Below are 117,872 nucleotides of genomic sequence, written 5' to 3' on the forward strand. Positions count from 1 at the left end.
AAAATGGTTTACTGATAGAAAAGCATGACAGAGAATTTTGGAGACCCTTGTGTTAGGTTGACCACGCTAACTCCACCTTAGATCTGAAGAAATCATTCCGTGAGACTCTGTGACAGGTGGTCGTAACTCAGATAGTGGAGTCAGGCCACCGGGTTGTTACCTCCTTGTGTCTGTCTAGTTACAAACCCATAAGAAATATGCTTATACCCCAAGCCTCTGACACCCTGATAAGAAGAGCTGGCTGGAGAGTCCCATGAGCTGCATGTCCTTGGAACCCTGATTAAAAAAAACAAAAAAACAAAACTTGTCTATAAGATTTTTTATGGCAGCTGCTTTTCAGCCTGCCATGAAAATAACTACCTCCCTCCCTAACACTGCTGACATCTTAGAGTTCAACCAGCTTGTACTCCAACCATAAAATAAACTTCCCTGTTTGTTTGTTATACTTGCTCTTGTGTGTTTTGGTATAGGCCTTGTTTTTACCTATCACCTTGATGTAACAAACAGTCCAGTCTCTTATGCCTAAAACCAGTCTTGGTGGCCACAGTTTTGGCAGGTACATGAGACGTTGGGGTCTGTGTCCCCAGACCAAGGTCCAGCTCAATTGGCTCTGGCTCATCTCATACCAGTCTCATAGCATGAGGGAAATTCTGGTAAGAAAAATGAAGGGAAATGAGCGAGTCAGAAACCGAGATTGGAGGGAGAATTGGCTTTTCCAGGTCACTGGCTCATTTGTGGGCAATATCCCAGGATCTAAAAATAGATGAGCCATCTGCAGTTTGCCTCTTGGAGTGGGGCTTGGATGAGCCCCAGGACAGGGCCCAGCAGACTGATGGCCACAAGGACAGCACTGGCCTCCTCAGGTGACCTCATCAGAGAATGGCCAGGAGCCAGAGCAGAGATGCTTCCAGAACCAGGTCCTCATGGTCAAACAACAGAACCAGAAGTAACCAGGGACCTCTATAATTCCACTGCTGTTGCTCCAGGTCCTCACACTCTCTGAATCCTCGTAAAGCTCCCTGGCTGCCTTATTTGTGCTTCCACTTTCTTCATTATGTTCTCCACCCTGTGCTCAATAAAAGATTTATTCTCCAAGAATACTTTTGGTATCACTCTTGGCTTTAAAACCCTCTGGAGTCCTAACTCATTCAGGGCCTATCCCCTGGGGTCCACTGAGTCTATAGATTCTTTAATCTCACCAAACCAAATTATAACAAACCAGTTTTTGTTTAAAAATCATTTTACAAGCAGCTGAGCAATTTTTACATTCTACTCACTATCTGGACTCTTACCAAGACCCTAACCGATTACCTTCAACTTAATGTTAGTGTTGGTGAAAGTCAGAATGTGGGCATTCACTTGCTCTAATTTCTTGTAACACGGCACTTATATTTATTCAGTTTCCTTACTTAGAAATCAATTTCTTTCTATGTAATCATGAATCTTTAAATTTTCAATATCTAGCTCTTAAAAGCATCTTTTATATGTGTGCTTGCTGTTTCAAGAAGTGATTGCTTTTCACTTTATATTCCAGTTGAGATAAGATTTCTAATGTAGGGGCAGCACCTGTGGCTCAGTGAGTAGGGCGCCGGCCCCATATACCAAGGGTGGTGGGTTCAAACCCAGCCCCGGCCAAAACTGCAACAAAAAAATAGCCAGGCGTTGTGGTGGGCGCCTGTAGTCCCAGCTGCTCGGGAGGCTGAGGCAGGAGAATCGCGTAAGCCCAAGATCTGGAGGTTGCTGTGAGCTGTGTGACACCATGGCACTCTACTGAGGGCAGTAAAGTGAGACTCTGTCTCTACCGGGGGAAAAAAAAAAAAAAAAAAGATTTCTAATGTAGTATAGTCATATGGACTAATTTGTATCCATTAAGTAAAAAATAGGACCATTATTTCTAACAAGATTTCTAACAAATCTTTAATCAGCATTTATATAAAATAGAAACATTGTTTCAAGAAGTATCTAAATACTGCTGGGCGCAGTGGCTCATGGCTCACGCCTGTAATCCCAGCACTGTGGAAGGCTGAAGAGGGAGAATTGCTTGAGCTCAGGAGTTTGAGACTTGCCTGAGTGAGAGTGAAACCCCCGACTCATAAAAAAAAAAAAAGCCAGCTGGGAGCCTTGGTGAGTGCCTGAAATCCCAGCAGCTTTTGGAGGCTGTGAGGCAGCGGGATGTCCACAGCCCAAGTCTGAGGTTGCAGTGAGCTATGACGCCATTGCACTCTGCTCAGAGCATAGGGTAGGTGGGACTCTGTCTCAATAACAACAAAAGCAAGGAAATAAAAAGAAAAAATAATCAAGGAAATTTTAAAAAAGGATGTATCTAAATACTGAATATATCATGACTACCCCTTGACCATTGTGAATAATTACTTGTCGGATTACATTAACAGTTGTCTAACTTCAGATAGTATTTTCATCTCTGTTGTAATGTGGAACTTTAACTCACCTGTTGTGAAACTAGTTTATACATTTAGTACAAAACCCAACACGACTTTATTATTTTTTTTAGAGTAGACTCTCATTTTATCGCCCTCAGTAGAGTGCCATGGCATCACAACTCACAGCAACCTCGACTCCTGGGCTTGGACAATTCTCTTGCCTCAATCTCCCAAGTATCTGGGACTACAGGCGCCCGCCACAATGCCCACCTATTTTTTTATTACAGTTTGGCCGGGGCTGGGTTCAAACTTGTCACCCTCAGTATATGGGGCTGGCGCCCTACCCACTGAGCCACCAGGCACCGCCCCCAACATGACTTTAAACACTACTTATTGGCATTGTGCAGATGTGTGTCAGAGTGACCCTGAATAATATTCATACACACACACATTTATATACAATATATACTGTGTGAACATGCACATATACACACGTTTCCATTTTGTATTGTGTGCTTAACATTTTATTTATTCATCAAATGGATATATTTAAAAATAAATACTTATGGAATAAGTGAATTATATGTTCATCTTCTTTAACAGAAGCACAAGCCTTCATGCATCACATCATTTACTCACGCAAGCTCCTCTCCATTTAGTAAAGTAGTTGAAAGCTCAGGCATGAAGCCAGACGTAGGTCCAGCTCCCAACCTGGTAGCTTACTAGTTATGTGATAAGCTCAAGGCAAAGAATCAATAAACCGCCTGATACCACACAGTCTGACTTTAGAACCTCCACTCTACACCACTATCCATTGCTGCCTTCTGAGCTGCTGGGTCTCCACTCCTGAACATCTGGGGGGTCGGAGGTGGTCTGGTTTAGATGTAGTAGTCCTGAAACCGAGAAATAACGGAAAGAAGTTCAAGAAAAAAAATTAGAAGGTCCTTTCCTGTGTTTATTTCCCAGGCCTGCCATACCAAATTATCACAAACTTGATGGCTTAAGACAAATGGCTTAAGACATTTATTCCCTCACTGTTCTGGAGATAGAAAGCCAAGACGAAGGTGCTAGGAGAGCACGCTCTGCAGAAAGCAGGGGGCTCCTTCCCTGCCCCTTCCAGCTTTGGTAGCTCCTGGCGATCCTAGACCACAATAGCATCACTTCAGTTCTGCCCCTGTCTTTATATTATTAATATACAAGGAGGAAAACCACATGTGCCTGTGTCTCAAATATCTCCCTGCCTTTCTCTTTGAAGGACACCTGTCAGTAGGTTTAGGGACCATCCTGTGTCCTCATCTCTGGGTCCGTAAGTTAACTATGTCTGCAAAGATACTTCTTTCAGAGATTCAGGGATTCAGACATGAATACTTCAGACCTCTCAATCAACTAGGTCTCCCGACATATATTATAAAGGATATAGTTCCTGTAATCTGTTAAAAACCTAAGACTAAATGTATTTGAGTCCACATTAAGAGGTTGCATTACTCTTCCCTGTGGAGTTGCTTAGTTTTCCCTTCTTAATAGATATCACTAGCAGAAAGCATCTTTATCTTTTCTAGAAAACCCCAGAAATTAAAGGAGGCCAGGATGTTGGAAAGAAGCGACACCATCCTCATCCTGCAAGCCCTGCTTCCCTTCGACTTGCTGGACGTTCTCTATCAAACCCAAATGTCACTCTCTGAGGCTTCCCTTAAACCACCCTCTCACGCACCCTACTCACACCCTCACCAGAAGTACACTGAGCTTTCTGTTGACTTTCGATTAGCTGGGGGACTTCAGGCCACTATTCAAGTCTCTAGGCCTGTTTCCTCCTGGGGAAATTTAAAAAGAAAGAAAAGGGAAGAGAGAGAGGGAAAGAGAGAGAGAAGGAAGGAAGAAAGGAAAGGAGGGACGGGGGTGAAGGAGAGAGAGAGGAGTAAAAGAAAGAGAAGAAAAGAAAAAGAAAGAGAAAGAGAGTGAGGGAGGGAAGGAAGGAAGTTCAGGAAGGCAGGGCAGCAGTGTGACCTGGAAGGTTCCTCGCCTAAGAGTTGAGGTTGTTAAGCAAGGGACCCATCACCTCTTTGTAAGACCTCCATCCAGGGCTCATTTCCATGTTCAGGGAATATTTCATCTTCTCTCCTCTCAGTCCAAGCCTAGTTCTCCCTATTCTTCCGGCTCCAAAGGACCCTTTCCAAGGCTGATGTTACTCATCCCCTAAACCAAGTCCCAAGTTTCCAGTATGTTGTGCAGATCTCTGCCTCCCAAAAGCCCCCAATTCTCTAATTCCCCATCCCAGAGTTCATCCCTCCCACCTGAAGGAAAGAAAGCCGGACCTTCTACTCCTTATCCACCTGCTGTCTCCTCACCAATCGACTTTATTGTTATTTAATAAAGATACATAGAGAACATTCTCAGCAAATCACCACTCCACAAATGCTTGGCTCTGAACGTTAACATTTGGAATTTACACATCCCCTACCAACCAGAAAGTGAACATGAGGAACAAGAATTGGCTGGGGGTTTCTATGCCTGTCCTTGTACAGGTGATAGATGGTTCCCAACAAAAAAATACCAGGCACTCTTAATAAAAAAATGTGCACACCAAACCAAACAGCAGAGAAGGAGAGAAGCGTGGCAAGCGTCACCATGACAGTTTATATTTGGCATTTGAAGACTTTGGCTGTGTGTGTAGATGTCACATCGTACCACAATAAAATCCTCTCTTGATTTGGGGGGGAAAAAGGCAGGCAAACCTTTACATGTTTGGGATTTTTTTCTACTGTGCATAAAACTCAAACACCAGACTGCTGAGCTCAAAACCAAATGCTTCCTTCGAGAGCTACCTTCGAGAGCTTGGAGCTATTTTAACATCCTGAGGAACAAGTCCAAGGCGGGCCAGGACACCGGTTTCAGGGGATCACTTGCTCCAGTCAGCTGCCATCCTGTGCCTCCCTTCCCTACCTCCTTCAGGGACTGGCTTTGAAACTTCCAGAGTGGCTGTGCATCCTGGTCAGCACCAGAATGTCAACAGTGTCTTATTTCCTGAACTTTCTCAGGGGAATGTCTGTTTCATCCCCGTACCTTCTACCACCCCTACCCCAGAGGAAGGGCTACAGTAAGCCCTGAGTCCTTCCAGCCCACCCCTCCCTGCTCCGAAGCTCAACCCACAGCAGGACTGGAAAAGGTTTCCTCAATGGTTAGAAAGCTGAAAAACATCAAGTAGGAAAAAAAGTAAGTGAGTTGTTCTGTTTCAAGCCTGCCCTAGGGAGCCCTGCAAGCCATTATTTTGAAGACTGGAAGCAATGCCCTCCCCAGGGTGCCTCACTCACACAAACACTGAGAGACTAAATAACAGTGCTGGACTTCAGAGTTTCCAAGACCCTGACGTGGCTGGAGTTCTCTCCACCAGCACGATGGCTCTCTGTGGGCCAAATAATTCTAGGAGTCAGACGTCGGAAGAAAGGGGGCTAAAATCTGAAAACCACCTCACTATAAAGTACAGGTGTTAGGGGCGGCGCCTGTGGCTCAGTGAGTAGGGCGCCGGTCCCATATACCGAGGGTGGCGGGTTCAAACCCGGCCCCGGCCAAACTGTAACCAAAAAAAAAATAGCCGGGCGTTGTGGCGGGCGCCTGTAGTCCCAGCTACTCGGGAGGCTGAGGCAAGAGAATCTCTTAAGCCCAGGAGTTGGAGGTTGCTGTGAGCTGTGTGAGGCCACGGCGCTCTATGGAGGGCCATAAAGTGAGACTCTGTCTCTACAAAAAAAAAAAAAAGTACAGGTGTTAGTAGTCACCACCTTGTGGGTCCCCCCAAAGCCCAGATAGCTCCACACTGAAAAGGTTTCCATTCATTTATTCATTCAGCACTTAGCCCGGGTGGCTCACACCTGTAATCCCAGCATCCTGGGAGGCTGAGGTGGGAGGATTGCTTGAGGCCCGGAGTTTAAGAACAGCCCGAGCAAGAGTGAGACCTCTTCTCTACAAAAAAAAAAAAAAAGAAAGAAAGAAAGAAAAATTAGGCACATGTGATGGCAGGCACCTGCAGGCCTGGCTACTTGGGAGGTTGAGGCAGGAAGATTGCTTAAGCCCAGGAGTTGTAGGTTGCAGTGAACTATGATGATGTCACTGCACTGTAGCCTGGACAACTCTGTTTCACACGCACACAGAGGCATTTTGTGCCTGTCCTATTAGAACTATTTGGGGGATTTTTGTTTGTTTGGAGTTTTTTTGAGATAGCCTTGCTCTGTCATGGGAGCTAAAGTGTCTCAGCTTAGCTGACAGCAACTCCAAACTCCTAGGTTCAAGCCATCATATGCCTCAGCCTCCTAAGTAGCTGGGACTACAGGTGCCTACCACAGCTCCCAGCTAATTTTTCTATTTTTAATAGAAAAGAGGCCTCACTCTTGCTCAGGCTGGTCTCCAATTCCCGATCTCAAGCAATCCTCATGCCTCTGCCTCCCAGAGTGCTAGGATTATAGGTGTGAGCCCAGCCCTATCAGAACTGTGTTAATGGGGAAATAAACAAGAAAATTGTGATCTTGAAACACCTGGTAAGTTTTCTCAAAGACATACAAGGCGTGGTGTAAAGCCCAAGGCAGGAAGAGGTTTCTGGAAGAAGTCAGGTCTAAACAGAAGGAGGAGGAGTTGGCCAGGCCAAGAGGCAGAGAAGGAGTGTCCCGAACAGCATTCCCTGAGGCTTGGGAGTGACAGGGGATTGCGGTGCTCTAAGCCATTGAAAGATGTTCGGTTTGGCTGGAACAGAGAATAGAAGAAAGGGTTAGAGAGAGACTCAAAAGGGAGACAGTTGGGTGGAGGATGATAGGTGCTGTGAGTAGTGTGGGCCTTCTCCTAAAGGTGTCTAGAGAGTCATAAGTGGGAGGAAGGAAAGAACATGGAGAGGGGAGCAAGGGACAGGACCGGATCTGCAACTTAGAATGGTTTCTCTTAGAAGTAGCACCCTGACCTTGGACTCTCTGTTGTCTTTGACACACTCAGAACCAGTGTTACGGCGATTGTTAAAAAATAAAACTCTTTAGGGCAGCACCTGTGGCTCAAAGGAGGAGGGCACTAGTCCCATATGCTGGAGGTGGCGGCCAAAACTGCAAAAAAAATAAAAATAAAAATAAAACTTTTTAAAAATGAATTGAAGGTAGGACATAACAGATGAGGGAGCTAGAAGGGGGCTAAAATCAAACAGGTGTGACACAGCAGAAAGGACCCAAGATCTGAAGCAAAAGACCTGGATGCAAGACCTGCCTCTCCCACTAACTAGATTGCAAAAGTAATCTGTCTGTATGTTACTATTTAATTCTTAGGAGTACGACTGTGTTTCCCTATTTCCAAGATCTTGGAGAGGGAATAGGCACCTCACTACTGTCCTCATACTGTGGCCAACACAGGTCACATTCTTTCTCAGGGCTCCCCACAAATGACTGCCCTTCAAGTTAGTGTTTGCAAAGAGCTTTGAGTAGTACCTTGCATGTAGTCAGTAGTTTAGACTATTAACGAGATTATTTAATCTTGTTGTCTCTGGCACCCACACAGTGTCTGGCACATGCTGAATGTTCGAGAAATAAACTCTGATGGGACAACATCATCGCCTAGTGTAGGAAACACATAAACACATAATAGGAGTGTGGAGAGGGGAGTGTGCAATGGAAGGTGTGTGTAAGTGTGTGTTCTTGGCCAACAAAACATAAGCGGTTCATCGTGGGAGGAAGGGTGACAGAGGATGCATTGAGAAGGTGGCCCCTAGGGCAGGGCTTAAAGATTGAGGAGGAGTACATAAGTTAGAAAGAATGGAGTGAGGTTCTCTTAGACAGGAAGTCCCCAGTCATGACACAGCAACATGTACTCAGAAAAGAGTGAAGGACTCGGTACGTCTGGGAGGTAGAGGGGGAGAACGCCATGGTAGAAGAAGAGGACAGAGCAGGTGCCAGGGCCAGATGTGAAGAGCTTTGAATGTCAGGCTGAAAAGCTAGATCTCTAGCAGTAACAGGGCACCAACAAAGGGATTGTGAGCCAAGGAATAAGTGTTTGTATTGCAGAAAGGTTGATCTACAGGTTGTCAGCAAAATAGATTTGAGAAAATCAAGACTGAGACAGAGGGACCAGCGATGGAACTGTCTTCATAGTCCAGGTAAAATATGGACTTTAGGTTATGACCACTGAGATAATGAAGAGGAGATGGATTAGAAGTTTATTTAGGAAGCAATTTCATCAAGGAGCCAGATAATCTATTAAGGATGTTGGGGAAACAAAGGAAAGAGGCGTAGGTGGTGTTGAGGTTTGAAGCTTGGGCGACTAGGTAAATGGAAGCACCACTAGCCCAGTTAGAAAACACGGGCATACAGCAGGCGAAGGGCCCCCCACTCTGGCACCCTGCCTGCCCAGGGTGCACAGGGAGCTGCCCAACAGGCCATTGAAACCAGAACTCCTGGAGAAAAGTCCACCCTGGGGCTGTAGGTCTGAGAGTCTTGAACGGACAAGTGGTGGCCTAAGCCATGGCAGAGGATGAAGTTAGTTGAGAGGTTCTAAGCTATGTCGGCACTGCATGGCAACAGATGCTCACCCTGTTCAGTAACTTGAAAACAGGGAAATATGGTCATCCTCCTAAGAATTAAACAGCATCATATAGATACAGTGAGTGTAGGGAGCTGGTTGTGGGCACACACTGAGGTGTCTGCAGTCACGTGCCCAAGGGCCAGCCCTTGCTGTGCAGCTGTCTTGCCAGCACCTACAGAAAAGTCAATGTGCCAACCACTTTCCAGAAACCAAGCTACAGCCAAGTTTGAACCATGTTCCAACACTGACTTTTTTTAAATGACATGATCAAACAAATCTCTATTATTAAGGGTACAAGTTAAATCTGTTGAGTGTAGAACATAAATGTCTTAACACAATAATCAAGTAAATGAGGCAAAAGCTGTGTTGATTGGTTTGATGTAACCACGTCAGATTGTATAAAAAAATCAACACATTGTATCTCACTTATGCATAAATGTATTCATGATCTGTGTGTATATGACTTAATAATAATTTTTTAAAATCCCTGTTATTGTTTTCAGTCGATTTGGGTCAGGTTTTCCGATAATTGCAGTCAAAAGCAAGCTAAGCTGTCTGCTCATTGAGCTCCAAAGCACATCAAGAGCAGGAAATGAGGCCGAGCACAGCAACAGGCACCTGTTATCCTAGCCCTCTGGGAGGCTAAGGCAGGAAGATCACTTGGGATCAGGAGTTTAAGACCAGCCTGTGCAAAAGTGAGACCCCATCTCTACTAAAAATGGAAAAAATAGCATTGCACTGTGACAGGCACCTGTGGTCCCAGCTATTTGGGAGGCTGAGGCAGGAGGATGGCTTGAGCTCAAGAGTTTGAAGTTGCTGTGAGCTAGGCTGACACCATAGCACTCTGGCCTAGGCAACAGAGGGTGACTCTGTCTCAAAAAAAAAAAAAAAAAAAGAGCAGGAAATGAATAAGGCACATAGGGACACACCTGCCCAGAGACCGTAGCACTTAAGTCTGAAGGGTAGGACACACTCCCTATGCTCATTGCTTGGATGGGGTCTAAATATTTTCTTTCTGTTTTCAGAACTCTAGTCTCATCCATGACACCATGTCTATGGCCCTCTTAAGAGGGAAGAAGCAACTTTCCAAGCAGACCCCAGTAAACTTGCCCTCTTGCTCACTGGACCAAATTGGGTCTCAGCCCTACCTGAACTAATCCTGAGTCCAGCGCTGATTCACATTGGCCTGGATTTGAAAAACTAAGGGAATGAAGCTACACTTTCTTCCATCAGGCCCAACCTTGGAGGTGAGGGTGGGGGCAGCTTCCCCCTAAGCACACGGGCTGTGTGAACCAGAGTTGGGTTCCTAAACAAAACTGGGGTAGTCACCAAGCAAAGTGGAGATGGGTGCCAGGAGGCCACCTTGACATCCACTAGACTAGACCAACCAACTTTACCAACTTCTGCATTTGGAAGAAGGCAAAAAACAAAACATCACCAACACAAAGAAAAAATTAAAGTCCGAGTTGTTCATGTTAGTAAGGCTGTTTTGGTGGATAAGAAGCTGCTACAAGAGATAAGCCTAGGAATTTTAATGATTTAGTGCAATAAAGTTTTTCTTGTTCAGACAACTCTAAATAGTGGCCAGGCAAGTGATGGTGAGCGCTCTGCTCTAGAGGTGACAGGGTCCTGCCTGCTTCAAAACGATTTCAAAGGTGTTCTGACAACCAGCAGATGGAGGATGAGAAAGCAGAGCGTAGAGAGGGAAGTTTTGCAGGCCCAGGCTGCCCACAGAGGTATCTTCCTTCTGTCCACAGTAACAGGCCACACAGCTGCAGGAAAGTGTAAGGCAGAGACTCAGTCTTTGTGGCCTGGAGAAAGGAATAGAGTGTGTCTGTCAGCAGTGGTCCTGCCACAGAGGCATCTTGGGACATCTGGTTCCTTCCCTGCCTCTCTGCCCCTCCACCCCATTTGAGTGACCCGGAAAGGAAAAAGAACAGGAGAGAGGATGGGACTCTGGAGGACAATGAAACAATCTGTGAGATGAGAGAGAGAGAGAGAAGCAGCAGCAAAGAAGAATGAGATGGTAATCAGAAAATTAAAGACAAACCCCAGGAAAATGGAGAAACAGAGATCAAAGGAAAAGGGGCTTCCAAGAAGGGGAACAGGAACACTTAACTCATCATCTTGTCTCATCAGACAAGGTGCTAAAGGAGCAGGGAAATGTGAAAGAGTTACCAAAATGGTAAACGGTAAAACACTGCAGCCAGGTAGGAGATAATCTCTGATAATCTGCCTCTGCCCTTTGCCTCAGTTGAGAGTCCAGCCTGTAAGAGGCCAGCCCTGGAAATGCTAGGTCCCTCCCTGTCTGCAGTCCCAGCAGATGGGCTAGCAGGGAAGGCGTGGCGACAGCTACCGAGGACCTGCACAAATGCCCCGTGATTCCAGAACCTCAGACAGAGTTTCCAAAGTTGAGATGTTCCTAAGCCCCCATGAGGTCATAAAGGGTCACATCCCCAGACCCAATGCCACATGGCCTCCAGGGAAATACTCACTCTTGGTCACACTGGACCAGACTGGGCTGCATTTGAACTTGAAGAAGAAAAAGAAAAGAGAGAATAAATATAAGAAATCTTTTTTACAGGAAGGCAGGGTGGGAGAGTAGGAGGAGTGTTTCAAAAGCTTTTCTAAATTTAATTATATGTCATTTTCTAATTGTATTTCATAATTGTGTAATTATCTCCAAGTATTTTTCTTTAAGTAATAGATCTAGTAATTACATACTAATTGAATGGGTAATCTCATCATTAGAATAGGTAAATATATAATAGTATGAAGATAAGGTAATTAAAATTCCAAGGATGATTCTACTATAAAAACCTGTGACATGTTCCTGCTTCTGTCCCAGGATTCTCTGCTCCATTAGGAAATTCCACCTGGACAGAAGAGATAGTCCCCAGGGCCTAGGGAATGTGTAACGAGGCAGCACGTTACCAGCAGACATGGCCATCAGGCAGCTTCCTCTCCACAACCTTTCCCAGAATGCTTCCGTAGGGTTTCCCACTTTCACACACTTCCCCATCAGGAAGGAGACTTGAGTGGCAGAACAGCTGAATATGAGCTGCCTAACCCCGCAGCCCACCTCCCAATGCAGGGCTCTGAGAAGGGTAGAGTGGCCATGAAGCCAGAGTCAGCTGATGCCCGAAGAAAACAGTATAAATCTTTCCCTTAACCTCAGAGCAGCCATGATGCCCACAGCCACCCACAGGTCAGTATGCGAGGCTTCCTTCATGAGCACAGGCTGACACTGTCAGGGAGACTCACTGATCAGGGTCACTGTGCAAAAGGTTTCAGCCATCTGAATGACCCCAAGCCAGAGGCAAAGGATCAGCCCCAGCTACCCTCTTCCTGCCCCTAATCTGTGAAAAGTCCTCCCTCTCTGACCCAACGTTGCTCAGGCTCCTCTGACCCTTCCCCCCATCCTTAAAATCCTGTATTGGGACTCCCCTACCCGGGGTATCTAACCAAGTTCCTCTTAGGAATTTTTCACCTACTTCCTTACCCTGTCTATCGGCTTTATATATCCTCACTTGTCCCTGTTATATTTGGAGTTGAGTTCACCGTCTCTCCCCTATTGTAAATAGTTTTGACCTCTATTGCAGTAGTCTTAAATAAAGTCTTTTATTCCATTTTTCTTTTTTTCCATCTGTTGCATGTTTTTTCTTTTACAGGTAAAACCCAGGGACACGGACTATGAGTGGACATATCCAACCTGAGATGACACCCCTGGCTTCACCTATAGGGTGACAGGTGTCCTCCTGGGTAAACTCCTGATGCCAAGAAAGCAGAGATGAAGAGGGACATTTATCCAGACATTGGCAACAGAAAAGAAAAATTAAGGAGAGGTGTCCTGGGATGACTCGGAGCTCAACTAAAGCCTGAAGGAAGAGCAGAAGATGGACATGGAAGAGAGATCAAAGCGGAGGAGAGTGTGAGGGAGCAGGGACAACAGACATCCGGGCCAGGAGGTCAGAACAGGGCCTGTTTAACAGGGTGTAGACCATGAAGAAAATAGGACAGACGAGGCTGGTGAGAAGTTTAGGGGTGGAGTCAGGGTGAGGATCTGCAAGAAGGGGAGGCCAGTCCCCGGACTCAGGAAAGGCTTTATTAGAAAAGAGCAGAGTGGAGTCTGACCAAGAGTCAGCCCCCTGATCACAGTTTCCAGAGGCTTTTATTGGTATAGTTAGAATATAGGTTCTAACTATACCAATGTAGGTTGTGAGAGATGAGGGAAGTCATCTTTTTCTGCAGAGTGAACCGTTGCTGTGTCAAGGACCGATCTTAGAATTACTCCCTTCTGCAGAAGCGTTAATCTTCACACCAGGTTCTTATCTTTATTGTCAGCAGGACCAGGGTAGAAGATTGCTTGTTCTGATGTTTCCCAGTAACACTGGCCTTGAAGCATTCTAGGAGTGTAGGGAAGGGATTGCTGTGATCATGCCATTTGGTCTCTGACCTGATTTCTGTCACTTGCTGTCCTGCCAAGATGGCTGTACTCTTGTCAGGGTCGTGAGGAATTCTTCCCCACAGCTGAAGGAGCTGAGCCAAAGAGCCTTATAACCTTCCTCAAAATTCAGACTCTCCTAAGGATGACTTCTTTTTTTTACTAATTTGGAAATGATATAAGTCTAGATAGGTGGAAAGATGGACAGATTGATGGATTGATGAATTGATGATGGATAGGAAGGTCTTAAATATCACAGCTAGGCCTGAGGCAAAACTATAATCTGGGTTATGATATTAGTTGAACTTCCAATTCTTTAGACCCAGAAGGTCAGGACTAGCAAGGTAGAAACTAGGACCCAAGCAAGTCCCAGTGTTCTTTCTACTCTGCACACTTCTCCTGGGGAAAGTGAGGGTTCCCTTGTCCATCCAACACTTCTCACCTGCACTAGTCGCTGAGACACATACATTCCAAATGCCTCAGATCATGCAATGGTACCAAAGGCCCTAGACTTCCAAGTCCCAGAAGAAGGCCCTCTCTCAAGATAACAGACTTGTAAACTAAAAATAAAATCCTAAGCTCCCTGCTGACTAAACAGACCCCTTTCTTGGCCAAAGGGATTCCAGAAAAAAATCCTTAAAAATGAGTTCTCAGCCATGAAGGGAAGTCAGACATACCTCCCTTTTGGAGTTTAGCCTTATTGTAAACAGGACCTAACACCGTGCAGGAAAAGGTTAATTCATGCCTTACAAACCATAAAATCTCATCAAATGTACTTTTTTAATTAAAACAATATGATGTGTCTTGTTTTTTAACCTCTGTCATAACCTCACATGACAGATAGCTGACCCCTTTATCTCAGCTTAAGAATTTCTTTCTACTGACTCCAAATCTTTATACCACGGTTTACTTCTTTAACTGATTACAGATAAAAGAATCTCTGAACCCATCTACAACCTGTAAGCCCCTGCTTTGAGATATCCTACCTCTTGAGGCCAAATCTGTGTATTCCTTCCATGTACTGATTTGCAATTTTACTATGATGTTGTTTCTCTAAAATGTATAAAACCAAACTGTAACAGCTGCCTTGGGTGCATTTTTTCAGGACCTCTTGAGACTATGTTCCCCAGGCCATGGTCACTCATATTGGTCCAAAATAAACCTCTTCAAATTATTTTACAGAGTTTGTTTTTGTTTGGGTTTTTTTTTATTTGTTTGTTTGTTTTTCTGTTAACAGACTCAAAGAGAGAATTTCTTAACATTAGATATCTGGATTTTTTTTCTTCCATGATCATAGTAAACTGTGAGGAAGTTGTTAGGCAAGATGCCTTGAGATTCAGAGCTGTAGCTCCAAGGCACACAAAGCTACAGTCCTAGATGTGACAGGTGCAAACTAAATAAAATCTTAAGCTCTTCCCCTCCCCTCCCAAGCAGCTGCCTGACTGGACTTCCTCTTAGCTAAGGGGATTTCCTACAACTGAGTTGCTAGCCTTGAGAAGGGAGATGAGACAGGCTCATCATGTTCCCTTCCCCTCTTAGAGATGTCCTTTGAGACTCATTAACAGGCCTAAGGCTCTTCTAGACAAACCCAAAGGTCTTCAAGATACATAACAAGGCATTTGAGTCTGAGCATGAGTGTGAGGTGGTTTGTCTCTGATTGACAGATCCCAATCTTAACTCAAGCATTCCTTTCCACTGACTCCTGTTCTTTTAGCCTAACTCCTTTAGTCGATTGCCAGCCAAAGAATCTTTAAACCCACCTATAACCTGTGAGCGCCCCCCCCCCCACACACACACACACCCTTTGAGATGTCTCACCTTTTCAGGCCTTTCATATATTGACCTATGACATTACCTGTAATGTCTGTCTCCCTACAATGTCTAAAATCAAACTGTGACCCCACCACAGCAAGTCTGTTTGCTCAAGGCCCCTTGTGTGTGGCTCTGAGTCATAGTTCAAAAATTTGGCTCAGAATAAACCTCTTTAAATTGTTTTACAGAGTATGGCTTCTTTTCCATTGACATAAGTCAGAGGTGGGTCCCTTATCTGCCTTTGGAGCAGAAACATTGAAATGTGGCTTGAGTGACAGAAAGGAAAAGGGAGGGTAGCTCCCTGCAGGGAACTCAATGGAACCCCTAGGTGACAGCTTTAGTGTGGGAGGGAGATTAATGTTAGAAACTGGAAGAAAATAAGTGGACTCCCTACCTGAGTGCATTAAGCATTTTCTGTATACCAGTCAGGTAAGGGTTGAGTTGAGACTTGACCCACTGTCCCCAGATGCCAGCAATCTGCCACAAGACTCCCTAATAACTTAACGTGAAGGATACTTATTAAGTCTTTTTTTTTTTTTCCTTTCTTCTGACCTGTCTTTCTATTAACATGAAGAATTCAGTCCACTTGCAGGCAGAAACCCCCCAGGTGGCCTTTGGCAGCTTTGTTCCAGCACCACAGGGCTTTGGGGTCAGGGAATCCAAAGACAAAGGAAGCCTCACCCCAGAAGGCCTTCTATGCCACTCCTGACTCCAACGGAGTCTTCCTCCTGCCACTTTCTTGGAAGCCCAGAATCTAAACTACGATACTGAGGCCCAGGCCTGGCCAGATCGTTTAAACCCCATCCCATTCGTAAAAGTAACAGTGGCTGGGTTAGATAGTTTCTTTAGGAAGGTTTCTATAACAGGCTGCCTCTGAGGCACACACAATGGGGTATACATTAAGAACAATATAGCAGTGCATTAAGGTAAATTACATTGTAATAGCCATTATCTACCTCAGAATTCTCTCCCTCTAGGTCTAGAAGGTGGATGGCTCCCAGCTGAGTCATTACCTAGGGCCTCTTAGGAGAAATCAGCAGTTGGGGGGGCGAGTCACTGGGAACCTGGGACCTGCCCTGTTTGAGTCCTGAGACCTGCCTTCGGCTGCGTTCTGTCTGCCTCTAGCTCTTCTGGCTCTGCACTCTAGTGCCAGAGGCCAGGGGTGTGGCAGAGAGCACTGGCTCTGCAAGTCAGACAGATATGAGTTCAAGTCCAAGTTTTGCCATTGTGAGTTGAGGGACCTGGACAAAGTTATTTTAACTTGCTGAAATTTAGGCATTTTTTTCTTTCAGTAAAATAAAATTAGAAATACAAATTAGGAAGACTATTGTGAAGATTAGACAGCGTCATTAAATGCCTGGCACATAATAGGTATGTAACAATGATCTTTCCTGGTTTGCACTTGGCAAAGAACATAATAAGCCCTACCCTCAGGGTTTTGTCCTCCCCCCAGGAATTATCTGTCAACTTGGCTGGCTCACCTTCCTCCTACTCGCCCTAATAAGAAAATAATTAGTGTTTATTGCACAATTACTAACACTTCCTTGCCTTATCTCATTTAATTCTCACAACAACCCCATGAGGCAAGCACTATTATCTCATTTCCAGTTGTGAAAACTACTTCTCTAAGATCAAATAGCTGTAAGAGGGCAGTAGGCATCAGTGAGATTTTGAGCGTCTAAGAAATTGAAGATCCCTGAAGTCATACACTAACCACTATACCATACTTTGTATTTTAAAGGTTTTGAGACAACAGGAAAGAGAAGATATGCATATACAGTATAAACCACGGGTAGCCTTGGGATTGAGATTATGATCAACCAGAGAAATGTAGAGGGAGGATGTGTGGAGCAGATGCTAGTTAAGGCGAGCATCAGAGAGTAAATAGGACGTATTTGGCAACGCAAAGATTAGAGAACCCAAGATGTAAAAGACAGCATAGTGAATATTGAATAAGAAATATGGATTTTGGCTGAGCACAATGCCTCACATTTGTAATTCTAGTACTTTGGGAGGCTGAGGCAGAAGGATCACTAGAATCCAGGAGTTCAAGACCAGCCTGAGCAGAGCAAGACCCTGACTCTACAAAAAGATAGAACAACTAGCCAAGTGACATGGTGTGCACCTGTCATCCCAGCTGCTCCGGAGCCTGAGGCAGGTGGATCGCTTGAGCCCAGGAGTTTGAGGTTGTATTAAGCTATAATGACACTACTACACTCTAGCTGGGGCAATGGAGTAAGATTCTGTTGAAAGGAAAGGAAAGGGAAAGGAAAAGAAAGGGAAATGTGAATTTTAATCCTAGATAATCTACTTAAAAGTTGGGGATGGTGTCACCATGTTGCCAGAAATGGATGTCCAATGGAGAGAATGAAACACCAGAACGTCTTCTTTTAAAAAAAGAAGGACTTTATTTCAGCCAGCGGAGCCACAGCAGACTGGAGTCCAAAAATGGCAGAGCTCTCCAACTGGCTCTGTCCTTTCCATTTTATCTCCAGCCAAGGTTTCCTTGTGCATGGGTACCCTTCTCATTGGTCAGTTTGAATAGAGCTGGAGAAGGTGAGTGCGGGCTTTTACAGAAGCAGAAGCAAGCGCTAGTTTCAAGGTCCCAGGAAGTTAAGTTTCTACAAATTCCTAAGAGCTGAGTCACCACAGGGAGGACTTTGCAGAAGTGTCCTTGGGCTTCTGCGAGAAGACCTGTTCTTTCAGACCTTACTTTTCCTGGGTATCCTTTCTACCATCTTGGTTCTAACCACTTCGAGCTTCCCCCATTACGTCTTCTCCTTCCACGCCCCCTGCTGGATGCTCTCCCCAGTCCCTTTTCCCTTGGGATGTCCTGCCCAAGGTCTGTCTGAAGTTCTGTCTCCTCCATGACAGCATCTCTGATAACCTCCAGCTGGAAGGACTCCTTCTTCCCTCCGCTACTCTCTGCAGACTGCATTTATAGTGTAACGAGCCTTCCTAAATGACCCCCTTCCTAAGTTTGTTTCCTCAGACTTTACCAGTCAAGCCTAACAACCTAGCCTCTCCACAGGACTCACCACCCACCACCAACAGCTGATTCTGGAATCACACCGGCTGAAGACCCTGTGACTTCCAAGCCATGCAACCTGACTGCATTCCACCACCCACTGTAAAAGCCCTGGCTTGTCCTCAGCTGGCCAGGCAGACGGATTAGAGACTATTCTTCCTGGCAGACAGCTTTCCATTAAAATTCCTTTCCTCCTTGGCAATCCTCATTGTCTCAATAATAGACTCTGTGTGGTGAATGATAGGACCTAGGCTGGACCCCCTTGTGGACTGGGTAACAGTACCACTTGTAAGAGTCACTCACTCCAGCTCACACCTGCCACCTACCTCTACCCTTCCTTGTGTTGAAGTCATTTGTGCCCATATTTTCCCTCTCCTTTTAGATTGAAAGCATCTCAAGGACGGAAACTGTGTCTTGTACACATTTCCCAGGTCTGAACATTGCAGTGTCTCTGCCCACTTCCCTTCTTTAAGATCCAGCTGAAATGCTAACTTCTCTATCTCCTCCAAGCAGAGCCAATTCCCCTTTCTCCTCCCATAGGACTATGCAAGGTGTGTCTGCTGCCCCACTCACTCCACCCAGGGAGGCAGTGTCCGGTTAGGAGCACACACTCTCCAGTCTGTCTGATGGGATTCAAACTCTGAGGCCAGGCTCAGTGGTTCCTGCTTATAATCCCAGCACTTTGGGAGGCACACACAGGAGGATCACTTAAGGCCAGGAGTTTGAGACCAGCCTAGGCAACATAGCATGGGATGTTGTAGAAATATCCCATTTCTACAAACATTAAAAAAATTAGCCAGGTATGGTGACATGTCCCTGTATTCCCAAGCTACTCAGCAGTCTGAAGCTAGAGGATTGCTTGAGTCTGGAAGTTCAAGGCTACAGTGAGGTATGATCGTGCCACTGCACCCCAGCCTGGATGACAGAGAGAGATTCCATCTCGAAACAAAAACAACTGTGTGACACTGAGAAATTTCTATGCCTGTTTCTTCATGCCACCTCCCATAGGAAATAAGTTTATATATTTAAAGCACTTAGCATAGAGCTGGGCATATACATGCAATGCTGAATAAATGTTGGATATTAACATTATTACTTGACTATAAGCTCTTTCAAGGTGACTGGAGTCAGTGGAGTCTTACAAGTGGTACTGTTGTGGACTGGACTGGAGTGAGTGACTCTTACAAGTGGTAGTGTTACCAAATCCACAAGGGGGTCCAGCCTAGGTCCTATCACTCACCACACAGAGTCTATTATTGAGGCAATGAGGATTGCCACAAAGGAAAGGAATTTTCAAGATGGAATCTGTGTCTTGACCTTTGCTTCTCCAGTGTCTACACAACACCTGGTTTGAAGTGAGATTTAATATATGTTTTCTGATGGCATGAATGAATAGGCATTTAATATTCAGCAAATATTTGGGTGGGTGGGTGGGTGGGAGGGTGGATAGGTGGATGGTGGTCAGAGGGTAGGTACTTTGTGAATGGTGACTGGTTGCATGACTAAGTGATCCAATATATATTGTCTGGTTAGTTCATTGCTTACAACGAATGAGAAAAGGAATGAATAATAGGCACTTAATAAGAAGGTTGATTGCTTGCATGGTTGAATTAATAAACAGATTTTCCACAAATAGCAGATGTTCCATAAATGTTGCTGGTTGAATGAATGAACAAATATCCCTAAAATGTAACAACAGCCTGAAGTCAAAGCTGACAGGACACAGGTAGAGATTAGTCAGGGGGCAGAGGTGATGGAGGCTGTCCCCCTATAACTGCCTCAGAAATTCCTTCCTTGCCCCTGCCATTTCTGAAGTTCCCTCCCCAGCCCACAGCTGCTCATGTATCTGTGTGGGCGACCTGGGAACCTACAGTGGGGAGAAGGGCTGGAGATATGCTGTCCTCCCCCTTTTCTCCGTGCCTGGCCAAGAACCAGCCTGCCCAGGCTCCTGCGCCCCCTGTGCTGATCTATCTCCCTGCCCTGCCCTGGTGAGGAGGGGCCTTCACCTCAGGGCACAGTGGGAGCAGACCCTGTATTACCTCATTCCCGGGGACGGGGCTAAGTGCCTCGTCCATCATCGGGCCCCACTTCCTGCCTCTGCTTTTCCCTTGAGGCAGCCCCAGCAACTCGTATCTCTAGTTAATGAATTATTTTGCAACATGTCGGAGATGTATGAACTAGAAATCTTACACATATTGGAGAATTTTGCCATTCCCATTAAATATGCCATTCATTGGGTGGGTAATTAAATGTGCAATAATGAGCTCTAATTTCCATCTTAAACGACTTCCTTAGAGCAGCAGAAAGGCAGAAGCAGGGTGTAATTTTCTGGAAGAGCCTTTTTTTCCTCCCTAAAGCTTTTTAGCACATAAAGAAGGGGGAATTGGGTAAAATAAACTTGACTTGATGCTACACACCACATGTGAGCCATCTGCAACAGCCCCCACAGGGACGGAGAGTAAAGCCTGCAACACAATAGCACCCAGACCCTCTGAAGTCCTGGGCAGCCTGGGGAAGGGAGGCCAAGGAGTCTCACCTCAGGGAAGAGCAGAGAGCTGGAGCAGGGGCAGGAGCTGGCCGCGTGGTGTTGAGGCGGCATCTCTGCAGACCCTGCCATGGATCCGAGGGACATAAGCCTTCCTCCTCCTCTCTGCACGGCCCACACTGTGTGTGTGGTGTGAGCTCACATGGGCATGCAGACACACTCACCCTAGCACGGGGTTCACCATCCAACTCCAGCAGCGCTGGTCTGAGCCAGCTGCAGAGAGCAGCCAGGAAGCAGGGGAGGAGAGGGGCCGGTCCCACACAGGGGTGAAATGCACCAGGTGGGAATGCCCACTCTTAGGGGAGCTACAGGGGCTTTGAAATCACATATACCTGGCTTCAAGCTCTTGTCCCATCACTTGCTATGAGAATAGTTATTTAGCCTCTCTAAGCCGCAGATGCCTCATCTGTAAGAGGAGAAAAGTCGGCCCAACTCCCTGCAAGCCTGGAACAAAGTAGTAAGCTCTCAAGAAACCTGACCCTATCTCTCTCTCTCTCCTCTTTCTCTCTTTCTCTCTCTCCTCTCTCTCTCTCTCTCTGCACTGATCAGGAGGAGGAGTGTGCAACCTACAGGCCCAGGAGGAGCCACTCCTCCTCCCACAGGGCCCCAGCTCCTCCGTCCCCCCCCGCCGGAGGGTCAGGGTCACCCCTCAGACTAACTTACGCTCTCCATTCCTCCTCCCCCTCCTTCCTCCCATGTCTGGATAGCCCTGATTTCTCCATTTCCGTAGGAATGAGTCTTTCAGCCTTTCTGGAGGCAGGGCTGAGCTTTGCAGGGAGGCTAAAGGGGACTAAGGGAACACGGACGCTGACACCAACACAAAGGTAGCTCCTCCAGTGAGGGAGGGCAGAGAAAGCAAGGTCTGGAGGGGTTCACGGCCTTCCCAGTCAGCACGTGGAGGCATCCCTGACCTCATAGAGCCTTCCCAGGGCTGACACCAGGTGGCATCAAGTGGGGCTTCCCCAGTGGAAGGGCTGTCACTGACCAGTGCCTCCCAGCTCGGGGGTCTCTGGTTCAGTTTGCCAGAAACTCTGTGCATAGACAAGGTTGTGGGGAGCAGGCTGAGGGCAGCAATGAACCAGGCTGCCTCCGCTCCTCTGGCTGGTCTCAATTCTAGGACTCTGCAAAGGAGATAAGTGAGTAACTCTGGTATCCCAGGGTATCTCGGGATCTCAGGATAAGAACTGGACTGTGTGACAGCTAAGCTGGAAATGAGCCTGGCCTGGAGGTGAGGGAGAAAGTGAAATGAAAAGAAATTATCTGGTTTACTGAAAGCAGAGGCTCCATTCAAATTAAAAGGTCGGTAAGGTGTGCTGAGCATAGGGGTGGGTCTGTTACAAGGCAAGATCAGACTAGAACTAAAAAGCACCCAAAGGGCATACCCAGCTATAGGGGGCAGCATATATAACCCAGTCAAGCCTCCCAGGGTCTTTCCAAAGTTCTTCTATTTATTTATTCTTTCAAGCACTCACTGTTCACTTACTCAATTACTCAACCAATATTTTCAGATCGTCAACTTTACACAAAGAAGACTACTCATAAGGTAACATGAGCTTTAGAAGCAGGCAGGCCTGGTTTCAATCTCTATTCTGTTATTACTAGTTACATAACTTTGGCAAGTTACTCAAAGTCTCTGGGCCTCAGTTCTCACATCATAGGAGTATTGAAGACTGAATGAGAAAGTATCAACAAAGTGCTCAGCCTCAGGGCTAGCACATAGTTTTGCAACAGACAAAAAATATGTCATTGATGGGCGGCGCCTGTGGCTCAAAGGAGTAGGGCGCCATCCCCATATGCTGGAGGTGGTGGGTTCAAACCCAGCCCAGGCCAAAAACTGCAAAAGAAAAAAAAAAATGTCATTGCTGTTATTTTGAAGGCAATGTGCTAAGACCTTAAAAAGCTCAAAACGCACAGTTATCCCCTTTGGACAATCAGTGCATAAAATACCTTTCTATAAAACCACATCCTAAGGAAGAGAGCACTGTTTCCTTTTTTGCTGTCTACATTATCAACCATAGGGTTTTACACATCACAAGAGCTCCTCAGCTATTTGATACAGGGAGTTAAATTCCTTAATGACCAAAGATAAACTAGTTCGGTAATGATACTGGAGACTATCACCTTATACAGGAACACACTGGGTTGGAGAGATGGCAGTTTAAATTCAGGCACTGACACAAACTCAAAGTTAGCCTCGCCATGAAATCTAGGACTGGACAGTCCCCAGAGGTTGTCTTTACAGTGTTTCATTTGAATTTTTCTAAGAGATATAGGACATAAAGTGTTATGTGTAGGCTGCCGGGTAGCAGTAGCATTGCAATGTTTATCTTTTGGGCAATAAATACCAAAATGCTGGGGTGCAAAGAAATTCCAGCTTGTGATGAGGAAAGTGAGGTCTTGAGAAGCAGCTGGGTTTGTTTCACGCACATGAAACAAGCTTACAGGCTCCTTCGATATCCCAGGCAGAACGGGCCTTTAAGGATCACCCTCAGCCTTCCACTTCCCACCAGATGAGGACATAAGGTATAAAGACGCTTTGTAACTTGGCCGAGGATACCAGCTAGTTATTGACAGGGCTGGGACAAAACCCAGTCTCCTGATTCCACTTCAGGGATTTTTCTGCTGCACCCAGCTATCATCTGCTCTGAACGTGAATTCATCAGAGGCAAGCAGATGACTGCTTTTCTTCCCAGGACAGAGGGATAGGAAGAGTATCACTTAGCAAAAGAGGGGACAAATACAGCCTCTTACTAGAAGCCAACCAGCAGGCTGTGATACCCCCAAACAGATCCCTGCTGAACTGACTCTTCTTAATACCCTCACCCCTCTCCACGTGGGCTGTTCAAGTTCAAATGATGTTGTTAAGCATGTTTACATCTGCAATTAAGCCAGCTGTACAGGAGAATTAGTCTTAGAGACAATTAGAACTGATGCCTGCTTTTAATAAAGAGGACAATCTGAGGAATATTTAAGTTCAGATGCCACATTAAGAAAAAAATAAATGACGATGAGGCTAGAAGGATGGCCTTAGAGGCAGGAATAATGGTCACTGGGGCAGTGGCCTCTGCCAGGTGAAACCAAACTCAGAAGAATTCAGAGATCCACTTCCCTTTCTTCCTACAGGTCCTCATTTCCCCTTAGGTACAGGTCAGCAATGGGCTGCTGCAAGGGTGGCTGGGATCCTCAGGGGAGTGCGGAAAGTAGGCTGAAAGATTTGGAGAACCACCCCTGGACAGGCCACATTTGATTCTGGTCCCTGTCTCCTCCCTCCTCTAGATCCTTAGATTTTCTGCCCCCTCATGCCACCTTCACACACACACAGTCTCTGCCCACACAGTCTCAGCACACAAGGCTCCGCCCACACATACAGGCTCCGCCCACAGTCTCCACCCACACATAGTCTCCACCCACACAATCTCCACTCACCTGTACAGTCTCCCCCCACACATACAGTCTCGAGACCTTTCTTCTGAGGTGTCTGTCTACCTTTGTGTACATCTTTCTGATAATCGTTGCACAATTTCAAATGATCATTAAGGGACTTCTTTCATCATTTTATATCCAGGGCCTGATATGAGGCCTGGATGTATTTAATAAATGTGTTAAGTAACCAAAAACTCTTAAGTATTAGCATTTATTTCCATGGCAATTTTATAGTTTAATTCTATCATATCCATTCCTTACTAATGTATCTATGACCCTTCAGATGTGGGCTGTCATGGGCACCATTTCATGGTTGAGAATACAGAGGTTTGAACTAGTGAAAAGGAATTGCCCAGGATTACCCACTTGGTAGATGAAAAAAGCCAGGAATCCTGCAGGTCTTTCTTCCTGGAGTCTCACTTTTTCTCAGCCACAGGAGGTGGCCTGCCATAACTGAATGGGGCAGATACTAGACTGTAAAAGGGGACTCTCTCCCATCAGTCCCACCTACCTTGGGGCCACATGCATTGCAGGAGCGCCTTAGCTAAGACAGACCAACTTAGAGGTACTCACATTGGAGGCTCTTCTCTTGGGTGAGAGGGAGTGGGTGGTGATTTAAGCCTATCGCTGCAGGTGGGGGCTCCAACACCCGGAGGTGGTGATAGAAGATGACAATAAAGAATGGAATTTACACAGCAATAAGAACTATAAAAATTGTCACAAATAGAGAATTATTTTTGAGGGGAAAAAAGACAAAAAGCATCAGTGACATCAAAGATCAGGTAGTATGAGTCAGATTCTGAGTGCCCAGAGATTCAGGGAGGAAGCATTTATTGAACAACTATTATATGTCAGGACTATGCCAGATGCCATCACATTCAATAGCTTGATCCAAAATGTGGGGGAATAAGCAAAATGTGGGGGAAAGGAGACAGGAAAGACATCAGGCCACAGCAGAGGTCCCAAGTAGGAAAGGAATGAAAACAGGAGCATCAGATGAGGTTAAAGCAGACCTTAAATGACAGGCTAAGAAACCTTCCCTGACATCTCCCCATGTGTTTGATACAACATTGTTTCACAATTGCTTAGTAATTTCAGCTAGGCCATGAGCAACTTGAGAGCAGAGATTGTTTCACACATCACTGCAGTGGTTCACAAGACTTTAGTGTGCATGTTAAAACACCAATTGTAGTTCCCCACCCTGAGTTTCTGATTCAGTAGGTATTGGGGCAAAACCAGTAATTTTCGTTTTTAATAAATTCCCAGTCTCACAGATGGCCCTGGTGATTCTTGGTATTCATATCCTTGTGGCGTATCTTCCCACATTGAATAGAGTTGACTTATGTGACTGACAGGGTTTTGTGGAGTCAATGGTGTACAATTCTAAAACTTGCTTATAAAAGAAATTTCAACTTCAAGCTTATTTTCTTGGATTTTTCATTATTGGAGAAGCTAGCCGCCATGTTGTAAGGATACTCAAGCAGCCTTGTGGAAAGATCACATAGAAAAAACTGAAGCTTCCCACTGACAACCAGTACCAGCTTGCCAGCCACATTGGATCCAGATCCTCCAAGTCCTAGTCAAGCACAAAGATGACTGCAGCCTCAGCCAATATTGACTGCTACTTCCTGGCAGACCCTAACCCTGAACCTACAGAAACTATGAGAAGTAATATATGGTTATTGCTGTTTGAGGCCACTAAGCTTGGAGTGATTTCTTATACAGCCACAGGTAACTAACACACCAAGTGATGCTGATGTGGCTGGTCCTGGGGCCACACTTTGACAATGACTATGCTACTATAGCCCTTGTACCTAGCGTGTACCTGGCATATAGGATGTATTCAATAAATGCTTTTTCAAAAAAAATTTTTTTGAGACAGAGTCTCACTCTGTTGCCCAGGCTAGAGTGAAGTGGCAGCAGCCTAGCTCACAGCAACCTCAACTCCTGGGCTCAAGCCATCCTCCTGCCTCCGCCTCCTGAGTAGCTGGGACTGCAGGTCCCCACCACAATGCCCAGGTAATTTTTCTATTTTTAGTAGAGATGAGGTCATACCATTACTTGGCCTAGTCTCATCCTGAGCTCAAGAGATCCTCCTACCTCAGCCTTGCAGAGTGCTAGGATTACAGACATAAGCCACTACATCTGGCAAATAGATGCTTTTAAAATTAATTAATGAATAAATGGATTGAGTGCCTGAATAAATGAAGGTTAGACTTAAAGCTACAGGCATTGGTGAGCCATTGAGGAATGACATGATATGAGGGGCATTTGGGGATACTGGCTGAGAAAGTCTATAGCGCCATGGCTGGCTGAGTGGCCCTGCTGGCAAAATTGCCAGCTAGGGTACAATCTCCACTGTAGTTTTCCATCCCTCCATTGGAACTACCATCTCTGTTGCTCCTTTTGGCCAGAAGGGCTACCAGGACATCCATCTGCCCCGAGCCCTGATCCCCATCAGAGATCTTCCATCTCTCTATCTCTGCTCCCCTTTTTCAGCCCTTGTCCTCCCGTTCTGACCAGCATTCCTCCCTCTGTCCCCTTCCTTTCCTCTAACAGCCTCATCTTTCTCAATAAGCCCCTGGGAGATTGCCCAGCTTCCTGGTTGGTGCCTCTGGTAGCACTTCCTCCCCTGGCCTGGGAAGTTTTATCCCCTCTGTGTTATTCCCTAAAAGCAGTTCACAGTACAATAGCACACATATTCACCAAAGAATAGTTGCCTACCCCAGCCAGCACTAGGCTGAGTATACAGAAATAAAAGATTTCCATTAAAGACTTCAGAGTACCCTGGGCCAGCATCTCTGTTCCAGCTAGAACCTTCCATGCTACATCCCCCCAACCCATACCCAACCTAGCTACCTTCTCTGTCAATGCTGGTGTGGGTAAAGGGGTTGTCATCACCACCTTAAGCTATGTACCACCCTACTTGGTAGCTAAAACACGTAGAAAAGTGTTGAACAAGAGTACCTCTATCAAAGGGGACCTTTTGTCACAACCCCAGCCCAGGACAAGCCCTCTGCTCCTCCATACATTTGATGACTGTGTTTGGAACTAGCCTGGAGTCTTGGAGGAAAACTGGCTTTGCTTTGATGTTTTGCAAGCTCGCTCTCCCTTGCTTTATTGGTTTCAGCTACTGGCAGAGCTTCAGACTTATTTGTCTTCCCTTCCATTTGTGCTTGAGGTATTTGTGCAGCAAAACCCAGGAATTATTTGGGATTTCTGAAAAACACAGTATCCTATGCCACAGAAGACTGGTGGTGTCTACCTCACTTCTAAGCAGGGCTTGGGGTGCTGAGCTGGACACAGTCTGATTTTTTTTTTTTTTTTGCATTGTCATGGGCCTATTAAACATGTGCATCCAAGCTCCCTTTTCCTCTTTGAGTCTCTGATGTCACCTTCCAGGATGCCCAGAAGTGTGGCCAGTCTAGTGAGCCCAGCCTCAGCTGCCAGCCTCTCCCAAACTTTCCCCATAGTAGCTCTGGAAGCGCTGGATGATACAAATAAACTTCTAAGGAAATTCGATCCTCGTGAGGAAAGAGCACAGGTAGTGCTGCAAAGGGCACAGAACACCAGTGTGTACATAGGCAGTGCCCACTCCATACCAGGAACATTCCGACCTCGCCAGTTCAGGCTCCCAGAGCCTTGCTCCCCTTCACTAAGGCTGCTTCCTGTTCTGAACGCTCCTCACACCTAGCCAGTGCAAAACAGAGTGCTTACCCTTCCCTTCAGAGGACCCTTCCTGCAGTCTTCCCATTTGAAGAATGGCACTTGCATTCTCCAGGTAATCAAGCTAGAAACCAGGATAATTTTTTGGTGCCTCTTTTTCCCTTACCTCTCCCTCATTCATTCTTTCACCAAACTCAGAATATTCTATCTCTAAAATACCTCTCAGGCCATCTATATCTTTCCTTCATGACCCTTAGCCCAGGCCAACATCATCTACAGCAGAACTTCTACAAGTTGACCACCCAAAGGACTGTAACAAACTGGTCAGCACAGGAGGTGGTCAACATAAGGACCTAGGTCACTGTACTGATAAATACACGTGGTGCACGTCCAGTCTATGAAAATTAGGTCAACGGAAGGAGGTGGTTAATGAATAGAGGTCCACTATGGAGGTTCTACTGTATTAGCTCTCAAATGGACCCCTGACTAGTCTCTCAGCTTGCAAACTTGTCCCGTTTCAGCTATTCTTCACACCAAAGCCAGAATAAGCCACCCAAACCAAATCTGATCACTTTATTCCCCTGCTTAAAATGTTCCAGTAGTGCTCAGGAAAAAATGTATACACATATCCCAAATCCTTACATAGCCTCAAAATCCTTTCACAGCCTGGCCCCCAATTACCACCTGGACCTCCTCCAAGACCATACTACACTTTCATCCCTCCTAGCCATTCACAATCCTCAAACATCCCAAGTCCCTGGGCACACACTGCCCTGTGCCTAGACAGGAACACTGACACACGTACGCCAGGGCCCATTCCTTGCCTGGATGACTACAGCCATCCTTCAAGTCTTAGCATAAAATTGACGTTAGCAAAATTTGTAATTATATAATTTTTTGTGCAATATTTCCTCATCTGACTATAAGCTCCATGAGGGCAGGGCCATGTGTGTTTCTTCACCCACTTGTTTCACTGTCATGGTGAAAACATTCCATGAATAGGACGCTCTAACCCAACATCTAAGTGTCAAGGCTTTGAGGTTTGGTAAGATGCTAGGGAATGACCCAGTTAGCCCCAGAGAGCACTTCATGGAGATAGTATCTCAAGGATAAGCCAAAATTGGCCATTTGGGCATGGCACCTGCTATCTCTACAGCTCCTTATAACAGGTGGATTCTCCCCCCATGACCTGCTGAATGGGTAGTAATGGCCATGCCTTTACCCCAGACCCTTAGCTCTCTACCACAGATGATTTTGTAATAGGAGACACCTGACCAAGCACTACCAATTCCCAGGCTTTCCAGCATGACACAGAGCAGGGGTGCTCAAATCTGGGGGCTCAGAATATCTTCACATGCTTCAAAATTACTGAGGACTATAGAGAATTTTTGTTTATGTGGCATATATCTATTAACATGTACCACATTTTTTAATTCTACAAATATTTATTTGTGAGTTCCTTTAAACATTAAACATTAAAATGCTCATTAAACATTAAAATGGGGCCTGGTTTGGTAACTTATGCCTGTAATTCCCGTGCTTTGGGAACCCACGGTGGGTGGATCACCTGGGCCCATGAGTTTAAAACCAGCCTGAGCAACATAGCAAAACCTCATCTCTACAAAAATTTAAAACTGAAAAATTAGCCAGGCATTGATGGTGCACACCAATAGTCAGCTTGGGAGGCTGAGGTAGGAGGATTGCTTGAGCCCAGGAGTTAGAGGCTGCAGTGAGCTCTGATTACAGCACTGCACTTTACCATTTTTATGTTTATTTATTTATTATTATTATTTTATGGACAGGTCTATAAAAATAATAAGTATTTATTATAAATTATATTTTTACAATTTATAAATTAAATATATATTTATAATTTACAAATTATTATAAATTATATTTTATTTACCCTGTCCATAAAATAATAATAAATAAATAAGACCCTATCTATAATAATAATAATAATAATAAATAAACATATAAATAGTAAACACATTACATCTACATCCTAATATAAACAAATATTTTTATGGAAAACAACTAAATTTTCCGAAACAAAAATTTTAGTTAGAAGAATGGCATTGCAAGTCTCCTTCATGTCTGGCTTAGTAGATGACAGCTAGATTCTGTTTCTCGTTCAGTCTGCTCGGATACATTGTTTTGGTTGACAGATATGAAGAAAATCCAGCCTCACACAGACATAAAGTTGGAAAAAGTGGGAGTATTTTAATAGCCATTTCAGATAATTGTGAATATTCTCCTTTGATATGACATTCAGATTCAAGAGAGTAGCTTCTCAAAAGTTAGTTGCTATGGAATATGTGAAACTGTATCAGTCAGTTTTTCATATTGTTATATTAAAATCCACTGGTCTACCCACTACTTTAAGTAGATCTTTTATGCTTGAGTAGTTTTGGAACATCATATCTTGGTCATTCGGAAAATATTGGTTTACTAAATTATGTAGATTTCCCAAATGACATACTTTATTATAGGATATTAAAAAGACATACTCACTAATATCACCCCCAATCTCATCAGAAACATCTTTACCTGGTAGAAAGCTGCCAGCTGACGGTGGATCCTCATGGTCACTTGAAACTTCAGATAGCAGCAGCAGCAGCACCATCAGATTGTTTTCCTTGAAGCTTCAGGCTCACTCCATTCATTTTCAAGAAAATTTCTACTAAAAACCAAATCTGAATAAGGAAATGTTTTCTGTCAATAATTCTCACAAGTGAAAGAGCCAATATTAACAAGCTAAATAGTTGAATCTACTAAAGATAATATCTATGCCAGGCTCTGCACCCATAGCACAGAGGTTGTGGCGCCAGCCACATACATCAAGGCTGGCAGGTTTGAACCCAGCCTGGGCCTACTAAACAGTAATGACAAACACAACAACAAACAAAAAATATCCAGGCATTGTGGTGGGCACCTGTAGTCCCAGCTGCTCGGGAGGCTGAGGCAAGAGATTCACTTAAGCCCAAGAGTTTGAGGTTGCTGTGAGCTGTAATGCCACAGCACTCTACTGAGGGCAACATAAAAATAATAATAATAATAATAATAACATCTACACCAACCCTCCAGTACTACAGAGTATTGGGACTGTCACATGTGATTTTTTTTTTTTTTTTGGTGAGGTAGTTGAATAAAAATGACAGTTAATCTTTCATGTGCCTCCTAAATAAAAAAGAAAATAAGAAGTTATTGTGAATTGACTTGCAGACAAAGTAGAAACTATTTGCATGTTTTTTTTTTTATAAACAGATGACATTTTCCAACCAGACACATGCCATCCAATTTTGTCAATCACACCATTGTATAAAACAGCAGAACCTTCTGAAGAAGACAGGTGCACGGCCTTCAGACATATGAAAAAATGCTCTTTAATCATCAGAGAAATGTAAATCAAAACTACTTTGAGATACCATCGAACTCCAGTGAGACTAGCCTATATCACAAAATCTCAAGACCAGAGATGTTGGCGCGGATGTGCAGAAAAGGGAACACTTTTGCACTGCTGGTGGGAATGCAAATTAATACATTCCTTTTGGAAAAAGATATGGAGAACACTTAGAGATCTAAAAATAGATCTGCCATTCAATCCTGTAATTCCTCTACTGGGCATATACCCAGAAGACCAAAAAGCACATCATAACGAAGATATTTGTACCAGAATGTTTATTGCAGCTCAATTCATAATTGCTAAGTCATGGAAGAAGCCCAAGTGCCCATCAATCCACGAATGGATTAATAAACTGTGGTATATGTACACCATGGAATATTATGCAGCCTTAAAGAAAGATGGAGACTTTACCTCTTTCATGTTTACATGGATGGAGCTGGAACATATTCTTCTTAGTAAAGTATCTCAAGAATGGAAGAAAAAGTACCCAATGTACTCAGCCCTACTATGAAACTAATTTAGGGTTTTCACATGAAAGCTATAACCCAGTTACAACCTAAGAATAGGGGGAGGGGAGAAAGGGAGGGGAGGGAGGGGGAAGGTGGGTAGAGGGAAGAGGATTGGTAGGATTACACCAGCGGTGCATCTTACAAGGTTATATGTGAAATTTGGTAAACGGTCTGTGAAGCTAGTGAATGATGCCCCATGATCATATCCATGTACACAGCTATGATTTAATAAAAATAAATAAATAAATAAAAGAAAAATAAAACAGCAGAACCTAAAGGGGAAAATCATTGTTGTACACACTGAATTGCTTTTCAAGGTCTCAGTTGAAATAATTAGTGTAAGAATCTTGACTTTTTTAATTTTGGAAATATCAAATAAAAATTGAAATGAATACCAAAAAAATAATTATCACAAGTTGCTAGTTCGGCTTGCAACTCAGTCACGTCAGTGCTTTTGCTGGAGGCTCTCCTTGTACGTCATGCTGCAGCACAAGGGCTGCACACAGACTTTAAAAAGACCCTACTCAGGAAGTGGAGGCAGGAGGATCACTCAAACCCTCATGCCCAGCTTGGGCAACAGATTATGACGTTGTCTCTAAAAAAATAAATAAATAAAAACAAAAACCTCACATACTCAAAGGTTGAGATTTACTAAAATTAATAATGTTTACTATTTTATCAATAACTTTTTTATTCCTGCAAGTGCATGGTGGTGAAAAACATAATGGCTACTGGAATGGTTGGTGGCATTGCCTTGATTGGTGCCAAGGGACCAGCAGTTTTATATGCCATAGCTTTTATTCTAGCAAGTATCAATATATTGGAAAAGGCAGGTGATATCTTAGTATTATCGCAAAAATAGTTTTAACTGTACAGACCTCTGAGAGAGTCTTGGGGACACTTAGGGGTCCACAGACCATGCTTTGAGTACTACTCGCCCAGAGCAAAAATGATAGCTAGGACAAACAAATTCCCTGTGTGGAATTTTTAAACTAAGAAACTTGGAAACAAGATAGTAAGAGGTGATCCTGAAAACCATACCACTCTTAGATCAGGGCAAACAGGGCCCCTGCTCTGAGGTGTGGAGCCCACACTTCTTCTACAATGTCTGGACCTGCTGGGGCTAGCAGAGTCATCCAGGTGGGCACCCCAGGACTGGACTAGGACTTGCATAGGCCCTCTACCCTGTTTACCTCTTTGGTGTGTTCTCAGACTCTCTGTCCTACACATGACATTGACCAGCTATCCCAGTCGCTCATGGGTGGTCCCTGGTTCCAGGAGGGCAGCTTGGCAAATTAATTGCTTCTGCTGAATGGGTCAGTATTACTTCAGTGGACTTGCACAAGGTTAGACTGCCAGAATGATATTGTCACATTTCTTTTGGTAATACTTACATCAGTCACAACATGAATTCTGAAATCTAGACTGTCAAAGCTCCACCACCCATTATTGGGCTTAGACTGTGTGTGCGGCTTGTGGACCCACGTATCAACTCTCATCTGCCTGTGTTTAATCATAGTCCCATCTTCAAGTCTACAGCACTCAAGAGCAATGGGGGTGCCTGTGCTCTCCCACCCCTAGCATCCCATCCCCTTTGCAGGGTCTGGGCCACATATCAGACAGTCCCCTGGGGTGCCTGGACCATCTTCTCCAAGGGCTTTAGACATCATTGTGACACAATGCCAACAGGCCCTTCTAATTGATGTCCTCTCTTGACTCCAACTGAACTAGTGACATCATGTTCTTCCAGGTTAATCTTAACCCATCTCAGACAAGGGGACAGCCCTTCTCTCTCCACCTGTGTGTTCCTCATCTATCCTCCCTGCAGGTGGCAACATGCAAAGACCAGAGTGAAGTCAGCATTGGAAGAAATCACATTCTCAGGTACCTAGGAAGTCAAAACAAGACGGTACAATGCCTTGTTCAATGTCTGCCAGGAATTTCCAAAGGATGAATTTAATGTGACCATAATACAAAGGATTGCTCACATTTTTTGGTATACTCCGGTTAAGACTTGTATTTATGGTCATCATAGACCAAAAAAGCATAGTAAAAACCTTTGAGAGAGTCATTAGAAGCTGGTACACGGGTGGTCTGACACACAATACAGGGTTACGAGGAATGATGTAACCAGCCTTAACTGGTTATAGTTAAGGGAACTGCAGAGGCAAGAAGATTAGATCATTTCAATAAAAAAACACACTTCTAAGAGCCATGGTATTGTATATAATAACAGCACTGCTGCCTTTTTCTCAGATCGAAAATCAGCCAGGCATTGTAAATTTGACAATAAAGACCATCTAGAGGTGGCTTGTGGGCCTGAAGAGGAAGAGACGACACCTGGTGGTGGAAGTATCTGCACAAGCCCCCAGTAGACAGTAAACAAACACACAAATACCCCCACCCTACCCATTATTCCAAATCCTCATTTGTAGATAATTATACTTCACATGGGCCTGTGAATTTTATAATGCATTTTATTATAGATTGATTGAGATACAGTTCATAGGCCATAAAACTCATTGTTTTAAAAGTGAATAATTCAGTGTGTTTTAGTTTATTCCGAGATGTACAACCATGCTAACTCTCTAGTTATAGAACATTTTCTCTCTAGTTCACAGGAGTGTCTTGCATCTCTCGCACTGGCTAAGCGTGGAAGTGAAAAGAAAAGAGACAGAAGAGGGAACCTAGTATGCAGTAAGGGCAGTGACCGCTGGTCACCTCCATGAGTGGAGGGGTCCATGATATCCTAAATCCAGACTCAGATTCACATTATTGCAGGCTCCCGCTTTAGTTTTCCAGCTGCTGGGAAGTGAACTATGTGATTTCCACCTAAACTCACAATTATAAATGTATGGAGAATGAAACCTCCTCTCCCAGGCTATGTCCTCATCCGCCTAGTTGGTAACAGGAATACTCAATCATCCTTCATTAAAAAAGGAGAGTACCAGCAGGGGCGGCTCACACTTGTGATCCCAGCCCTTTGGGAGGCCAAGGTAGGAGGATCACTTGAACTCAGGAGTTTGAGACCAGCTTGAGCAAGAGTGTAACTCTGTCTCTACTAAAAGTAGACAAATTAGCCAGGCATTGTGGTGGGCACCAGTAGACCCACCTACTCAGGAGACTAAGGCAGGAGGATCACTTGAACCCAGAAGTTGGAGGTTGTTGTAAGCTAGATAAATAAATAAAAACAAAGATGAGAGTGCCTTGGTCAATCCTGAGATGGCTCCCCCTCCCCTCTAACCTCCATGGCAGGCCTGTGTGCAAGACCGACTCATTCTCTAGCCTTCAGCCACTTTGAGCACAGTGCAATGATCCTCAACATTAGCGTCAACAGGCGAGCTTACAAAGAAATTTTAAGTTCAAGCCCCTATCCCAGAACCATTCCATCAGAATTTCTGGACTGGGTCCAGCATTGGTACTTTTCCTTTTTAAATTTTTAATAAAGCCAATTGAGTTTTTTTATTGATATATAACAATTGTACATACTTATGGGGTGCGGTTGATATTTTGAGACACACACACAATGTATAGTGATCAAATCGGGGTATTTAGGATATTTCTCACCTCAAACATTTATCATTTCTTTGTCCCAGAAACATTCTGAATCATCTCTTTCAGCTATTTTAAAATTGTCTGAGCTCATAAATCAATATCCCAAAATATGGTGATTTGACATGCTGAACTGGAGGAGAAGCCCTGAGGTCTCTCTGACCCATCTGCTGTCCTGCCACTGTCTCTCAATTCTCTGTCTCCCCTAAAGCACAATCATCATTGGTATTTTTACCAGGGTGATTCTAACATGCAGCCAAGGTTGATAACTGATGATTAAATTCTTTGTGTAAATCCCACCTTCCTTCTACCTGGCCTTTGGTCTTTAATGGAGGGAGGTTCTCCTGTACATTTGCACCTGGACCATTGGCAAGGAGTTTCATGAGGCCTAATTATTCCCAGGATATAACATGGTAAAGTGTCGAATAATTAATACACATAATTATATTTAGTGATATATTTTGTGGGTCAATCATTCAACAAACATCTATGGCAGAACATATGGATTTGGGTGGGTGGGAGACACAATTCAGTTCATAGCACTAACGTTTTGGGAGAAAGACCTAGCAGAGGTGCCACCTTATAGGACGAAACAGATTTCACACATTTCCCCTAATTCTTTAAGCTTGCTTTATATTTTGATCTAAGAGACAAAATTGACTTCTTTCAAGACAATATTCATAGAATAAATGGCATTTTAAAGGCAAACATCTGGAAACAAAATTTCTGGGTCATGTAGTAGCAACGTGGTTGGAACTGAAGATCAGTATCCTATATGAAGTATCTCAAGAATGTAAAAACACCACATGTAGCGGCCCCCGGACCTCTGTAAGAGCTGTGCACGATCAGCAATCGGTGCCCGGACCTCCATAAGAGCTGCACGCAATCAGTGATTGGTACCTGAACCTCCATAAGAGCTGCACACAATCAGCGATCTGCCCCTGCCCAGACACTGGTAAGAGCTGTGCCTGCTGGGCCTCCACATGCCCTGACCAGGAAGTCCAGGAGCCCCGCAACCCCGTGTCCTCCCTCCTGTACCCTCCCTGCCTCTACACCGACCCACTCATCTGGCCAGGGACTCTGGTAGCCATGTGCCCTCTGGAGACCTCCTGCCTCTGTGCAGAGCCCTTCTCCTGGCCAGAGACTGCTGGAGTCTTGGGCTCTCTGAGCCAAAGTCACTGGGTTCCAGGCACTCCCAAAACTCTGTGCACCAACCCCCGCCCCCCACCACCCTTTTGCTGGATCCGGTGTATCACAGTCCAGAGCTCCTCCCACAAACAGAATTCCTGGCTGGGAGTTCTTAACAGGGTCACTCCCTACAAAGAACCAGCAACAATAGAGTGATCCCACTGGGGTCTAATCTTGGAGAGGCACCTCCCCAACTGAGAACAGCTAGAGGGAACGGTGTAAAAACAATCATGAGGCGAAATCAACAGATAAACTCTGGCAATATGAATAATCAGAGTAGATCAACTCCCCTAAGGATCAATGGGGCAGACACAGCACAAGATCCCATGCACAAACAAATAGCTGAGATGTCAGAAATCAAATTCAGAATCTGGATAGCAAATAAAATAGAACTAGAATTCAAAGCAGTAACCCAAAAGATATCTCAAGAAATCAACAAATTCAAAGACCAAATGACCAAAGATTTTGACACATTGAGACAAGAAGTTGCAGCCCTCAAAGATTTGAGAAACACAGTCGAATCCCTCAATAACAGAATGGAGCAAGGAGAAGAAACAATTCTGATATTGAAGACAAAGCTTTCGAATGCTCCCAAACTCTCAAAGAGGAAGAGAAATGGAGGGCAAAAACAGATCACTCTCTCAGAGAGCTCTGGGATAATTAAAAGAAAATCAATATTCATCTTATACGGATTACCGAAAGCAATGAAGTAGCTTCACAAGGCACAGAGTTTCTTCTCCATGAGATTATGAAAGACAACTTTCCAGACATGCCAAGAGATTCCGAAATTCAGATAGCAGACAGTTTCAGAACTCCAGCATGACTCAACCCAAATAAGACATCCCCCAAACACATCATAATCAATTTCACTAAAGTTAGTATGAAGGAAAAAATTCTGAAAGCAGCCAGATGAAAGAAAACCATCACCTACAAGGGGAAGAATATTAGAATAACTGAAAATCTCTCTGCTGAAACCTTTCAACCTAGAAGAGGATGGTCATTGACTTTTAATCTCCTAAAACAAAATAACTTTCAACCCAGGATTCTGTATCCAGCTAAACTGAGTTTCATTTATGACAGAGAAATTGAATACTTCAATGACATTCACATGTTGAAGAAATTTGCCATAACTAAACCAGCTCTCCAGGATATTCTCAGACCTATCCTCCATAAAGACCAGCATAATCCTCCACCACAAAAGTAAACCCACCAGAAAATTTTGATCAAATTCCAACTTCCACAGTCGCAAAAGGATTAAAAATGTCCACCAAATCCTTGAAAGGCTTATCAATATTCTCAATTAATGTGAATGGCTTAAATTGTCCTCTAAAGAGGCACAGGTTGGCTGACTGGATACAAAAACTCAAGCCTGATATCTGCTGCATACAAGAATCTCATCTTACATTAAAAGACAAATATAGACTCAAGATGAAGGGATGGCAATCTATACTCCAGGCAAATGGAAAGCAGAAAAAAGCAGGCATTGCAATCCTATTCGCAGATGCAATAGGCTTTAAGCCAACCAAAATAAGGAAGGATAGGATGGACACTTCATATTTGTTAAAGACAATACTTAATATGATGAGATTTCAATTATTAATATTTATGCACCCAACCAGAATGCACCTCAATTTATAAGAGAAACTCTTAACAGACATACTGAATGGAGTTAAATTGAAATCATTTCCACTTAGATAAGGAACCAGGCAAGGTTGCCATTGTCTCCATTGCTCTTTAACATTGTAATAGAAGTTTTAGCCATTGCAATGAGGGAAGAAAAGGTGATCAAGGGTATCCACATAGGGTCAGAAGAGATCAAACTTTCACTCTTCGCAGATGATATGATCGTATATCTGGAAAACACCAGACACTACTACAAAACCTTTAGAAGTGATCAAGGAATACAGCAATGTCTCAGGCTACAAAATCAACACCCATAAATCTGTAGCCTTTATATATACCAACAATAATCAAGCTGAAAAAACAGTCAAGGACTCTATTCCTTTCACAGTAGTGCAAAAAAGATGAAATATTTGTGAGTATACCTAACAAAGGACGTGAAAGATCTCTATGAAGAGAACTATGAAACTTTAAGAAAAGAAATAGCTGAAGATGTTAACAAATGGAAAAACATACCATGCTCATGGCTGGGAAGAATCAACATCGTTAAAATGTCTATACTACCCAAAGCAATATATAATTTTAATGCAATTACTATTAAAGCTCCATTGTCATATTTTAAAGATCTTGAAAAAATAATACTTTGCTTTATATAGAATCAGAAAAAACCTTGAATAGCCAAAATATTATTCAGAAATAAAAACAAAGCAGGAGGAATCATGCTACCAGACCTGAGACTGTACTATAGATCGATCGTAATCAAAACAGCATGGTACTGGCACAAAAACAGAGAAGTAGATGTCTGGAACAGAATAGAAAACCAAGAGATGAATCCAGCTACTTACCGTTATTTGATCTTTAACAAGCCAATTAAAACATTCAGTGGGGAAAAGATTCCCTATTTACCAAATGGTGCTGGGTGAACTGGCTGGTGATCTGTAAAAGACTGAAACTGGACCCACACCTTTCACTGTTAACTAAGATAGACTCTCAGTGGATAAAAGATTTAAACTTAAGACATGAAACTATAAAAATACTTGAAGAAAGTGCAGGGAAAACTCTTGAAGGAATCGGCTTGGGTGAATACTTTATGAGGAGGACTCCCCAGGCAACTGAAGCAGTATCAAAAATACATTACAGGACCTGATCAAACTAAAAAGCTTCTGCACAGCCAAGAGCATAGTACATAAAGCAAGTAGACAGCCCTCAGAATGGGAGAAAATATTAGCAGGTTATACCTCTGATAAAGGTTTAATAACCAGGGCGGCACCTATGGCTCAGTCAGTAGGGTGCTGGCCCCATATATTGAGGGTGACAGGTTCAAACCCGGCCCCGGCCAAACTGCAACCAAAAAATAGCCAGGCGTTGTGGCAGACGCCTGTAGTCCCAGCTACTCAGGAGGCTGAGGCAAGAGAATCACTTAAGCCCAGGAGTTGGAGATTGCTGTGAGCTGTGTGAGGCCACGGCACTCTACCGAGGGCCATAAAGTGAGACAGAGTCTACAAAAAAAAAAAGGTTTAATAACCAGAACTCAAACATATAAGCAAGAAAAGAACAAGTGATCCCATCTCAGGGTGGGCAAAGGACTTGAAGAGAAACTTCTCTAAAGAAGACAGACACATGAAAAAAAGCTCATCATCCTTAATCATCAGAGAAATGCAAATCAAAACTACTTTGAGATATCACCTAACCCCAGTAAGAGTAGCCCACATAACAAAATCCAAAAACCAAAGATGTTGGCGTGGATGTGGAGAAAAGGGCATACTTTTCTACACTGCTGGTGGGAATGCACACTAATACGTTCCTTTTGGAAGGATGTTTGGAAAATACTTCGAGATCTAAACATAGACCTGCCATTCAATCCTATAATTCCTCTACTAGGTATATACCCAGAAGACCAAAAAATCACAATATAACAAAGACATCTGTACCAGAATGTTTATTGCCCCCCAATTCATAATTGCTAAGTCATGGAAGAAGCCCAAGTGCCCATGGACCCACAAATGGACTAGCAAATTGTGATACATGTATACCATGGAATATTATGCAGCCTTAAAGAAAGATGGAGACTTTACCTCTTTCATGTTTACATGGATGGAGCTGGAACATATTCTTCTTAGCAAAGTATCTCAGGAATGGAAGAAAAAGTATCCGATGTACTCAGCCCTACTATGAAGCTAATTTATAGCTTTCACATGAAGGCTATAAACCAACTATAGCACAAGAATATGAGGAAAGGGCCAAGGGAGGAGACGGGAGGAGGGAGGTTAAGGTGGAGGGAAGGTAATAGGTGGGGCCACACCTATGGTGCATTTTAGAATGGGTACAGGCAAAACTTACTAAATGCAGAATACAAATGTCTACATACAATAACTAAGAAAATGCCATGAAGGCTACATTGAACAGTTTGATGAGAGCAGCCCATTGAACAGTTTGATGAGATTATTTCAGATTGTATATGAAACCAGCACATTGTACCCCTTGATTGCACTAATGTACATAGCTATGATTTAACAATTAAAAAAATAAAAATAAAAACATCTATGGCATGTTTATTAGATGCTAGACATTCAGGATGTGATAGCAAACAGAACAGACAAAAATTAACACCTTCATGGAGCTTACATTCTAGTGGGGGAAAATAACAAATTAGTAAAATGTATGCTATGTTAGGTGGTGATAATTACTAATTTCTTTTTTCATGACAGTCATGGAAAGGAATGCTGAGGAATCAGCACTTTATCTTTAGGGCAAATGAGAACCATCAAAGGGCTTTAAGCAAAAGAGTGACATGACCAAAATGTTTGGGAAGAGAGTGATCAGAGAGTTCCTCTGGCCTCTGTAGGAGGCTCATATGGACCAGCTGGATATGACCTTGAATGTCCTTCATGGGCCGTGGGCAGGGCTGTTCAAAGCATGTATGACTGCTAAGAACACTTTGCAGGCTGGGCACAGTGGCTCACACCTGTAATTCTAGCACTCCAGGAGGCTGAGGCAGGTGGACTGCTTGAGCTCAGGAGTTCTAGAGCAGCCTGAGCAAGAGTGAGACCCCTTTCTACTAAAAATAGAGAAACTAACTGGGCACGTGCCTCCCAGTTACTCAGGAGGCTAAGGCAAGAGGATCTCTTGGGTCCAAGAGTATGAGGCTGCTGCGAGCTATAATGATGCCATGGCACTCTACTGAGGGCAATAGAGGGAGATTTTATCTCAAAAAAAGCAAAAAGAACCCCATATTATAGGACGCAATGACTCTCAAACTCTGACCACCATGAGTAAAATGCATGGAAAAGAGCCCACGTAACTGGAGACCAAAGCCCAGATGGAGGGGCCTGCCACCCTCCCAGGGTCCTCCCAGAATCAAGAAGGCTGAACCTTTCGAGGGAAAGGGGCAGCCTGAAGGTATTCAGAGGTAGGGTCAACTGATGAACTGGTAGGAGGTGGTGGCAGGGGGAGGGAGGAGAGACGATAGAAGTAAATGTATGTTCAGCGCACAAGGCCACTCTATAGATACTGGTTGAGTAACAAGATTCTAGCTTATTGACATGAGGGTGGTGATACTCATTAACCTTAAAGCAATTTCTGAGCTGGACAAGGAGAGATATTATTGTATTTACTGTGCTTGATTTTAACACATCATCAATAATAAAAATGTATCATATATTTAATAACTTTGGGGAAAATAAAAATACTATCCCATTAAAGGTACACATCAGTTGTAAGACATATCCCAATTTCAGAATCATGTATATGAAATGGAAGATCTGTGGTAGTTTAGTTTGGGATGGGCTGTATTTTAATGGACGCAGGAGGTGCAAGAGGAGAGACGGAGATTGAAGATAAATGTTAGGCGTCCTCTGCTTACGGCCGTGGCAGGGGGTGAGCTTACTTAAGGGGATCTGGAGGAGAGAGAAGGGAGGAAGGCAGAGCAGCCCCACCTGCTATGGGCAGGTGAGAGGGTGGAGCCAACCCAGTGAATGGCGTCACCATGCAGCTACTGCCAAGCCAGGGATAACCCGGGGGCGTCCTGGGTTCCGCCCTCACTTCCTCCTCCAGTCGTCACAAAGTCCTGTAAGTCCCATCTCCTGACAGCCTTCCTCTTTATCCCCACAGCTCCCTAGTTGCACTCCCATCATCTCTTGTCAGGCCTTGGTTTCAGCCTCCTCACTCGTCACTGTATCCAGCTGGTCCTCTCTCTACACCACCACTGGACTGATTTTTCCAAAATACACATCAGATCATGTTACTCCCCAGTTTCAAATTTGTCCACAGCTCTTGTCCCAAACGCTCTGGTTATGACACTCTCTGGTTGAAACCTTTTGATGGCTCCCTATTGCCCTGAGGATGGAGTGCTGATGCCTTCGGCGGCACTGAGGGCCCACTGCAAGGGCCCACTGCAAGGGTCCAGGGCGCCTCTCCAGCTCTGTCTCCCACCAGCCAGTTCTCCCAACTCCTGGCCTCCAGCTCACCTCTGAGTCTTCGTCATGCTCTTCCTTCTGCCAAGAGTGCCCTTTTCATCTGCCTGCTGCAATTCTTCTCTGCCTGGCCCCAGTAAACATCACCTCCTTGGCAAACCCTCCCAGACTCTGCCCATCCCCTGCCCCCTGGAGAGTAAATCACATCTTCCCTGAGGTCCCAGAGCACTTTTCCCATGAGGAGCCAATAGACGCCCAGTCACTTATGCATCTGTTTCCCTACTGGAGGGTGGGAACCCCGGAGGGCAGGCCCAGTGCTGTTTTAAAGTGTACTTGGGAGTTAGTCACATGTGGGGAGAACTGCAGACATGCCCACAACAATCTTAAATAAGCTGTTTTGCTCACAGTCTCCTAGAAGCGGGGGTCATGATGTCATATGGGGGGGGCAGGGTACATGGGAAAGTGTCAGGGTTGGCCAGGAGTCAGAGGGCAGGAGGGAAAGTGTGGTGAGCGCCTTCATCGCAGCCACCGTGGGGAGGGATGGGCAAGGCAGGGTAAGTGGGCTTAGCGGTAGCTTGTTTGAGGCATTTCAGGAGGCTCTGGGGTATAAGGGCTCCCCCTAATTGTCTAGTACCTGGCCCTGAGGTGATTGGGGGGGGGATGGCTGAGCATGAGTGTCCCAGAGTGGAAGAGCCCAATAAAAAATGTTGCTGGGGACATGACATTTGGAGATTAGTTGGCATGTGAAAGTCACACTTGCGGGTGCGTCCTTTCTATATCTAGGAACTGGCTAGAGGGGCCATCCCTCCAGGATCAGCAAGGCCCCGGGTGTCAAAACATTGGAAAACACAGAAAATAAAACGGCATGATGACTTCCCAAGTCATTTACCCATCTCCTCCTGGCTCCAGCACCATGCCTGGCACATAGCAGGTGGTTCAGAGAGTGCTCACAGCAAGGACTGAGAGGAGGAGCACCGAAAAGCAGCCCTGTCTCTCGGGACATACACAGGGAGGGTGCAGGAGGTATGGGTCAGACTGTCCTCCACCCCCAACAGGCAGAGGACAAGGCCCGAAAGGCAGGTAGCAGGAAAGGGGTGCTCTGATAAAAGATGGGGACTCTTTACAGCGGGAAATATTTTAGAAGAGAGGCAATTTCAGTGGGACCCACCGCAAGCAGAGGAGTGGGACATCTGGTTATGGGAAGGCTCCAAAGGCACGTGGCCTCCTCGTAGGACCAAGCTGAGCTCACGTTCCATATAGACCCTTCATCTCCTGCATTTGCCACCACTATTCTGTCCTTAATCCAACTCTTAAAAGACTTGAAACACCTGCAATTCTGAGCGAAGCTGCAGTCCTCAGCGCAGGTAAGGGGCTCATCACCTGCCCTCTCCTCAGGCCTGGGCAGCTACAGTGTTCTCTAGAGCTTGGCTGGCTGTCCAGGCCTTTTTTTTTTTTTTTTAATTAAATCATAGCTGTGAACATCAATGCGATCATGGGGCACAATACACTGGTTTTATAGACCATTGGACATATTTTCATCACACTGGTTAACATAGCCTTCCTGGCATTTTCTTAGTTATTGTGTTAAGACATTTATATTCTACATTTACTAAGTTTCACATGTACCCTTGTAAGATGCACCATAGGTGTAATCCCACCAATCACCCTCCTTCCGCCCATCCTCCCCCCTCCCTCCCCTCTCTCTCCCCTTCCCCCTATTCTTAGGTTATAATTGGGTTATAGCTTTCATATGAAAGCCATAAATTAGTTTCATAGAAGGTTTGAGTACATTGGATACTTTTTCTTCCATTCTTGAAATACTTTACTAAGAAGAATATGTTCCAGCTCCATCCATGTAAACATGAAAGAGGTAAAGTCTCCATCTTTCTTTAAGGCTGCATAATATTCCATGGTGTACATATACCACAATTTATTAATCCATTTGTGGATCAATGGGCACTTGGGCTTTTTCCTTGACTTAGCAATTATGAATTGGGCTGCAATAAATATTCTGGTACAAGTATCTTTGTTTTTCCAGGCCTTGAATCAAAAACTTATTTCCTTTCAAGTGTGCTGGCACAAAAGAAAGTTTGCCTCTTAGATGGATTTTCCCCCATTCTTCCCCACAATGAGCAGACTCTGAAAAGAACTGTAAATGACTTTCCTCTTGGCTAAAGGGAGAGATCTTCATTAGCTCAAGTCCAAAATTTTCAGGGATCAACATTCACATAGCAAGCCCTGTTGGGCCATTACAGGGGAAGAGGAGAGAACTTGCAGAGCAATCTCGTGCTGGTTATTTTACCTCCAGGAGCATGCTTGACAGCAACAAAGTTCTTCTGCACATTTGCCTTTATCCTATAGCCATACGTCTGCAAAAGGGGAGAAGAATGTATTAATATCACTCTCATTTTATCCATGTTGGAAACTGAGGCTCAGAAAGATCAAATAACTTGCCCAAGGTCAGTGCAAGAATTAAGAGCCTCTAGCTCCTATGGGAATATCTTCACCTCAGCCCTGCTGGGAGACACTGCTCCTGGACGTCAGGGGAAGGGGGTAGCTTCTCATTTTCTGTACAGGAACCAAGAGTAGTCTAAGAGCCAGAAAGACATAGACTTAATGTAGGTGTGTTAACGGCTCTGAGCTTCAGATTCCTCGTTTACACAGAGGACAGATGACTACTCCTCTTAAGGTTTTTGTTAAGATACACTGAACCAACTTTCGTAACACACCTGTCTTGGTGCCTGACGCAAATGAGCTGCCCAGGGAGCTAGTTCTATCCCTGTTCTTGTGTGCTAGGGCAGTGGTTTAGGCACATCGAAAGGGGTTCCTCACTCATTCTCAAGAGTCCTGAGCTAGGCAGGATCCCCAAGAGCAAGTGGCTTGATGTTTGTGCACTATGAGTAAGAGGTATGAGATTTCTGGGCACAGAACTGAGACAAAACCCAAAATGTGAGCTTGGGGTGGGTACAGCAGGCTGGCACCTGAACAGAAGCCCTCGAGGAACACCTGGAAATCATGACTTAAGAGCAATTGGGTGTGCAGCAGTATCAGGGTGTGCGGGGAGGCAGGCTGAACTTCACAGCACCACCCCACGAGGCTGGGCAACTTCTCTCAGCCCCCCAACTTCTCTTAAAAAGCCCTTTGTGTCTCCACTTCTCAAGAACTTACTAAATCCTTTCTTGATGCTATTTTCATTCCATGGTTTGAATACCAGGGTAGGGAGCTCCATAAAATTGGGAAATATTAAAGAATAATGCAATACTCATTGTCAATTAAAAGTTACTTGACCTCCAGGTCTAATGTGAATTCTTTCCTAGAAGAAGCACAGTAGAGCACAGTGACTAGTGATCAGGCTCTACAGCCAAACTGCTGGGTATTCAAATCCCAGCTCTGCCCTTCCCGGGCTGCATGACTTTCGCACGGCGCTTCCCCACCTTGTACCTCACTTCCCTCATTTGTAAACTGGAAATAATAAAAGCAATCCACTCATGGGTTTATTGCAAAGAATAAAAGTACTTATGAAATGCATGAAACAAGCTTGGCACCTGTAGCACAGCGGTTACAGTGCCAGGCACATACATCAGGGTGGCAGGTTCGAACTCAGCCTTGGGCCAGCTAAACAACAATGACAACTACAACAAAAAAATAGCCAGGTGTTGTGGTGGGCACTGGTAGTCCCAGCTACTTGGGAGGTTGAGGCAAGAGAATCACTTAAGCCCAAGAGTTTAAGGTTGCTATGAGCTGCGATGCCACAGCAGTCTACTGAGGGTGATGTAGTGAGACCCTGTCTCAAAAATAAATAAATAAATTCATGAAACAGTGCCCAGCACATGGGAAGTGCTTGGTAGAAGGAGCTCTTGCCTCTCCTCCTGGTGGGCTTTGGTACTTTGTGGAAGCCCCACCAGAGTGCCAGGCAACAGTTTCCAGATAGATGTGAGGCCTTTAAAGACCCTCACTTTGGGAACATTTTGTGTTGGTTCTCCAATGTCCACAATCAGAGATCATACAAGTGCCAAGATTATACAAATGCCACGTGCTGTCTGTGAGAAAGATGAGCCCAGTATAGCCATCCCACCCCCATCCCCACCAGTTTTGAAAGAAGCTCCTTAACACCCAGACCTAAGGAGTCTGTATTAATGCAACCCTAACTGTCCAGCCTCAGCCATGCTGAAGCCAGCTGTCATCCCCCAATACAAATACATCACACAATACCCTTCGCTCTCAAGGTAGAAATAATCTTGTATATCTTCAGTTTCCATATAGGGCTTGGGGTTTCTCAAAGATTTGATTTAGATTGATTCTAAAATACATTTTAACCCTCTAACCAAACAGTAGTGAAAATGTGTTATATGCCCAATTTTGATACATGGAGACCTCCAGTCCATTAACTTAGGATGCTAAATTAACTCGCTTTGATGCAGGCCTCTGAATGAAGTTTTCCCTATTTAATTAAAGAGTGCCCTGAGACTAAAAGTCAAGCTGTGAACAACTCATTTGCTATTTCCAACTACTTAACTGTATAAATCGAGATTTCTTAGTGCTATGCAGCCAAAACCAAAATCTAGAAATTAACTGGGTGCCAAAGCTGATACAACTCTGCAATCTGATGCATAGCCCCTAATTTCAACTTCCTAAGTTCATCAAAACAGCGTCATCATTCACACTGACACACAGATCTTATTTGTGAAAGAAGCTTGACATCCCACTATGATTGTTCTATAGTATCCTTTTTTTTTTTTTTTTTTTTGCAGTTTTTGGCCGGGGCTGGGTTTGAACCCACCACCTCCTGCATATGGGGCCGGCGCCTTACTCCTTTGAGCCACAGGTGCCGCCCCATTATGATTGTTCTAATGGTTATAATGCCAGTGTCCCCCGAAACCCTCCTTCACGCTGCTTGATGATACACCTACGTGATGGGGAGCAATCTCTCTGCCACACACCCATGAGTGGGACCCTCTCCTGCTTGAAAACATTCTGTGGCTCTTTTCATTTCCCCTATAAGACAAAGTGAAGACTCCCTAGCTTGGTAGACAGATACATGACACAGGGTTGTTTCCTCACACTATCCCGTGTCTTTTGTCCCCTGGTGTCAGTCCCTGAAGCAGCCACACAAGGACTTGCTCTTTCCCAGGAATGTCAGGAATTTTCGTGCTGTCCCCTTGGCCCCAATGCCCTCATTCTCTCTTCCCCTCCCAGTCACATCCCTCCACCCATCTCGGTTCTGACCTTCATCAGTCAAGGCCCAACTCAAGCAGCAGCTCCTTAACAGCCCATGGTTCAGTTCATGCTCCCGTCGCGTCCAACGCTTGGCTCTGCGCTGAAATCAGTAATGTACATGGCCAAGTTCCCCACCTGATTGTCAACTTCTATTGAAATATTAATAAGATATTTATCTTTATATTCTGGCAAATGGGTATTAGATAAAATAGAAGGGAGGGAGGGAGGAAAAGAGGAAGGAAGAAGAAAAAGGAAAAGATGAGAAGGGAGGAGAGGGGTGAAGAGAGCCATGCTCACTCACCTGCCGGGAACATGGAAGGAGCCCCTTCCTGGCCCTCCTGTGTGGTAACCCTGTTCCCAGCTCTCTGAAGATTACACCACCTTTGATTTCATTTCTGATTAATGACAGTAACACTTGTGACCCATTACCGCTCCTATAACACAGATTAAGCAACTGAGATGGGAGATATAAAGTAATGGGCCAGGGTTGGAACCTAAGATTGATTCCACAGAGGAGCTAGTCTAACCCCCTAAGGGCCCAGTTTACCTACCACTGTGTGTTCATGTCCACTTTGGTAGGGGCTGTACCATGGTGGGAGCAGTGTGACTTAGTGTTTTCCATTAAAAACATGATTCAACCAAGGCTAACCCCACTGGAATTAGAGGCAGCATTTTGTCTTGGGCTTGTTATCTGTGCAAATAGGTTGATATGGAAACCATACTTCTGAGGTTACATAGTGAAAACACTATTTGCCTCTATTGGTTTTCTTAAAACATTACATGCTAATAGTAGGTGGGAAATTTCTACATTTACCGCATCAATTCTTGCCAACAAGCACCTACTTATAAATGGTTATAAAGTAATTGCTGCAAACCCTTTCAATATATTCCATATTTATGCTTTTACAGCAAATATAGCCACCTTTCAGTGTCTGTCTCCAACTAGATGGTGAGCCCCATGAAGGCAGTGCTATTTTATTCAGCTCTGGGGGTTCAAGGCTTAGATGGGGCATGACACCTAGGGGTGTTCTATAAATAGATCTTGACGGGATAAACAAGACCACTAGCAGATCTGCCAATACAGGTTAAAAACAGCAACCTTGTACATTGGCCCAGCCTCACACGATCTCCAAAGCCTTCTTGTTATTCTATTTCACTTCGTCTTCCCGCCTTCTCTGCAAGTTAAGCAAGGCACGTACTATTAGTCCCATTCTGTAAAGGAGCAAACAGGAACTCGGTAAAATGCAGTAACTTAGCTGGGCCGATTGACAAACAACGGTATGCAGATTAGCACCCAGGCTGGTAAGCGCCGGGCCCAGCACTCTCCTGTGCTCCTCACAGCCCCTCCCAGATGCCTCACTCCTGGAGCGCCAGGCTCCACATCTGACCTGACCCTCCCCACCCATGCTCTCATACCTACTCCACCATTCCATGAGCATCCTCTATGGTGATTCAGTTTAATCCAGATCTCTCCAAAATGCAGATGGGTCTGTACCCCAGATCCTCCCTCACAGCCTCTTCTTGACCCTACACATCTGTTCCTCCTAATTAGCTTTGGCTTACCTGAGTGGAGAACATAATGAATCACTCTGGGTATTTTTCCACTGAGAATGAGCCCAGGGACAGCCATGGGTGCTGGGCTGATGCAGAAGTGAGGGGGGGGGAGGGAGACTCCCTGAACTGTGATCAGGGGATGCTTTATGGTACTTGGAGAGGCTCACAGGAGAGAGGTCTGTTTCTGGCACCTTACCTGTCTGCCTCACTCGATGGGAAGGAACAAGCGCCAACCCCTGTGGAGACCCGACTAGAGAAGTCCTCTCTGCTGGACCCTGTCCTACAGGCCAAGACCAGGGTAAGACAGGAGTTGGCCTGCCCATGTGGGACCCTGAGAGTGATGCCTCCTTAAATTTTGCACTGCGGCATCTCAGCTGCCTTACTAGGCCCCAGTCTTGCTGCCCTGGCCTTTCTTTGACCAGGCTCTCCCTAAGGGAAGAATTTACAGGGCTGAAGTCATGTGCCTACCAGACCTATGTCCTCTCTTCTAGATCCTGAAATCCAGACACCATGGGTTCCTAAGCAGGATGGAGTGTCAACATGGTTGTACAGAGTCCTAAATTTAGGGGTAGGAAATGGAAGTAGCTACAAGGCAGCTCTCCCCATCAGCCATGCTCTCAGATCTAAATTCAAGAATTCAGCCAGGCACTGTGGCTCACACCTGTAATCTTAGCAATTTAGGAGGCTGAGGCAAGGAGATTGCTTGAGTTCAGGAGTTCAAGACTAGCCTAAGCAAGAATGAGACCTTGTCGCTACTAAAAATAGAAAAACTAGTGAGGCATTGAGGCAGATGCCTGTAGTCATGCTACTTGGGAGGCTGAAGGAAGAGGATTGCTTGAGCCTGAGTTTGAGGTTGCTGTGAACTATGAACACTTTACACAACGTTCTACCCAGGGCAACAGAATGAGACTCTGTCCTCCCCCCACCTCATCCCCAAAAAGAATTCAAGAACTCAAAACTTGAATCTGACCTTCTATATCCTTATAAAGGTATATTTGCTATGGTAAGAAGATAAAATTTTTTTTAACAATTTGTTAGCTAAATATATTCCTTTTAACTATTTAGACGTATGGTATGTGGGCTTCCGTCCACACTCTTGTCCTGAGCCCCACAAATGTGGCCTGGTAGAAAGTCTTGAGATCCAAAAGTCAGAAGTCTTTATGGGGAAATGAATGACCCCCCTCCCCCACACACACACACATACACAGCTACTACAGTCTGTGTTTCCGGTATATGACCATTGTGGCTAATTCTTTCCACCAAGTTATGATCCTGCGATGTGTGTGTGTGTGTGTGACAGGGTAGCTAAGCACAGTCACCCTGAAGAATGAGGGCATTCTAGTGAGGAAGAATTATGCTGCTGCTCTGCATGAGAATTTCCCTCGCCTATCCATGGAGGAGGCAGCTGAAGATGGTGGGTGCCCTGGTTGTGGGAATGGCCTAGAATCAGATTTGCTTCTGTCGTGGTTAGGGGAGAAGTTCTGTAGTTCTCTCCCTCCTTCCTCTTCCTTCAGGCTCTTCAAGTTTCCCACAGAATGAGCACACTTATGCACACACACTTCATGGGTCATATCACTTCTCAGCTTTCCACTGTCCTGTGACCTCCCACCACTGGTTTTGACCCAATAAGATTGACTTTTGGCCCCATGAGAAGTACAATGTCACCAAAACATGAGTTGTATAGCCTCAGACATATATGCAGAGGTAACACTGGCCCTGCCCGAGGCCACATTCAGTTGCAAGGTTCTGAGTCTCAGCCCCAGCCCAGGCCCACCCAGCTTCGGGCAGGCCATGAAAAAAGTCATTTCTGGATTGTGTCCCTTATCAGGACCAGCAGTGACAGACAAGCCAGACCTGGAGCTTTTTCTTCTGGGGTCCACATTGGCAGCACACTCTGTCAGGCCCACTGTGTGTCTCTGGGTATGAAGATTTTGGAACCCCGGCTGCCTCCTAATGGTTTTGCTAGCCCAAACTTCCCTTACTGTTCCACTCATACTTGGGGAAAGGCTTGAGGGTGCTGGAGACACCCTGGCCCCTGATGGTTGGGGAGTTGGCCTATATACTCCCCCAGCCTCACCTTTGTCCCCCAGCATCCCTGTAGAAAGACCTTGTAGGGTCTGACCTTCTCTGCAGACTCCAGCAGCCCTCCCACCTGCTCCAGCCCTCCCTTGTGCTGTACAAATACGGGGCTCACTGCCAAGGTGTGGGAACAGTAAATCTTCCTTCATTCTTTTATTCATGCCCTCACCTCTGCAGACAGTGCTGAGGAAAAACAAACCCCACAAAATTCCCGTGGGCTCTGCAGTCTGGCAGTCTCTTCTGTGTTCCTCTCTGATTATCTTTGGAAGCCAGAGGCCAGGACAAGTGGCCCAGCCAGATCCTGTAATGGGGGCAACAGGCCATCTCCCCTTCCTGAGGGGCTCAGTCACACTCAGCCAACACTTGTCACATGCCGAGCCCCATGCCAGATTCTGGGGACCAGAAATCAGCATGACCTGGGGAAAAGTGAGAAATCAATATTCATGGCTTCCTGGAGTAATAGGTCTGTCTGACCTTCTTGGCTTCCCCCAAATTTCCAGAAAGCTTCTGGGCCTAGGAGGGCCAGACTATTTGCTCAAAACTTGAGGTAAAGTGAGGTTGAGCTTCCCTGGCAGATGGGTCAGCTGCAGACTCTGAAGAAGAACTTTCTCCCCAAAGGCCTTGGGGCCAAGGTAGCATCTGTTGATGTCACAGCCTTTGCAAAACAGTCTAGTCCAGAGAATTCCTGGAACCTTCCTCCTGCAGCTCTGGGCACCAGGGAGGGCTTCCACTAAGCTCAGTCAAACTGAAGGAAGACAGGAGGAGGCTGAGGGGCACTGGGTTTTACAGAATTCCTTTTCTACGGAAGAGAGGCACCAGGCTTACGGTGACCCACTGTCCTGGGAAAGCTTTCCCGGTCTTTCAGTGCTAAAACCAGGATAGTCCTGAGGAAACTAGGAGGATGGGTCACATTAGCTGAGGGGACGGGAAAGGACCCTCCCTCCATGATCCTGGCACGTGGCTGGGTCTAAGGATGGCTTGGAGCCCAGTTGTCTGCTAATGGTTCTACTAATCCAAACTTCCCTTGCTGTGAAGTTCACATGTGGCAGAAGGCTGGGGATGGAAGGGCCTCCTGTCTGGCACAGGGGCAGTCCAAAAAAGAGGAGGAAGGAAAGTGTTTGTGGTCTTCGTGGTAGGGGAGAAATTCCATCTGCTGCTTTTGGGGACTTGGGCGCCATAAGGCCCGCACAGAGGCTGGGCTGTCAGGAAGTGAGCTAGGGAGCAGCTAAGAAAGCTACCAGCTCGAGGGGCCCAACCTGTCTGTGAATCCTTTGCTGAGGGTCCAAAAGACCCTCTGCTGGGCAGAGGAACATGGAGAAAGATGTCTTTACAATCTTTCACCTGGTGTCTATTCCTCCCGGGGACCTGGAGGGCAGAGCCCTGAGCGGGGTGGGACCAGCTGGTTTCTGCAGGTCTGTCCCAGGGAGCAGGCTCCTCTCGAAGCTTACCTATCCAGACTGGAAGTTGTGAGGCAGATGTCTCAAGAGGCACAGGAGGTTTGAGTTAGCCATTCTGACAAAGAAAAGCCCATAGAGACCACTTCACCCAGACTTCTAATTTGGCAAGTGCGGAGCGAAATCCAGGGAGGCTGAGTCAGTAGCTGGGACAGCACATTCCCACGTGGGCTGCGATGGGACTCTGTCACCAGAACCATCGTTTCCTGCCGTCAGATGCCATGGTCAGAAGGGAGAATTTTCAGAGCTAAGCCTTGTCCTGTGCTGTTCTGGGAGGGGCCCATCAGTGGGGGACTGTGCCTCTGTGGCCAGGACCTCCCCTTCCATTCTACCCGATTCCCCAGCTTGGTCCACAGCAGCACCAGCTCCAGGTGGAGACCTCCACCCCCCCAGCCCCCAAAGTGCTCCTTGCTGCTAAGTCCCAGCCTGCAGGGACCTGCCAGCTCTGCCTCTCCCTTCCCAGCCTTAGCCTCACCCCACAGTAGAGAGCTACTCCCACCCACCTCCTGTGACCTTTCTAGAGGGAAAGGGATTGCAAACAGTTTAAAGAGCCTTTACCAGGCAGAATACAAATGTCTACATACAATAACTAAGAAAATGCCATGAAGGCTACATTGAACAGTTCGATGAGAATATTTCAGATAGAATATGAAACCAGCATATCGTACCCCTTGATTGCACTAATGTACACAGCTATGATTTAACAATAAAAAAAATGAAAAAAATAAATAAATGAAGAGCCTTTACCAACTCTGGGCTTCAGTCAGTGTAGTGGGAAGCTGAGTTCCCAGAGTAGGGTGAAGGCTGAGTTCACCTTGGTGTGTCCAACATGGAGGTAGGATCAGACCCAGGACTGAGAGAGCAGGGCAGGTGCAGGTGGGTTCTCTTGATGAGCAGGAGTGTCCCCGGTGCATGGCCAGGAGAAGGCAGGGGAGAAAGGTGAAACGACCACCAAGGGGCTTCGGGAAAAACATCTGACAGCTACCGTGCCGGCATTTAGCATTTATAGCATTCCAGTTTTGTCCTATTGTGGGTTAGTCTAGCACTCTCCAAAAAGAAAAGGCAGAAAAGAGCCTAAGAAATGTTCCCAAAGAATGGCAGTCCTGCTTCCTTATTCCCGGAACCCTTCTAGGAAAAGCAGGCTTCCCCAGAAGGGTCACAAGGACAGAGATCTTGAAACCCAGAGCATCCTTGACCCCCTGCCAAGCATGCGGAGGAGCTGAAGAGAGAAAGGCTCTGCCCCGGGTATCGTGGTCGGGAGCAACCCCCTGGGAAAGTCTCAGGAGGTTCAAAAGCTGAGCCCAGGCAGGTGGGATGCTGAATCCTTGGGGAGGAGGGCACAGGTTTCCTGCACACAAAATTGCCCTGACTTATTCCGTAAGGAGCTCCGTTAGCAATTACTACTGCCCCACTAAACTCTGTGTCTGGCTGGCCACCAATAATTTTTTGCAAATAAGTCTCCCAGCTCCAATAAGACAATCAGCTTTCTACCTCCCAATTCCCTACAGAGCTTAACACAACTGGGCACCCAGTTGGTCCTCATTAAAACGCTTCTGGACCTCAATATTCCCACCCCTCCTGGCCCCACCTCCCCATCCCTCCACTCCAGCCACTGGCCTGGGCCATGAAGCCAGCCAGGTCACTCCTTTCTCTTCATTTCTTTTCGTTTGCTAAGAGCTGGACTGGCAGATGCTAACAAAGGAAAGAGAGAGCTTCTGAGTCAACGGATCTGAGAGCCCCGCCAAAGGTATTGGGAGCCCGGCCAAAGGTATTGGGAGCTTATGGAAGCTAGAATAGTAAGCAGGGAATCACTACTAGCAAATGCTCTAATTAGGGCACTCCATAGTTTTCCTACGGGAGATATTCATTTGTAAGCTTTAAGTCAGACTGTGACTCTCAGGGAGAACTAGAAATCGCTAAGAATATTGCCTGAAAAGGGTCTCTGGCAGGAGCTAAACTTCCTGGGTGTTGGTTTCCTTATCTATAAAAAGAAGGCATTACAACACATGACCATGAGCAGGTGACTGCATCAGGTGATCTGATGAAGTACCTTCCAATTTACACTTCTGTGAATATTGAACAACTTCATTCATGCCCGTAGAAGATAGAGACCCGAATTTCGAGTAAAAAGACCCACAATTCAAATCCTGGCTCTGACTCTTACTAGCTGCGTGGTCTTGGGTGAGTCACTTAATCTCTCTGAACTAGTTTTCTAATCTATGGGAACAATACTAACAATATCTTCACCACATAGATGATGTGAGATAGGAGCATGTTTTATAAACTGTAAACCACTATTCAAATGTTATTGATTATTAACAGGTCATAATGGCTGTAATAAAAAAGAACCATTCCCTTTAATAAGCAAATACTTCTGGTGAACATCAAAAAGATCATAGCTGACAGATGTGCGTTTAACTCCTGCCTGCCCAGGAATACTTGCTGTTGGTCATTGCCTCCCGACGTGGGGACTTCCAGGAGCCAGGTAGAAAATGTGGATCTCAGGGTGGAGGCTGGAGGTCTGGGCAGTAGGGACCCAGGGTGGGGCTACTTTACCACCCACCAAAAACTCCTCCACGGGCGGTGCCTGTGGCTCAAGGAATAGGACGCCTGGCCCCATATACCGGGGGTGTATGCCCAGCCCCGGCCAAAACTGGAAAAAACAAAACACACACACAAAAAAAACCTCCTCCATGATGCTTCTGCAATTTGACAGCAGACTCCTAGCAACCTCTTCCCAAGGTAATGAACTGACAGCAAATTAAGGCCTTTATTTTTTAGTGCAATACACGTAAAGGGAGTAGACCCTCCAGGAATGAATAATCAATTGTACAACCTTTCAAAAAATGTGCCGATAAACTCACAAACTTCTGTTTGGGCTAAGCAATCATTGTATTTCTTTGGGTAAGCACCATAAAAAAGTTCATTGCAGTTTTTCAAAGCCAGATACCAATTGCATTTTAATTGCTACAGAGGAGAGAGGAGGGGAGATGCTTAACCAGAAAATAGCTAACTGGGCATAAACTCAGAAAGAGATCTCCCCAAGCCAAACGGTTTATTTCTGAAACAAAGAGCTGAGGGCAGATGAGCCCTGTGGGGGAAACCAAACCTTCCCTAAGAGGGCACTGGCTTAAGTGGTTCTCCGACTCTAAGCCTCAGAGCACCTGAACACCTGAGGCTTTTCATTGCAGACCAAACAAATTTAAAGCATTTTTTTATAAAGCACATGCCAAAATTCTCAGGTACATGAGCAGGAGTCAGAGTCAATGCTTCAAGAAACATATATGAGAGGACAATTGTAATTCTATCCCTAAACATATGTGGGGGGGGGGCATGTATGAGAGAAAGAGAGAATTTGACCAAAACCACACATTACTTTAATAACAGAACTCCCTGGACAAGCTCACAGAACTGTCATTTTAAAACCAACACCTGTACTGACTCCATCCTCCTTGTTTTCCAGTGGCATGTGGTATGTGGCAGGGGCACTGAGAGCCAGGTGAGAACAGGAAGCAGTAAGACCAATGGGAGTGGAGAGGATCCTGACTCCCATGGGCTTAATCTGGGCAGGCCCAGCCGGATTCCATCTGCCCAGAAGCTTCTGAGCCAGGGAATCCTCCAGGGAGGCCTGTCTGAGGGCACAGGGAGAAAGGATGGGGGGCATCCCTGAACACCCTTCCAAAATATATGCACAGGGGCTGGGGAGGGCAGAATGTCAGGCTCCCAGCTGCTTCCAGCAGCATTTTGGTCTCCAGCTCCTGCCTCTCATCCTTCTCCCTCCCTGCACCATTCTCAATCCAGCCCCAGCCTCTCTCCTGCCATTGAGCCTCTCTGGTGACAAAGAAAGATTCTGAAACCAGGGCCTGAGAGGAGGGGCCTGCAGCCAGGCAGCTGGCCTGTGGGTGGTGTCTCTCGGGCACAGTGGTGGGAGATCCCACACCCTCTGCTTCAGAGGCTGCTGCTTCTCCTCCAGCTAGTGGACCTGCAAGAGACCCCAGGAAACATGAGGCTGGTATACAGTGACACCGGAGAAAACAGGAGGATTTGAAAGGGAGTCCTGGATGGAAAGAAAGGAGCTGAAGCCACAGCACAGCTCTACCACACACCAGCTGAGTCACTTTTATTTCATAAATCACTTAACCATTCAGAACCTGGATTTTAACTTGTATCAAATGTAGTTAAAAATATGTGCTGCTCTAGGAGGTTTGTAAGATTTGAATGAGAAGAGGGATGCATACATCCCCTGTAAACTCTAAAGGTTATCTGTCACCTGCCCCTGTGCCCAACCTTGGAGAAAGATGCTTTTCATTATCATGCCCTGTGTTTGTAAAATATGTTCTAGAAATAATATGTCCTTACATATGTTATCTCACTGGGCTCTCCCATTGACCACAGCAGATGGCTGAGTGTCACACAAAAATTTACTTAGATTCAAGACTCAAACCACTAAATGCTGAGGTCTCTCCATGGCAGGGGTCCTCAAACTGCGGCCCGTGGGCCACATGAGGCCGTGTGATTGTATTTGTTCCTGTTTTTTTTTTTCACTTCAAAATAAGATATGTGCAGTGCACATAGGAACTTGTTCATAGTTTTGTTTTGTTTTTAGTTTTGTTCAGTTTTTCTTTTTTTTTTTTTATTGTTGGGGATTCATTGAGGGTACAATAAGCCAGGTTACACTGATTGCAATTGTTAGGTAAAGTCCCTCTTGCAATCATGTCTTGCCCCCATAAAGTGGGACACACACCAAGGCCCCACCCCCCTCCCTCCATCCCTCTTTCTGTAGTCCGGCCCTCCAAAGGTCTGAGGGACAGTGAATTGCCCCCCTGTTTAAAAAGTTTGAGGACACCTGGTATAAGGAATGCAGTCACTAGGAACTGCCTCAGACCAGGGATGAGTGACAGAAATAGATAAACACACAAGTCACACTCACTCTGAGTCTGGCACTGTGCTACACACTGTATGGGTCTTATCTCATGGAATCATCACAAGGGCAGATAAAGTAGCCACGATGGTTATCACCAGGAAACTGAGGCTTACCAAGGTTAGGAACTTGCCAAAAGTAACCTAGGGAATGGCAGGTCTGGGATATAAACTCAGGTCTCATATGGCCCAGCTGATGCTTAAATTGATAGAAACGTGATGAATTCATGTTGCAAGCATCCCATCTTCCTTCACCCACTCTGGGAAACATTCCCTAGCCTAGGCCCTATCCCACCTTTTTCTTTTTCGCTGCTGCACATGGAAAGAATAAGAGTTGTCTTGGGCCACACATAAAATACACAACACTAAGGAAAGATGATTAGCAGGGGAAAAAAAAGCCTGTGTATAATTTTCATGATATTGGACACCACAGATAAGCAAAAAAATCCTCCCAAAATCAGCATGCGGCCAGCAGGCCTTTCCCGGGCCCTCAGTACTGCCCGGCCCAGGTGTAAGGGACAGGTCCTTTAGAACCTCCTGCCCAGCCCCTGCCCCACACTCACCTGAGCAGTGTCATGGATCCAGTCCAGGAACTCGGCTACCTTAGCATAGACACCTGGGTGATTGGGCTCTGCACAGCCACGACCCCAGCTGACCACCCCCACGAGGCGCCATACGTCACCATCTGGGCACACCAAGGGGCCCCCGCTATCCCCCTGAGGAACCCAAGCATGGAGACACAGAGAAACAGCCAGTTAGTCCCTCCTGGTGAAGCGCGCCAAGCCTCCATGGGGAATAAACCCTCCTTCCCGGGCCCCTCCTGCTTCCAGCTGAAATACCAGGTGGCCTCACCCCTCTGTCAACCCTTAATGTGAGCTCCAGACTTGCCTAGTCGCCCCCTGTCCCAGAGAGAATGTCCACCACCATAGACAACCTCAAACCAGGGGGTAAAGCCACGGCGGGCCCTGTCCCCACCACCGGGGACCGCACCTGGCACGCATCGGCCCTGCCGTCCAGGTAGCCGGCACACAGCATTCGGGGGGTCAGGGCGCCGCTGTACACGCAGGAGCTGTTGCAGAGCTGGGTGCTGAGCAGGGGCACCACCGTGTCCTGGAGCGTGTCCGAGCTGTGGGCTGAGGGAGACACCGAGTGAGGCCGCACGGGACAAAGTGAGATGCAGGGAGGAGAGCGGCTCGAAGGTAGGTGCTCAGAGACCCCAGAGACACAGAACCAAGAGGGGGTGCCGATGTGGGGAGCTGTGGAACCCGAGCAAGGAGGAGGGGGCTGTCGGTCCTGGGGACTAGGAGTGGGAAGAGAAGTGGGGCTGGTCCACCAGGAGTGAAAGGGCCTGGGTTTGAAGAAAACTTTCACCCGGGTTCTCCCCAGAAAGGCCCAGGCAGGGGAGACTGGGGCCCCCAGGCCTGGACAAGGGTGATGTCAGGGACAGGGGATCAGCACTGCCATTCGGCCTAGGGAAGGAGCCTCCCCCACCACAGCCCTTTGCACCCAGGGCCCTGAGCTGACTCACTATGGCTGGGGTCGGTGTGGCCCCAGCCAGACACCCAGCACTGTGAGCCCCTCGGAAAATGCTGCTCCGGGGCTGGCAGGCACACGGCACCCACGGTGTCTGTGGAGAGGCGCGTGGTCCCACTCAGGCTTGGCTGCCTTCCCTGCAGAGCCTGAGCGAAGGACCAGGGGCGGGAAGATGCTCCTCACCCACACCGTCCTGGATCCTAGCCTCCACCAGCCAGGCCTCCTCGGGGTCTGCACAGGCCGCGCAACGTCCCCCGGACGTGGGAGTCGACGCTCACAGGGGTCAGCGCGCAACTGCAGTGTGTGTGGCGCCCTCTAGGGGCGGGCGGTGCACCTGCTGCCCACGCCCAACCTGGGCACCAGGGGAGAACTGGAAATTCCTCCTGACTGTGGGCCCTCAATTTCTAATGAGGACCCATTCGGCTTCCCCTAGGGTGTCTAGTGCCTGGGTGTTTCCAAAAGTGTGTGAGATATCCTACAGGTGGAGCCAAGCGTGATTTTAGGAAATAGATAGACATGCCATGAAATAAACACGATTCACTTGTAAGAATGTTATTTCCTGGGCTCACCTCCTAGGGCAGGCGCCATGGCAGGAGAAGCCCTGACATGGGCTCAGGACTATCTGCTCAATGACCTCGAAGAGAGTTGCTCCCCTCCCTAAACTAAAGTGTCTGTCTGTATATACCTGCTTTGTCTACCTGTCAGGGTTGTTACGAGAACCGAAAGAAATGATATTGGAAAAATAAAAGGAATCTCATAAAATTTAACATGTCACAAAATGGCCATGACCTTGCACCAGCTTGGGGACAGGGATGGAGCAGCCCTTTAATGATGGTGCAGCTGGGAAGCCCTGATTGGGACCCCAAGGCAAATACTGTCCTGCAGTCCAGCTGTCGGAAAGACTTGAACCTTTGTCCCCAAAAGAGCCTGTACAAGAGGTAGTACAAGTTCAGTCCAGGCGATGCCAAAAGTCACCATAGTGCCTACATGAATAGACTACAGCACCAAACTCAGAGGAAACCTTGGAAATCAACTGGCCCCCTCTCCCACCCAATCCCCGCCCTCTCTCACCATAGCCCCCAGCCTGCCCACCCCAGGGCCAGCGCCTCACCTGAGAAGTTGAGCGGTGTCCGAAGCCGCAAGAGAGCAACATCATAGTCATGATTCTGTGTGCTGTAGAAGGGATGGGGGATGATCCTCTCCACCACAGCCCCCTGGTGTGGCCTGACGGCACTGTGGCTGACCAGCCCTGCATGCACTCGCCAGTTTGACAGGCGGGACAGTCTGTAACTGCACACAGGGGCCATGCTGAGCCAAGGAAGGAAGGGGGCAGAAGACATCAACATAAGAGAGGTGGTGGGTGGGGGACGCTGGCCAGAGAAGCCATTAGTGGGTACCCCATTGCCAAGCTGCAAGCTCCTAGAGCCCAAGGGTCATGGTCTAGAATCACCCAGCAGCTGGAAAGACACTGGGCATAGAGCAGATGCTTCATACATGTTCAAGGACTGGTGGATAGAGAAGTGACGCTATGAGTCATCTGCAACTTCCACTTCCCTCTCCTTCATACTTAATTCCACCACATTTTACAATAAATAGAGAGGGACCTTGTGTAAGGAAACGTCTCTGCGCTTACTATGTGTGATCATGGGGGGAGGCAGGTCCCTCTCCCAGCCTCAGTTTCCTCACTGTAAAATGGGGTTTGCACTCTCTGTCCTGCTGCCACCAAGGAGGCTCCAAGAGCTCCTTCACTCATCGTTCATTCATTCCTCCTCCAGATAACATTTATTAAACACCTACTATATTCCAAGTACTGCTGTAAGCCCTGGGGATACAGCAGTGGAAATATCCACAAAAGAATTCTGTGATAGTAAGACTGAGAGTCGCTGCTCCGCAGAGCTTCCAGTCTATAGGAGAAGACATCATTAAACACGTAATTACATGGAAAGTGGTTTAATTACCATGGTGAAAACCAGTAGGAAACACAGGCTGCTATGAATGTGAAAGTAATTTGAAAACCTAACAGCTGACAAATGTACAGAACAAATCTTTGTCCTATTACTACTATTTCTGCAGATCTGTTCTTGATACCTCATGGGAGAACTTCACGAACCAGCCTTGCCCACTTCAAGCTGACCCCTGAAGCAGACAACTGGACATGGACCGTTCATATAGGACATACCAATAGCCAAATAGAAAAGGCAGCTGAGGCCCTCCCCTCCCCAGCAGCCCCAGAGACTTGCCTGTACATGCAGTGTGCGGCCGTCACCACCCAGTGTGGTGCCAGCACAGAGGCTCCGCACACGTGCCGGGAGCCCAGGGTCACACTGGCCTGCCAGGGCCAGCGCCCAGGAGCCACGGCCTGCCCACCAACTATCCGGGAAGCCAGGGGCCTTGCTCCACACTCTGCCAACAGAGAAGGGTAAGACAGAAGGGGGTCAGCATGGTCCTGGCTCTCGAGGAGTGTGGCCCAATGCTAAGCCCCAGAGACAATGTGGATACCTCTCATTTCTTATTTCTGGTCCTAAGGCGGGGACAGGAAGGTACAAGTGATGTTTACACACCTGCCTGCCACATCAGACTATGGGCCTGCCAAGAGAGTAAGGACTATGCCTTTGGGGCTCTCCAGAAGAAAGGGGGAGTGACATCAGAGGCCAAGGCAGAGAGTGGCAGGCAGTGAGGTCTGGAGAGCATCAGCCCAGCCCAGCTGGTGGGGGACATGACAGAGACTTAAAAGGGCATCTGCAAGAAGGGGCTTGGCAGGCAGATAGCAGGTGGTCAAGGATCGCCTGCTAAGATTATTCAGCTGAGCCTCCCCATGGAGCTCTTCCACACTCCTGTCTCCCCACCCCCCCTACCCTTCCTGGATAGAAGACATGACTCACCAGAGCACTTGAGGGAAACAATTCGGCCAGAAGTACAGTTATGCCTGAAAAAAAGGGACGCCAGCAAATAGCTGGACAGGGGCCCAGCCTGCGGCCACACACACAAACCCAAGGGCATGGAGGAGGGGGGTGGTTGGTGGACAGTTCTTAAGGCTGCCATGTAGCCACAGGTTTAAGCATAACACCACTTCTTTCCTGCCCCGGCCAGATAGCCAAGCTCTTTGTCACAACCAGTCCCTGAGATAGCAGCAGTATTCTGCCCAGTCTCCTACAGGACAATAGAAGGACTTCAAAGTCCTCGAGGGGAGATTTGAGTAAGGCCCAAACATATGAATAGAATATTTTTAGATGGAAAAGCCAGCTGTTCCCTTGAATGGCCTTGAATAAATACTTGTTTGATGGATGAATGAATGGGCCAGGGAGTGAATGAGTGATCAGAGCTCTCCACGCCGTGTACCTCTGTCCTAGCCCTTTCTCTGGGTCCTGCACATTCCTAGTCTTGCTCTCCTCTTTCCCCTTCTCTCTGTTAGCGTAGCCTCAATTCCTTTTTGACCAAAGCCCTCTTCCCTTTCTTTACTATCTCTTGCCCCCAGCAGCCCAGTGCCTGGATCCTCTTAGTTTCTTCCGGTTTTCCAAGCCCACAGCCCTCCCAGCTCTCCTGAAGGAGTCAGCCCCACCCCTACTTCCACTTGCCTGTTCCTGCTATATCTAAGGCAGGAACCCAGCCAGAACTTCCCCCCCAAGGCCAGCCACCTGCCCGGCTATATGCCCAAGGACAGACCCAGAGGATAGGAGCTGGAACAGGAGGGCCTGAGAGAACAGTTCAAATCTGAAACATGGTAATGGGGATGCCCACCCATCTGTCCCAGGAGGCTGTGGGCAGCTTGAGGAAGCCCCGGAAGGGGCAATGACTGTCTTCTTGTGCCTTAGTCACGCCAAATCCACCCTCCGGATTGGGGGAAGGGACTGCTCCATTCCAGAGCCCTCTTCTCTGGGACACTCTTCAGGCTACTCTCTCCTGAAGTATCACTATTATCTAATTAAAGTGTAGCAGGGTTGAGAAAGCCTGGTTTGGAAACAGGAGCCTGGTTTCAAGATTTGGCTTGGTTGCTTGTTAATTACGTGTCTTTGGACAAGACCCTTTAACCTCATTAAGCCTCAGTTTCCTGGCCTGTAAAATGAGGATAAGAGCACTATTTCAAATTCCGTGACAGTAAGAACCAACACTGGATTCCCTATAAGGGGCAAGTGACGGAAGTGAAGCCGTGATGGGCAGGCTCATGTGAACAGAGCCCTGATCGGTTATCAGGAAATGTTACCCTTTGTCCTCCTATCTTAGACTGCCAGTGTTCCCCCACCAGGTTCCCATGACCAGGAGATTGTTGCTGGGCTGACCACCAGGAAGTAAGGGACCTCACTCACCTAACCGCCTCAGAAGTCCTACCTGGGCTGCCACATCTCCTCCAGGAAGCCTCCCAGGCTAGAAGAGAGCTGAACAAATCGCTGGGAGCTGTTTAGCTTGTTGTCAGTCAGGTCTACTCCTTTGCAGTAAGTCATTCTTGGCAGAAGAAGGAAGTAAGGGGAGGAAATGACAACAGGAATTTGCACGAGGTATTATACCAGGATAGTGGCCGAGCAAGGCTGTGATGATGACTTCTGGGATTTTAAAAGTAGCAATGGGCCCTGCACATTCCTAGTCTTGCTCTCCTCGAAAAGTAGCAATGCCCAAAAGAGAGAAACAGGCTGGAGAACCATCATGCCCAGATGCCAGATGATGGGCGAAGTGACCTCTTGCCATTTCCTGAGCACACTGATAGTGACGGGTGGATAGAGGTCCCCAACTTCCCTTCCCCTGCCCACCAGTGCTCTTCCCTCCCCAGACCTGGATCCTGTTACCTGAGATGCCCGAGGCTTTGGCAGATCTGCACCCCCACGGCAGGGCTCCAGCCTTCATGGCAGACCAAGTGCCAGTCTGACTGGGCCTTCACTTGCACTTCCAGCAAGAAGTCCTCTCTGTCTACTCTGAAAGATACTGAAATCATGGCAGGACACCGTCATCCCTCCCGCAGTGGGGGTCAGGAGAGGATGGTGCAGGGCAAGACAGGAGGAGCTAAATTTGAGACTCTGGACCCTGAAGAGGTCTTAATGGTAGTCTGGGTCACCTAATGTCAGGTTCCCTATTCCCCAGGCTGTCAAGAGAGTTCTAAGAACAAATATAACCCCTATTTGTAGAATATTTCAGTTTTGTATTTTAACCAAGTAATTTTAAGCATGCTCCATCACTCATTGTCACGGCAGCCCTGTGAAATGAGCATTACCACGTGGACTCTCTATTCTGCAAAGGGAAAACTAAGGCTCAAAGTTTAAGGTACTTGTCCAAGATCACAGAATCAGCACATGATAGATCGAGTTTTCTGATTTGAAATTCTGTGACAATAATAGTTATATTTCTTCAGTATGTCCTTTTTCTGGGCTGTCAGAGACTGAATTTTGTCCTCCTAAATTTATATGTTGATGTCCCAACCTTCAGTGTGACTGTATTTGGGGACAAGGCCATTTTAAGAAGGTGATTAAGGTTAGAGGAGGTCATAAGGGTGGGGCCCAGATCCAACAGGGCTGATATCCTTATAAGAGAGAGAGACATCAGACATTTCTCTCCCCGCCCACCAAATAGAGGAAAGGCCCTTGGGAGGACACAGCAAGGAGGCAGCCATCTACAAGTCAGGAAGAGAGTGTTCTCTAGAAATGAAATTTGCCAGCACCTTGGTCTTGGACATCTAGCCTCCAGGACTGTGAGAAAATCAATGTCTGTGGTTCAGCCACACAGTCTGTGGTGGTTTTGTTACGGCAACCTGAGTAGACTAAAATGCAAGCTCTGTGCTAAGCTCTTCTTATAAATTAGTTTGCTTCATCCTTATAATTTTGCAGTAAACAGTTTTATTTCAATTCTACTTTTTATTTTATTTATTTATTTTTTTTTTGAGGTAGAGTCTCACTCTGTCACCCAAGGTAGAATACCATGGCATCACATAGCTCACGACAGCCTCAAACTCTTGGGCTCAAGGAATCCTCTTGCCTCAGCCTCCCAAGTAGCTGGGACTACAGGTGCCTGCTACAGCACCTGGCTATTTTTAGAGATGGAGTTTTTCTCTTGCTCAGGCTGGTCTCAAACTCCCAAGCTCCAGAAATCAATGGCCTCACCCTCCCAGAGTGCTAGGATTACAGGTGTGAGCCACTACACCTGGCCTTTATTTCCATTTTATACAGAAGGAAATGGAAACTCAAAAAGTAAACATGCCCAAGGTCACAGGGCTAACAAAAGACAGACTCTAATCATACTCTCACAAAACTGCCATAACATATGCTCACCCCCAGCCTCTGGACAGCACTGTGCTCCTGATCCCAAGTCTCACCTGGAGGGGTGGGGATAACAGGGGAGATGTTTCCAGACCCCTGGGCAGCCCAGCTGGCCACAGATGGGCTCCACACACACCTGGAACCTCTTCCCCCATGTTGTGGCCCACTCTGCCCCAGTGACAAGCTTCTCTCCCTCTCACCAGCCTGGGTTCCTGGCCAAGCCCCAACTGAAGATAAGGACAGTTCCCAGGAGTGCTGAAAGCCCCAAATCAGAAATCAACTCTGCAAGGCTAGACTTTGTCCCCACTCTCACTCAATGACAGAAGGTTGGCAGTGAACTGAAGGCCCTCCATGTTGACCCTCTTGCCCGCATCTGTGAAGGGGCTCTGAGCTAGGGAGGGTGTCACAGAGCCTTGGGGGGTGGCCCACCTGGTCTGGGAAGTGCAGGGAGCAGAGCTTCCTCACCGCTGGCCTCTGAGCAGCCCAAAGGCATTTCTTCATCCTGCAACGTCCCAGAAATGGGCTGAGAGGCAGCTGGCCATAGGTACAGCACTTCAGAGAAGGACAAAGAGAGGTCACCAGGAAGACACTGGGAGAAGGGGAGAGATTCCCAAAGGAGGGGGCCAAGGTGCAGAACAAAACCCTCTGGGCTAGACGCAAAAGGAGCCACCTGGGGACTCCTCAGGCACCCTGCCTTTGGGTAGGTCCCCAGATAGCATGGTGAGGACAGGCACGGCGCTGTCTGTCCTTCTCTTTATCTCTTTGACTCTCTCTTTTCTTCCTCTCTCTGCCATCCTCTCTGTCTCTCTCTCTTTTTCTATGTGTGTCCTTCTCTCTGTCTTTCTCTCTGTGTCTTTCTCATTGGGAAAGATTTCTAGAAAAGCTCTGACCAGGGCCTCCCTGGACCATGCACTCCCATCCAGAAGCCTAAAACATTCTTCTTTAGCAGAGCCTGGATCCTCCTGGTCTAGTTCTCCACCCTCCCCACCCCCACCCCCTGTGTCTACACGGTGTAGGTGAAAAAGACTCTCATCTCATTTACCTGTGACGCCTGAACAGCACCTGCTTCTCCCTTCCAGCTTCCCCCAGATCCTGAACCTGTCCCTCCCCAGACCATGGAAGGGCCCCCAGCACTGACCTATGAGCCATGAGCCGACACCTGCACCCACCAGCAGCCCCAGGGCTCCCAGCACCGCACAGCCACGCTGCATGGAGCACCAGCACCCTGCTGGAGAGACTGTGGGGAAGGGCAGGGGGGTGTCTGGGCTCCCTGCTCCTGCCAGCCAGCCCTGCTCCACCCCAAGGCCCCACCCCAGGGCTAGGCACCCATGGAGCTCTGTGCTCCATCAGTGTGGGATGGCTAGGGGGCAGGGTCCTTATCACAGAAATCCACAGAGCCCCCTCAATGCCCCAAATGGAAAACAAGGAGCAAAGGTAGGTCTGGGGGTAAAGAGTGACACAGCCTCTCAACATCAATCATGTGGGTGGGGCTAACCCAAGGAGGATCCAGAGGACACAGGAAGATTTACACATGGGAATGTCCCTCACTGCCCCCACCCTGTCATTCCCCTCTGGCCCTGTCCAGCCTACTGGGTTGCTGCTGGTCTCCCAACTCTGCTGTGAAGATCCCAGGTCTTGGGCCCTCCTCTGTGTACTGAACCTCCATAGGGGTACGGTCATCCAGCATCAGGCTCTGGGAAAAGAGTTGTCAGACCCCAGGGTCCCCGCATCAGAGACTGCTGAGGGAAGACCCAGCCCACTCCCAGTCCCTATTCTCTAACCTCGACCACTCCCTCCCGCCAACTTGCAAGCCTTTATTCGTCTTGGAGACTCCCTGTCTGTCCACAGATGTCCCTCCAAGGCCCTCTCTGCTCTCCTGGAACCCCTAACCTCACCCACTTTACTCTCACCTAACCAGTCAGTGTCAGAGCAAAGTGTCAGATTTGGCTCACCCTACAGCCCACACTCTTAACTACTCCTTCATCTTGCCTCCTGTGAGCCTCCAGAGCACATGCTGAAGTCCCTCAATGTCCCTCTTCAGGCTACAGATCCTCCTCCCCTACATTCCCTCCCACCAAAGGAGAAGTGCCCCTCGGCCACGCACGCACCCACACCCCCATTCATTCAGTGGATATTACTTAGCCCACGTGCTCAAGGGGATACTACAAAGACTCCAGAATCAATCAACGTGGACCAGCCTTCCCCAACTACCTCAAAGAATTCACAGTCTAGCCCTGAAGATAAGTCATGTCGACAAATGAGAATAGGTCAAGTGGCAGAGGAAAAGTTCAGCCACACTCCCATCATCATTCGAAAAAATAAGAGCTTACCCCTCACTAGGGAGAGAGGAAGGCTTCCTCAGAGAGGCAGACTCGGACACAGGCCCCCGTGGATGAATAGGGTTTGAACTAACACACATGGGCACTGGGGAGTCCAGGTGAAGAGAGGAGGTTAGGAAAAGGCACAGGAGATGGGAAGGTGGGGTAAGGGAGGACAGAGCAAAGGCAGTCACGTCTGTGCCTGAAAGCTCACGAGTCCTGAGGAAGAGTAATGAAGATAACACCAGACACTTCAAAGCTGGGTCTACTACCGACTGCATGAACTTGGACACTCAGGCCATCACTCAAACTTCAATGTTTCTATTTATAAAATAATCTCTATGGCTCAATAATCTCCCTCCTCTAGTGTATTGTCGCCCTCCATTGTTCTTCATGCCATAAAGCCAGAGTAATCTTTCTAAAATGCAAATATGAGTGCACAAACCCCATGTGTGAAGTACCCAGCGAATATCTGTAGCCTTCAGGATCGAGCCAAAGCTCTGTGGCTCAACTCATGAGGTTCTCCATAACCTCTCCCAGCCTCACCTCTCCATCCTCACAGCCAGCCCTAACTCCCTGCAGAGCTGAACAAGCCGTTCCTCAGCTCATTTAGGGACTTTGCACCTGCTGTCCCCTCCCCCACATAGCTGACTCCCACTGACTCTTTGAGACTCAGTGCAGATGTCGCCTTTTCAGGGGGCGTCCTCTGATATGTCCAGCACCTGTTGTGGCCCTGTATTGCACTCATTCCCTTCCCTCTCTCTCCTTCTTACAGGTGTATGCATCCTAGGGCTGAGCACAGGCCCTGGCACAAAGAGGGAGTTCAATTAAAGTGCACTGAAGAAGGAGAGGCAGCCAGGCAGCCTCAACAAAACAGTGTGATTGAAACGGCTTAATAAATAATAACACACAATGCAAATTTCAAGTATAATAATATTAATAAGGAATATCCATAAGCTATGGGTCCTTCCCCAAGGAAATTTATAATTCAAAAGAGTTGATTAGATCCCTTAAAATGGAAGTTGACCCCCATTTTCCCTGAAGACCACCTTTCCCTGTCAACACATAAGTGTTGTACCCAATGATCACAAAAGCCTGAGACACTGACTCCAACATAATGTTGGCTTATTGGATGTGCTGTATGTGTGTTACGTGGAATGTTCTTTTCAGACCAAACCCCTCCCAGTCTTGCCTTTAGGCTCCACTGAACTTGCCTTCCTGATCCTCTCTGCCTAGGGGAGGAAGCCTTTGCCACATTCACTCATGGGGGTCACCTCCAAATCATCCTGAAAATCATTCCACTGGACCCATGAGCATCCATGCCAGTTCAGTAGCAAGTAGGACACTGGCCTGATACCTTCCCCATGGAGTATAGCACACTAGTCCCACCTTACCATCCCTACACCAATCACAGACCGGGACCTGGAGGAGTGGCCCTCCCAGCAGCCGCAGGCCTTGCTTCCCCAGGAGAAACACAGTCGTAGTTTGCATCCCACCACACACCCTTTTTCTTGTGCCTAAAGATGAGACTCCTGGGGCACAGGCAACAAGGCCGGAGGATGGGCTTGGGAAAGCCAGTGAAGCAGCGGTAAGACAATAGAGAAATGGCAACAGAGGGTAAGGTGTGGGTTTCTTCTCTGGGGATGTGGTTTTTCTTCAGCTGACGTCCGTCTGGGCGGAGAGGCAGGCTAGTCTACAGAGAATTCCAGGGCATACCCAGCCCTTCCTCTCATCTCAGTATCAAGGGAACTTGGCTTTAAAGTCAGCCTCTGAACTGAATGGCCTCACTTCAGATACCTACCTCAAAACCCAACTGTCCAAGCTCATGTGGTAGCCTGAAAAAAATTGGCCCTTAATGGTATAAGATTCCTTGGTCCTCTTTTTGAGTCAGAGTCCAATGTTATAATGATTTGCTAAGCATGGCCTATGTGCAAAGCACTTAGTAGGTCTATGGGAGACAAGGGAGGATAAAAGGCAGCCCCTGGGGAGAAAACGGGGGTTTAGACATGTAAGACCCCTGTTAGGATCCAGCCCCATTCCAGAGCTGTCCCGGGTGGCCCTTTCCACCAGACTACAATCCCAAGGGCAGGGGAGAGAAAAAGAGAGAGAGAGAGGTCCGCTCAGGGATGACACAGAGGCGTAGCCTTACCGTAGCAGTCAGTGGCACTGTTGGAAAGCTTCAGGGACAGCTAATCATCATCTTGCTCTCAGGCCAGCATTGATTAAATAGCCCAGCTAGCTTTGTTGGAAGATGAGGTTTTCCTAGTCTACACATGGCCCCTCCCTGTCTCCCCTCTCCACACACTCACACAGACACGCGCCAGAGAGACAATGAACTCTGCTCAGGACCCATGAATGGGCCCCTTGTTGCAGGAAAGGGGGCCAAGGGCTAGGCTGGGCTAGGCAACCCCAGTCCCTCCCATCTGTTAACTGGAAGCTCAGAAACAGAAAAAGGTTACAGGGAGGAGGGGAGGCCAGCTACTATTGCTTAGCAACCAGGCCCCTTGTGCCAAAAAGTGCGCCCCATGCGTGCTAGCACAATTCTCCCTTCTTGCTGACAGGGCTGTATTACAGACACTGATATTAGCACTTGTTGAAATGTTTCTGAAATGTTTCTGAGCCCTCTGGATTATATCTTACATCCATGTGGGTTGGCTTTACTAGCAGCCTGGGGCTGTCACCATGTTGGAGTTTTTGGGGTGATGATGAGGGACTTTTGTCACTTCTCTCCCCAAGGCTGCACCTGCCACCCCTATACCAGGAAAGTAAGGCCCCTTCATCCTATCTACTCTGGGAACCAGTGGCCACAGGAGCCCTCTGTGCTATATTGTTTCAGAGCACAGGGTGACCCAGCCAAGCCCAGGTTTTGCTGAACACACCTGGGAGCCACACTGATCTCTTTAGGCAAGGAGGCAGAACAGCCCCCAGGGAAGGGAAGGCCTTCATACATCCCTGGGGTGGGACAGTTAAGAATACACGCTGTAGAGTCAGGCCTTCATCCAACCCCAGTTCTCCTACTTACCTTACTCAGCTTTGCCTGTAAAATGAGGATAATAGTACCTATCCCCGAGGGATTGATGCTAGAATTTGATGTTAGAATTAACCTTTCTCTTTTTTTAATTTTAACCTGCTCCCCAGAAAAATTAATGTTAGAATTAAATGAGATATTGAACAGAGAGCTCTTAGCTTGAGATCTAGCATAGACTGTAGAAAATAGTAGCTGCTGAACCTTACCCACAGAGGCTTTATTTTAATCTCTGCTCCCTATTCTCCTTATACACTCTGTGTGTCAAATTTGAGCTTATGGTCATCACAGAGCTTTCCACACACAAAACAATGAAGAGACAGAGGTTGGCCATGGATTACAGATGAGGAGGAGGAGAGAAAGGGTGGCTAGAGTTGAGAATCTTGGGGTAGGCTCAGAGCCTCCTGGGACAATACTCCTCAGACTACAAATCTGAATATCTACAGTGTGTCAGGAACTGGCCCAGGCATGGAGGATGAACAAGTCATAGACAGGGCACCTGCAAAATGGAAAAAGAGGAACAGATATAAATAATTGTTATTTGAAAAAAGTGAAATCGCAAAGGCATGAACACAGAGGTATAGAAAAACAGAGTAGCTGACTCCTCCCAGAGGACACAGACAGGCTTCACAAGGAAGGAGATATCTGGGCTGAGTTTTGAGAAGTGAGAAGGTGGCCACAGAGAAGGACATTTAAAATATATTGCAGGTGACATCAAAGAAAATGGCAGAGTGGAGACCTCGGAACATCCCCTGCTCCATAAAAACAATGAGCAAAAATGGTCACAATCAACTTTTTCAAAACTGTAGAAATTAATCAAAAGTTTATGGCAATTTGGGAAGTGTTTATTCAAGAAAAAGGACTTAATTCCTGTAAGAGCAGTGACCTTGGTGGCATTTTAACTTGCTCTCATTCCATCCTTCTCACTCCGACTCTGCAGTAGCCTTGAAAACTAGCATCCCACGATTTCAATGGAAACCAGTAGGCTGGCAGCTACAAGAAGGGATGGTAGAACAGGCTTGAAGCTCCTGCAAAGCCACCTTCCCAGAGAGTTATTATTTGGTCTGTCTGGAGGGCTCTTGGAAGACTAGCCTTTGCAAGGCTGTCTTTATGTGACCTGACTTGGAGCTTGGCCAGTGTCAGGTTCATGACCAAATGTCAGGTTTGTGTTGCTGGGTTTTATCCTGGTACCAAAGAATGGTGACTGAGACCAAGTCAGCTGAACAAATGAACAGACCAAACAGATCCAAGCACCAAGATTTATTAAGCACAGTGAAGACCTCTGAACATCCCCTCTGAAGAGTACGTTAGAGAGGAAACAGGTCTCTCTCCACAAGTGGAGAAGACCCTAAGATTGAATCACATTCTCTCTTTTATATTAAGGTTTTAATTCTATGTTAAGTTGGTGTGGACTATTCATACAAAGGGGTGGAGAGTTCTCAGAATGGTAAGTCCTCCCCATTTTTAACCTTGTAAGGCAATGTCTTGGGGTTGCCATGGCATTTTAAACTGTCATGGCACGGGCAGGTGCAATTTTTACTATGTTAATGAGGGTAGGTCACTTCAGGACACTGTCACCTTACTCATGGGCACGCTCTAAAGACCCCCTTTTGTGGCCTTGATCATATCTCCACTTTGTGGTTTCTCTGCCTCTTTCTAATTGGTCAGTCCTTGGAGACCCCCTATTGTGGACCAAACATCTGTTCAGTTCCTAGAAACCCCTTGGACAAGATATCTGTTCCCCCTCCTCCTTATCTTTACTTAGCACCAGCGTAAACAGCTTTTTCTCTAAGAGCATTTATCGAAAACAACTGGAGACAATTGTTGGATTTTGTAGCAGACTGAGACAGTAGATAATAGTTGGGGTGAAAAATGGGTAAACCAAAAACCTTACAAGGGAAATCTGGTGAGTGACATGTCTATGAGGGGCTTTGAAAGCCTCCAAAATATACCTGGGAATGTAGAAAGCCACATACATGTATAGGACTGTGTGTGTGCCCAGGGGCACATGTGCAGGAAAGGCCTAAGGAAGGTCCTAACCCCTAGCCAATCTTGAGGCTGTGTACAAGCAGGAGGGCTAAGGTGGAGTTGTACACTTCCATCTGAGTGACGAAGGCAGGCCCCAGCATAAACACAGAGCCTCTCTGCAACTGGGCAACTTACTGTTTCCAAGCATCAAGGCAGGCCCTGACCATCTGCAACCTGACCACTAAGCCGTGATCAAACATGACAAAGAATGCGGATTTTACAAAATTAGTTGAAATCATTCACTGAACAAACAAACAACAGCAAGAAAAAACAAACCTTGAAAAAGAGAGATAATCTTATTTCCAGAGTTGCTGTTTTGTATTAAATTTTTTTAAATACAGTTTTCAATAAGATATTATGAGCATCAAGAAAGAAAGGCCTATACACAGAGCAAAAAAGAAAAAGCAATAAATAAAAACCGTCCCCAGGCTGGGTGTGGTGGCTCATCCTTGGGAGGCCAAGGCAGGAGGTCAGGAGTTCAAGACCAATTTGGGCAACAGAGCAGTATAGAGAGACTCTATCTCTATGAAAAAAACAAAAAAAGAAAAAGCCAAGACATTGTATTTACAAGGTGAAGACTTTAAATCAGCCATTCTATATATGTTCAAAGAACTAAAGGAAATTATGTCTAAAAAACTGGAGAAAATTATGAGAACAATGTCTTACCAAGTAGAGAATGTCAATTAAAAATAGAAATTACAGGAGCTCCACCCCTACCTTGTTTAAGAGCCTCTCGCGACACTTCTCGCGGGACCTTGCTAGGGAAGTCCACAGGCACGAGAACTTAAAGAGCAAGAGGAAGTGAAAGGAAAATTAGGGCAAGGAAACAGATAAAAGAAATCACTCATGAGGAAGAATCAGCAGAAAACTCCAGGCAACATGAAGAACCAGTCCAGAACAACCCCGCCAAGGGACCATGAGGTAGCTACTGCAGAGGATTCCACCTATACAGAAATGTTAGGAATGACAGAAAGGGAATTTAGAATACACATGTTGAAAACAATGAAAGAAATGATGGAAACAATGAAGGAAACTGCTAATAAAGTGGAAATTAACCAAAAGGAAATTCAAAAACAGAATCAAATAAGAGATGAACAATATGAAGAATATAAAAAGGATATAACAGAGCTGAAGGAAATGAAACAGTCAATCAGGGAACTTAAAGATGCAATGGAAAGTATCAGCAACAGGTTAGACTATGCAGAAGAAAGAATTTCAGAGGTAGAAGACAAAGTTTTTGAGATAACTCAGATAGTAAAAGAGGCAGAAAAGAAGAGAGAGAAAGCAGAATGTTCACTGTCAGAATTATGGGACTTTATGAAGCGTTCCAACATACGAGTTATAGGAATTCCAGAAGGGGAAGAAGAATGCCCCAGAGGAATGGAAGCCATACAAGAGAATATTATAAAAGAAAATTTCCCAAATATCACCAAAGATTCTGACACACTGCTTTCAGAGGACTATCGGACCCCAGGTCACCTCAACTCTAACCGAGCTTCTCCAAGACACATTGTGATGAACCTGTCCAAAGTCAAGACAAAAGAAAAGATTCTGCAAGTTGCCAGGAGTAAGCGCCAGTTGACCGACAGGGGCAAATCCATCAGAGTGACTGCAGACTTCTCTAATGAAACTTTCCAAGCAAGAAGACAATGGTCATCTACCTTTAATCTACTTAAACAGAACAATTTCTAGCCCAGAATTTTGTACCCTGCTAAGCTAAGCTTCAAAATTGACGGAGAAATCAAATCATTTATGGATATAAAAACATTGAGGAAATTCGCCACAACAAGACCAGCTCCATAGGAAATACTTCAACCTGTTCTGCACACTGACCACCACAATGGATCAGCAGCAAAGTAAGAACTCAGAAATTAAAGGAAAGAACCTAACCTCCACACTGATGCAAAAGATAAAACTAAGCAATGGACTCTCACAAAATAAGATGAATAGAATACTACCACACTTATCAATTATCTCAATAAATGTTAATGGCTTGAATTCCCCACTGAAGAGACATAGATTGGTTGACTGGATTAAAAAACATAAGCCATCCATTTGCTGTCTGCAAGAAAAACACCTGGCTTCAAAGGACAAATTAAAGCTCCGAGTCAAGGGTTGGAAGACAATTTTTCAGGCAAATGGAATCCAGAAGAAAAGAGGAGTTGCAATCTTATTTTCAGATACATGTGGATTTAAAGCAACTAAAGTCAAAAAAGACAAAGATGGTCACTATATTGGTCAAGGGAAAAACACAACAAGAAGACATCTCAATTCTAAATATTTATGCACCCAATTTAAATGCTCCCAGATTCTTGAAGCAGACCTTACTCAGTCTGAGCAATATGATATCTGATAATACCATAATAACAGGGGACCTTAACACTCCTCTTACAGAGCTGGACAGATCCTCTAAACAGAAATTAAACAAGGATATAAGAGATTTAAATGAGACCCTAAAACAACTGTGCTTGATAGACGCATATAGAACACTCCATCCCAAAGATAAAGAATATACATTCTTCTCATCACCCCATGGAACATTCTCCAAAATTGATCATATCCTGGGACAAAAAACAAATATCAACAGAATCAAAAGAATTGAAATTTTACCTTGTATCTTCTCAGACCATAAGGCACTAAAGGTGGAACTCAACTCTAACAAAAATGCTCAACCCCACCCAAAGGCATGGAAATTAAACAATCTTCTGTTGAATAACAGATGGGTGAAGGAAGAAATAAAACAGGAAATCATTAACTTCCTTGAGCATAACAACAATGAAGACACAAGCTACCAAAACCTGTGGGATACTGCAAAAGCAGTTTTGAGAGGAAAATTCATCGCTTTAGATGCCTACATTCGAAAAACAGAAAGAGAGCACATCAACAATCTCACAAGAGATCTTACGGAATTGGAAAAAGAAGAACAATCTAAGCCTAAACTCAGTAGAAGAAAAGAAATATCCAAAATCAAATCAGAGATCAATGAAATTGGAAACAAAAGAATCATTCAGAAAATTAATGAAACAAGGAGTTGGTTTTTTGAAAAAATAAATAAAATAGATAAACCATTGGCCAGACTAACGAGGAATAGAAAAGTAAAATCTCTGGTAACCTCAATCAGAAATGATAAAGGGGAAACAACAACTGATCCCACAGAGATACAAGAGATCATCTCTGAATACTACCAGAAACTCTATGCCCAGAAATTTGACAATGTGAAAGAAATGGATCAATATTTGGAATCACACCCTCTCCCTAGACTCAGCCTGGAAGAAATAGAGCTCCTGAACAGACCAATTTCAAGCACTGAGATCAAAGAAACAATAAAAAAGCTTCCAACCAAAAAATGCCCTGGTCCAGATGGCTTCACTCCAGAATTCTATCAAACCTTCAAGGAAGAGCTTATTCCTGTACTGCAGAAATTATTCCAAAAAATTGAGGAAGAAGGAATCTTCCCCAACACATTCTATGAAGCAAACATCACCCTGATACCAAAACCAGGAAAAGACCCAAACAAAAAGGAGAATTTCAGACCAATCTCGCTCATGAATATAGACGCAAAAATTCTCAACAAAATCCTAGGCAATAGATTACAGCTTATCATCAAAAAAGTCATTCATCATGATCAAGTAGGCTTTATCCCAGGGATGCAAGGCTGGTTTAACATACGCAAGTCTATAAACGTTATCCACCATATTAACAGAGGCAAAAATAAAGATCACATGATCCTCTCAATAGATGCAGAAAAAGCATTTGATAAAATCCAGCATCCTTTTCTAATTAGAACACTGAAGAGTATAGGCATAGGTGGCACATTTCTAAAACTGATTGAAGCTATCTATGACAAACCCATAGCCAATATTTTACTGAATGGAGTAAAACTCAAAGCTTTTCCTCTTAGAACTGGAACCAGACAAGGTTGTCCTCTGTCACCTTTACTATTCAACGTAGTGCTGGAAGTTCTAGCCAATACAATTAGGCAAGACAAGGAAATAAAGGGAATCCAAATGGGAGCAGAGGAGGTCAAACTCTCCCTCTTTGCTGACGACACGATCTTATACTTAGAGAACCCCAAAGACTCAACCACAAGACTCCTAGAAGTCATCAAAAAATACAGTAATGTTTCAGGATATAAAATCAAGGTCCACAAGTCAGTAGCCTTTGTGTACACCAATAACAGTCAACATGAGAAGCTAATTAAGGACACAACTCCCTTCACCATAGTTTCAAAGAAAATGAAATACCTAGGAGTATACCTAACGAAGGAGGTGAAGGACCTCTATAAAGAAAACTATGAAATCCTCAGAAAGGAAATAGCAGAGGATATTAACAAATGGAAGAACATACCATGCTCATGGATGGGAAGAATCAACATTGTTAAAATGTCTATACTTCCCAAAGCAATCTACCTATTCAATGCCATTCCTATCAAAATACCAACATCATACTTTCAAGATTTGGAAAAAATGATTCTGCATTTTGTATGGAACCGGAAAAAACCCCGTATAGCTAAGGCAGTTCTCTGTAACAAAAATAAAGCTGGGGGCATCAGCATACCAGATTTTACTCTGTACTACAAAGCCATAGTGCTCAAGACAGCATGGTACTGGCACAAAAACAGAGACATAGACACTTGGAATCGAATTGAAAACCAAGAAATGAAACTAACATTTTACAACCACCTAATCTTTGATAAACCAAACAAGAACATACCTTGGGGGAAAGACTCCCTATTCAATAAATGGTGTTGGGAGAACTGGATGTCTACATGTAAAAGACTGAAACTGGACCCACACCTTTCCCCACTCACAAAAATTGATTCAAGATGGATAAAGGACTTAAATTTAAAGCATGAAACAATAAAAATCCTCCAAAAAAGCATAGGAAAAACACTGGAAGATATTGGCCTGGGGAAAGACTTCATGAAGAAGACTGCCACGACAATTGCAACAACAACAAAAATAAACAAATGGGACTTCATTAAACTGAAAAGCTTCTGTACAGCTAAGGAGACAATAACCAAAGCAAAGAGACAACCTACACAATGGGAAAGGATATTTGCATATTTTCAATCAGACAAAAGCTTGATAACTAGGATCTATAGAGAACTCAAATTAATCCACATGAAAAAAGCCAACAATCCCATATATCAATGGGCAGGAGACATGAATAGAACTTTCTCTAAAGACGACAGATGAATGGCTAACAAACACATGAAAAAATGTTCATCATCTCTATATGTTAGAGAAATGCAAATCAAAACAACCCTGAGATATCATCTAACCCCAGTGAAAATGGCCCACATCACAAAATCTCAAAACTGCAGATGCTGGCGTGGATGTGGAGAGAAGGGAACACTTTTACACTGCTGGTGGGATTGCAAACTAGTACAATCTTTCTGGAAGGAAGTATGGAGAAACCTCAAAGCACTCAAGCTAGACCTCCCGTTTGATCCTGCAATCCCATTACTGGGCATCTACCCAGAAGGAAAGAAATCCTTTTATCATAAGGACACTTGTACTAGACTGTTTATTGCAGCTCTATTTACAATCGCCAAAATGTGGAAACAGCCTAAATGCCCACCAACCCAGGAATGGATTAACAAGCTGTGGTATATGTATACCATGGAATACTATTCAGCCATTAAAAAAAATGGAGACTTTACATCCTTCGTATTAACCTGGATGGACGTGGAAGACATTATTCTTAGTAAAGCATCACAAGAATGGAGAAGCATGAATCCTATGTACTCAATTTTGATATGAGGACAATTAATGACAATTATGGTTATGGAGGGGAAACAGAAAGAGGGAAGGAGGGAGGGGGGTGGGGCCTTGGTGTGTGTCACGCTTTATGGGGGCAAGACATGATTGCAAGAGGGACTTTACCTAAGAATTGCAATCAGTGTAACCTGGCTTATTGTACCCTCAATGAATCCCCAACAATAAAAAAAAAAAAAATAGAAATTACATTTTAAAAAACAAATAGAAATTCTGGAGTCTAACAGTAAATTCACTAGAAGGACTCGAAGTAGATGTAAGCAGGCAGAAGAAAGAATCTGTGAAGTTGAATATAGGTTAATTGAGATTATCCAGTATGAGGGACAGAAAGGGGGAGAAGAATGGAGAAAAATAAACAGGGGTTCATAGACCTTTGAGACGTCATCACACACACCAGCATATGCACAATGGGCCTCCAAGAAAGAAAAAGGAATGACAGAAAGGGGCTGAACAAATATTTGAAAAAGTAATGACCAAAAACTTACCAAATTTGATGAAAAATATTAATCTACACGTGAAAGAAACTCAGTGAACTCAAAGTGGGATAGATAAAAAAGACCCACACCGAGACACATTATAATTAAATTGTTTAAGGCCAAAGACAAGGAGAGACTCTTGAAAGCAGCATGAGAAAAACAACTGGTCACATACAAGAGATCCTCAGCCAACAATTTAACAGTTAACAGCTGACTTCTCATCAGAAACCATGTAAGCCAGAGGGTCATATTCAAAGTCCTTAAAGAAAAAGTCAACAAAAAATTTTATACCCAGCAAAACTACACTTCAGAAATAGCAAAAAATTAAAACAATCACAGATAGCAAAATCTGAGAGAATTCACAAGTTGAATGTTTACCCTATAAGAAATACAGTCATGCACCTCATAATAACCTTTTGGCCAATAATGATCCTCATATACAGGCAGTGATCTCATTAGATTATAATACAGCTTATATATGGTATTTTTATTGTACTTTTTCTATGTTCAGAAATGTTTAGATATATAAATATTTGTCATTGTGTTACAGATGCCTACAGTATTCAGTATAATAAAATGCTGTAGGTTTATGGCCTAAGAGCAATAGGCCATACCACATAGCCTAGGTGTGTAGTAGTTATACCATCTAAGTTTGTGTAAGTATTCTATAATGTTTGAACAATGACAAAATTGCCTATCAACACATTTCTCATGCCTGACGATGAAAGAAAGTTTTTCAGGCTGAAATAATGAGACAAAGACAGAAACTTGAACCCACATCAGCTAAAAGTAACTACATAGGTAAATATAAAACACAGCACAAATGTATTTTGTGCTTATAACTCTTTTTTTCTCCCATCTTATCTTTTTTTTTGAGACAGAGGCTCATTCTGTCACCCTGAATAGAGTGCGTGGTGTCACAGCTCACAGCAACCTCAAACTCTTGGGCTCTGGCAATCTTCTTGCCAGCCTCCAAAGTAGCTGGGATTATAGGCACCCACCACAACATCTGGCTATTTTTAGAGATGGGGTCTTGCTCTGGTTCAAGCTGGTCTCGAACCTGTGGGCTCAGAAGTCAGGCTCTGATGGAGGCACAGGTTTGGAAGACGGCAGACAGGTTGAGTAAAGTGATACATCATGGGGAGACCTGAGCTACCAAATGGACAAGAGATGTTCATCAGGGAAAGGAGACTGAGGCAGGCTTACTTCCAAATTTTCCAGGGAAGCCCTAGGCAGTGAACCCTGGGTTTGCAGTGGGTTTGGTTTTGTCCATTGAAGATACCCAAGAGAAGATTAGGCCACTTGATTCATCTTTTCTCCCAGTTCCATGCGAAGCCTCTGGCTATTCATATGCTGGAAACCTGTGGGGAATTTGTAATTTAAAAGAGATGTAATTTTAATTTCATCCCTTGGCCACATCTGAAACTTCCTGAAGCATAAGCCCTCTAAATGGGGGCCCTGATGTCTGTTCTTTTACCCCTGTGATTCCACAGATGTACAGTCTCAGTTAAACTTCTTAGTCTTCTTCAGGCCTGACAGTAGCAGCAGGAATTAGGGGAAGGAAAGTGGTGTCGCAAAAGAGCTATTTTTAAAAATCACTGTATCAATTCCCTTGAATGCTCTTCCATGGTTCATGGAGTGCCATTACCCTGAACAGATTTATAGCATTTTTTTAAAGAGAGAGCTATTTCTCCACTAGGTGCTTCATGGCCAGAATTCCACCCTAAGGGATCTACTGTATTGGAGTGAGGCATTGTGTCTCCAGTGTCCAGCATAGAGGCTGGTACATCATAGGCTTATCGGGGAGGAGAGACCAGGTTATGCTACAGAAGGAAGCAACACCCAGGTCTGAGTGACCTAAAACAACAAAGGTTTATTTCTTGCTTATGCTTGGGACCCATGGCGGGTGGCCAAGCTGGGGCCTTTTCTCCACATATCTTTAAGTAAAAGCCCAAGCCAATGAAGCAACCTCCAACCGAAATGCTGCTGCTCACAATGACTGAAAGAGAGTTCTGGAGGGCCTCACACTGGCAATTAAATTCTCTGGCCACTCACAACTCATTGGCCCAAAGTGTCACCCAACCATGGCTCCACCCAACCATGAGGAGCGCGTGTGAAGATGCAATCCCACAACGTGCAGAGAAGCTCAGAGACATACCCATAAAGACCTGGTAGCAGCACTAATAAAAAGCTCGGGCTTTTACTTAATAACCACCACAGTGTAGAGTCAACAATTACATGGAAAAGAAAATAACAGATGGGCAAAAATCCCCTTACAAGACAAAAGTCATTAAGCCCAACTTTATCTTCCTATGACAATTTTTCCCTGAGTTGAGGAGGTGGTGAGTGACAGCAAGCCCAGATGAGCACACAGTTCTCCACCTTCTGTCTCTCTGGTTGGCTCAGCCCTTAGGGTCTCTCACTGGCTCACTTCTCTCTCCAAGAATCCCACCTCCAGAGAAAAGCAGCTCAGTTGCCCTGAGTTCCTGTAAATCATGTTCCGGTAGTGTGAGAGGTGGCTCAGGTACTGTGGTAGTGGACTTCCAGTGGTTACAGGGAGATCAGGAGCTGCTGAAACCAGCTCTGCTCTCTACAAGAGCAGATTCTAGATTAACTGGAGCTAGGCGCTCCCTGGCCATGCTCTGCTTGGCTGCCCAACAAGTTTCTCTTTTATTTCTCACTGCTATTCCCTTCCATCCCAGATGAGCTACTCTGGTTTGCCACGTCTTTGGTTTGGGCAGGATACTCATATCTAGGGTAAGGCAAGCAGGAGCCTTGAGTGAAAACTGAAGGAGGCACTCGCAAGGAAGCAGAGTGCTGGCGCTTGAATACCCTAAGAGCGATGGCTCCTCACATTTTGTGCCCTAGGGTGCCCTGTCTGAAACCTTCTGAGGCATAACATCTCTGAATGGGGTGTCTGGGGTCTATATTGTTACTCTGGTGATGCCAATGTAACTTCACCCTAGTCCTGGCCCTGCTTCCCTGCCTCCTCTGTCTGACAGCTCCTGGACCTACCAAGTCCACATCTATGGAAGAGCCTCAGTTCAAGAGCTTTGAAATCTCGGTTCCTCCCCTCCTTCAGTCACTGTTTTGATGTTCTCAGAAATATCAAGGGCCGTTCTCAATTATCCTTCAGATAGGCCCTGACATCCTTAAACAGATAATAGTGATGTCTTTCTCCTCCTCCTAAGTGGAAATACTAAAGTTCTAATTTATAAAGAATTCTCAGATTTGCAAAGTCTATTGATAGAGACCATTCAATCTGCCACTCCTCCAATCAGAGAAAACAGGCTATGAAAGGTGAATATTCACAAGATGGAGGCAATTCAATCCCAGGTCTCCAGACTTCCAGTCCATGCTCTTTCTCCATACACCTGCCACAGAAGTCACGTATTCACTAAACAGGGAGACTCAGAGAAGAAAGTCTACCTGTGGGCCACAGCTCTGGTCAGTGCCTATAGAGTTCCATCCTGCTCACGATCTTCCCCTTCCTGTCAATGGACAACAGCGTCAGCCCTTGGATTTAAGGCTACCAGTGACCTTCACTTCCTTATTCCCTGCCTTATGGATTTCAGACTTGCTAAGGCAGCCCCCATAATCACTTAAACCAATTCCTTGTAATGTCTCTCTGTCTCTCCCCCTCAACATACCCCAAGAGGGAAAGTCAGTGCTCCAGACACTGGTAATGAGACAGCGGGTCTGGGGAGCTGCAGAATAGCGAATCCGAAGCTCTGTGCATCCCCCTTGGTCCCAACCCATTCCTCCCCCTTTGGCTTCATCTGTATCAAAAATGCTTCCCTCATTCACATCTAGTCTCCATCTGCAGCAAGGTCCACCTGTATGCATAATATCCCATGCCTTCTCAAACAAGCCCCCACCCCTTCCAGGTTTTAGTTTAAGCCACTAGGCTCTCTCTTCACTGCCATCTCATAGCCAGATGAGGCCCAACATGTACCTTTTGCCATTCAGACGTCTGGAAAGTGGTTTTCTCAATGAGGAAATGAATAAATCCTGTCTAATAAGAGAAAAACTTTAAGGGGTGAATATTTAGGAAAAGGTTAACTTATTCCAGACCACTGCTGCATATCAAGAGGCAGTGAACACACTACTAGTAACTGTCGCTTTGAATACAAATGGATCAAAGTGTATTTAAATGGACAAGAAAATCTGTGCGGTCCCATATGGTGCCTGCTGCCTTTTCCTTTTTCTTTTTTTTTTTTTTTTTTATTAAATCATAACTGTATACATTGATATGATCATGGGGTATCATACACTCGCTTCATAAACCATTTGACACATTTTTATCACAGTGGTTAACATAGGCTTTCCGGTGTTATCTCAGTTACTGTGCCAAAACATTTACATTCTATATTTACCAAGTTTCACAAATACCCCTGTAATATGCACCACAGGTGAGACCTGCTGCCTTTTCATTAGCATACTGCGTTCTGAGCCCTCCCTTCTGCCTTGTTCTTCTGAACAAAGTCTAGAGGAGACATCCAGTAAGAGGGGAGGGCAGCTCTTCAGAAGTGTCCTAAGGGGCCGAGAACGGGCTCCCACTCAGCCTTCTCTTCTCCACTTTCTCCCCAACATGATCTTGTAACCCTTGGCAAATAGAATCATCTTGAAATCATCTTTGCCTGCTCCCAGTTTCTTACCTTCCACCCAATAACTCAACTTGAACATCTCTCAAATATGCCTCCTCCTGGGCCACTCCCCTAGCCAACCACTAGCATCAGCTGGGACAGCAGCCACCCAGTTGGCCTCCTGCCTCTAATCTTTTCCATTCTAATCAGTCAGTTCCTCCACTCCTTGTAAGGGAATTCAGAAGAAGTTCAACTAGCAACATAGAAAAATAAAATAAATGAAAATGGGCCCTTCTTTTTTGCATCCCACTGCCAAAGTAATGTTTCTAAGAGCAAATGTAAATAAGCGAAAACCCTTCATGGCTCCCCATACCTTCCCCAGTGAAAGTATTCATTCATTTGCCCATTCATCCACTCGGTCATTCAGCAACTGTGCCAGGCACTGTTCTAAATTCTGGAGTTATATTTATGAACCAGACAGGCAGAGCCTCTGACTTCAAGGTACGAATAATCTAATTCCATCACGCCAATAATTCAAGGGCAATCTCTGATGGGGGAAGAACAAAGTGTCCTTAGCATGTCACAGAAATTTTTTTCTAAGTTTGCTCAACATATTTTCCTAGCCTCATCTTTTGTTCTCACCTTCAAACTTCTTCCATAAGCCAGGCACTTGCTGTTCCTAGAATATCCCCAAAATAAACCTTTGCTCACACTGTTTCCTACTCCTGAAATGCCCTTCCCGCATTAATAATTTCGGTCTACTAGTCAGTCGACATATGCTTGTTGAGGATGCACTAGGTGTGAGTTACTGTGTAAGCACTGAAGACACAACGGTATGCAAAACCAAACACAATCCCATCCTTAAAGAGCATACTGTCTAGTGCAGGGTGTCCAGCCTTTTGGCTTCTCTGGGCCACATTTGAAGAAGAATTTTCTTGGGCCACACAGTAAATACACAAACACTAACAAAAGCTGATAAACAACAACAACAAAAAAGTCCATGCATCTCAAATATTTACAGCAGCTCAGTTCACAATCACAAAGATGTGGAAACAACCCAAGTGCCCATCAGATCATGAATGGATTGAAACTCTGTGATGTATGTACACCATGGAATATTATTCAGCCATAAAAAGATGGAGACTTTGTATTTACTTGGATGAATTTGTAGAACATTCTCCTATGTAAAGTATCTCAAGAATGGGAAAGCAAGTATCCACATCCCATGTACTCAATACTAACTTGAAATTAGTAGATTAATAACTACAAGCATACACAAGAGAAAAACACAATGAAATTCAAGAAGGGGGAAGGCAGGAGGGAGTTCAGTAAACTACCACCTAATGCGCACAATGTAGGGGTAGATGGCATATTTCCTGGTTGAAAGACTCAACTAGAACTTGAACTTTACCTTACAAATGCAAACAATGTAATCTAATCATATGTACCCTTAAACCCAAAATAAAAAAGTTCTGTGCATAATTTTTGTGATATCCACCACCACAGATAAGCAAAAGATTCCTCACATAATAATCCAAATTATTTAGCAGCCTATTCACAGAATCTTTAAATATCATCAAGCAAGTCCCAAGTTTGCAATCACTAACATGGAAAATGTACATATGTAAGCAATAATAAAACATGCTTCTGCCCTGCAACTGGGCACAGTGAGTCTGGGGAGATAAGACTCCAGGCATCAAGAGGGACTTTACCTAATAAATGCAATCAGTGTGACCTGTCTTATTGTACCCTCAATGAATCCCCAACAATAAAAAAAAAGGAAAAAAAGAAAAGTAATTCTCTTTTATTATATTATTTATTAAAAAAAAAAAAAAGACTCCAGGCATCTCTGGCTGGTGGGATCTGCCTATAATCATCCCTTTGAGAATACAGGGAGTCAGCAAGGGACTTCTGGACCCCAAGAGGAGAACAAAAACAGTGGAAAACTGGCAAGTGGTTGCATGTGTTCGATCGACCTAATCACACCGGCAGCTGTAAGTACAAGCAGCAGAGAGACTGCAAACTGGAAAGGCCTTCTCTGTGAACTGTTTTGGTGTTTTTGGACTTGACACTCACTTGAATTGCCTTGGGGAGAGCTTGAGCAGGAGTGTGGAGAACTTTGGGCATTGTCTAGGGCCCCAGACTGAGCCGCTGAGCCAGACGGAGCTAATAGAGTTTGGCTGTGGGCTGCAGGGAGCCATTGTGAGAGAACTGCCCCGGCAAGCTCCGCCCTCAGGGTCGCAGAGCAAGGATCAGGTGGGAGCTAGTAACCTGGTGACTGAACAGCCTAAAGGCAGGGACTGAGCAGTCTTACAGCCTTAACACTCAGGGGCAGAGTGAGTCTGGCTTTGGCACACTGGAGCCTCAGGCTGTTGCCCTGGGTAGAGTGCTGTGTCATTACAGCTCATAGCGACCTCAAACTCCAGAGCTTGGTGCCACTCGGACCTCCATAAGAGCTGCACCACGAACCCCTACCCACAACCCACGCCCGCCGGGCCTCTGCATTCCCTGAACAGGAACTGCAGGAGCCACACAACCCCACGTCCTCCCTCCTATACCCTCCCTGCCTCCACACCAGCCCGCTCATCTGGCCAGGGACTCTGGTAGCCGTGTGCCCTCTGGAGCCCTCCCTCCCTCTGCGCAGAGCCCTTCTCCTGGCCAGAGACTGCTGGAGCCTTGGGCTCTCTGTGCCAAAGTCACTGGGAGCCACGCACTCCCAGAAACGTGCGCACCACCTCCCGCCCTGCTGCTGGATCTGGGTGTGTCACATTCCGGAGCTGCTTCCACAACCAGAGCTACCTGGCCAGGACAGCACCAGAGGAACTACACAGGGTCACTCCCTACAAAGATCCAGCAACAATACAGTGATCTGTCTAATCTTGGAGAGACACCTCCCCACCTCTGAGGACGCCCAGAGGTAATGGTAAAATACAATCATGAGGCAAAATCAACAAAAAACTCTGGCAATAGGAATAATCAGAGTAGATCAACTCCCCCAAGGATCAATGGGGCAGACACAGCACAAGATCCCATGCACAAACAAATAGCTGAGATGTCAGAAATTGAATTCAGAATCTGGATAGCAAATAAGGTCGAATCAGAACTCCAACCGGTAACCCAAAAAATATCTCAAGAATTCAACGAATTCAAAGACCAGATGACCAAAAATTTTGACACATTCAGACAAGAAGTTCAGCCCTCAAAGATCTGAGAAACACAGTAGAATCCCTCAGCAACAGAATGGAGCAAGCAGAAGAAAGGATTTCTCACACTGAAGACAAAGTTTTCGAACAATCCCAAACTCTAAAAGAGGAAGAGAAATGGAGGACAAAAACAGATCACTATCTCAGAGAGCTCTGGGATAATTCAAAGAAAACCAATATTCGTCTTATAGGGATCCCAAACAGCGATGAAGTGGCTTCACAAGGCACAGAGTCTCTTCTCAATGAGATTATGAAACACAACTTTCCAGACATCCCAAGAGATTCTGAAATTCAGACAGCAGACAGTTTCAGAACTCCAGCATGACTCAACCCGAATAAAACATCCCCCAGACACATCATAATCAATTTCACTAAAGTTAATATGAAGGAGAAAATTCTGAAAGCAGCCAGATGAAAGAAAACCATCACCTACAAGGGGAAGAATATTAGAATAACCACAGATCTCTCTGCTGAAACCTTTCAAGCTAGAAGAGGATGGTCATCAACTTTTAATCTCCTAAAACAAAATAAATTTCAACCCAGGATCCTGTACCCAGCTAAACTGAGTTTCATTTATGACAGAGAAATTGAATACTTCAATGACATTCACATGTTGAAGAAATTTGCCATAACTAAACCAGCTCTCCAGGATATTCTCAGACCTATCCTCCATAAGGACCAGCGTAATCCTCCACCACAAAAGTAAACCCATCCAGAAAATTTTGATCAAATTCCAACTTCCACAGTCACAAAAGGATTAAAAATGTCCACCGGACCCTCGAAAGGCTTATCAATATTCTCAATTAATGTGAATGGCTTAAATTGTCCTCTAAAGAAGCACAGGTTGGCTGACTGGATACAAAAACTCCAGCCCGATATCTGCTGCATACAAGAATCTCATCTTACATTAAAAGACAAATATAGATTCAAGGTGAAGGGATGGTCATCTATACTCCAGGCAAATAGAAAGCAGAAAAAAGCAGGTGTTGCAATCCTATTCTCAGATGCAATAGGCTTTAAACCAAACAAAATAAGGAAGGATAAGGATGGACACATCATATTTGTTAAAGGTAATACTCAATATGATGAGATTTCAATTATTAATATTTATACAACCAACCACAACGCACGTCAATTTATAAGAGAAACTCTAACAGACATGAGCAACTTGATTTCCTCCAGTTCCACAGTAGTTGGAGATTTTAACACCCCTTTAGCAGTGCTGGATAGATCCTCCAAAAAGAAGTTAAGCAAAGAAATTTTAGATTTAAACATAACCATTCAACATCAGGACTTAACAGACATCTACAGAACATTTCATCCCAACAAAACTGAATACACATTCTTCTCATCAGCCCACGGAACATACTCCAAAATCGACCAAATCCTAGACCACAAATCTAACCTCAGCAAATTTAAAAAAATAGAAATTATTCCTTGCATCTTCTCACACCACCATGGAATAAAAGTTGACTCAATAACTACAGGAATCTGCATACCCATACAAGAACATGGAAGCTAAATAACCTTATGCTGAAGGATGGATGGGTTATAGACGAGATTAAGAAGGAAATCACCAAATTTTTGGAACAAAACAATAATCAAGACACGAGTTATCAGAACCTCTGGGATGCTGCAAAGGCAGTCTTAAGAGGGAAATTTATAGCACTGCAAGCCTTCCTCAAGAAAATGGAAAGAGAGGAACTTAATAACCTAATGGGACATCTCAAGCAACTGGAGAAGGAGGAGCACTCCAACCCCAAACCTAGCAGAAGAAAAGAAATAACCACAATCAGAGCAGAATTAAAGGAAATTGAAAACAAAAGAATTATACAACAGATCAATAAATCCAAAAGCTGGTTTTTTGAAAAGATCAATAAAATAGATAAACCTTTGGCCAACCTAACCAGGAAAAAAAGAGTGAAATCTCTAATTTCGTCAATCAAAAATGGTAACGATGAAATAACAAGGGACCCCTCAGAAATTCAAAAAATCCTTAACGAATACTACAAAAAGCTCTACTCTCAGAAATATGAAAATCTGAAAGAAATCGACCAATACCTGGAAGTACACCACCTACCAAGACTTAGCCAGAACGAAGTGGAAATGTTGAACAGGCCTATACCAAGTTCTGAAATAGTATCAACTATACAAAATCTCCCTAAAAAGAAAAGCCCAGGACCAGATGGCCTTACGTCAGAATTCTACCAAACCTTTAAAGAAGAACTAGTACCTATATTACTAAACCTCTTCCAAAATATAAAAAACGAAGGAATACTACCCAACACATTCTACGAAGCTAACATCACTTTGATCCCTAAACCAGGGAAAGACCCAACAAGAAAAGAAAATTATAAACCAATATCACTAATGAATATTGATGCTAAAATACTCAATAAGATCCTAACAAACAAAATCCAACAACATGTCAAAAAAATTATACACCACAACCAAGTGGGATTTATCCCAGGCTCTCAAGGCTGGTTCAATATACATAAAGCTATAAATGTAATTCAGCACATAAATAAACTAAAAAATAAGGACCATATGATTCTTTCAATTGATGCAGAAAAACTTTTGATAATATCCAGCATTCCTGCATGATCAGAACACTTAAGAAAATTGGTATAGAAGGGACATTTCTTAAACTAATAGAGGCCATCTACAGCATACCCATAGCCAATATCATATTGAATGGAGTTAAATGGAAATCATTTCCACTTAGATCAGGAACCAGGAAAGGCTGCCCATTGTCTCCATTGCTCTTTAACATTGTAATGGAAGGTTTAGCCATTGCAATTAGGGAAGAAAAGGCGATCAGGGGTATCCACATAGGGTCAGAAGAGATCAAACTTTCACTCTTCGCAGATGATATGATCATATATCTGGAAAACACTAGGGATTCTTCTACGAAACTTTTAGGAATACAGCAATGCCTCAGGCTACAAAATCAACACCCATAAATGTGTAGCCTTTATATATACCAACAATAACCAAGCCGAAAAAACAGTCAAGGACTCTATTCCTTTCACAGTAGTGTCAAAGAAGATGAAATATTTGGGAGTTTATCTAACAAAGGACGTGAAAGATCTCTACAAAGAGAACTATGAAACTTTAAGAAAAGAAATAGCTGAAGATGTTAACAAATGGAAAAACATACCATGCTCATGGCTGGGAAGAATCAACATTGTTAAAATATCTATACTACCCAAAGCAATATATAATTTTAATGCAATTCCTATTAAAGCTCCATTGTCATATTTTAAACACCTTGAAAAAATAATATTTCCTTTTATATGGAATCAGAAAAAACCTCGAATAGCCAAAACATTACTCAGCAATAAAAACAAAGCAGGAGGAATCACACTACCAGACCTCTGACTGTACTATAAATCAATAGTAATTAAAACAGCATGGTACTTAGCACAAAAACAGAGAAGTAGATGTCTGGAACAGAATAGAGAACCAAGAGATGAATCCAGCTACTTACCATTATTTGATCTTCGACAAGCCAATTAAAAACATTCAGTGGGGGAAAATATTCCCTATTTAACAAATGGTGCTGGGTGAACTGGCTGGCAACCTGTAGAAGATTGAAACTGGACCCACACCTTTCACCATTAACTAAGATAGACTCTCACTGGATAAAAGATTTAAACTGAAGACATGAAACTATAAAAATACTTGAAGAAAGTGCAGGGAAAACTCTTGAAGGAATCGGCCTGGGTGAATATTTTCTGAGGAGGACTCCCCAGGCAATTGAAGCAGTATCAAAAATACACTACTGGGACCTGATCAAACTAAAAAGCTTCTGCACAGCCAAGAACATAGTAAGTTAAGCAAGCAGACAGCCTTCAGAATGGGAGAAAATATTTGCAGGTTATACCTCCCATAAAGGTCTAATAACCAGAATCCACAGAGAACTCAAATGTATTAGCAAGAAAAGAACACGTGATCCCATCTCAGGGTGGGCAAGGGACTTGAAGAGAAACTTCTCTAAAGAAGACAGATGCACAATCTACAGACACATGAAAAAAAGCTCATCATCCTTAATCATCAGAGAAATGCAAATCAAAACTACTTTGAGATATCACCTAACCCCAGTAAGAGTAGCCCACATAACAAAATCCCAAAACCACAGATGTTGGCGTGGATGTGGAGAAAAAGGCACACTTCTACACTGCTGGTGGGAACACTAATACGTTCCTTCTGGAAGGATGTTTGGTGAATACTTAGAGATCTAAAAATAGACCTGCCATTTGATCCTATGATTCCTTTACTAGGTTTATACCCAGAAGACCAAAAATCACAATATACCAAAGACATCTATCTGTACCAGAATGTTTATTGCAGCCCAATTCATAATCGCTAAGTCATGGAAGAAGCCCAAGTGCCCATTAACCCACGAATGGACTAGCAAATTCTGGTACGTGTATACCATGGAATATTATGCAGGCTTAAAGAAAGATGGAGACTTTACCTCTTTCATGTTTACATGGATGGAGCTGGAACATATTCTTCTTAGCAAAGTATCTCAGGAATGGAAGAAGAAGTATCCAATGTACTCAGCCCTACAATGAAGGTAAATTGTGGCTTTCACATAAAGGCTATAGCCCAACTATGGCACAAGACTATAGGGTTGGTGGGCATTTAGGCTGTTTCCACACTTTGGCGATTGTAAATTGAGCTGCAATAAACAGTCTAGTACCAGAGTCTTTATGATAAAAGGATTTTTTTCCTTCTGGGTAGATGCCCAGTAATGGGATTGCAGGATCAAATGGGAGGTCTAGCATGAGTGCTTTGAGGTTTCTCCATACTTCCTTCCAGAAAGTTGTACTAGTTTGCAGTCCCACCAGCAGTGTAAAAGTGTTCCCTTCTCTCCACATCCATGCCAGCATCTGCAGTTTTGAGATTTTGTGATGTGGGCCATTCTCACTGGTGTTAGATGGTGTCTCAGGGTGGTTTTGATTTGCATTTCTCTAATATATAGGGATGATGAGCATTTTTTTATATGTTTGTTAGCCATTTGTCTGTCTTCTTTAGAGAAGGTTCTATTCATGTCTCTTGCCCATTGATATATGGGATTGTTGGCTTTTTTCATGTGGATTAATTTGAGTTCTCTATAGATCCTAGTTATCAAGCTTTTGTCTGATTCAAAATATGCAAATACCCTTTCCCATTGTGTAGGCTGTCTCTTTGCTTTGGTTGTTGTCTCCTTAGCTGTACAGAAGCTTTTCAGTTTAATGAAGTCCCATTTATTTTTTTTGTTGTTGCAATTGCCATGGCAGTCTTCTCCATGAAGTCTTTCCCCAGGCCAGTATCTTCCAGTGTTTTTCCTATGCTTTCTTTGAGGATTTTTATTGTTTCATGCCTTAAAGTCCTTTATCCATCTTGAATCAATTTTTGTGAGTGGGGAAAGGTGTGGGTCCAGTTTCAGTCTTTTACATGTAGACAGCCAGTTTTCCCAACACCATTGATTGAATAGGGAGTCTTTCCCCCAAGGTATGTTCTTGTTTGGTTTATCGAAGATTAGGTGGTTGTAAGATGTTAGTTTCATTTCTTGGTTTTCAATTCGATTCCAAGTGTCTATGTCTCTATTTTTGTGCCAATACCATGCTGTCTTGACCACTATGGCTTTGTAGTACAGACTAAAATCTGGTATGGTGATGCCCCCAGCTTTATTTTTATACTAAGAACTGCCTTAGCTATACAGGTTTTTTTCTGGTTCCATACACAACACAGAATCATTTTTTCCACATCTGGAAAGTACGATGTAGGTACTTTGATAGGAATGGCATTGAATAGGTAGATTGCTTTGGGAAGTATAGACATTTTAACAACGTTGATTCTTCCCATCCATGAGCATGGTATGTTCTTCCATTTGTTAATATCCTCTGCTATTTCCTTTCTGAGGATTTCATAATTTTCTTTATAGAGGTCCTTCACCTCCTTCGTTAGGTATATTCCTAGGTATTTCATTTTCTTTGAAACTATGGTGAAGGGGGTTGTGTCCTTAATTAGCTTCTCATCTTGACTGTTACTGGCGTATACAAAGGCTACTGACTTGTGGACATTGATTTTATATCCTGAAACATTACTGTTTGTCTTAATTTAAGCTTGCAACAGTTTCATTTGGAATGCTACTGTAGTTTGAAACATTGAATCAGTAAGCTGGTTTTCATCTCAAAGACACATGTTTAACTCATTTAAATGAGCAGTTAAATCCACTAAAATGCTAAGTCTGTAAGCCAGCTTTTGTTAAGTTCTGGCACAAATTTCATTTTTAATACCAACACAACTTGATAATATGTCACAAAACACAGATCTTTTCAACATTTGGCTCTACTTAGCCATCTTACTTTCGAAAAGTACATGATGTCGCTCTAGTCAGCATCAATACTTTTAAGGAATTCCTGGAATTGGCAATGGTTCAATCCCTCAGCCTTTATGAAATTCATAGTCTTGATGATGATTTGCATGATGCTCTCCATTCTAAAAGCTTTTGCGCATAATTTTTTTTGATACACTTTGCCATGATACTTCATCAAATGTGAGTTTTGGGCAGCAATTGCATTGTTCTCTACTAATTTTACAAGTTCCTCTCTTTTACCTACCATCACCAGGGCCCCATCAGTAACTATACCAGACATGTTGACGATGGACAAAGAAAATCACTTTAACATATTTTTTACTGCTTTGTGTAAATCTCTTGATTTAGTTGTGTCTTTTAATGGCACAAAGAGGCCATTTCCTCAGTGACCTGAACAATGGCAAGTTGAGCTCTATGTGTGGCATCAGTACCGTCATCCATCTCCAAAGCATAAAATTTAAAATTACCAGCTTTACTCTCCAAACTTCTTTCAATAGATTTTTCTAGTTTCTTCAAAGTGCCTGGCTATAGTCTGGTGAGACACGCTGATTTTAGAAATATCCCCCTTTATCAGGGCAAATTACATCTGCCATATTTTCCACACATTCTTAATAAATTCACCTTCAGTAAATGGTTTTGAGATTTTTGCTATTAAATATATATATATATATATATATATATATATATATATATATATGCTACCACATAAGTAGCTTTTACAATGGAATTGAATTTGTCTGGGTCGTAACTTTTTTTAAAATTTTATTGCAAAGACAGACTTTTTTCAGTTCCACTATTTTGTCTTTATGACATAGTCCTTCATGTGCACTGAATTTGGCAGCACGTTTTTGCATATGATGCCTTTTCAAACTATAGTCTTTGAAAACTTGCACAGATTCCCTACAAAGTAAGCAGAGTGCCCTATTTGCCAGGATAAAAAAGTAGTCATCCATCCACTTTTCATTGAACAATCTCTCTTTATCTATATGCAATTTGTCCTTTTTGAGTTTCGTTTTCTTTGGAGACATTATAGAAACCATGCTGGGATTAAAAAAAAACAATAATTGATAAGGGACTATAATTAAAAATACTTAATTGACAGGAAAACTTTCAGAAAGGAAGGCTTGGTTTCATCCATCCACATCTTGGCTGCCAAGGCAGGATAAGGTGGCACCATCAAAGTGTCAAAGTACCTTTAATAATCAAATAAGAATGTTTACCTGACTTCCAAACAACATTAAATGCCTAACCTTGCAATAGTAGGTTGAAATATTGTTAATAATTGCTGCCTCACGAAGTCTTCACAAGCTCATGTAAAGTCTGATGATATCAATTTGACTGTCTGCCTTTGGAAAGTAACACACTGGAAGCCACACACTGCTATAAAACTGAAGTCACACATGAATATAAATAGCGAGACCTTACATATGTTTCTTTTACAGGACACTATGAGATCTTACATATGTTTCTTTTACACGACATTGCAACACAATGTTGTTGTCTACAAAGTTAACACTGGAGAACTGCGCAATCAAATTCCATGAAAGAAAATCTCATAATGTGTTAAGTAAGTTTATGATTTTGAGTTGGGCCACATTCATGGCCAACCTGGGCCGCATGTGGCCTTTGGGCCACAGGTTAGACTCTCCTAATCTAGCAGGAAGAAGCATTCACGAATCAAAGGACCACATAACATGCAAATCTATAACTCTGAGAAAGTGCTCAGAAACAAGGTTCAAGGGGCAAATGAGAGCATGTACCAGAGGTGTGACTGAGTCTGAAGACTCGGAAGAGACTTTCCCAAGAAAGGCAGATTTAACTAGGATCCAGAAAAGGAGAGTGTGCTCTAGACAAAGGCAACAGGCAAATCCACTTTGGCAGGGAAGTGTGGTACTTCCAAGGGACTAAAAGAGGCAAAGGGGGAGAAGGGGGTGGAAACAGTGGAACAGAGGCTGGGGTGTTCTGGGTCAAACCAGGCAGAGCCATTACAGCCACAATAAAGACTAGTTCTTGTCCCCAGAGCAATGGCAAACATTTTTTTTTTTTTTTTTTGTAGAGACAGAGTCTCACTTTATGACCCTCGGTAGAGTGTCGTGGCCTCACACAGCTCACAGCAACCTCCAACTCCTGGGCTTAAGCGATTCTCTTGCCTCAGCCTCCTGAGTAGCTGGGACTACAGGCACCCGCCACAACGCCCGGCTATTTTTTGGTTGCAGTTTGGCTGGGGCCGGGTTTGAACCCGCCACCCTCAGTATATGGGGCCAGTGCCTTACCGACTGAGCCACAGGCACCGCCCAATGGCAAGCATTTTTGATAAGCAGCCAGGAGTCCTGATCAGCCAGCCTGCCACCATCCTTTAAGACCCACATTAGAACTCATCTTCCACCGGGAGCAGTCAGCTGGTAGGATTTAGGGTCACAGAGTTGGGTGGGCTTCTGGGCAGAAGTCAATAAAGAAAAATACCTGCACTTTGGACTCTAACCCTGGCTATGTTCTCTGTAATAACTCTCCATCTTACTAATGAGGAAAACAAAGGCCAAGGGAATTGAAGGAAACTCCATCGCCTCCAGCCACCTATTTGTCTCCTGCGAGACACTCAGGGAGAAACCGCAGTGAGCTTCGCTAACATGAAGTCCATTCTCCATAGAGAATTGCTTCTACCTGCTGCCTTATCCAACTGCCTAAGACCATCTTTAGGATCTACCTGGTGAGCTCCGTATCAGGTGTCCTGTGCCCTATGGCTTTGTATGTTGTTCATCAGAAGCTTCCAGCTGAAATCATTTCAAAACTTCAACCAGGAAAAGAAAGAGACTTCTTTTCCCTGGAGCTTGAAGAAGTCATATTGCTGAGACGGTTTTGGCACACTGGAGCCTTGGGCTGTTGCCCTGGGTAGAGTGCTGTGACGTCACAGCTCATAGCAACGTCAAACTCCTGGGCTTGGCGTGGCCCAGACCTCCATAAGAGCTGTACAGCGACCCCTGATGGGTGACCCGCACCCACCGGGCCTCCACATTCCCTGACCAGGAACTGCGGGAGCCACGCAACCCTGCGTCCTCCCTCCTGTGTCCTCCCAGCTTCCACACTAGCCCGTTCATCTGGACAGGGACTCTGGTAGCTGCGTGCTCTTTGGAGCCCTCCCTGCCTCTGCGCAGAGCTCTTCTCCTGGCCAGAGACTGATGGAGCCTTGGGTTCTCTGTGCCAAAGTCACTGGGCACCTGGCACTCCCAGAACTGTGCACACCACCCCCAGGCCTGTCGCTGGATCTGGGTGTGTCACAAACCAGAGCTGCTTCCACAACCAGAACTCCCTAGCTAGAGCAGCCTCAAAGGAACTACACAGGGTCACTCCCTACAAAGATCCAGCAACAACAGAGTAATCCTGCTGCGGTCTAATCTTGGAGAGACACCTCTCCAACTCTGAGGACAGCCAGAGGCAACAGTGAAAAACAATCATGAGGCAAAATCAACAGAAAAACTCTGGCAATATGAATAATCAGAGTAGATCAACTCCCCCAAGGATCAATGGAGCAGAAACAGCACAAGATCCCATGCACAAACAAACAGCTGAGATGTCAGAAATTGAATTCAGGATCTGGATAGCAAATAAGATCAAATTAGAATTCCAAAAATTATATCAAGAATTCAATGGATTCAAAGGCCAAATGACCAAAGAGTTCGACACATTGAAACAAGAAGTTGCATCCTTCAAAGATCTGAGAAACACAGTAGAATCCCTCAGTAACAGAATGGAGCAAGCAGAAGAAAGGATTTCTGACATTGAAGACAAAGCTTTCGAACGCTCCCAAACACTCAAAGAAGAAGAGAAATGGAGAGCAAAAACAGACCACTCCCTCAGAGAGCTCTCGGATAATTTGAAGAAAACCAATATTCATCTTATAGGGATCCCCGAAAGTGACAAAGTGGCTTCACAAGGCACAGAGTCTCTTCTCCATGAGATTATGAAGGAGAACTTTCCAGACATGCCAAGAGATTCCGAAATTCAGATAGCAGACAGTTTCAGAACTCCAGCATGACTCAACCCAAATAAGACATCCCCCAGACACATCATAATCACTTTCACTAAAGTTAATATGAAGGAGAAAATTCTGAAAGCAGCCAGACGAAAGAAAACCATGACCTACAAGGGGAAGAATATCAGAATAACTGCAGATCTCTCTGCTAAAACCTTTCAAGCTAGAAGATGGTCATCGACTTTTAATCTCCTAAAACAAAATAACTTTCAACCCAGGATCCTGTACCCAGCTAAACTGAGCTTCATTTATGACAGAGAAATTAAATACTTCAATGACATTCACATGTTGAAGAAATTTGCCATAACTAAACCAGCTCTCCAGGACATTCTTAGACCTATCCTCCATAAAGACCAGCGTAATTCTCCACCACAAAAGTAAACCCACCCAAAAAATTTTTGATCAAATTCCAACTTCCACAGTCGCAAAGGATTAAAAACGTCCACCGGTCTCTCGAAAGGCTTATCAATACTCTCAATTAATGTGAATGGTTTAAACTGTCCTCTAAAGAGGCATAGGTTGGCAGACTGGATACAAAAACTCCAGCCCGATATCTGCTGCATCCAAGAATCGCATCTTACATTAAAAGACAGATATAGACTCAAGGTGAAGGGATGATCATCTATATTCCAGGCAAATGGAAAGCAGAAAAAAGCAGGCGTTGCAATCCTGTTCACAGATGCAATAGGCTTTAAACCAACCAAAATAATTAAGGATAAGGATGGACACATCATATTTGTTAAAGGTAATACTCAATATGATGAGATTTCAATTATTAATATTTATGCACCCAACCACAACGCACCTCAATTTATAAGAGCAACTCTAACAGACATGAGCAACTCGATTTCCTCCACTTCCATAGTAGTTGGAGATTTTAACACCCCTTTAGCAGTCCTGGATACATCCTCCAAAAAGAAGCTAAGCAAAGAAATTTTAGATTTAAACTCAACCATTCAACATCTGGACTTAACAGACATCTACAGAACATTTCATCCCAAAAAAACTGAATACACATTCTTCTCAGCAGCCTATGGAACATATTCTAAAATCGACCACATCCTAAGCCACAAATCTAACCTCAGCAAATTTAAAAAAATAGAAATTATTCCTTGCATCTTCTCAGACTATCATGGAATAAAAGTTGAACTAAATAACAACAGGAACCCGCATCCCCATACAAAAACATGGAAGCTAAATAACCTTATGCTGAAGGATAGATGGGTTATAGATGAGATTAAGAAGGAAATCACCACATTTTTGGAACAAAACAACAATCAAGATACGAATTACCAGAACCTCTGGGGTACTGCAAAGGCAGTCCTAAGAGGGAAATTTATAGCACTGCAAGCCTTCCTCAAGAAAACAGAAAGAGAGGAAGTCAATAACTTAATGTAACATCTCAAGCAACTGGAGAAAGAAGAACACTTCAACCCCAAACGCAGCAGAAGAAAAGAAATAACCACAATCAGAGCAGAATTAAAGGAAATTGAAAACAAAAGAATTATACAACAGATCAATAAATCCAAAAGCTGTTTTTTTGAAAAGATCAATAAAATAGATAAACCTTTGGCCAACCTAACCAGGAAAAAAAAGAGTAAAATCTCTAATTTCATCAATCAGAAATGGTAATGATGAAATAACAACAGACCCCTCAGAAATTCAAAAAATCCTTAACAAATACTACGAGAAACTCTACTCTCACAAATATGAAAATCTGAAAGAAATCAACCAATACCTGGAAGCACGCCACCTACCAAGACTTAGCCAGAACGAAGTGGAAATGTTGAACAGGCCTATATCAAGTTCTGAAATAGCATCAACTATACAAAATCTCCCTAAAAAGAAAAGCCCAGGACCAGAAGGCCTTACATCAGAATTCTACCAAACATTTAAAGAAGAACTAGTACCTATACTACTAAACCTCTTCCAAAATATAGAAAAAGAAGGAATACTACCCAGCAAACATCACCTTGATCCCCAAAGCAGGGAAAGACCCAACAAGAAAATTATAGACCAATATCACTAATGAATATAGATGCTAAAATACTCAATAAGATCCTCACAAACAGAATCCAACAACACATCAAAAAAATTATACACCATGACCAAGTCGGATTTATCCCAGGGTCTCAAGGCTGGTTCAATATATGTAAATCTATAAATGTAATTCAACACATAAACAAACTTAAAAATAAAGACCATATGATTCTTTCAATTGATGCAGAAAAGCTTTCGATAATATCCAGCATCCCTTCATGATCAGAGCACTTAAGAAAATTGGTATAGAAGGGACATTTCTTAAACTAATAGAGGCCATCTGCAGCAAACCCACAGCCAATATCGTACTGAATGGAGTTAAATTGAAATCATTTCCACTTAGATCAGGAACCAGGCAAGGCTGCCCATTGTCTCCATTGCTCTTTAACATTGTAATGGAAGTTTTAGCCATTGCAATTAGGGAAGAAAAGGCGATCAAGGGTATCCACATAGGGTCAGAAGAGATCAAACTTTCACTCTTCGCAGATGATATGATCGTATATCTGGAAAACACTAGGGATTCTACTACAAAACTTTTAGAAGTGATCAAGGACTATAGCAATGTCTCAGGCTACAAAATCAACACCCATAAATCTGTAGCCTTTATATATACCAACAATAACCAAGCTGAACAAATAGTCAAGGACTCTATTCCTTTCACAGTAGTGCCAAAGAAGATGAAATATTTGGGAGTATACCTAACAAAGGACATGAAAGATCTCTACAAAGAGAACTATGAAACTCTAAGAAAAGAAATAGCCAAAGATGTTAACAGATGGAAAAACATACCATGCTCATGGCTGGGAAGAATCAACATTGTTAAAATGTCCATACTGCCAAAAGCAATATATAATTTTAATGCAATTCCTATTAAAGCTCCATTGTCATACTTTAAAGATCTTGAAAAAATAATACTTCATTTTATATGGAATCAGAAAAAACCTCGAATATCCAAAACATTACTGAGCAATAAAAACAAAGCAGGCGGAATCACGCTACCAGAGACTGTAGTATAAATCCATAGTGATCAAAACAGCATGGTACTGGCACAAAAACAGAGAAGTAGATGTCTGGAACAGAATAGAGAACCAAGAGATGTATCCAGCTACTTACCATTATTTGATCTTTGACAAGCCAATTAAAAACATTCAGTGGGGGAAAATATTCCCTATTTAACAAATGGTGCTGGGTGAACTGGCTGGCAACCTGTAGAAGATTGAAACTGGACCCACACCTTTCACCATTAACTAAGATAGACTCTCACTGGATAAAACATTTAAACTGGAGACATGAAACTATAAAAATACTTGAAGAAAGTGCAGGGAAAACTCTTGAAGGAATCGGCCTGGGTGAATATTTTCTGAGGAGGTCTCCCCAGGCAATTGAAGCAGTATCAAAAATACACTACTGGGACCTGATCAAACTAAAAAGCTTCTGCACAGCCAAGAACATAGTGAGTAAAGCAAGCAGACAGCCCTCAGAATGGGAGAAAATATTTGCAGATTATACCTCCCATAAAGGTCTAATAACCAGAATCCACAGAGAACTCAAATGTATTAACAAGAAAAGAACACGTGACCCCATCTCAGGGTGGGCAAGGGACTTGAAGAGAAACTTCTCTAAAGAAGACCGACGCAAGATCTACAAACACATGAAAAAAAGCTCATCATCCTTAATCATCAGAGAAATGCAAATCAAAACTACTCTGAGATATCACCTAACCCCAGTAAGAGTAGCCCACATAACAAAATCCCAAAGCCAGAGATGTTGGCATGGATGTGGAGGAAAGGGCACACTTCTACACTGCTGGTGGGAATGCACACTAATACGTTCCTTTTGGAAGGATGTTTGGAGAATACTTAGAGACCTAAAAATAGACCTGCCATTCGATCCTATGATTCCTTTACTAGGTTTATACCCAGAAGACCAAAAGTCACAATATAACAAAGACATCTGTACCAGAATGTTTATTGCAGCCCAATTCATAATTGCTAAGTCATGGAAGAAGCCCAAGTGCCCATCGACCCACGAATGGACTAGCAAATTGTGGTACATGTATACATGGAATATTATGCAGGCTTAAAGAAAGATGGAGACTTTACCTCTTTTATGTTTACATGGATGGAGCTGGAACATATTCTTCTTAGCAAAGTATCTCAGGAATGGAAGAAAAAGTATCCAATGTACTCAGCCCTACTATGAAGCTAAACTATAGCTTTCACATGAAGACTATAACCCAACTATAGCACAAGACTATGGGGAAAGGGCCAAGGAAGGGGAAGGGAGGGGGGAGGTTTTGGTAGAGGGAGGGTAATGGGTGGGGCCACATCTGTGGTGCATCTTAGAATGTGTACAGGCGATTGCACTAATGTACACAGCTATGATTTAACAATAAAAAAATAAAAAATAAAAAATAAATAACAATGGTGAAAGCTGTATGGACAGCAAGAATCATAAAAAAAAAAAAGAAGTCATATTGCTTACTCAATGAACATTTTTTAAAAGTTGCTTTCTGAAAAGGTTCTGATGACCAAGCTATAGATAGTTAGTTGATTTTCTCCAAAGCCACCTTATAGCATATTCATAAAAACAAGCAAACACATAAAGTTTAATATTCCAAAAAAAAAAAAAACCCCACATTAAATGTCCCTCTATCCTCCTCAGTGCTCCAGACAGCCCCCACACTGTGGGGTCTCTCCAGTAATGACACACCATGTCATGGTATGTGCGGTGAGGCCACACTGTGTCTGGCTCCTCAGTTAATGGTAAGTCCTCAAGAGCAGAACCCTGTCCTCTTCATCTTTATAACCTTAACTTCAGCGTATGCCTTGCAGCAAGTGTTCAGTAAAAGTTTGTTAAGTCAATCAACCGACATGTGAAAATGCCAATGCATTTTATTTTCTCCCCTCGGCCATCCTCCCCATCCAAAAAAATTCCTACCCAACACTCTCTCCACCTCCTTCTCTCCCCCACACCACCCATCCTCCATGTGGCCATGTGGCTATTGGGATTCCTTCCTAAGCATAGGTCACAGAGCAGCCCATCCCACTCTGTATGTAAACCTTCATTGATTTGCCCACTGCTGGTAAGACCAAACTTGAATTCTTTAGTTTAATTATCCAGTGCACTTCATGATTCAATTCCAAACTAATCCTTTTGGCCTCGTATTTTGCATTGCATCCTCACATCCCTGTGCTGTATGTTTCAACTATAATCAAAGCTCTATAATATTCCTCAAGTATTTCCAGTCCCACCCCCATGCCTCTGCTTAGGCTGTTCTCTCAGCCTAGAATGTCCTTCCCACATGTTTCCCTAATTAGAAAACTCCTAGTTCTTTAAGATATAGCTCAGCTGTCAACCCATCCCAAAACTTCTGCCCTAATGCTCCAAATTCAGAATTAGTGGCATCTGTTTGCATAGATATATTTATTCATAGCACCTTGCCCAGTAACTGGTACCTCATAGTCCTCAAATTATAGAAAAGGAAAAAAAAAAGCCCCATCCAGTCCCTGCACCAGGGCCATGGCCCCCATTCTGTCTCTCTGCACCAGGGCCATGGCAGCAGCCAAGTGGGAGGGATGGGAAAGCAGCTCTCTTCTCCCCTTGCGGGAGAATGCATTCCCAGGATGAAAGGGAACACAAGGCTTCCCTTGTTCAAATATTCAGACAAAAAATTACCCAAGTTATATTCTAGGAAATTATGTCTAAGCCTACAAAGAACCATCATTTTTGGACTATTTTCGAAGCTCAGAAATAAAACGTGAAGTTTATAATTTGCATGTTATAAATTAAAATCCCCTCCCAAATTGCTCATTTTTCAAGGAGTTTTTCACTTAGTTTAAAAGCCATTTACTTTGGAAGCCTTTCAAATTTATATGTAAAGACTTAAGTTTATGAAATACTCAGCTGAAAATGGACTATGAGAACAATTCCCCACACAGTGAGTCGGTGGTGTCAATATTGAACACATAGGCCATTTTTCATCTGCTTTAACTAAGACATAAAGGAACAGCAAAAAATATCAATCATGTAGTTGATCAAAAGTAACTTCCTAAACATCAGCTCTAGGTCAGTAATAAATAGTTGTTGAATACTTTAAACCAATGGTGAATAACTGGCCTGAGTGGAAAGAAACCCTTTGTGATACAGAGAAAACAAGTCACTCTCCAGGAGAAAACTTCTGTGATATCCAGTTTTTTACCAACTTTCTTTGGCTTCCCTCATTCTTCCTAAGTGTTTGTTTGCACACTCACAGTGCAGGCAGGCACTGTATACAGTGGTCTGTTTTCTTGGAATTCACAGTCTAACTCAGGCACACACAGGCAGAACATAGACAACAAAAATTTTCCCATTCACACAGTAACACAGTAAACACCACATAAGCAAACTTAGTTTCTTCATTTTTATGTTAGCTTGTGTGAGACTGCTCCTTTGAAATTTATTCTGTCTTCATGATCACTCTGAGATAAGCAAGCCAGGAGTTTTTATCTCCATTTGATTAGTGACCACACTGAAAGCAGAGAAGCTACATGGTTTGCCCAAGTGCACACTGGTCTGTAGGTTACAGGACTATAAATGAAATTTGGTTCTTTTGATTGTAAACCTAGGGCGCACTCCCCTTCCCACAGCTGGTTCCCATAGACCTGGGAAGAATAGTGAGAGATTTTTAAAGTCACTGCTCCTGGTGACCTAGGAAAGGTGAGTCTAGGACTGGAGTTTAGAAACAGGAGGCAGGGAGAGTCTAAGGAATTATGCCAGCTTGGAGGGATGGGGTAGAAGAAGCTGACAAATCCAGTGAACAGCCTCTGAAGATCAGTAGTGAAGGGGATATTCAAGACCTTTTTAAATTATGGGAGAGCTAGGTTGATGTGTGGCAAGATGAGGAAAGAGGGGAATGAAGCTGCAAGGCCTTGACTTTTACTCTGGTTTCCATTTAATTTCAGAAGACACATCCAGGAGGATATAAAATCCTAAATGCCCCTTCAGCTTCCCTCTGTTTTCCTGCCAGAATAGGAAAGTTCCTGGAATCAACAATGAGATCTGCCAGTCTTATATCTGCTCTCTGCCAGTGTGTAAAGCAGTTACAAAGCAGCTGTCACGGTAACTTGGCTAATTAAATTAGAGCCCACTGAATGCTTTATTGACCTGAAGCTCACTCCAGTGAGCAGGCCCTCTTTGAAGGTGACTGTATTCAAGGCTGTTTGTTAGCAGATTAAATAAAATGGACAAAGACAGTAAGAGGCAATAGGAAAAGTCCTGTCAACATAAACACAGAGTCTAAAGCAGCTGCTGCAGTGTGGACATGCAGATTTGTTTGATATTATGGATTGAATTGTCTTCCCTCAAATTTCATACTGTGAAGTCCTAAATAGAGTAGCTCAAAATGTGACCTTATTCGGAGCTCTACCTCTTTAGGTAAACAAGTTTAAAAAAAAGGTCTTTAGGATGGACCCAAAGCCAATGTCATTGGTATTTTTGTAACAAAGGGAAATTTGGACATGGAGACACATACACAGAGACCATGTCCAAAGACACAAAGAGAAGATGAACATCTGTGAACCTAAATAAATGCAAGCATACATACATACATACGTATGTACATACAAACATACATGCATACGAACATGCAAACATACACACAAACATACATACATACGTACATACAAACATACATACATACACACATACGTACGTACGTACATACAAACATACATAAATACAAACATACAAACATACGTACGTACATACATACATACAAGAGGCCGGGAACAGATCTTTCCCTCAGAGTATTCAAAAGGAATCAACTCTGCAGAAACTCTAATTTGGGGCTTTTAGCCTTCAGAACTGTGAGACAAAAAATTTCTGTTATTTAAGCCACCCAGACTGTGTAATTTTGTTATAGTAGCCTAGCAAACTAATACATCTGGAGGTAGACAAGAGGCCTGTAGATCAGCTAGCCACAGCAAAAATCCTACAAAGGATCAGAACAGCTCCCTTCTGCCCTCTTTCCCCTTCCATTTTTACCCCCACATACTCCACCCACAGTATCCACCAATCTCTCCCAAGATTAGAAAACGTTTTTTAAAAACAAAGAACTAAGAATAAGGTCTTCTCATGAGCCTTTCTCTTCTACTTTGAAGCAAACTTTATCACAATTTTTTTTTTTAATCACAAATTTTAAAAGGAGGTGTTTGCTGTCTTTGCTTCATTGAAGAATATTATCATTTCTTTTTTTTTCTTAATCATAGCTGTGTACATTAATGCGATCATGGGTCACCATACACTGGTTTTATAGACCATTTGACACATTTTCATCACACTGGTTAACATAGCCTTCCTGGCATTTTCTTAGTTATTATATTAAGACAAATACATTCTACATTTACTAAGTTTCACATGTACCCTTATAAGATGCACCACAGGTGTAATCCCACCAATCACCCTCCCTCCGCCCATCCTCCCCCCTCCCTCTCCTCCCATTCCCCCTTCTCCCTATTCTTAGGTTATAACTGGGTTATAGCTTTCATATGAAAGCCATAAATTAGTTTCATAGTAGGGTTGAGTACATTTGATACTTTTTCTTCCATTCTTGAGATACTTCACTAAGAAGAATATGTTCAGCTCCATCCATGTAAACATGAAAGAGGTAAAGTCTCCATCTTTCTTTAAGGCTGCATAATATTCCATGGTGTACATATACCACAGTTTACTACTCCATTCGTGGATCGATGGGCACTTGGGCTTTTTTTCGATGACTTAGCAATTATGAATTGGGCTGCAATAAACATTCTGGTACAAATATCTTTGTTATATAATGTGATTTTTAGTCTTCTGGGTATATGCCTAGTAGAGGAATTATAGGATTGAACGGCAGGTCTATTTTTAGATCTCTAAGTGCTCTCCAAACATCTTTCCAAAAGGAATGTATTAATTTGCATTCCCACCAGCAGTGTACAAGTGTTCCCTTTCTCCACATCCACGCCAACATCTCTGGTCTTGGGATTTTGTGATATGGGCTAATCTTACTAGAGTTAGATGATATCACAAAGTAGTTTTGATTTGCATTTCTCTGATGATTAAAGATGATGAGCATTTTTTCATATGTCTATAGACCATGTGCCTGTCTTCTTCAGAGAAGTTTCTCTTCAAGTCCCTTGCCCAGCCTGCGATGGGATCACTTGTTCTTTTCTTGCTTGTACGTTTGAGTTCTCTGTGGATTCTGGTTATTAAACCTTTGTCGGAGACATAACCTCCAAATATCTTCTCCCATTCTGAGGGCTGTCTGCTTGATTTACTTACTGTGTTCTTGGCTGTGCAGAAGCTTTTGAGTTTGATCAGGTCCCAGTAGTGTATTTTTGAAGCTGCGTCAATTGCCCGGGGGGTCCTCCTCATAAAATACTTGCCCAGACCGATTTCTTCAAGGGTTTTCCCTGCACTCTCTTCTAGTATTTTTATAGTTTCATGTCTTAAGTTTAAATCTTTAATCCAGTGAGAGTCTATCTTAGTTAATGGTGAAAGGTGTGGGTCCAGTTTCAGTCTTGTACAGGTTGCCAGCCAGTTCACCCAGCATCATTTGTTAAATAGGAAATCTTTTCCCCACTGGATGTTTTTAATTGGCTTGTCAAAGATCAAATAATGGTAAGTATCTGGGTTCATCTCTTGGTTCTCTATTCTGTTCCAGACATCTACTTCTCTGTTTTTGTGCCAGTACCATGCTGTTTTGATCACTATCAATTTATAGTATAGTCTGAGGTCCGGTAGCGTGATTCCTCCTGCTTTGTTTTTATTTCTGAGTAATGTCTTGGCTACTCGAGGTTTTTTTTCTGATTCCATATAAAACTAAGTATTATTTTTTCAAGATCTTTAAAGTATGACAGTGGAGCTTTAATAGGGATTGCATTAAAATTGTATATTGCTTTGGGTAGTATGGACATTTTAACAATGTTGATTCTTCCCAGCCATGAGCATGGTATGTTTTTCCATTTGTTAACATTTTCAGCTATTTTTCTTAGAGTTTCATAGTTGTCTTTGTAGAGATCTTTCACGTCCTTTGTTAGATAAACTCCCAAATATTTCATCTTCTTTGGCACTACTGTGAAAGGAATAACGTCCTTAACTGTTTTTTCACCTTGACTATTGTTGGTATATATACAGGCTACCGATTTATGAATGTTGATTTTGTAACCTGAGACGCTGTCTTATTCCTTGATTACTTCTAAGAGTTTTGTAGTAGAATCCCTGGTGTGTTCCAGATATACAATCATATCATCTGCAAAGAGCAAAAGTTTGATCTCTTCTAATCTCTTCTGATACCCTTGATAGCCTTTTCTTCCCTAATTGCGGTGGCTAAAACTTCCATTACAATGTTAAAGAGCAGTGGAGACAATGGGCAGCCTTGTCTGGTTCCTGATCTGAGTGGAAATGTTTTCAATTTAACTCCATTCAATACGATATTGGCTGTGGGTTTGCTGTAGATGGCCTCTATCAGTTTAAGAACCCTTCTATACCAATTTTCTTAAGTGTTCTGATCATGAAGGGATGCTGGCTATTATCAGAAGCTTTTTCTGCATCAATTGAGAGAATCATATGGTGTTTTTTAATTTGTTTATGTGCTGAATTATACTTATAGATTTACATATGTTGAACCAGTCTTGAGACCCTGGGATAAAACCGACTTGGTCATGATGTATAATTTGTTTGATGTGTTGCTGGATTCTGTTTTTCAGGATCTTGTTGAATATTTTTTGCATCTATATTCATTAGTGATATTGGTCTATAATTTTCTTTTCTTGTGGGGTCTTTTCCTGGTTTGGGGATAAGGGTGATGTTTGCTTCATACAACATGTTGGGTAATCTTCCTTCTTTTTCTACATTTTGGAACAGATTGAGTAATATAGGTACTAATTCCACTTTAAAGGTTTGGTAGAATTCCGACGTGAAGCCATCTGGTCCCGGGCTTTTATTTTTAGGGAGGTTTTGTATGGTTGATGCTATTTCAGAACTTGATATGGGCCTGTTAAACATTTCCACTTGATTCTGGCTAAGTCTTGGAAGGTGACGTACTTCCAAGTATTGGTCAATTTCCTTCAGATTTTCATATTTCTGAGAATAAATTTTCTTATAATATTCATTAAGGACTTTTTCAATTTCTGAGGAGTCTGTTCTTATTTCATCTTTGTCGTTTCTGATTGATGAGATTAGAGATTTTACTCTTTTTTTCCTGGTTAGGTTAGCCAAAGGTTTATGTATTTTATTGACCTTTTCAAAAAACCAACTTTTTGATTTATTGATCTGTTGTATAATTCTTTTGTTTTCAATTTCACTTAATTCTGCTCTAATTTAGGTTTTTTCTTTTCTTCTACTGGGTTTGTGGTTGGAATGTCTTCCTTTTTCATTTCCTTGAGATGTCTCATTAAGTTAACTTCCTCTCTTTCTGTTCTCTTGAGGAAGGCTTGCAGTGCTATAAATTTCCCTCTTAGGACTGCCTTTCCAGTATCCCAGAGGTTCTGATAATTTGTGTCTCGTTTTGTTCCAAAAATTTGGCAATTTCCTTCTTAATCTCATCTCTGACCCAGCTATCATTCAGCATAAGGTTATTTAACTTCCATGTTTTTGTATGTGTATGCAGATTCCTGTTGTTACTGAGCTCAAATTTTATTCCATGGTGATCCGAGAAGATGCAAGGAATAATTTCTATTCCTTTAAATTTACTGAGGTTAGACTTGTGACCTAAGATGTGATCAATTTTGGAGTAAGTTCCATGAGCTGATGAGAAGTATGTGTATTCAGTTTTGTTGGGATGAAATGTTCTGTAGATGTCTGCTAAATCCAAATGTTGGATGGTTAGGTTTAAATCTAAAATTTCTTTGCTCAGCTTCTTATTGGAGGATTGATCCAACACTGCCAAAGGAGTGTTGAAATCTCCGACTATTATGGAGCTGGAGGAAATCAAGTTGCTCATGTCTGTTAGAGTTTCTCTTATAAATTGAGGTGCATTCTGGTTGGGTGCATAGATATTAATAATTTAAATCTCATCATATTGAGTATTACTCTTAACAAATATGAAGTGACCATTCTTATCCTTCCTTACTTTTGTTGGTTTAAAGCCTATTGTATCTGCAAATAGAATTGCAACACCTGCTTTTTTCTGATTACCATTTGCCTGAAATATGTGCCTTTCACCTGAGTCTATACTTGTCTTTTAAAGTAAGATGTGACTCTTGTATGCAACAAATATCTGGCCTGAGTTTTTCTATCTAGTCAGTTAACCTGTGCCTCTTTAGAGGACAGTTTAAGCTGTTCGCGTTAATGGAGAATATTGATAAATGTGGTAAAATTTGGGGTATCGAGTTTTTCAAAAGTCCAGTGGACATTTTTAATCCTTTCGCCACTGAGGAAGTTGGAGTTTGATCAAAAGTTTCTGAGTGAGTTTACTTTTGTGGTAGAGGATTGGGCTAGTCATTATGGAGGATAGATCTGAGAATAGCCGGAAGAGCTGGTTTGGTTATGGCAAATTTCTTTAACATATGAATGTCTTTAAAGTATTTAATTTCTCCATCATAAATGAAACTCAGTTTAGCTGGATACAGGATCCAGGGTTGAAAGTTGTTTTGCTTTAGGAGATTAAAAATCAATGACCACCCTCTTCTGGCTTGAAAAGTTTTAGCAGAGAGATCTGCAGTCATTCTAATATTCTTCCCTTTGTAGGTAATGGATTTCTTATGTCTGGCTGCTTTCAGAATTTTCTCCTTCATATTAACTTTAGTTTAGTTTCAGTTCTGAAACTGTCTGCTATCTGAATTTCAGAATGTCTTAGCATGTCTGGAAAATTCTCTTTCATAATTTCATGGAGAAGGGTCTCTATGCCTAGCGAGGCCGCTTGGTTACTTTCAGGGATTCCAATGAGGTGGATATTAGACTTCTTTGAATTATCCCAGAGCTCTCTGAGAGAATGATCCATTTTTGCTCTCCATTTCTCTTCCTCTATGAGAGTTTGGGAGCGTTCAAAGGCTTTGTCTTGGGGTTGCAGCTCACCTCAGCGGGGTTGATATGCGTTCTTCAACCTTCTCTCTTAGTGCAGCTCAAATCCACCAGGTTACTTGCTAAATTTCTGTCCTTTAACTCTCCTTCGGGACAGGAGCCTCTGTGGAAAGCTGGCTTCAGTCAGCCATCTTGTCTCTGCCCCCAACATTATCATTTCAATGAGACCATGACTTTGCCTTTATTAGAAAATAAAGATCAGGGCGGCGCCTGTGGGTCAGTGAGCAGGGCGCCGGCCCCATATACCGAGGGTGGCGGGTTCAAACCCAGCTCCAGCCGAACTGCAATAAAAAAAAAAAAATAGCCGGGCATTGTGGCGGGCGCCTGTAGTCCCAGCTACTCGGGAGGCTGAGGCAGGAGAATCGCCTAAGCCCAGGAGTTGGAGGTTGCTGTGAGCTGTGTGACGCCACGGCACTCTACCGAGGGCAATAAAGTGAAACTGTCTCTACAAAAAAAAAAAAAAAAAGAAAGAAAATAAAGAGCAAATAGATCTGCTTTTCCTCTGACAGAACTACTCTTTCCTTCTTATGGCTTTGTTGGCAGAAATTAGTAAAAAGACAAACAATCAGAAAATTAATATTCAATTGAATTCCCAGGTTAAATTCTCATAGGTTGATAAAGTGACCCTTAAACAACTGGGCAAGTAAGGTAAAAAGAAGTTAAAAAAAGAATTAGAAACAATACTACCATAAGTATAAGTAGTACTACAGCACACCCAGCCCTCAGGAAGAGATAGCTGGTATTTTTCTAAAATGAATAAAAAGTTGCCACAGGGATGGAGTGTATTTTAGCTCTCCATAAATCAGCTAGAGGTTACAGTCTGCTAAAAATCAAAATATCCAGTATGTTTTTTTAATTGCCTTGCTAATAATACCCTTCATAAAGTCGAAGAAGCAAAGAGGTAATGTTTTATCCAAAACCTCAATTAGAGCAGCAGTCCTCAACCTTTATGGCACCAGAGACTGGTTGCATGGAAGGCAATTTTTCCACTGACAGGATTGGGGGTGGGGGGGGTTGGTTTTGATATGACCCTGCAAGCAATTAACTTATTATGGTCTCTGAGCAGTCACACCTCTCTGCTAATGATAACCTGTATTTGCAGCCACTCCCCATCACTGCCTCAGTTCTACTGCAGATTATCAGGCATTAGAGTCTCCTAAGGATGGGGCTAACTAATAAATACAGCACACCAACACTTACCTCCTGCTGTGTGGCCCAGTTCTTAACAGTCCCCAGACCAGTACTTGGATCAGTACCAGTTGAGAACTGCAGAGTTAGAGAATCATTGCAGACTTCACAATGAGTGAGGAAGAAATGGTGTGGCCTAGCCATAGGTCCTGACTTAAGAAACGCACATTCCAAAGAGCACAGAAAAATGCCAAAAATGATCTCACGGCCATACACTCTAAAAGAAAGACATTATACTATAAATGAAAGAAGAGAAAAGAGGGGAGGATTTCCAAATGAAAATCTGACCATATAATATGAGGATACAACAAAAAGCAGGAGTACAGCTACAAATGGAAACTAGCAGTAATTTTATAAAATGGCAACATAAAACAAAACAACAGTCCCTTGTAGAGCAAAACTATAAGAATGGCCTGAACATGGAAAAATGGTGACAGAAGATCAAAGCCCAGAATATGCTAAAGTTTATTTAAAAAAAAAAAAAAAAAAAAACTATTTCAAGGAATTGGTGGAGGAGATATTCTTTTAAGTGAAAGAAAAGGAACAAGAAAGAGACTTATGCTTGGAGTTGATGACTTGATGTTTTAAAAAATGACAGAAAGAAAGCTGAATGGCTCAAACAGTATTTTGCTTCTATATTCTCTATCAGGAGAATTTTATCTTCAATCTGGAAAGGAAAGAACAAAATTGAGAGAAAAATGAAGCCTAAGATAGGTGAAAAGATAGAAAAAGAAAACCTGTGTTTTAAATGAATTCACAATTCTAGACCCAGATGAATTATATCCCACAGGACTTACACAGCAGACGCAATCACAAAACCATGTCACACAGTTCTTGTGATGAGCCAGCACCCTTACATTCAAAAGGGGGACAAAGAGAGCAGTGCCTGTGGCTCAAAGGGGTAGGGCGCCAGTCCCATATGCCCAAGGTGGCGGGTTCAAACCCAGCCCCAGCCAAAAACCACAAAAAAAAAAAAAAAAAATGCAAATTGCTCACTAGAGCAATTATGACCTTCAAAAGGGACAAAATTATCTATTGCTACTTCAGATCAATGCAGCTGAAGTCAATTTTACAAGAGATCCTAGAACAGATTCCTACAGAGATAGTTGGTGAGCAAAAAGTCATAATTTTTTACGTTTAAAACAACAAAGTAGATACGAACATGTATTTAGGAACAGAGCTCAGTATTGAAATTAAAGAAAAATTGTGTTATAATGTTATAACAATTTTTATCATACTGCATGGCAGTCAAGCATATATACAGCCCTTCATTTAAATGAAAATGATTATTATTCTTTTCAGAGCAGCATTTCTAAAGCAGGGAATTGGCAATGAGAGATGGAAGCCAGCGGTGGCTACTCCTCTCCCCACCATTATACTTAGACTAATCTTAGGGAACAGGTGGCTCTGCCTTTAAACCAAGCCAGTCCCAGACCCCAGCTTCCATCCTGTGCTAACACTCAGCAAGTGGCAGGGTAACCATGTGTCCTGGGATTCCCTGTGAAAGTACCCAGTAGAATGTGGTTCTTAGAGGATAAGGGGTATCTTCTCTGCTCAAATATTCAGCAAAAGGAAAGTCTTCCTCGCAGCTTTCAAAGACAGAAAAATTATGGGATCGGGTTAGCTGGAGGAAGTGGTTGGGCACAGGGAAGGAAGAGACAAGGGGAGGTGGAGGCATGAGTCAGGTATCAGTTGCTTTGGGAGTGTTTGTTATTTAATATCAAGTGTTCAGGGGATGGCAGTGAAGTATATATATTAGGGTGAGTCTGAGGGGAGAACTGAGGTTAGAGGAAAGAGAAGGGAGACAGGCAGCTCCAGGACAGCTCCTGGGGACAGAGACAGGGGAATAAAAACTGAGCAAAGGATGCCAACAAGAGAAAGCTTCCAAAGAAACAAAAATCACAGACTATGGAATGAGCCCTAAGTTTGAAATACACTGTCTGGCATTTGCTTCAATATTCCAGGGTGTGTTTGTGGGAACAGGGGCAGGGAGGGAGGGAAGAGGGACATGGATGAATCAACATGTGTTGATAATTACTGAAGCGGAGTGATGCATACACTGGGGGTTATCACTCTATTCTCTCTACTTTTATATGTTTCTATTTTTTTAAGAGATTTTAAGCTACTAAGTGTCCACCCTTTAACTCAGTAAAAACAAAAACCTATAATCCTCATACTGGCCAGCCCCGCACAATCTTGCCTGTCACCTGTTACTTCTCTAGCCTCCATGCTGCCCACTTGCTCCCCTACTCTCCACTATTCCTGGCCTAAGGTGGGAGGAGGGAACACCTTAGGCCTTTGTAAAGCTAGTCTCTCTACTTAGAAAACTTGGCAATGTAGAGTGTTTAGGCTGTAATTTTTACTTTATTTTCTTTACAACTATTCCAATGTTTTTCTGCTTTTCAAATTAAAGTCTATAATTCTGCTCCTTGGGAGGCTGAGGCAGGAAGATGTGGGTTTTTTGTTTGTTTGGTTGGTTTTTTCTTTTTTTTTTTTTTTTTTTGCAGTTTTTGGCCAGAGCCAGGTTTGAACCCACCGGCGCCCTACTCCTTCGAGCCACAGGCGCTGCCCCTGGTCTCTCTATTTAGAGTTGTATCCACACGGGTTATTCACCTTTTCAAGGAGATGCCCTTTGGCCGTCCTGTTTAGAACTGCAGCTTACCCTCTGCCCCTCTTCTCTGGAACTCTTATCTTCATTACCCTATATTATTTTTTTCCCTTATCTTCAAACACAATACATAATTTACTTATTTCTGATGTATTATCTTTTGTCACTAGAACTGAAATTATCAGAGGGACAGGGAATTTTTGTTGGTTTCTGTTGTCATTGTAGTTCAGTGACTAAAACAATGCCTGGCACCCAATAAATATGAGTAGAATGAATGTACAAAGTTTTAGAACCACTTAGAAGCTTGTGCCAAGGGAGGAGGTAGGTGTCATTGGCCTTGGTTTTTCTTTGGTAACTGTAGTAGCTAGCATCTACTCCCACCCTATTCTTTTGTGCTAAACAAAAAAACTGGGGCACCTAATTTCTGAAGAGGAGTTAAGAACTTATACATAGCTCATCAGAACCACTGCACTCCTCCCTGCTAGGTAGAGATTTCGCAACTTTATTAGAGACATCTGAGACCATTTCCAGTTATAGCTTGTGATATCACAAAATTCTTAACCAATCTCCTCACAACAAAGTGAAAAATTTGTCTAAGCCATACAATTGGAAAAATTGTCAAAACTGGGGGTTTGTAGTTTTTAGGAAATTTTAGGCTTTGACAAAATGCATATTTTTAAGATGAAGGTTTTCACGAACCTGCACAAGGAAGGAGACATAACCTGAGTGGGAATGGTGGGAAATCAGAAAGACAGACAAGGGACAAAAGATGGGCTCGGGAGGAATGGTGCAGCTGATGACTGCAGCCAGCACTGTGGAAATAGCTTTATTTATACAGTATCTTTAAAAAGGTAAATATTAACACCTGGGGTAAAGATTAACTTTAAGGAGGAAAAGCTGTGTGCTTGAGGATAATAAGGAAAGTATGCATGGGCTACTTTGACTTCTGGCAGGTAAAAAGAATGTTTGTTGTTAAAGGAGAAAAAGCAGCTGGGGGGGTCGTTCCCTAACCTCTTCCCAGGCCGTGGGGGCCCTGCTGCCTCACAGCCGGCTCCCCACAGAAGTTATTACAAGACAAATGTTCAAAATCCCTTTCATGATTAGGGAAGACTATGGGCACCAAAATCCAATTTAAAACTACTTTGTGCCAAGACTTTTTGCACATGAGGCAATTTCTAATAAACTTATCCCTTCTGCATTTACGGCTCTCTCCCATATTTTAGAGGTTACCCCTATATACACCTTCATTTATCCACAGCACATACTAGCTATGGAGCTTGAACAAACTATTCCTTTGGGCCAGTTTTCTTATAATTACAAAAATACCATAGTGTGTGTGTGTGTATACCACTCAATACTTTCAGAATAGAGACAAAATCTTGGGAAATCAGATAAACAATAGAATAAAACCCCACAAAAGCTGGAAATCATTGCCTTAAGTGGTAACATGAGAAAGAGATTAACCACATCTCCTTTAACAGCATTATTTATCAATGAAAATACTGTTTGATTTACTCACAAGTGATTGTTCTGCAGTATACTGCAGCTTGAAGTATGGATGTTGTTCAGAGTCTGGATGACCTTTCTGGAGGAGACCAAGGCCAGAATATAAGCTCAGGGTAAAACGGACAGGTTCCTTGGCTTCCATTTCCACAGATTAGGTCTGGATGGCTTGTGCTGCTCCCACGCTAAGGAAAGAGTGCCATCTGGAGGATCTGCACTTCAAAGAGAAAACTGACCATAAAACAAGTCGCTGACAATAGAGGACCCACATAGAAACAGGAGCCATTATCAAGTAATCTCACAGATTTAAACTCTTTGCAGACTTGCCTTTTTAACAAAAACTTTCCCTTTTTTACAATCTTGAAATATCTTTCTTGAATTTCCTTTCTCAGAGTCATTTGTATAATACTGATTGCTCTTTGCGAAGGGTTTTCTTCTACTTGACCCACTGATCTACCAAATAATTCAAACCTTACAGATCCTTTTCTCCCATATAATCTACATACTCTTTCTAAAGAAAGGAAAAAGGTTCTACTCCTATCACAACTCAAGTTCCCAAGCAGAACAGGTACCCCCAAAGGTCTTGTAAGAGCTGCCAGACCCAAGTCCCACAAACTTAATCAGATAATTCATCCCTAACCAGAATGAACATCCACTTAATCTACTAGCATTTGGCTTGGCCAGGGAAAAAGACAGTCTGCCTGCTCTATGTGCCATAGTATATAAACTATTCATTAGGAGAAAAAGAGTTCCAAGGGCCCGCACCTACACAGCTAAGAACTGCAATGCAGTTTTCTGTGTTACTGTGGGGAGGGAAGAAATGAAGAGCATACTTTTCAGTTATAAGAGATCCCACCTCCAAATTGCTATACCTGTCAAGCAACAGGAATAGCTGCTATGAACAAAAGAAATCGGCTGTTCTGTGTAACAGTCCTCTCTGAGGCGTTTATTTCAGTTCTGCCCTTAGTCCCCCATTCTGTCAATTGCTGAAAAAAGTAATGCTACCTGAAATTATGTGAATGTTCAGAAATGGATATTTTCTTCACCTGTGAAAATAGTCCCTTCCTGCCCTCCTAAGAAAGCAAGTCCATTATTCCAAAAAAATAAAACAAAACAAAGCTGGTTTTCTGAGTTCTCATAGTAGCACCTGCAGAATATAGACAAGTCACATGTTAACCATGGCTTAGTCTTGTCATAGAAAGAAAACCAGTCTTCCTTCTTAACAGTTTCTCAGTGACACTCAAATAGGAAAAAGACAGACTAAGCAATCAGAATGAGTTTATTCTGTTGCCAGGCCAGGACTAAGAACAAGAGGGCGAAGGTAGGAAATACTGGAAGGCAAGAGGAAGAACAGTTTGTTCTACATGTGCAAGAGATTGGGAGGCTGAGGAGTAAGGAAGCACTCTTATTGTCCTAGCGACTTCCCTCAGAAAGCTCCTGTTTCAAAAGCACACAAGGATCACAACTTTAACCCTCTTTTCTGGAGGGGAAACTATATTTTAATATGAAGAGACACAGTCCAGAGTCCTAGAGAAATCCAAGATAATCTTAAATTCATCCAATGGCTGCAAAGAGTTAAAAATACAAAAAGTTAGGCTGGGCACAATGGCTCATGCCTATAATCCTAGCACTCTGGGAGGCCAAGGCAGGCAGATTGCTTGAGCTTAGGAGTTCAAGACCAGCTTGAGCAAGAATGAGATGCTGTCTCTACTAAAAATAGAAAAACTGAGCTAAGAGATGAGGTTAAGCCCAAGAGTGTGAGGTTGCTGTGAGCTACGATGATGCCACAGCATCATCTACCCAGGGCAACAGAGTGAGACTCTGTCTCAAAAATAAATAAATAAATAAAAATACAAAAAGTTGAGCTGAAAGATAACTTAAGTCCAACAAATAAAGAATTAGGCTATACAGCCCAGAATTAGCATCTCGTAGAATGTACCTTCCAAAGGAACATTGGCAATTTAAAACTTTGCCATTTCACAATGGAGCTTGAGAAAGGGGGGAAAAAAATCCAACCAAGAAAATAAAATTTAGTTGAAATAGCAAAAAATATGAATAATTTATAATTAGAGAATGTCCTAGGAACTCTGAGAAATTATCAGGTAGTATTAGAAAAAAAGGAGATAAGTTAGTGAGACTTCTGAGTATCACATAC

At 43.9% G+C, this 117,872-nt stretch overlaps 1 protein-coding gene and 1 long non-coding RNA gene across 3 annotated transcripts; both read right to left on the reverse strand.

Moving 5' to 3' along the window:
• Window positions 1-2,913: 2,913 nt before the first annotated feature.
• On the reverse strand, window positions 2,914-54,908 carry LOC128588097 (uncharacterized). Its single transcript, XR_008380715.1, has 6 exons — window positions 53,645-54,908; window positions 52,825-53,036; window positions 47,753-47,843; window positions 44,829-44,895; window positions 30,390-30,535; window positions 2,914-3,274 (listed from the first exon to the last, which is right to left on the reverse strand). It is a non-coding gene; the product is annotated as an uncharacterized LOC128588097 (long non-coding RNA).
• A 576-nt stretch (window positions 54,909-55,484) lies between these two features.
• TMPRSS5 (transmembrane serine protease 5) lies at window positions 55,485-116,990 on the reverse strand. 2 transcript variants are annotated; one of them, XM_053595365.1, is made up of 13 exons: window positions 115,734-116,990; window positions 67,113-67,215; window positions 66,661-66,759; window positions 65,952-66,074; window positions 64,062-64,197; window positions 63,610-63,723; window positions 62,166-62,209; window positions 61,524-61,686; window positions 60,395-60,573; window positions 59,279-59,377; window positions 58,741-58,883; window positions 58,314-58,466; window positions 55,485-56,812 (listed from the first exon to the last, which is right to left on the reverse strand). In XM_053595365.1, exons 1-13 carry the CDS (start codon window positions 115,860-115,862, stop codon window positions 56,804-56,806), a joined length of 1,494 nt encoding a protein of 497 aa, XP_053451340.1. In that variant the 5' UTR covers window positions 115,863-116,990; the 3' UTR covers window positions 55,485-56,803. The 2 variants fall into 2 exon arrangements, with proteins under 2 accessions (XP_053451340.1, XP_053451341.1); XM_053595366.1 differs by lacking the exon at window positions 115,734-116,990 and adding an exon at window positions 69,990-70,525.
• Window positions 116,991-117,872: the final 882 nt, after the last annotated feature.

The sequence above is a fragment of the Nycticebus coucang genome, chromosome 6, assembly GCF_027406575.1.
Source record: "Nycticebus coucang isolate mNycCou1 chromosome 6, mNycCou1.pri, whole genome shotgun sequence".
In the NCBI taxonomy this organism is placed as follows: Eukaryota; Metazoa; Chordata; class Mammalia; order Primates; family Lorisidae; genus Nycticebus; species Nycticebus coucang.

Excerpts from the sequence above, each read along its gene's own strand:
- TMPRSS5 (XM_053595365.1), bottom strand. The coding sequence starts at position 115,862 with ATGGAAGCCAAGGAACCTGTCCGTTTTACCCTGAGCTTATATTCTGGC. Across the intron at positions 62,210-63,609 it reads GAGGAGATGTGGCAGCCCAG|GCATAACTGTACTTCTGGCC; the intron begins GTAGGACTTCTG and ends CCTTTTTTTCAG. Across the intron at positions 58,884-59,278 it reads CCACACCGACCCCAGCCATA|CCCACAGCTCGGACACGCTC; the intron begins GTGAGTCAGCTC and ends TGTCTCCCTCAG.